Source organism: Staurois parvus, unplaced genomic scaffold (assembly GCF_062004578.1).
Source record: "Staurois parvus isolate SC_StPar_1 unplaced genomic scaffold, SC_StPar_1.0 ptg000181l, whole genome shotgun sequence".
Classification (NCBI taxonomy): domain Eukaryota; kingdom Metazoa; phylum Chordata; class Amphibia; order Anura; family Ranidae; genus Staurois; species Staurois parvus.
This window is the reverse complement of record NW_028317977.1, coordinates 3,232,184-3,368,982: the sequence shown is the minus strand read 5'-3', so window position 1 is coordinate 3,368,982 and position 136,799 is coordinate 3,232,184. Positions and strand designations below refer to the sequence as shown.

At 41.3% G+C, this 136,799-nt stretch overlaps 2 protein-coding genes across 2 annotated transcripts; one reads left to right on the top strand and one right to left on the bottom strand.

Moving 5' to 3' along the window:
* Positions 1-15,398: 15,398 nt before the first annotated feature.
* Positions 15,399-96,131, top strand: TMEM255A (transmembrane protein 255A). Its single transcript, XM_089677214.1, has 9 exons — positions 15,399-15,667; positions 65,859-66,001; positions 66,921-66,983; positions 75,045-75,134; positions 77,144-77,221; positions 77,318-77,406; positions 87,559-87,718; positions 91,080-91,223; positions 95,078-96,131. The coding sequence occupies exons 1-9, from the start codon at positions 15,613-15,615 to the stop codon at positions 95,237-95,239; spliced, it is 984 nt and encodes a 327-aa protein (XP_089533340.1). The 5' UTR covers positions 15,399-15,612; the 3' UTR covers positions 95,240-96,131.
* An 11,828-nt stretch (positions 96,132-107,959) lies between these two features.
* ZBTB33 (zinc finger and BTB domain containing 33) lies at positions 107,960-129,361 on the bottom strand. Its single transcript, XM_089677209.1, has 2 exons — positions 129,264-129,361; positions 107,960-116,511 (listed from the first exon to the last, which is right to left on the bottom strand). Exon 2 carries the CDS (start codon positions 116,507-116,509, stop codon positions 114,470-114,472), a length of 2,040 nt encoding a protein of 679 aa, XP_089533335.1. The 5' UTR covers positions 116,510-116,511; positions 129,264-129,361; the 3' UTR covers positions 107,960-114,469.
* Positions 129,362-136,799: the final 7,438 nt, after the last annotated feature.

Here is a 136,799-nt window from a genome sequence, read left to right as displayed (position 1 = left end):
TAAAACTACTTTTTATATTGAAATATGTGCCAAAAAATATTATAGAATATATACTGTATGCTGACTCACAGGGGCCATCCACCCACTGGCCACCCCAGGCCACCATGCTTTGACATATATGCTCTTTTGTTAACTATGGGTGAAAAATCTCATCCAACAGCGCTGCACGCACTTATGTATATTCTGAGAGCAAGACCCCCTGTTGCTGTCAGAATAAATAGATCGGTGCTGCAGCCTAACAGCATTCCTGCAAAGAAAACAGCAATGGTTAACAATAAAACAGTAACAGTAAAACTGTAACAGTAAAACAGTAACTCTACAACAATAAAATAACAACTATTTTTTTTTTAATTTTTTACTTTTTATAGTTTTTTTAACTTTTTAATTTTTTTAAAACTTTTTTAGACTTCCAGATGGTAGGGTCTCTCAAAATGCTATAGCCAGTTTCCTGTATACCTAACATCTTTCAAGACCCTGTGTAAATGTGTACCCTAAACTGTGCCGTGCTGTACCCTATAGCAATAGTCCACTAGTGTACGGTATCAACGGAAGCAGTCCTTGAGGCAGAGACCAGGTTGGCCAAGACAGGAGGGACAAAAAAAGCGGGTGTCATGTAATTCTTTTTGGGGTGTCCTTTGGGTTGGGGTACCAGAAATGGCATCAGGAAAATGCCTCTCATGCAGCTGGCTAACTGCATCTGGGTTGGGGGTTTGAGCCACAGCACCTTCTGGATACAAAAGGGCTGTGATGATCTCTTTCTGGAATTTTAGGGAGGATCCACTACATCCAGTTGCTTTGTAAAGCACAAAAGCGTTGTATAGAGCCAATTGAAATAAACAAACAGACACTTTTTTGTACAAGCGTCTGGCTTTATGGGAAACTAAGTACGGTTTCATCATCTGGTCGTTGAAGCCCACCCCTCCGATGTTAAGGTTATAGTCGTGGACACAGAGGTGCTTCTCAACAACACCAGCTGTAATGGAAATTTTGATGGTCGTGTCTGCGTGAATGGAAGACAGGACAAAAACATCCCATTTGTCTTTCCACTTCACTGTGAGCAATTCATAATTTCTTAAGCAGGCTTTTTCTCCCTTTCTAAAACGGGTATTTACAAGCCGTTGGGGGAAGCCCTGGCGATTAGGTCGCACATTGCCACATGCGCCTATTCCAAGATTGTACAGATGCCTAAATAGTGGCACACTTGAATAAAAATTGTCCACGTATAAGTGGCACCTCACATGGAAAAAGGATGACACCAAGTCCCAAACTATCTTGCCACTGCTCCCCATGTAGTCTGGGCAATGGGGGGCTTCATGTGACTATCTTTTCCCTCGTAAATACGAAACTTACATGTATATCCTGTTGCCCTCCCACAGGTCTTATATATCTTGACCCCATATCTGGCACATTTGCTGGGTAGAAATTGTTTGAATGCCAGGTGACCAACAAAACTAATGAGGGACTCATCAACACAGATGTTTTGCTGGGGAGTATAGACATCTGCAAATTTTTGGTTAAGGTGATTTATTAGGGGCTGAATATTGTGGAGCCGGTCAAATTCAGAGGACAACAGAGTATATTGTCGTTGAAATGCATAAATCGCATTATAGTCTCAAATCTATGTCTGGCCATGGCAGCAGAGAACACAGGCATATGATGAATCAGGTCTGTGGACCAATACAACCGCAATTCATTTTTTTTAGTAATGCCCATGTTGAGGGTTAGGCCCAAAAAAACGTTAAATTCGGAAACCATAAAAGGTTTCCATGCAAATGGTCTGGCAAGGTTTGAATTTGGGCTGGCGGCAATAAATTGTTGTGCATATAAATTGCTTTGATCCACAATCAATGTATACAGATCTTCAATGAAAAACAGCTCCAAAAATCAAATTTGCGGTTTCCACCTGAATTATGGGTTGGGCAGTGAATGGGTTAAGTACGGGTGCTGCAGAATGTTTGGGCTGCCAATCAGGAATAGCAAACACATCCGGAAGGACACTATGGGCTCTACGGCCTGTGTGCGAATTCTTGGTCGCTGCGTGACACTACTTGCGCAAGCCACCGCACTAGCTTGTACTGCACTTATGGGACTCGCCATGTCACCAAGTGATACTGCAGTGCTGGTATGTATAAGACCAGGATGTACTAGGCCACTGGTGCTCACCAGTTCACCAAAAGGTAGAGCGGCACTAGTACTGGCACTCTGCTGCATATGAGAATCATCATTTGATTGTAACATCTCAGCAACCTGGGAACGGGGTTGGGTATGCCTGGCCTTAGCAGGGACCTCTTCTCCATCATCTGAGCGATTTGCCAAGGTGCCACTGCTGTCTACAGGTTCATATTCTGAGCCTGCACTTGCTGGGGGAGAAGGGGGGGTTAAGTGTAGGGGCTAAATGCAGGTACTCTCAGGTGCCATGGCTGATCCTGCTAATGCTGTGTTTTTGGGGACACTATACTATTGTGAACCCTGGTATAGTGCTGATCTGATCAAAGATATTGATCTGATCAGACACTATACTAACAATGGAGGTTTATTGTGTATGTGAGCGTGTCCCTGGCAATCAAAGGGTTAAATGTGATGAGTGGTGGGCAATCTGACGCTATCTGCTAGAGACACTAACTGACATTAACGCTATCAGAAGTCACGGGTGACACTGAGACAGTGATCAGTAAAAAAAATCTGTACACTGTACTAATTACACTGGTGACAGTGTAGTGAAGGGGTTAACTGGGGGGACAATCAGGGAGTTAAATGTGACCTACCTGTGATTTTACTGTGTGTGTATATGCTGTTTTTACCTGTGTAAATGCAAACACAGGTACAGGATGATGTGTGATAGGGCAGGGATCAATCAGCAGATCCAGGCTGAACATCACTGGCCTGAATCTGTTGAATGATCTCTCGGGCACCGAATTATGGCATCACTGGGCCCGTGATCACAGCAGGAGCACAAATCACACACACACACACATATATATATACACACACGTGATTTTGCACAGAGTGTCCACCCTGTAGGAGTATTAACGCTATAGGGCAGACTTTAAGCGGGTAATGAATTGACTTTAATGATTTATCTCAATTTTTTTTATTGCAGTATTTATCTCACTAGTTTAACAAATGTGCAGTATTTACCTCAAATTTGATATTTTACTTTGATGAATTGACTCTTTTATTATCTCATGCAATATTTCTGAAAAACCAGTCACGTGACCTTCATATCGCAAAATCACTAGGTGAAAATAAAAGAAATAAAGCCTAAAATAGAAAACTAATGCAGCTATCACATCTAAGAATTGGCAAGCTGTGATATAATAAATGCTTGCATTTGATTTTAATTTTACTTTAATGCAGCTCTGTATTCATTAATGCATAAGTGCACCATGTATCAAGCATCAGGGCCCTGGCTAGAGGGACAGCCTTTATTTGATTAATTATGCTTTTCCAATGCTTTAAGAGAAAGATAAAGTAAGGTACCATTCTTGGGTCTAAGGCAGGATTTGAGTCCCGTTAGAGCGATCTAATTAACCCCAAAGGGGAGATCTCCTCCTCTAAAGTGGCTTCTCTTCCCCCTGTTTAGATTTATAGTCAAAATGTATACGGGGGTGCTTGTCAGCTCATACATATTGTATTGCTACTGGTCTCATATGAATAAAAATGGTTTAGATATGAAGTTCAGGAAGAAAATAAATTTTTAAAATGGTGATTCCCTAACCATAAATTTTAGTTTATTCCATAGTCTGCATGGATTATGTACAGCACTCTGGTTCAATATATATAATTGATTAGGTAATGTAATTTAAATATACCTCCCAAAGAGTATTCCATAGTTACATAGTTAGTCTGGTTGAACAAAAGACAAAAGTCCATCCAGTTCAACCATTAAAAAAAAAAAAGTTATAATCCTACACCCACAGTTGATCCAGAGGAAGGCAAAAAACCCCAGCAAAGCATGATCCAATTTGCTCCTGCAGGGGAAAAAAATTCCTTCCTGATCCCCCGAGAGGCAATCGGATATTCCCTGGATCAACTTTACCTATAAATATTAGTATCCACTTATATTCTGTGTATCTAGGAAAGGCTTTTTTTAAAGCAATCCACTGAGCCGGCCAGAACCAACTCTTGAGGGATTCTATTCCACATTCTCACAGCTCTTACTGTGAAGAAACCTTTCCATGTTTGGAGATTACATTTTGTTTCCTCCAGATGTAAAGAGTGCCCCCTTATCCTCTGTGATGACCTCAGGGTGAATAACTCTACATAGAGTTCACTATATGAACCACTGATGTATTTATACATGTTGATCATATCCCCCCTTAATCTCCTCTTCTCAAGAGAGAATACATTCAGTTCCTCTAATCTTTCCTCATAGCTGAACTCCTCCTCTTATTGTTTTGGTAGGGCTAGCTATGTTTTTGACTTGAATCCAGCTGTCCCGTTTTTCCATCCTAACTGTTCCTCCTTTAATGTTTAATGATCTGTATAAATAAATATGATATGGTCATAGCAACCAGCCAAATGTCTCTTTCCCTTTTCTGTGCTATTCTAAAAATATGATAGAAATTGCTTTTTATGGACTGTGATTCCCACAAACATTTCTGTGTTTAAGTCTTTTTTTTCATAAGGTATTTATAGTCTTTTTTTATTATTTGAAATGATGAAACTACCTCAGTACTAAAAGATGTCCCTCTTCACTTACAGCCCAACTCTGGAAAAATCCTTCTTGTGCAACAGGGCCAATGGAAGGGTTAATTGCTCATTTAGACTACAGGATAGTAAAATTTTCCTTTCCCCCAGAAAACAGTTCCCCTCTATGCTCCAGCAGTGGACTGTCCCTCAGCGTCTTGATGTCCAGTGCAGAGCTATGGTCCCCACATCGGAGGACATCCACTGGAGTACAAGAGGGAAGAGGCTGCAGGGACTGGTCTTGCAGTGCAAAGGAGCCTGCATGAACATTAAACCCTTGTAATGTGGGAGAAGCCCCATTGCAAGGGAGGAGTTTTAGGCCTCACTCACACAATACGTAGATAAAACTGAAGGAAAAAACACACAAATTTCACTTACAGAGACACAAGTTTACAACAGTTTTCATGCCCATTAACACTGCTGTCATATCATTTTTTTTTTGCATAGAAATGTATAACATAAATTCTCTGCAAGAGTACACAGAAAACTATTGTTTTCTATGTGCCCTGTTCACACCACAATGTTGATGTCACGTCAGTTTTTAGTCTGTACAGAAAACTGCATACACATTGCAGATTCCTGTGCAGAAAAAAATCTGCACATACTAGTGTTGTGAACAGGACACACAGAGAACAGCTGTTTTCTTTGTGCTCTTGCAGAATGCATGCAGAAACAGCTCATGTCTCTGCATATGTCGTGAACAACACCTTCATTTTTCCTATAGCTCAGCTTAGGAGTTACAGCATAAGAACTGAGAATCTTCATGTGTGACATTGCTATTTTCAAGGCCGCCTAGAACAGCATGAGCTGCCCTGTACGAGTACGAGTGCTGGGAACAACAGAAAGAACCTAATGATACTGTAACTGCACACATACAGTATATGTCTAGCACACTTTACAGATAAGCAAAACCAATCAATTAGAAACAAGCTAATCTTGCCATTCCACATGCACACAAGTGGTACTCCCAGATACTTACAATTTCAAGCATTCTGGCATCCCTTTAGATGGACTTCATAATCATTCCTGTTTATCTACTCACATTATACCAAGAATGCTCCTTTGAAATAACTATTTGCTAAAAACCTCTGAAAAAGAAATATGTATTACAGACAGGGGATATCATATGATGGTGTTTGGTCTTGCATGATCTGTTCCTTCCTTCCAAACATTGAGACTATTAAAGTATGGGGTTTAAGAAAAAAAAACATTCTACTCACCTGAATGGATGCAACATCGGCCTGATTCTGCATCTGTCCCACACTGGCTCTGCACAGAGAACTGAGTGATCAAAGATTGCTGAATGCTCAGTTCTCCACTCTGTTCTGAGCAGACAGCCTTGACTGTAAGTCTCCATCTCTTTGATGTGCCCCTCCTGCACTCACTGGAGCGCTGGGGTGTGGCTGGGGCTGGCTCAGGCTCTTGGCAGATTTCTGAGATGCTGAACCAGGTGCCGGTCCAGGCTTCTAGGTGGATCCTGCCATATGATTGGGATCTTTTCAGAGCTTGGACCGGATCTGTGACATCAGCCAATGGCAAACTTTAGCCTGCTGTAGGCTGAAAACAGATCACAGGGAAGCAAAATGATGTGGTCCATTGGAGAAGTATAGCTTTGGTTATACTTCTCCTTTAACAAAGACTGTTGCAGGCCAGAAAATGCACCAATTTCTATATGTCTGCCTAATTAGAACTTCCTGTGGCTAATAAACGCGGTGCAGGGCACTTCATGACTTAGTCGAATTGGGGTGTGGGTTCCCGATTCAGTGTGCACTAAAATTTTGGGGCAAATCTGAGGTTATCTTCTGCTGAAGGGGACCAATAAAAAATATCTGAGACAAACTCTTCCCCAACTTTGACTAAATTGCACTGCAGCCTTTAGTTTTTAATTTTTTAAGGTGTGATAAAGAAAATAAATGATCCATAGAAGCTGATTGGATGCTATGGGCAAGGGCACCAGTTGAGATAGAACTTGTTGCAACACATTGTATTAATCCCCTCCTATACGTTTGGGATAGTTTCAGTCTATAGCTACTATATACAGGTGAAACTCGAAAAATTAGAATATCGTGCAAAAGTTCATTTGTTTCAGTAACGCAACTTAAAAGGTGAAACTAATATATGAGATAGACTCATTACATGCAAAGCAAGATAGTTCAAGCTGTGATTTGTCATAATTGTGATGATTATGGCTCACAGCTCATGAAAACCCCAAATCCACAATCTCAGAAAATTAGAATATTACATGCAATCAATAAAATAAGGATTGTACATAGAACAATATCGGACCTCTGAAAAGTATAAGCATGCATATGTGCTCAGTACTTGGTTTGGGCCCCTTTTGCAGCAATTACTGCCTCAATGGGGCGTGGCATGGAAGCTATCAGCCTCTGGCACTGCTGAGGTGTTTTGGAGACCAGGATGCTTCAATAGCGGCCGTCAGCTCTTCTGCATTGTTCGGTCTCATGTCTCTCATCTTTCTCTTGGCAATGCCCCATAGATTCTCTATGGGGTTCAGGTCAGGCAAATTTGCTGGCCAATCAAGTACAGTAATCCCACGGTCATTGAACAAGGTTTTGGTGCTTTTTGGCAGTGTGGGCAGGTGCCAAGTCCTGCTGGAAAATGAAGTCAGCATCCCCATAAAGCTCGTCTGTGGAAGGAAGCATGAAGTGCTCCAAAATCTCCTGGTAGACGGCTGCGTTGACCCTGGACTTAATGAAGCACAGTGGACCAACACCAGCAGATGACATGGCTCCCCAAATCAACACAGACTGTGGAAACTTCACACTGGACTTCAAGCATCTTGCAGTGTGTGCCTCTCCATTCTTCCTCCATACTCTGGGTCCTTGGTTTCCAAATGAGATGCAAAAGTTGTTCTCATCAGAAAAGAGGACTTTGGACCACTGAGCAACAGACCAGGTCTGTTTTTCTTTAGCCCAGGTAAGACGCTTCTGACGTTGTTTGTTGTTCAGGAGCTGCTTGACAAGAGGAATACGACATTTGAAGCCCATGTCCAGGATCCGTCTGTGTGTGGTGGCTCTTGATGCACTGATTCCAGCCTCAGTCCACTCCTTGTGAAAGTCCACAACACTTTTGAATGGCCTTTTCCTGACAATCCTCTCCAGGCTGAGGTCATCCCTGCTGCTTGTGCACCTTTTTCTTCCACACTTTTCTCTTCCACGTAACTTTCTATTAATGTGCTTTGAAACAGCACTTTGGGAACATCCAACTTCTTTTGCAATTACCTTTTGAGGCTTTCCCTCCTTATGGAGGGTGTCAATGATGGTTTTCTGCACAACTGTCAGGTCAGCAGTCTTTCCCATGATTGTGATTCCTATTGAACCAGACTGAGAGACCATTTAAAGGCTCAGGAACCTTTTGCAGGTGTTATGGCTTAATTAGCTGATTAGAGTGGGACACTTTGAGCCTAGAATATTGCACCTATTCACAATATTCTAATTTTCTGAGATTGTGGATTTGGGGTTTTCATGAGCTGTAAGCCAAATCATAAAATCATAATTTTTGCGAGTTTCACCTGTATATTAGGGCCCTTTTACACTGATATGCTTTTGATGCCTTTCTTGACTTACAATGGAAGGGGCCTTTATGGCACACTTTTGAAAAACTGCACCAAAGATGCAGCGTGCAGGACTTTTCAAAACACAGTGCACCTGCAGCATGAACAGTTACCTAGGATTTAATGGGGAATATTTTTCATGTGCTTTTGTCACCCTAGAAAATCATGGAAAAAGAGCACCATAGTTAAAGGGGAGTATGGGTAGGTACAGTGGGAAGCGGCATAGAGTCCGGTTGTAGGCAAACTAGAATTTGTATTGCAGAAAGTGTAAACTACAAACAACCCCAGCTGGAGACAGCTGCTAAGGGTAACACAATTCAGTTCATGGCAGACAGTCAGTGGGTAATGATGCACCGACAGCATCTATCTTCAAAGGGTGGAATGTGGCCTGGCAAATCTGGTCCCAAGAAAGAGGCTGCAATACAGAATTATGAGTCCTTAGCCTGTCCCTACTCATCAGGAACCTTTCCCTAGTGCTATCACTTTCCCTGATAGGCAGGTGTTCTCTTCCTAACCTAACCACGTCGCAGAAATGTATGCCAAAAACCTGGGAGCAGGAACTGATAAAGACCATAAGGCTGCCTCCAAGAAACCATAAAGAAACTGAACTTCTCCTAACTTCCTCTCCTATCGCTCTGACTGGGCTCCACCTACAGTGGAGAAAGCAGACTGCATCTGCCTACAGGCTTAGATGATAGATTTATACATACTTGCTCTTTTTCAGTTTATGTATATTTTAAACCATTCACCACATCTGTACTCCTGAAGAAGTTGACTGTTGCTTCAATGAAACACGCAAAGTCTCTGCTCATCAAACTTCCCACCAGGAGATTTTCCATGGTTTGAGAATCATATGGCCTTATGTGACTATTACTATTATAATCTTATATCTACAATGTGATGTTAACCACAACAAGGCGGTGTGTAAGCTAGGAGGTGGTTTTATTTTTGCATAAATATAAGGATATTTTTCACTCAAACGTTTGTTTGGCTTTTTTAATATGTAATGTACTCAAAATAATTTCATAAATGATATCCAAGTTAATGTGTTGGCATATTTACCTTTGTCCCCCTAAAAAAACCCTGAATTTTATTTGATGTGTATTTAGACATAGCTCCCAACCAGGGGTGGACTGACCATTTGGAAACTCGGGCACTGCCCGAGGGCTCGGGTCAGTAGGGGGCCCCATGAGATGCCCCTGGTACCTTTTTCATAGGCTTTTTTGAGTTTGAGCAAGGACACAGGGGCCCCATGATCTCCTATTGCCTGGGGGCCCCATGAGTTGTCAGTCCGCCCCTGCTCCCAACTGTGCCTGATTTCGAGGAACTGTAACTGGTTTGGAACAAAGTACCTCTGTCCCTCTTTCTTCCTCATTTGTCCCTCATTTTGGTCTGATTTACAGTATATAGCTGTATATAAAATGCACTATTTATCTTTTCAAAAAGTGGTTCTCAGTGCTAAACCATTCAACCAGTTTCTAAATTTCTGCACTGGTAAATTTCAAAAGCCAGTATAAAGGAATAGATAGTAGAGGTAAAACAAAACAAAACACTTGTGGGTTTACCTAATTAATTTTTTGGTATAATTCTCCTTTAGGGGGGCATGTCAGGGTGTGTGTCCTATTCCTACATACTTTTGCTAATAGGTGTCTCTTGTTCCTATCACAAAAAGTTGGGAGGTATGATTTAGATGCCTTCTGGAATGTTGGTCCCTGCAGCCATGCATTAACTACTACATGTTCTAACATGTCTTCTTCCATGCTTACCTTTGGGACTTCTCCAGAGGCTCTCCCCAGTAGTGTCACAAGGATTGGTGTCACCTGGTGCTGTAAAATATGGTGTCATCCTTCCGGCTAGCCTGCCACAGTGATCTGTCCTGCCACTGACAACTTAATAAGTAGAACAAATCAATGCATACAGAGAAATGCTGGATTACTTCATATGCAATAGAATGAAATGACTAACATGCTGCCATGCAGATCCATTATATTGTATATACATATACATGTGTGTTCACAACAAACCAGCTATGAATATTAATAATGTTTATTCATTGGTTAGCTGAGTTTGTTGTGAACAAAGGTGTGTGTGTATACAATGTAATAGATTTGTAATAAACAGAATATAATAATAATAATAATAATATTAAGTGTGCATTTGATTATTTTAACCACTTGCTCTCCAGAGGATTTACCCCCATCCTGACCAGGCCACTTTTTGTGATACGCCACTGCATTACTTTAACTGAAAATTGCGCGGTCATGCAACACTGCACCCAAATTAAATTTACGTCCTTTTTTCCCCACAAATTGAGCTTTCTTTTGGTGGTATTTGATCACTTGTGTATTTTTTATTTTTTGCGCTATAAAAAAAAGACTGACAATTTTGAGAATAAAACAATATTTTTGACTTTTTACTATTAAACATGTCCAGTAAAAAAATGTTAAAAATCTAATTTCATCATAAATTTAGGCCAAAATGTATTCTGCGACATGTCTTTGCTAAAAAAAAATCCAAATACATGTAAATTAATTGGTTTACATGAAAGTTATAGGGTTTACAAATGGCAGTATATATACTGGGATAATTTTTTTTTTTTTAACTTTTACTAGTAATGGCGGTGATCAGCGACTTATAGCGGGACTGCGGTGGACATTCTGACACTGGGGCGGAACTGACTTGGTATCACTGCCATCCCCAGTGACACCAATACAGTGATCAGTGGTAATAAAAAGCATTGACACTGTACTAATTATTATTATTATTAATATACAGTATTTATATAGCGCCAACAGTTCACTCAAGCTGTACATTACAATGGGGGACAATACATGAGACAGTACAATAACAATACAGTGCGATACACGAAGGGTTCGAGGGCCCTGCTCCTTGGAGCTTACAATCTAGGAACTCTTGGCACTTGGCAGGAAGGGGTTAACATGTGGGGCGATCAAAGGGTTAATTATGTGCTGTGTGCTGTTTTGCATACTGGGCTGTGTGTGTGCTTCACTGTAAGCACACTGCTTTGTATGGCTGTGCTATGCAAAACATTTTGGTGTGGGGTCCATTGATGTCTACTACATGCGAAACACAACCTGCTGTGGAGAACAAAGTCCCAGGCCCTTTCCAAAAAACACACTGGCTCAAAACACACAGATGTGAACTACAGCCATAGGAAATCTTGTTAAATGGACTGTAGTGTGTTTCTGCAATTTGGAAAACACACTGAAATCTGTTTAATGTGAACCTAGGGCAAACCTAAGTTTAGAAGCTTTTGGTGTTTTTTTGCCAAAGCCCCTGAACTCAACTCAATAAAAGCCTATGTGTCCATACACACATAGGCTTTTATTAGAGCTTAACAGCAGCAGAGTTTGCGGCGGTTAGACGACCCTCTCCTGAATGCAGTAGAATTGCGTTCAAGAGAGGAACATTTTGGCCACAAAATGCCAAACGTGGCAAACACATGTGTGAATGCGTGTAAATGCACCTAAGCACTAGCCATGTTTAGAACTTGGGTATTTATTAATTTCACTGGCAAGTACTGATTAAATGTCCAAGTGCTAAACACAGGAAAACGCGGTACTGCATTTACACTCATTTTTGTTGGATTTAGCATTTTCCTGTTGCCAGTAGAGTTAATGTCTAAAGCAGTTCCAGCCTTAAGCCTTATGCTTTGGACCTGTGCTGGGGATCCTTGGAGTGCTGGTGACATACTTTCTGCTTTGAACGTTTTTGGTTTCCAGCTGGTAGTTGCTGCACCACCGAATCACATCTACAGCCATGTTTTGGAACCTGTGCGTTGGGAAAATTGTTGAATCCCTGGAAAATTAGGGTCCCTCTAGAGGTTGTTAGGGGTTCCTTTGGCTGATTGATCTGTGATTTGTTGGTACTTTGTGTTTATAAGGGTGGCAGTCTGACCACCAGTGTAAGGGTTGCATTCTTCCTACTGACCAGGGGTCACTGCTGGCAGGGCAGAGGACAGGGGTCATTGCTGACAGGGGAGAAGATAGAGGTCACTGCTGGCAGGGCAGAAGACAGGAATTACTGCTGGCAGGGGAGAAGATAGAGGTCACTGCTGGCAGAGCAGAAGATAGGGGTCACTTCTGGCAGGGCAGAAGACAGGGGTCACTTTTGGCAGGGCAGAAGACAGGGGTCGCTGCTGACAGGGCAGAAGACAGGGGTCACTGCTGACAGGGGTCACTGCTGGCAGGGCAGAGGACAGGGGTCACTGCTGGCAGGGGAGAAGATAGAGGTCACTGCTGGCAGGGCAGATGATAGAGGTTACTGCTGGCAGGGAAGATAGAGGTCACAGCTGGTAGGGCAGAAGACAGGGGTCACTGCTGGCAAGGCAGAAGTCAGGGGTCACTGCTGGAAGGCAGAGGACAGTAGTCACTGCTGGTAGGGCAGAAGATAGAGGTTACTGCTGGCAGGGCAGAGGACAGGAGTCACTGCTGGCAGGGGAGAAGATAGAGGTCACTGCTGGCAGAGCAGAAGATAGGGGTTACGGCTGGCAGGACAGAGGACAAGGGTCACTGCTGGCAGGGGAGAAGATAGAGGTCACTGCTGGCTTGGCAGGAGACAGAGGTTACTGCTGTCAGGGAAGAAGACAGGGGTCACTGCTGGCAGGGCAGAAGACAGGGGTCACTGCTGACAGGGAAGAAGACAGGGGTCACTGCTGGCAGGGAAAAGGACAGGGGTCACTGCTGGCAGGGCAGAGGACAGTAGTCACTGCTAGTAGAGGAGAAGATAGAGGTCACTGCTGACAGGGCAGAAGATAGAGGTCACTGCTGGCAGGGCAGAAGACAGGGGTCACTGCTGGCAGGGCAGAGGACAGGAGTCACTGCTGGCAGGGGAGAAGATAGAGGTCACTGCTGGCAGAGCAGAAGATAGGGGTCACTTCTGGCAGGGCAGAAGACAGGGGTCACGGCTGGCAGGGGAGATGACAGGGGTCACTGCTGGCAGGGCAGAAGACAGGGGTCACTGCTGGCAGGGCAGAGGACAGGGGTCACTACTGGCAGGGCAGAGGACAGGGGTCACTGCTGGCAGGGCAGAGCACAGGAGTCACTGCTGGCAGGGCAAAAGATAGAGGTCACTGCTGGCAGAGCAGAAGATAGGGGTCACTTCTGGCAGGGCAGAAGACAGGGGTCACGGCTGGCAGGGCAGAAGACAGGGGTCACGGCTGGCAGGGCAGAAGACAGGGGTCACTGCTGGCAGGGCAGAAGACAGGGGTCACTGCTGGCAGAGCAGAGGACAGGGGTCACTGCTGGCAGGGCAAAAGATAGAGGTCACTGCTGGCAGGGTAGAAGATAGAGGTCATTGCTGGCAGGGCAGAGGACAGGGGTCACAGCTGTCAGGGGAGAAGATAGAGGTCACTGCTGGCAGGTCAGAAGACAGGAATCACTGCTGACAGGGAAGAAGATAGAGGTCACTGCTGGAAGAGCAGAAGATAGGGGTCACTGCTGGCAGGGCAGAAGACAGGGGTCACTGCTGGCAGGGCAGAGGACAGGGGTCACAGCTGTCAGGGGAGAAGATAGAGGTCACTGCTGACAGGGCAGAAGATAAAGGTCACTGCTGACAGGGCAGAAGACAGGGGTCACTGCTGGCAGGGGGAAGATAGAGGTCACTGCTGGCAGGGCAAAATATAGAGGTCACTGCTGGAAAGGCAGAGGACAGGGGTTACTGCTGGCAAGGGAGAAGATGGAGGTCATGTCTAGCAGGGCAGAGGACAGGGGTCACTGCTGGCAAGGGAGAAGATAGAGGTCACTACTGGCAGGGGAGAAGACATGGGTCACTGCTGGCAGGGCAGAAGACAGGAGTCACTTCTGGTAGGGGAGAAGTCAGGGGTCAGCGCTGGTAGGGCAGAAGACAGGGGTCACTGCTGGCAGGTCAGAAGACAGGGGTTAGTGCTGGCAGGGGAAAAGACAGGGGTTAGTGCTTGCAGGTGAGAAGTCAGGGGTCACTGCTTGCAGGTCAAAAAGCAGGGGTTAGTGCTGGCAGGGTAGAAGACAGGGGTCACTGCTTGCAGGGGAGAAGACAGGGGTTAGTGCTGGCAGGGGAGAAGACAGGGGTCACTGCTTGCAGGGGAGAAGACAGGGGTTAGTGCTGGCAGGGGAGAAGACAGGGGTCACTGCTTGCAGGGGAGAAGACAGGGGTTAGTGCTGGCAGGGGAGAAGACAGGGGTCACTGCTGGCAGGGGAGAAGACAGGGCTTAGTGCTTGCAGGTGAGAAGTCAGGGGTCACTGCTTGCAGGTCAGAAGACAGGGGTTAGTGCTGGCAGGGCAGAAGACAGGGGTTAGTGCTTGCAGGGCAGAAGACAGGGGTTAGTGCTGGCAGCGCAGAAGACAGGGGTCACTGCTGGCAGGGGAGAAGATAGAAGTCACTGCTTGCAGGGCAGAAGACAGGGGTCACTGCTGGCAGGGGAGAAGATAGAAGTCACTGCTTGCAGTGCAGAAGACAGGGGTCACTGCTGGCAGTGCAGAAGACAGGGGTCACTGCTGGCATTGCAGAAGACAGGGGTCACTGCTGGCAGTGCAGAAGACAGGGGTCACTGCTGGCAGTGCAGAAGACAGGGGTCACTGCTGGCAGGGCAGAGGACAGGGGCACAGCTCCTTCTCCTACCTCTGCACTGCACACAACCTGGGCACAGGCAGCAGAGCTGGTCCTCCCCACACAACCCATACCTGAGATCAGTATAGTGGCAGTCAAGGACAGTATAGTGTCAAACTAGGGTGGGGGGAGGCATAGCCCACCCCAGCACCCCCTAGATCTGGCCATGCTACTGAGCACTAATGTGAAGGGCAGGACCGTCTACACTGTGGGGTAAGAGGTTGGGAAAGGCTGGTGTTTGTAGTATCTGTGTCCAGTGTCCAGTCAGACTGCTGGCTGCCTTCCCCAGTCCATCTGTAGTAGCAGGAATGTCTCAGGGATCAGTCCTCGTCCTGGGAAGGATGGTGAATGGAGAAGGCTGGATCCCCCATCCTAGGACAGTCTCTGCAATGCACAGAGCGCACAGTAGCAGCCTGCACCCTCTACCGGCCAACAGGCAGAACAACGCCGCGTGCACATTGAAGGGGGCGCTGGGGATGCCTCCTTGAACGGAACAGCGGCATTAGCTGTCAGTCAGTGAACTGTTTTCCCGCATGCGCAGTGTGCCTTGGCAGGACAGTTCTGCTGTCATAATGGCCAGCATTAGTATGGGACTATGCATGAAGAAGAGGCTGTAGCATTGAAGCAGCTTTCCTTTTTTAGCCCTTATGGATGCTATGAACACCAGGACCCCCCGCTGTATTTATACATCAAGACCCTTTGTGTTGTTTTGCTGCCAAGTAGCAGGACACTGACCCTGCAGCATGCTGACCCAGCAGCAGTCACAGCGCACTGAGATCCCAGCTGCAGATTCAACGGGTGAGTGCTCAATGACAGATGCCATGTCTAGCTGGTAGGTGCCCCCACCTGGCACTGCACGGGTTAAGTGTGGAGGACAGGAGGTAGGTAGGTGTCATTGGCAGAGGGGTGACATCAGCAGCACCCTTTCCTTGCTGCTCTACAGAATGGAGCTGTCATGACAGAAGTTGGTGTAGAATTTCCCATTTCGATGGGGAAACAAGGCAGGATGAAAGCTTGTTGGCAATGGGCGTCTACAGCTCCTGGATGTGGATCTGAGATACATTTCTTCTATTTGACACTTCACATCCATCCACTGTACAGATGACATCAAATGTGTATGGGTTCACTTCTGTATCTCCAGCATCTGCACAGTATGTCCTGGCAATAAAGTCGCAAAATACATTGGAGTGGATGTACTAAAATTGGAGCACACAGAATCTGGGGCAGCTTTGCATGGTAGCCAATCAGCTTCTAGGTTTTATTGTCAAAGTCTAATTGAGCAGACTGAAGTTGGAAGCTGATTGGTTACTATGCATGGCTACATCAGATTCTGTGTGTTCCAGTTTTAGTAAATCCCCTCCATTGTGTATAGAAGCATTGTTACTATATCTGTCTGTCAATACTTTGATGGGTAATGATTACTGATGATATTACCTACATTAAAAACAAATGTATTTATTGACATGATATGTGTTAGGCAGTGAGCTTTATGTTAAGCGGTGATCTTTTGACATACTGTAATTACATTCCACATAAAAGAAATATAATATGTTGTATTTTATAACAGATCAGTGTTAAAAAATGTGTAGTGTTTGCTGGGATGTGATATAAAATGCTCGTTGTCTATGTTTTTGTCGCAGCTCAGGCTGTTAGTAGGAAGGCACAGTGTCTGATCCAGTCCAAGCTGCCAACTGCGGTTCAGGTTCTTCTAAACATGTATAAACTGTCAGCCTGTAGGGGTAGGGCCCTCTTCTCTGGTGTCATCATATCTGGTTTTTCCTGGAGTTTGTAACTCACACTTCTTATTTCATATACAGTGCTAATATATTTTGGCCCTTTATAAATTCAATTCTACTATTGATAATATGAAGGGGTATATACAATTATATTTTCAGAGAAAAGTGTAAAAAAAAAAAAAGTGACAGCAATAACGCAATAATTTACCATTAAATGTCCATGTTAGTAAAACTCATATAAAACAAACTTTGTAACATTGTATTTCAGAAAATGCATATAATACACTAACTTAGGGTCTCATGCACACTGAAAAATTTTAACCACTTGACCTGCAAAAATGTTACCCCCCTTCATGACCAGGACATTTTTTCTATTCTGCACTGCACTACTTTAACTGGAAATTGCTCGGTCATGCAACACATAGTTACACAGTAACTATGTAACTATGTGTTGCATGAACGAGCAATTTCCACTGTACCCAAATTAAATTTATATCATTTTATTTCACAAAAATAGAGCCTTCTTTTGGTGTTATTTAATCACCACTCGGCTTTTCTTAGGTTCTGTTATAAGCGTTTGCAAACAAATAATCTTTCTTCATAAATTGAAGGCCAAAATGTGCTCTGCTACATTTCTTTAGTAAAAATAATCCAAATCAGTGTATGTTATTTAGTCTGTGTGAAAATAAAAGAGTATACAAACTATGGTGTATATATTTGAAAAATGATCAATCCTGATGTACTGACTGCCTAACTCATTTCTTGAGGCCCTAAAATGCCAGGACAGTACAAATACCCCCCAAATGACCTTTTTAGAAAGGACAGTGCAAGGTATTTTGTAAGCAGCTTGGTGATTTTTTTAAAGTTGTAATTTAATTTTTTGGAAAATTAAGAAATTAAATACATTTTTTTCCACAAATTATTTTTTACATATGTTCACTAGAGCAGTACAGCATCATCATATGACTGGCATGGCGGTGATCAGGGATACTGACTGGTGACAGCATATAATAATATTGTTTTATTCAATTTTCTTTACATTATGTTAAACTTTTTTTACTATTTTTTACACTGTTGTCAGAGTTAATTGCTACTATAGTGATACTGTACTACTCTGGAAGGGGGGGGGGGGGGGGGAATCAGGGATTTTTATTTACACTGTTATTGCGTAAAACACTAATGATCACTGATATAGGCAAAGGTTTTAACTGTCATGAATGGCTTTCATTCATGCCAGCTTGCTTACTATTGTGAATAACCAACAACAAAAATAATCTCCTGGACATAAGTGCAATAGCCCTGTAGGGTATAAATAGTATTCCACTTTGCATATTTGCATATGGATAATTCCTTAAAGCCTTGCTGCCCCCTAGGACTGGGGGTGTCCTGTAGCCACTAGAAAAACAACAAACAAGAGAGGGTGCATCAGCTCAGTGCATTATCCAACAAGTTTTTAAAAACTTGTTGGATAATGCACTAGGCTGGTGCACCCTCTCTTGTTTGTTGCTTACTATTGTGATGCTGTGATTGGTTACAGTAATCATATGGTACATGGTGCCAGGTATCATGTGATAGCTGTGGGCCAATCACAGCATCACAATAGTAAGCAAACTGTCATCGATTTGCTTACATTGCTGTGATTGGTCATAGCCAGTACATGATAATCCAGCCGCTCTCAGAAGATGGCAAGTGGTTAATTGAAGCTGTGTGTTATTGTGGGAAGCTTTATTTCTTCCTGTTTAAAGTGACCCTGTAAAGTTGCATGTAAAATAAAGCCAGCTTCTAAAAGAAGATACTATATTCTTACTTTCCCATTGGCATCTGTATTAAAAGAAACAATTTGCAGTGTGTGAAGAACCCAGGCTGTAGGCCCTTTTAAGCACACTGAAGCACGCGGAGTGGCTATGTGTTAGAAATATGTAACAGTGTCCTTTACATTGCTGGTCAGCAAGTGCACATAATTATTGGCATATAATTGTTGGCAATAGCATAGTTGCCAATATTTGAAAAGATAACCCCCTAGCACTAATAACCCCTGCAAGGGTCAGGGGGAGAAAGAACCCCCAGCAAGGGTCAGGGCAAGCGATATCCCCCAGCAATGGTGTGCAATAGTTTTGAACATGCTCTAACTAAGCTGTCTCTCTCCCATGCTGCCAACAAAACTTTAATTTATCTGTTGAGCAGGAGATCCCTCCACCAGCAGGAAAAGGCAGCACCGTTGCAGGCAGTGAGCTGGAATGCATAGCATCATTCCGAGCTCTATTCCTTTTTGCTAAGACGGTGACGGTGTGGTCCAGGCCTGCTGGTGACTGTGGATGGTGATACTATAATGGTTGCAATAGCATATCTAAGCACTTCCCTGGCACCACCACTGCTAGCTGAATTTGTTGGTGAACATGAAAGGAAGCCTGACATGTAGATAACCTAACCCCTGACAAGCTTCAGTGGCTACATTGAATATTTTTATATGGTAAATTTTTTCTTTCCATCCATTTATTTATTTATTTTTATACTTTGTATCAATGTGCAACATTTTCTGTTTTCTGTTGTTATTCTGCTTTCCAGTAGGACATGTCGAACAAGCTGAGGATACAGGATAATGAATCTCTTTGGGATATTGATCCTGCTTCAAAACTGATTCATGTGATCTCTCTTCCAGGAGAACCATTTCATATGAAATTATACCAAATTCATGTGTGTGAATTAAACATTTTAATGAGAAAATCATGTTGAGGTAAAATAAAAAAGTAAATTCCAGCTATACTTTTAACCACTTGACCCCTCAGCCAGTTCTGACACTTCTCACAAATATGCAAACATGAAAATTTGTTTACTAAAACTACTTAGAACTCCCAAACATAATATATTTTTGAAAGCAGAGACCCTGGAGAATACAGTGGTGGTTGTTGCAATTTTTTATGTTGCACAATATATGTGCAGCCATTTTTAAAATGCAAATTTTCTGAAAAAAACAATTAATTTTAGTTCACACAGACATACCACAATACCAAATTTTTGCTAAAATATTAAAGATGATGTTACACCGAATAAACAGATATCTAACATTTCATGCTTTAAAATTGCGTACGTCCGTGGAATGGTACCTAAAAATTTCCATAGGTGACACTTTAAAAGATTTTACAGGTTACCATTTTAGAGTTATACAGGAGGCCTAGCACTAAAATTATTACTCTCACTCTGACGTTCGATATCTCATATATGTGGAGTGATCAGCATTTACATATGAGTGTGGGACCTACATATGTGTCCAGATTTCTGTGTGACCATGAGTGAGATAGAGTACTTTAAAACGTTTAAAACATTTATTATTTAATATATTTAAAACTTGTTTTGAACTGTTTTCTTTTTTTTTTTTAAATCGACTGTATTGCTATCAATAGATGAACAACTTCCTTTCGATAGCCTGGGCCATGATAGATTCTCTTTACTGAGAGATCTGGGGTCTAATTAGACACCAGATCTCTCCTTTTCCCTTAAAAGCATTTGATCACACTGTACAGCCACTCTTTGACAAGAAAAGCCCATCCCTGACTGAACATTCTGGTACTGGGATAATGGGTTCAGCTGCAGCCATCATCCTGATACAACCACTTCAGCTTGAGGATACAGGTACATCCTTTGGGGTTAAAGTGCTTAAAGTGAGTGTAAAGTTTTTTTTTGTTTTTTTTAAATAATAAACATTTCATATTTACCTGCTTTGTGCAACTCTTCTCCAGGTGCCACCATATGAAGCCACTTCCTATGGTGGCACATGTGTGGGCTTAATCCTGAGCTGTGGACATCTATTGACATACACATAGGTCGGCTCAGCCCTGCCCTCCTCTCCCTCCTCACTGGATTTGATTGACAGTAGCAGGAGCCAATGGCTCCTGCTGCTGCCTCCATGTCCAATGAGGAGAGAGATAACAGCTCAGCTGCTCTCGTGCACATCACTGAACATATGTAGAAGGGTTTTTACCGTAATGCAGAGAAGTCATTAAAGTAAAAATCGTAAGCCTTTATAAACACTTTAACAAAAACTACACTAGCCCACCGTCCCTGATCCTCATGAACTAACTTACAGAATACTTCCTTCCTAGGTTCTTGGTTACATCAGTAGGCAATTCCTGACCCGTTATTTGTTTTCATGTCTTCACTGCTGGCCATGACTGTACAGTAAACCCTTCTTGACTTGTGTAGAGACGTATTCCATGTGTCTCCGTGCATCTCCAGTCTCTGGAAGTGGCTCTATACAAAGTGGCTCACTGCAAGTATGGCCAGAAGTGTAGAGGATTTTCAGCCCAGAGAGAATAAATGCAGAGCAGACAGCATTTGTCCTTCTGAGTTGAAAAGGAACAGCTGACGTTTCAGGCCTCACACCCACAGTGCGTTTTTGCAGCCACTTTTAGGGGCGTCAGTCATTTTTTTCTTACTGCTTGTAAATGGCCCTCCATGTAACCCAGGCATGTCCAAAGTCCGGCCCGCGGGCCATTTACGGCCCGAGGGTCGGTTTAATACGGCCCTCCATGTCAGTGTGTCAGTGTGTCTTATGGAGCGAATATGGAGCGGCCGGTCCGGTATTTCCACCGCGGCCGTGTCAGAATACCGGGCCGGCCGCTCAGCTCTGCAGCAGGACCTTACCTGTTCCTCTATCCAGCGGCGCGCTGTCTTCCCGGCTTCTGTAGTGTGGGCGCTGGGCATGACAGCCGGGTGCCAAGTGCGCATGCGCAAGAAGCGGTGCTTTTTGTGAATGGTAAGGCGGTACCTGGGACACATGACAGATCCCAGAAGCCGCCGGACCAATCACAAAGCGCAAGTGCTTCTCGCTCATGCGCACTGGGCACCCGGCTGTCATGCCGAGCGCCATTACAGAAGCCGGGAAGACAGCGCGCGGCTGGATCCAGGAATAGGTAAGATCAAAGAACAACTGCGGAAGTAAGAGCGGGTACCTGTCAAATTCAGGTACCCGCTCCCCACCTCCCCAAAGGTCAGCAGTCATCTGTACTGTCCGCAGTCTCTGGTCATCCCTGTGCTGTCCGCAGTCTCTGGTCATCCCTGTGCTGTCCGCAGTCTCTGGTCATCCCTGTGCTGTCCGCAGTCTCCGGTCATCCCTGTGCTGTCCGCAGTCTCTGGTCATCCCTGTGCTGTCCGCAGTCTCTGGTCATCCCTGTGCTGTCCGCAGTCTCTGGTCATCCCTGTGCTGTCCGCAGTCTCTGGTCATCCCTGTGCTGTCCGCAGTCTCTGGTCATCCCTGTGCTGTCCGCAGTCTCTGGTCATCTCCTGTACTGTGTCTGCAGTCCATTAGTTCAGAATTTTTTTTTTCCTGTTTTCTGCCTCTAAAACCTAGGTGCGTCTTATGGTCAGGTGCATCTTATACGGCGAAAAATACGGTAACTTGGCATAAAATAATTTATTTGCATTTAATTGTAATGGTTCAAAGAATGTTTGGAAAAATGTTCGGCCCTCCACCATGTTCACTTCATCCAATCTGGCGCTCTTTGAAAAAAGTTTGGACACCCCTGATGTAACCCTATGTGTCCATGCACATGTAGACTTTTAGGAGCGTTTAGTGGCAGAAGCGTTTCTAGGCAGGAAAAACCCATGGCCAGTGCATCCAGGAGCAGTTAGCTAAGCGCTAGGTGCATATGGTGCTTGAGTGTTAATTAATTTTAATGAAATTAATTTTAATTATTATTCTGGCCAATTAATTGAATTAACACCCAAGCACTTGATGCTTGTAATGGCGCTTAAATGCTAGTAAAAGCATTACATATTTTTACAAGTGTCAGGCGTTTTTTTTTTGCAAAAATGTTGTTGCCAGGAGGGAGGCTTCTAGGAGAGTTTTTTTAATATCTTGTGTATGAGTCCTTAGTGTACATTTGTTCAGGAGGGCAGACCATAAAATTGCAAGGCTAGCTTATGTTGCAGCCTGTCAAATGTAAAACGCTCAGTGAAAAAAAAAACCTGAAGCTGAGAAGCAGGTGTGTAGACTATGGATTTTGTTTTCTATAGCTTCTCATTTTTTCTATAGCTTTCAGTTTGCATTTTTTATTTGCAAGGGGGGGGGGCTGCATCGTAATTGGACTCTGCATTTTACCATTTTCCTTGACCCATCAGCTAAAGGTACAGCTGCCGTTTTTTTCACAAAAAGTTTCATTAGGAGAACATAAGCAGTACATACATAAAATGTAGCCAGAACTTAAACAGTGTAAGACAAGGATCAACCAGAAAGTATGACAGGTACAAGTTATGGTATTATTCATGAACATTAATGGATTAATGGGGCTTCACCCCTATGAAAGGGAAGGGGAGGGTGGTGGGGTGGTGTGTGGAACAAACCAGGAACGGGGGAGGAAGCATGGCTCAAGAGAAGAACACCCCGGTCAGTGGGTCGCTCAATTCCCTGGTAGAGATGTGACAGTATGGAGGGGGCTTCGGAGCTGGGAAGTAGGTATGGGAATTGGGTGGATTGGAGGGAGCCAAATCTACATTGATTCACCTGAATATGTAGTAAGGAAAACATGTGGATGTAGAGTAACATTGAGGGGATATAAGTGAGCTATTACATGATAGGGAATAAGAAAGTGGATTATAGAGAAAAAAAGGGGGGGGGGGCAGCTGCACTTTAACAACTTCCCTACTGCCATATTATTAAAAGAAAAGTGGAAAGGTGAACGTCTTTTTCTGGAGTGACGTTTATAAAGTGCACTTTAGAAATCGCTCTCAGGCGGCAAGTGCTTCCATTAATGGCTGTCAACTGAGATGTCATCTGACACTTGGTTCTCAGACACAGTGTACAGAGCAGATCTAAGCAGCTCTGTACCATGTAATCGCTGTTATGATCAATCACAGTCATCACAAAATATAAAGAATGTTATTTTTCACATCTAAGGGTCCACTTCTTCCTCCTACAAAGGAGAAAGGGGAAGGAGGAGGAAGAAACAAATGAAAGATCATTCATTGGTTCCAAAGCAAAATAAGCAGTGAATTCAAGGTAGGAGGGGGATTTTATTTATAACCCTCTCACCTCCCCCTCCTCTTCTGTATGTCTGATCTCCACCCTGCTTCTATATGACCTCCCACTGTACATGGCCAGTACATTATCCCCTTTATTTCCTCCTCCCTTTTTGTATGACTTGTGATGTTGCTGTATCTAGTGTACCATTACCAAGCTGCATATTTTAACACTTTTTAGACCAGCATGTTTCTTCATTCCCCAAAAATGTGGCCAAAAAAAAATCACATTGGGGTGTATGCTTTCCAAAAATGGGCTATTTTGTGGGAGTTCATACTGTTCTGGCTTTTTTATTTGCTATGATTTATAATTAAAGAGGAAAATTCCTTTTTTTAAATTTAATGATGTTTTTTCCTTCCTATGGTTAACAATAAAAAAAATCAGTAGTTGTTAAATATCATCTGCAGACAACTCTATCGGTCTCAAAATTGTTTTTTATAAAATTTATTTGGGTGCACTATTGCGTGACCGAGAATTGTCAGTCAAACTATCACAATGCCGAAAACTAAAAAAAGTTTGGTAATAGGGGTATATACAGGCTGGTACTCATGTGGTAAAACAAATCATACATCTTTGTGAGGTGACCCTACTTTGTCCTGTTTAGCTGGTAACACCATTCACTACATCATCTTCAACCACTTTGCATTTCTGTTTTTGGCACTAGTAGGGAAAAGACTAAAGTTTTTCAACAAATGACAACCAAAACATACAATTAACCTCTTGTCACCCACGTGATGCGTATGTACAGTGGCAAAGAGGGTGGGCATTAATGCCTAACTGCACATATGAATCCATGGGCAGCAAAGCTGTGAGCACACATTGCATGTTCCCAGCACAGTGATCAAGACAACTCTCGGTCCCTACTAATGGTCTGGAGTTGGCGAGACTGGTTCCTGATCATGTGACGAATGTAACAACTAATGACAGTGGTCATATGAGTAGCCAATCCTTCGGACCCCCGTGCAAACAGACCCTGTTATGGACCTTGAGTGGGAATTGTTCAGAACCAAAGAAAACCAACCACTGGCGTAATTTGACATTGGTTTTTCACTTCTGGCCTTTCTGTACATTGAATAACAAATCAAAATGCAAACAACCTTATGTTTGTTGCTGGTAGTTTTTTTTTTTTAGTTGAAGTTGAAGCATATATATTTAGGGGAAACTATAGATTGGTGGGCACAGAGATGTCTTGAATGCTTGTTATTGTGTTTCTGTCATGATTCTGATGCAGTGCTGCTGTGAGAACTGGTGTGTCTGGCTGATGTGATTAAAGGTTTTCCAAGCAGGAACAACACTCATTACGCTTTCAGGCTGCGTACCCTTCCTGCCTACTGCCATATATCATTTGTGGAAGAGCATGCAGTATGCCCTACATACTCTTCTAGAGTTCACCGCTAATACAGTCATGCTGTATTCATAAAAGCCAAATGCATTTTCTTCCTACAGGCCTTTTCAAATGCTTACATTTTAGCTTTCTTTTATTTAGCCGTAGGGATACTGCTAGTTGTGATCTTGAAATAATTCCTTTCCTTTGCTGTTTAAAGGAACAAACACCATCACTTGTATTATGTCTGCTGTTTCTGACCATCACTTGTATTGTGTCTGCAGCCTCTGGCCATCTTTTTTATCATGTCTGCAGTTTCTGACCATCACTTGTATTATGTCTACAACCTCTGACCATCTCTTTTATCATGCCTGCAGTCTCTGACCATCACTTGTATTATGTTTGCAGCCTTTGACCATCTCTTGTATCATGTCTGCAGTCTCTGACCATCTCTTGTATCATGTCTGCAGTCTCTGACCATCTCTTGTATCATGTCTGCAGTCTCTGACCATCTCTTTTATCATGTCTGCAGTTTCTGACTATCACTTGTGTTATGTCTGCAGCCTCTGGCCATCTTTTTTATCATGTCTGCAGTTTCTGACCATCACTTGTATTATGTCTGCAGCCTCTGACCATCTCTTTTATCATGCCTGCAGTCTCTGACCATCACTTGTATTATGTTTGCAGCCTTTGACCATCTCTTGTATCATGTCTGTAGTCTCTGATCATCTCTTGTATCATGTCTGCAGTCTCTGATCATCTCTTGTATCATGTCTGCAGTCTCTGACCATCTCTTTTATTATGTCTTCAGCCTCTGCCCATCTCTTGCATCATGTCTGCAGCCTCTGACCATCTCTTGTATTATGTCTTCAGTCTCTGGCCATCTCTTGTATTATGTCTGCAGCCTCTGACCATCTCTTGGATTATGTCTGCAGTCTCTGACCATCTCTTGTATCATGTCTGCAGTCTCTGCCCATCTATTGTATTATGCCCATATTCTTTGATTATATCCAATTGTATGTCTGCTGTCTCAGAATATTCACTGATTTTTAGGTGCAGCCCTTTGATGATGTCAGGGGACATACATGAGGCCCCCCATATCAAGAAACGTGACCACTGCTGGCTTGGGCTGTACATTTTGGGAAAGAAGTGCATTTGAAACAGCTGATATAGCAAAGTATGAAGGATTCACTATGTTTACATACTTAAAGAATAATTCCAGGCATTAGTATGTTATACATACTTACCTTGGTCCAGCTTGGACCATCATAGCTATGTATATACAGACCTGGCCAAGCAGCTGCACCTTTGCTTTCTAAACACAGGAGGTTGCCTGCTTGGCACAGGTGCCATTCAGAGCATGTGTTGTATCCTTTGAATGAATGCAAAGTGTTCTTCGATTGGATGAGGTAGAGAGCGTGATGTCACTAGACCTGCCTCTTTACTTCATCCAATCGGAGAACAATTTACATTCATGCAGAAAATGCAAACTGTTCTCTGAATGGTACCCGTGTTCAGTAAGCAGAGGTGCAGCTGATCGGCACAAGACCAGGAAACAAGTGGAGATCAGTGAAGTAGCAACAGCTTGACCAATACTACTATATATAACATACTGATGCTTGGAATTACTCTTTAAATACTCCCTGTACTGGCCAAAGGGGGTGTGTCCGAGGTCGCAGGTATATATCCACTTTCTTTGTACACCAGGTAATGGGCCCTTTTACAGACACAGCAGGGGTAATGAAAGCGAGGGTTGATAAGACAGAAGGAAGTAAGAAGCTGCGTACTTTATTGAGGAGGACTGCACCTGTAAGGTTTGACATACAAAAGGGAGAATGCTCCATGGTAGAGATGAGCTTGAAGGCTGGCTCACACCACAGAAACGCAGTCCAGATGTGTTCCGGATGCATTTGTGCATGCACGTTTTTTACACGTTTTGATGCAGTTTTTTCTCCTCTTGTATTCCTGGGCTTTGGTTGTTAGGAACTGGCACCCCCCAGTGTCCTAACAACTAGTGACTCATCCCTGCTGTCAGCAGCAGGGATGAGTGATCGGTTGTTAAGGAGCTGGCACCCAGTGGCTTCCTAACAATGGTGTAAAAAACAGAGCCGGCAAAAAAACAGTGTGGGGGTCTCCATCAACCCATACTAGGTCCTTTGGGTCTGGTATGGCTTTTAACGGTGAGTAAAAATGGTGTGCCCCCCAAAAACCATACCAGACCCTTATCTGAGCATGTAGCCCAGCAGGCCAGGAAAGGGGGGGGAGCATGCAACTGCCTCCACATCCTGAACCATACCAGGCCACATACATCCAACATGTGGGACACTTTGCCATTCTAGTGCATTTTGATGTGTTCTGCAATGTTCCAATGCAGTTCCATGCTGCTAAAATGCAACATGTTTAATTTTGTTGACTGGTGTGAACTAGGGCCATTGAAATACATGAAAAAACACTGTGTGTGCATTTTTGATGCAGATTAAAAACTCACTGGACTGTATGTCGTGTGAACCAGCCCTAAGTCAGGATGCTGGTGATGTCAGTGCCCTAATATGAGCACGTGTCCTTGTTTAGTCAATGTCATTAGCCAAATAACGGCATGTGTCCATATAAGGGACAGCTCCAATGGCTAACTATGGGCATGCCTCATCCACATCCCGACGCATTTTTCCATGCAGCTGATTGGAGTACAAAAAAAGCGTGACTTTGATGTTTGGATAGAGATATGTTCGGAGGGTGCACAGGTTCATCTTCATTCTATGCTTGGCTGATCCATGTGGTGCCACTGTGTCTGGACTTTGTTCCAGTAAAATTTTCTGGCCAGAGTAAGCCCGTTTCCCATTTGTTACAGGGCTAGACTAATTGTTGATGTGGACTTTGCTTCTCTTAAGTTTTTCTATGTTCAACAAAAGGACTCCACAAAGTCAGAGAAATAGAAAAGTAGTATTTCTCGTCTGATGGCCTGCATTAGCTCAGTGTAGAAATCAGTAAGTGTATTCTGCCCCTGAGTGTGGGTGGAGAGAAGGGTGAAACATCCAGTTACATGTGCTTTCTTTGTGCCCCAATGGCTGATTTATCTAGTTTTAAGTCTGCCCAGGGGTGATGAACCAACAAGATTTATCAAGGACTAACACCAACACCCAGCAAAGATCTCCCCAACTTGTGTGTTTGCATGTTCACAACATGAAGGAACCCTTCAGATGGAGTCTTCTCTTTATACACTGATGCCCCATCCATATCAGTCCAGTATACAGGTGAAACTTGAAAAATTAGAATATTGTGCAAAAGTTCATTTATTTCAGTAATGCAACTTAAAAGGTGAAATTAATATATGAGATAGACCAGGGGCGGACTGACAACTCATGGGGCCCCCGGGCAATAGGGGATCATGGGGCCCCTGTGTCCTTGCCCAAACTCAAAAAAGCCTATGAAAAAGGTACCAGGGGCATCTTATGGGGCCCCCTACTGACCCCGGGCCCTCGGGCAGTGCCCGAGTTTCCAAATGGTCAGTCCACCCCTGAGATAGACTCATTACATGCAAAGCAAGATAGTTCAAGCCGTGATTTGGCACAATTGTGATGATTTTGGCTTACAGCTCATGAAAATCCCAAATCCACAATCTCAGAAAATTAGAATATTGTGAAAAGGTGCAATATTCTCGGCTCAAAGTGTCCCACTTTAATCAGCTAATTAAGCAATAACACCTGCAAAGGGTTCCTGAGTCTTTAAATGGTCTCTCAGTCTGGTTCAGTAGGAATCACAATCTTGGGAAAGACTGCTGACCTGACAATTGTGCAGAAAACCATCATTGACACCATCCATAAGGAGGGAAAGCCTCAAAAGGTAATTGCAAAAGAAGTTGGATGTTCCCAAAGTGCTGTATCAAAGCACATTAATAGAAAGTTATGTGGAAGGGAAAAGTGTGGAAGAAAAAGGTGCACAAGCAGCAGGGATGACCGCAGCCTGGAGAGAATTGTCAGGAAAAGGCCATTCAAAAGTGTTTGGGACTTTCACAAGGAGTAGACTGAGGCTGGAGTCAGTGCATCAAGAGCCACCACACACAGACGGATCCTGGACATGGGCTTCAAATGTTGTATTCCTCTTGTCAAGCAGCTCCTGAACAACAAACAACATCAGAAGCGTCTTACTTGGGCTAAAGATAAACAGACCTGGTCCTCTTTTCTGATGAGATCAACTTTTGCTTCCCATTTGGAAACCAAGGACCCAGAGTATGGAGGAAGAATGGAGAGGCACACACTGCAAGATGCTTGAAGTCCAGTGTGAAGCTTCCACAGTCTGTGTTGATTTGGGGAGCGATGTCATCTGTTGGTGTTGGTCCACTGTGCTTCATTAAGTCCAGGGTCAGCGCAGCCCTCTACCAGGAGATTTTGGAGCACTTCATGCTTCCTTCCACAGATGAGCTTTATGGGGATGCTGACTTCATTTTCCAGCAGGACTTGGCACCTGCCCATAGTGCCAAAAGCACCAAAACCTGGTTCAATGACCGTGGGATTACTGTGCTTGATTGGCCAGCAAACTCGCCTGACCTGAACCCCATAGAGAATCTATGGGGCATTGCCAAGAGAAAGATGAGAGACATGAGACCGAACAATGCAGAAGAGCTGAAGGCCGCTATTGAAGCATCCTGGTCTTCCATAACACCTCAGCAGTGCCACAAGCTGATAGCTTCCATGCCACGCCGCATTGAGGCAGTAATTGCTGCAAAAGGGGCCCAAACCAAGTACTGAGTACATATACATGCTTATACTTTTCAGAGGTCCGATATTGTTCTATGTACAATCCTTGTTTTATTGATTGCATGTAATATTCTAATTTTCTGAGATTGCGGTTTCAGGGTTTTCATGAGCTGTAAGCCATAATCATCACAATTATGACAAATCACGGCTTGAACTATCTTGCTTTGCATGTAATGAGTCTATCTCATATATTAGTTTCACCTTTTAAGTTGCATTACTGAAATAAATTAACTTTTGCACGATATTCTAATTTTTCGAGTTTGACCTGTATAAACACGAGCATTTTGCTATGTATTAATGTGTGTCATGTTGATGAAGACCATGACTGGGCTGCCAGCACACCACAACAGACCAGAAAACACACCTGCCCCCAGTGGAGCGTTCCAGTGCTTTGCCATGAACTGCAGTGGGGTTCCTCGGAGATGCATTCCTTTAGTGTGTTGGGGTGCTATTTAGAATGAATGGCCCTGAAATGTGTGCATACAATGCATGGCTGTAAAGTCACCATAATATCTTTGTACTTCTTTAATATAAGGTTGTGAAGGTGGAGAGGTGTGCTGTAGACACTGCTGTGCTTGAAACCAAATGTGGGTAGTAAAAAGTGGTTGTGGCTCAACAGGTATGGTAAAACCTGTGTGATCTGGTCATAATGAGCATGTCAACATGGTAAAGCAAGCACATTTTTCATTTAAGTGGAACTCTTTCAAATAATATTGACTTTGTTAATCATTATGCTGCTAATATTAATAAATACAGTAGATAGGAAAGTATATCATATTTACTTTTTTTCAATTAATTTCTTCAGTTACTTCCTGATTTCCAGGTCTAGGCAAATGATATCATACAACCTAGCAATCTTCAGGAGGGGAAGAGGGGTTTTCTCAGCTAAGCACACCCTCCTGCCTGCATGCCTGAGCAAAGGACAGATGGATTCCAGGAAGTAATTGCTACATTAATCATCTGCCCTTGGAGCTGATTCACATATATGTGGTGCAGGAAATGCAGTGAATCCTGACCGTTTCCCACAACACATTGAAATCGCATTCCGCTCATGCAATCTGCCTCCGGTGTCAATGTTAAATTAATGACACCCCAAAACAGATTGCAAAACGCAGTGCGATTGAAGAATCGGAATGCATAGGTTCATGCACCTTTTTTGTGTGGGCACTGTGCGAACTGTGCTCATACAAAATGAATGGGCTCAAATCGCACTGCAAAAAATCATATGATTTGAACAGGAATGCGGTACAATTCCTGTCCAAATCAAATGCAATTTCCCACACTGCTAGAGTGTGAATCCAGCCTTACTCAAGATGGTCATGGACAGAAATGCTTGGGGGTTTTCTCAGCAAAGTAACACTTGGCAAAGTCACTTACAGATGAAATAAAGGTTTGTTTTTTGATGTGTGTATTTTTGTAGTGACACACTAAAAAACAAACAGCTAAAAGGGAAGGAAATAAAAAAAAGTTTACATACAAATGGTAGACTTTTTTGTAAACAACTACAGGGAGGAGGTGAGGAAGTTAGTATTTTGTTAATGGTAAACTAGGGTAACTTAATGTAAACAACTTTTAACAATTTTTTTCTACAATCACATGTCTATTATTACTATGTACCGTATGTATGAACCAAGACTTTAAACATAGTGTAGGTTTTATTTACAGAAGGGCTTCTGTCAATGCTGGGAAGACACGGAACAAGACCCAAAAATGTGTTGTAAAAACACTGTGCTGGTAAAAATAGTGAATTTAGATAAAGCAACTGAGGTCTTTTGATCTGGTGAGTATATATTGTTCACCAGGAGTGGAGAGGCACAGTGATGATTTCCACCAACAACACATTCAGTTTTGGCTGGAGCACATTCACTGTCTTGCATGATTCTGCTACAATTTGTTTGTTTCTTCTTTGAAAGTTTAGAACTGTTTAGAGAACTTTGTTTGTTACTGTTCCTACATGATAATTTCGTTTTAATGTAATTTTGAGATGGTTAAAGTGATTCTAAAGTTAAAACCTTTGTCCCTGCATTAAGGTAAAAAGCGTTTTACCACTTGTGTCCTCCAGTCCTCCTTTAACCACTTCAATACAGGGCACTTTCACCTCCTTCCTGCCCAGGCCAATTTTCAGCTTTCAGCACTTTAAATAATTGCACTGTCATGCAAAACTGTACCCATATGAAATTTGTATATTTTTTTGGGACAGATAGAGCTTTTTTTTGTGGTATTTAATCACCACTGGGTTTTTATTTTTTGCTAAACAAGTGAAAAAAGACTGAAAATTGTGAAAAAAAAGTTTTTCTTAGGTTTTGTTACAACATTTTGCAAATATCTAATTGTTTTTCACTGATATGCGCTGATGAGGCTGTACTGATGGGCACTGATAGGCGGTACTGATGGGGCTGCACTGATAGGCACTGATGAGGCTGCACTGATGTGCATGGATGAGGCTGCACTGATGGGCACTGATGAGGCAGCACTGATGGGCATTGATGGGACTGCACTCAGGGTACTGATGATCACTGCCCTGATCATCAGTGTATACCATGTACTGACAGCCTTGCCAGTTATTGGCTCTGCTTTCCTGACACAGATACAGTATGTGAGAAAAGAACTGCCGATAATCGGCAAGTCTGTTTACATGTGATCAGCTGTGATTGAACAAAGCTGATCACATGATAACGTGCTGCTGTGATTGAGGGTAAAGGGCTGCTGTGATTGGCCCTTTACCCCGATCTGGGATCAGCTGTGTCCAAAGGACATAGCAGTCACAGAGTGCTCCCGATGCGTGCACCAGGGGTGCACAAGGCGTGGGATTCTGGGAGGACATCCATGGATGCCATTCCAGAACTAGACAACTACACTGTAGCTGTCTTTTGGCTATAGCACAGTACTGAAGTGGTTGAACACTTACCTGAGTTCTCTATCGTTCCAGAGCTGTGCCTAGCTACATCTCTTCTCTATTCTCTCTTCACTCCCTGCTGTCACAGGATACTCTGAGAGCAGGGGGAGCCATTAGCTATTGCTGTTGTCAATCAGATCCAGTGAGGTAAATGGAAACGCACACCCTGGCTTGGGATCATAGCACAAAGCTTGCTTTGGGTGCACATGCAGGAAAGGATGAACAGACAGCGCTGGTAGGAGACTCCACAAGAGGAGGTATGGGACCGCTCTCTGCAATATCATTACATAGAGCAGGTAAATATACCCTGTTTTTTATTTTAACAAAAAAAACTGCCTTTACAACCACTTTAATTTAAAATTTTGCACCTGATTTTCTTAGCATATGTCTTAGGGCAGTGGTCTATACTTTATTTTGTTGGGTGATACACACACACACACACATATACAGTATATATACATTTTTCAGAATATTGCTTCTACATGAGTTTTGTGTTTTGTTTGTAGAGCAGCTCAGTGTTATCCTATGGGTCCATGCAGATTAGGATGATTAGAGGCATATTTTAAACTCAATCTTTAGAAGCAGGAAAAAAACTCTTCTGTGTTGCATTTTTGATTGGAGCTTTCTGGCAGAAAAAATGCTAAACTCTCCTAAACTCACCTAAACTGTGTACAAAAACTCTATAGCAGAGTTTTTTTTTTCTGCCAAGGGAACTGACATTTTTCTTAAGCCCAGTGTGCATGGAGCTTCACTGTGTTTAGGAACAAGCTCTGTTCAATGTAGTTGTATGCTGCACTTGGTGTAATGGAGACTGAGAGGTGCTGACTAGAGCATGGGGGCTGCTTTACTCAACTCATTGAGACTTTGCCAAAAGCATGAAAGTCAATCACCAGAGCAGTCTGCGCCAGAATATAGGACAAGTTTGTCCAGTCTGCCAACTGAGTTCCTTTTGATCCTCTATATCTAGAAGTCTTTAACATTCTAGAGTTTCTGCAGTTGGGCTTAAACATGCATCTGAGAGGGAACTTCCTGAAAATATATATATTAGCCTTTTCATCTCTGTTCAGGGACATGCTGGGTGTTTGTGTAATCATGTTTGAAGACACATCTTTTGAAAAGAGGCCTCTTTCCACTTTTGGATCTTCCCTTGGTCCTTGATGTACTGGAATATCCTCTATTTCATCCGGTAGACTCCTGCTTATTATACTCTCCTGCTGAAGATGGCCCTCCTCACGGCCCTAATGCCTGAATAGAAAGAGTAAAAGCTGCATGCTCTAGGATATAGATAACCTTATCTGTGTCTTCTTCATGACACAGCAACTCTGCAAATTCATCCACGCTTGAGACCAAATGTTTGCTCCATATTCCATCTGGTTTCAAGGCTACCACATGTGCTAGATGTGGGTATGGTTCTCAGGATGTATATTGACAGGACAAAGACATGGGGACGAGCAGAAAACCTGTTCATGTTTCTGTTCCACGCATGAAAAGATCATTCAGCTTCTGCCAAGGGCGTTAGGATCCTTAATTTTGAAGACCATCAAAAAAGCTGATGTCACCACATTTGATCAACATATGGCACCTTTCCATTTTTATTATCAAGTAGACTCAACATCTCTGACTATGGTCCACTTTGGGAGAACTGTTATCCAGTCTAAAGTCTTATAAAATGTCTAATAAATATTTCTGTATCACTCTCCCTTGTTTTCATTGCTACATTCAACAAGTATGCTGCTATGTTTGTGTTAGGAAAACTGGAAAATGTTATACTTACCTATCGATAATTTTCCTTTTCAGGCACAAAAACATGGCAGCATAGGAGTCCCATCCTTGTTTGTATCTCATATTGTGACTAGAATGCAGCCTGCTGGGTGGGACTTGAATTTTAGTGTGATCGGATCTATGGTGTAATTGGAGACAGAGCTTGCCCATGAATATACTGCCATGTTTATGTGTCAGAAAAAGGAAATTACTGATAGGTAAGCATACCATTTCCCAGTTGTATTGTGGGAACTAGGGTTTGATGGTGACATGGAAAAAAACACTAATCCTTGAAATAACATACATATGTGGTGTTACAGAACAGTACGATTTTTTTTGGACAGAAATTGCGTTACTGCATTCAGGCATCACATATTTTGAATGTGTAATTGATTTATTAACTTTTACATATATCATGGCCTACATACAACAGCAGCACCCAATTTGATTTATTTCAACTTGAATAAAAGTTTTTTTAGTTGGCTCTGGTGGTGATACCTGCTTTTTTTTATCAAGCATTAGTAGGCCTGAGTTGACAGGTGTAAGTATCAACCACAATAGGAAGGTTTTCCTAAATAAAAAAAAATGAAGACCTCAACTGTTTACAATAAAACTGTGTGGAACAAGAGTTTCATATAGTATATATAGTATAGTTTTTGAGCATATTTTTGCAGTGTCCTAAAGGTTTAATACAATATCAAAACAAAGTACACAAACACACTTCAAAACCACAACCTCACATTCCCTGCAGCATGAAACCAAAGTGTGAGGCCCCAACTATTCCCAAAATATTCAAAATACAGACAGCTTGGTTTGGCTGAAATTTTAGAGGGAGAGAAATAGACATTAAAGTGTACTATCTGGGTGATAACAAGCACAAATATTGTACAGAGATTAGACAGTATGTAAGCAGTTTGGTTAGACCACAGTTTAAGAGGGAGAGAAAAGACAAGTTTTATCTTGACATAGAAATGGTATTATCTAGGAGGCAATAATCAAAAATATTTTTTGAGTGGCAGGATAGAACAGTGCATTGGAATAGGCTGCAAAATTTTAGACACAATGCAGGACACACCCTGCAGCAAACAATGCAATTTTTGCAGCTGAAGTTCAGCTACAAAAACCTGCGGCTACATTTACATTTAGCTTTGAATGTATGCAACATCACACCATGTTTTGCCTGTTTGTGTGCTCTTTTTGTATCACATACATAGAGAGGTCTATTGATTTCAATGGGCTCTCCTACATGTGGCTAAAGTGGCAAAGCAGTGTCAAGCTTTGTGCTGTATTTTAACCACGTGCTTTGCAGCATTTTTTCCCTGTGACAAACACGTCTTTTTTGCTGTGTTTAGGGTGCCATTAACATTGAATGGTGACGCAAGTGCAAGAGACATTTTTGTGCATTTCATAAACGTGAAAAATGGTGTGATTTTATGTACCTTCACACAGTGCTAAATTCAGCTTTACAGCATGAATGCAGCCTTATAGTGTCTGAGCACCAAAATATGCTTCAAACTTTGAGGTACAATACAACATTTACCCTGCAGAAAACAAAATTTTACAGCTGCACAGATACTGTGCACCACCTTTACAGTGCTTGAGTACTGAAATAGGCAACAAACGTGCACATCACAGATGTTACCCTGCAGCAAATTTAAAGATTTTATGGTTGAGGTCTAGTTATGGAAACACTGTGTGGCACCTTTAGGCTCCATTCACAATTGGGCGTTTCAAGTCATGGGTGGAATCACGATTCTGCCCAGAATTTGAAAACGTGCTGTGAAAACCCACATTCGCATGTTCAGATGCCATTCATTTCAATGGAACCTGAAAACGCAGGGTATTTTTGCTTGCCGATTTGAACATGATAAAATCCTGATGCTAAATGATATACTAGATCCTGATACTAAATCCTGCTACTAAACGATATAATAGATATACAGCAGACTGTTGATACAGCAGTTATAAAAAAAATGGTTTATTAAGTTGCAGAGAAATTCCCAACAATATACTGTATCAGTGTGCAAAAGTGTCTAGAATCTTTCCTGTTATTGCAAACAGTGTGACAAGCGCAGAGTAAATACAGGACAATGGCACTCTCAGCCTAACAGTGCGCAAAGATTTTTCAACTTGCGGGAGGACAATCTTGGTGCCAGCAGACTGAAAGTAATTGACAGTAGTTTGAGGTAACTATGCGGTTAATTTACTACATACCCAACAGCTGCCACCATAAGGTTTTTTAGAAACATATACTATTCCCAATACCTGTGATAACAATTATGAAATTTAAGAAATGTCTGTAATAGTCACTGTCATGACAGACAGAAATATTTCAGAGACTTACAATATAGTAACACTCTTTAAAGTGACAGGGATTCTTTAGCTTGTGGCATAATTTATATATTTTTAAAATTTTTTAAATATCATTTAATAAGAGAAACGCTAAAATGGTGTAAACAGAATATTTACAGAAAAAGCATTACAAAAGAAAAGAGACAATAACACAACCGAATACAAAAAGGGATCAAGAATGAAAGTACTTAAAGGGATTCTAAAGGCTTATTTTTTTTAAAGAAAAAAAACAACAACATACCTATATATTGCACAGAGCAGCCAAATCCTTCTCTTCTCAGGTCCCCTGCCAGTGCTCATGGACCCCCCCTCCTGTCGGGTGCCCCCACAGCAAGCAGCTTGCAAAGGGGGCACCTGCTACTCCTTGCGTCCATTCACACATGGAGCTGCGGCTAAGACCCGCCCCCTCTCTCGTCATTGGCTCACTGGCTGTGATTGACAACAGTGGGAGCTAATGGTTCCCGCTTCTGTCTCAGTCATTGAGAAGAGGGAGTTCGGGTAGCCAAGACTCCAGTGCACATCGCTGGAATGAGAGGGGGGCGTAGGTGAGTATTAGGGGGGCTAGAGGGGATGCATTAAGGTAAAAAACCTTGAGCCTTTACAATCACTTTAACAAAGTCCTGGGTTCTGGCAAAGTTCAGTCAACATACATAAAATGGATCAGAGTGCTGGTCCTCATAAAAGTCTCTTTACTGATGTTCCTCATTTGATATTAAAGGAGAACTCCATACTTCTAATGTAATCTCATTCTGAGAACCTTCTAGAGCAGGGGTGCTCAACTCAAGGGGTCTTGGAAGAGCGAGGTCCACTTTAGAGATTTGTTAGCTGGTCACAGGCCACAATGAACTATGGGGTTTTACTGACCCACAAATGTAAATGAACCCTTACTGTCCTGAGCCCCCCCCATAAGGCTGCTTTCACACTGATGCACCACAGTTTACCCGCAGGATATAATAGAATTGCTCAGTGCAGTTACCCTGCAGGAAAGTCACAGGTGCACTGCACCTGCAGATCAGTGTGAAAGAAGCCTAGTAACCCTATTATAGGTGCTAATATACCCATATCAAAAGTTCAGTGTATGTGTTGTTTATTACCCCGATATTTTCCTCTTCCAACTTCTGCTGGCAATGTTCTCCACAATGCTAGAAAGGTTGCAGGTGAAGTTCACTTGGTATTGCTCTGCCTGGGACAGGAGCCGGTACTACATAGGAAGCATCGTCTTATGTGGCTCCTGCTCCCAATGTGGCCTGCACTGGCTCCATTAACTCAGATGCTTTAGGATGGCAGGCTGGCAACCCATTGTTCACAATCTGGTTTGAGGTTGTGGACCATATCAGAGGGCTACAGGTTGAACACCCCTGTTCTAGAGGGAGTCATTAAGCCCTCCCCACACTCAGCCAAAGGGGTTAAGGGGTGGGAGGTATGCATACTTAAACTGTTACTAAACCCAGGACCCTGCATTCACTATATCTGGTCTCCCATAGTACACAGAACATGGAAATGCAATTATTTTAGGAAATATAAGCTGCTAAATCCCTTTACTCATCAACAGTTACAGCAATCTTGTGACATCTTTCAGTGTCCAGCATGTTAAAGCTTGTAGGAGGAGTTTATTTCTCCTCTAGGAGGATGCAGAACCCTTCACCTCTCTCTGGACAGTGCTGATTGGCCCTGTGCTGATCACATGCACTCTCCCAAGAAAAAAAAAACCTCTCTAGCAACACACACCAAACTGAGCATGTGCAGAGTAATTCCACACGATAAGTCTTATCAGGAGATAAGAGGGGGACACTGGAAGAAGGGGAGGATCAGAAAAATCAGGATCAAACAGCATTAACCACATAGGTTCCACAGTGAGTATAACAAGTATGCTTTACTGCATATAAAGTCTGATTCTACTGTTGTTGTGGGTTTAGTAACACTTTAATGATCTTCCAGCAACCCCTCCAATGATGTCAATTTCCTAATTATATTCTAATTAGTCATTACTCACACAATCACACCCCTTGGCAGGTCTCAGGTTATCAGGGTCCTCCTTATGATAGTCTTTAGCAGTTCACAACAGTCAAATAGTGCTCTTTGAGGCTGTGCAGACTGTGGGCTGACACGAGTTTATTCCACTTCAGCTGTGTAAGAAACATCTTGTTTAATAGTGCTCTGGCTTAACGTTGATAACATCATTTTTATAACCTCATAAGATGTTTCATTAATGGTTGTGGAGACTCCTGGGCTTATATGATTTCAGAGGGGGATACTGGCTGGCTGTGTGGATGCAAGCCTTCTCGATGTCTTTTTTTCTAAAAACTGCGTTCTTCCGAATTTTAAAACTCCTGGTCTGGCTGTGTTTACTACACAGATTTGAGGCTCTCAGATCCTATTATTATCACAAACAGTACCGTAAACTATTACAACTATAGTTACAAGTATGGTGGATTGTTTTGTTTTTAATATATTTTCAGCTGAATCTGAGGTTTGCAGAACATATACAGTTGTGTTCAAAATAATAGCAGTGTGTTAAAAAAAGTGAATAAAGCTCAAAATCCTTCTAATAGCTTTTATTTCCATACACACAAATGCATTGGGAACACTACACCTTCTATTCCAAATCAAAACATGAAGAAAAATATATCAAATTTGTGTTGTTCCTCTAAAAAAATGGAAGAAAAGTGAATATTAGATAGTTAAAAAAAAATAGCAGTGTTTGTATTCTTCTTTACAAACTCAAACATTCACTATATAAACTGAAAAATGTTTGAAGATTTTGCTTTCCTTTGAATCACTTAATATTATTTAGTTGTATTAATATTTAGTTGTATAAGCACTGTTTCTGAGAACTGCTGTACATCTGTGTTGCATGGAGTCAACCAACTTCTGGCACCTGTGAACACGTATTCCAGCCCAGGATGATTGGACTACATTCCACAGTTCTTCTCTATTTCTTGGTTTTGCCTCAGAAACTGCATTTTTTATGTCACCCCACAAGTTTTCTATTGGATTAAGATCCGGGGATTGGGCTGGCCACTCCATAACGTCAATCTTGTTGGTCTGGAACCAAGATGTTGCCCGTTTACTGGTGTGTTTGGGGTCGTTGTCTTGTTGGAACACCCATTTCAAGAGCATTTCCTCTTCAGCATAAGGCAGCATGACCTCTTCAAGTATTCTGATGTATTCAAACTGATCCATGATCCCTGGTATGTGATAAATAGGCCCAACACCGTAGTATGAGAAACATCCCCATATCATGATGCTTGCGCAACCATGCTTCACTGTCTTCACAGTGTACTGTGGCTTGAATTCAGTGTTTGGGGGTCGTCTGACAAACTGTCTCCGGCCACTAGACCCAAACAGAACAATCTTACTTTCATCAGTCCACAAAATGTTGCGCCATTTCTCTTTAGGCCAGTCAATGTGCTCTTTGGCAAATTGTAACCTCTTCAGCACATGTCTTTTTTTCAACAGTGGGACTTTGCGGGGGCTTCTTGCAGATAGCTTGGCTTCACATAGGCGTCTTCTAATTGTAACAGTACTCACAGGTAACTTTAGACCTTCTTTGATCTTCCTGGAGCTGATTGTTGGCTGAGTTCTTGCCATTTTAGTTATTCTTCTATCCATTCGAATGGTAGTTTTTCGCTTTCTTCCACGTCTTTCAGTTTTTGGTTGCTATTTTAAAGCATTTGCGATCGTTTTAGCTGAACAGCCTGTCATTTTCTGCACTTCTTTATATGTTTTCTCCTCTCAAATCAACTTTTTAATCAAGGTACGTTGTTCTTATGAACAACCCATCTGGTCTGGAACGACACATTTTCCTCAGAATTTCAGAGAGAAATGCACTGTAACCAGCATGTACAACATTTGCTGCCTTACTTCCTTAAATAAGGGCAATAATTGACACCTGTTTTTCAAAGAATGAATAACCTCACTAATAGAACTCCACACTGCTATTATTTTGAACATGCCCCTTTCAATTAGTGATTCAATTACACAGAATCAGCAGCATGCATGTCATGACTGTTGGGTCTGTTGGATTTCTATTACTCTACTACACCTGCTAGTAAATTATTAGCCATGTAGAAATATCATTTCTACCAAAAACAGTGAATGATCAGGTTAGTGATGTCTGACTGCTATTATTTTGAACACAACTGTACATTATCTTTGTGGATTTATTTGTTCTTTTTTTCTGTAGACATCATCCTAACATCAAAATAAAATTTACTAATTTAAAACTCTCTAAGATATATCAAACTAGTCATTCTCAATGCTTGCTTCTTTTATCAGCTTCACTACGGGACACATTGATGTACAACCCCAAAGTTTTGCATATGTTGTTAATATATATAAAAGAATGAGGAAACAGAAACCAGTAATTCAATTACAGTATGCATTCGTTTATTTTTCTGTTGATATACAGGCTTCATTAGTGGTCATAAAATTGGTTGCAGAGGTTGAGAACACAAATCAGTGTGTACAAGATGGGCATGCAATTGTTCATTAGCTGACCTGTGCACTCATGCGATATAAGCAGATTAAGCCACTACTGATGCAATTATTACAGCAGCAAAAAACATAAATCTCATGTGACCTCATGCTGTGTCGAGGGATATTAGTGTTTAACGGGTGCCATAATTACACTGATCTGTCACAGGTCATTCATGTTCTAATTTTTTTTTGGGGGTACTGGGAGATGGTCGTGGTGAATGTAGAAGCAGATTGGTACACTACAACACATTTTATTAATACTAAAACACAGGATTTATATAGCACTGACAGTTTGAGCAGTGCTTTACAATTTAAAGGGTGACAGTATAGTTGCAAGACAATAAAATGCAAGAGGGTTAAGAGGGCCTTGCTCATCTGCTTGCAATCTAATAAAGGACATCAAACAACAGTTTTTACTTGAAGCCTCATGCATGCAGCATGTCAAAAAATATTGCTTTTACAGGTGTACAACAACAAAAAAAATCATCAAATGAGCAGTTTTATACGTTTCTGACTGTATTTACATTTTTTTAAAGTTTATTTTAGATTTTCTTAAATTCCTTGTAAACATGCTTTGAATTAAATAATGATGGAAAGCTTCCAAAATTGTCCTAAAAATTGCCACTCATCTGCTATTTGCTTGTTGCAAGTCTGTTTTCAAGCAAAATAATGTCAGGCCCCCCTGTACAAAGTTGACAAGATCACAGATATGCAAATGTGGGCTGTTATTCCAATGTTGTTGTGGCAACCTGTGATCTTTTCCTCGGTCCTGAGCTTTAAACACCTGCTGCAACCTAATACACTTTCCCGGATGCTTCAGGAAGTTCCGGGCATCTGAAAATATCTCAATGACATACAGTATTTGTGCCATGTATCATCAGATGGTTGGTACCATTACTTCATGAAACCATTTTATTTTTTTTATCAGAATATTTATTGACTGTATATTTACTGCATGAAAAAATAGGCAAGATGCACAAATACAAAGATGTATGAAAAGTGATAAAAACAAACAAAGAAAATGTCCACATCATACACTTTCATTTTATAATATTAGCGCTGTAATAAGAATACAAATAAGAGTTATTTTGGACAATCCAATATAAGAAGATTGTTATTTGAACAATCTTCTTTAAAGTTGTGAATGCTTCCTGACTGCTGGTTATCTCTTTCCACGATTTCCTGGATTCTCTGCATGCTTTGCAACTTCTCCTCTGCTGTTTCCTTTTAATGTCTAAGAACTACATATCCCATGGGACCTTGCTGCCTGTAAGCCAGGGGTCTCCAAACTTTTGAAGCAAACGGCCATTTTACTGCCTTTCAAACTTTAGGGGGGCTGGATTGTTGCCAGTGGGAGTAGAAAGTGCCCTGGCATCAGTGGGAGTAAACAATACCCTAGGCTTGGCCCCATCATTGGGATCAGTGAGAGGAACAGTGCCCCATCATTTGGGTCAGTGGGAGGAGCAGTGCCCGGTCAGCGGAAGGAACAGTGCCCCATCATTGGTGTCAGTGGGATAATTAGTTCCCCATTTCTGGTATCAGTGGGAAGAACAGTGCCTTTTCGCTGGTGTCAGTGGGAGGAACAGTACCCCATCGCTGATGTCAGTGGGAGGAACAGTGCCCCGTTGCTGGTATCATTGGGAGGAACAGTGCCCCATTGTTGGGATCAGTGGGAGGAACAGTGCCCCGACATTGGGGTCACTGGAAGGAACACTGCCTGGTCAGTGGGAGGAACAGTGCCCCATCATTGGGATCAGTGAGAGGAACAGTGCCCCATCATTTGGATCAGTGGGAGGAGCAGTGCCCAGTCAGTGGGAGGAACAGTGCCCCATCAGTGGTGTCAGTGGGAGGAATAGTGCCCAATCGTTGGTGTCAGTGGGAGGAATAGCGCTCAGTCATTGGTGTCAGTGGGAGGACTAGTGCCCCATTGTTGGTGTCAGTGGGAGGAATAGTGCCCCATTGTTGGTGTCAGTGGGAGAAACAGTGCCCCATCATTGGGATCAGTGAGAGGAACAGTGCCCCATCATTTGGGTCAGTGGGAGGAGCGGTGCCCGGTCAGTGGGAGGAACAGTGCCCCATCAGTGGTGTCAGTCGGAGGAATAGTGCCCAATCGTTGGTGTTAGTGGGAGGAATAGTGCTCAGTCATTGGTGTCAGTGGGATGAATAGTACCCCATTGTTGGTGTCAGTGGGAAGAATAGTGCCCCATCATTGGTGTCAGTGGGAAGAGAAGTGCCCTATCATTGGTGCCAGTGGGAGGAATAGCGTCCCATTGTCGGTGTCAGTGGGAAGAATAGCGCCCCATCATTGGTGTCAATGGAAGGAATAGTGCTTCATATCAGTGGAAGGAAAAGTGCCCCAAGGACTGGATAAAAGCAAGCAAAGGGCCACATCCGGCCCATGGGCTGCAGTTTGGAGATCCCTGCTGTAAGCCATGATTCCTGTACTTGTGTGAAAATCATGAAAGTGTCCCTGATGATGACACTGTGATGACATGCACTGGGCAGAGCGTAACAATCTGGGAGAAAGAGAGAGACGTTTCTGGCTGCTGGCTCATAACTTGTCTGAGTGGTGCCTTTTCCATACATGCAGCGGAGCTCTTGCAACCAGAAATCAGGCTGCTGCTCTGTAATTTGCAGTAAACACTATGATTTTACTTTGAGCTGATTGGCTTGTAGTTATTGTTGGTGCTGGCCTAGTTTATTACCCTTGTTGGTGATCTTTGTGGAGCTGAATCCATTAATTTGTGAAAACATCCATCCATAACCATCAAATCTGCCTTGGCTGCTGTCTTCATGCTAGCTTGTAGTGAGGGTGGTGAGTGGAGGATTTATATCACCATAATGCATTTCTAGATAGAGTGTGGACTTATCACAGTTTGACATAGACTTTTTGTTTCATTTATTTCTTGATCACAATTTTTCTTCATTTTCAATTACAATATTCACACAAACATTTATGTCATTATATTTTTATTGTATATTTATTTTTTATTGATTATTTATATACTAATTGAGAGTGCAGCACTTTTTTGCATTTTATTATTTACATTTTCTTGTGCTAGCAGCTTTGTTGTCACAGTTTTGTGGCACTCATTTTTGATTTACATGTGATTCCTGTACAGATTCCACCTCCTGATACTCCTCATCTCAGCGCCTCTGTAGTTTAGAAGTCAGGCTCTGTGAAATGTGTGACACAGCAGTGCCTACTCACCGGGCATAGTGAATATGTGTCACAGAATTCAAGGAAGTAAATGTATGGGGATCTTCATGCACAAATGTGGAAATTAATACAGTGGTACCTCGGTTTACGAATGCTTCGGTTAATGTAATTTTCGATTTATGAATGAAAATCCATGAACATAATGCCTCGGTTTACAATTTTTTTACAATTTTTTTTCGCAATATGAAGTGTATGTTGGTGCAGATTTTTAATGCAATTGCCAGGTTTTTTTTTCTTTACTGTAGCACATGGGAATTAGCTGTCACTTTCCTCAGAGTTAAAGGAAACGTTTCTTTTAAGAAACTAAAAAGAAACATTGTTTATTTTAACTTGGGGAAATAAACTAAAAGAAAACTTTCTCTCTTTAAGCTGGGGGGAAAATGACAGCTGAATTTCTGTGCTATAGTGAAGTAAAAAAAAATGGGTAATTGCATTTAAAAATCAGCACCATAATAAATAAAAAAATGGCATGGGGTCCCCCCTCCCATCCATACCAAGCCCTTCGGGTCTGGTATGGATTTTGAGGGGAACTCCCGTGCCAAAATTAAAAAAAAAATGGCATGGGGGTCCCCCCCAAAATCCATACCAGACCCTTATTCAAGTATGCAGCCCAGCAGGTCAGCAAAGGGGGGGGATGAGTGTGTGACCCCACCCCATGGGACATCAGGGATGTCGCATGGGGCAGGGTCACTTGGGTGATGTCCCAGGGTGGCCACACCCCTTATATATTTAAGAACTGTCAAGCCAGCTCAGAGGCAGACGGCTGGCAGCCATGGTCCAGCTGTAAAAACGTCCAATGTGATATTTGGTTTGCAGGAAGTGCGATCTTGGATATTTATAGTTTTGATACTAAGCATTTGCACAAGTATGCTTCCATACCTGAAACCCATATCTTCAGGCTCTGTTCTTTAAGCTGTCAGTGGGATTTCCTGCTGACAGCTGAAATGGAAAAACAAATGCCAACAAAAACAAAAACAAGCTGGCAATTACGGATTGTTAAGGAGCAAAGTTGCTTTTTCTGAACAACTGATGCCTCTTTCAGGATTTCCCCTGCTGACAGCTGAAGTGTAAACAAAATGTCCTGGCAATTGGAGCTGTCAAAAAAAAAGCAGCTTGACAATGTTTATCAATAGCATTGTTGAGCCAAAGCTAGAAAGATAAACAGAAACAATGTTTCATTTTGTATGTTTTTGTTTATTCATCTACAGATCAAATGGATGAACTTCATCTGCAGATTAAGTCAGTTAAGGGCAACCTGTCAAGTAAAAAAAAGTTTGTTTTTTTTTAAATTAAATATTCCTCTGTTTAACCCCTATTAACCCTTAATTTACTATAATCAATTCTAATTAACTCCTTATTCTCCTTTTCCATTTATTATTTTTCTGCTCTTTTTTTTGTTCATTTCTATTTTACAAAGTATTAATAATTAAAACATTTTTTTGTTTTTGTTTGCTTTGTTGGTTAATATTTTTTTTACATCTTCAACATATATTTACATGTTTCAAATTAGAAAAAAAAAATATTTAATTTGTAAATAACTTTTAAATGCTTTGCACCAGAATCATAATTTTAGTGTCGTTCTAAACAGGACCAATTACAGAATAAAATCCACTCTTTTTATGTGCAGTATTACTATTTATTTTCAAACTAACACTAAAAGAAAAGTGTGTTTTTTTTTGTTTTGTTACATTTAATTGTCTAAGGATTATAAAAAAAAAAAAACATTGTTGCAAGACAATATTCACGAAAAGAAAGCCTTGTGGGTCCTAAAAAACCAATATATGTATTATGTTGTTATCTTAAGTACTGACAAAGTTATCACTGAATAAACAGGTCCATAGCAGAAATTTAAACATTTTTCTGGTCCATACGGTGTGAGAGCCAAAGTGGTTAAAGAGCTGGACCACCTCATCCTCAACAACTGATCACTCATTCAGCTGTCAGCGGGGTTCCCCTGCTGACAGCTGAAGTGTAAACAAAACAGTTGCCAGCAGTTATCGGTAATTGGTATTGGCAAATACAAAAAAAAGTTGATTTGATTTTGAAATGGATTTGAGGTTGTTAATACGACTCATGTATATGGAGTGTGGAGCCAATTGTCCTTCAGAAGCCTATTTTTTAAGGGAGTACATACAACTCAGTTTCAGGTAAATTGAGTGAGTGTGTTTACTAAATAACATTAGTAGATCACTGGCGCAGATAATCTAAGGGCCAGTTCACACCACATGTATTTCAGTTGCTCTTTTTATGCATCCAAATGCACAGAACGTAGGTTATATGGTTGTCAATCTCATAGTTCACATCAGTACTTGCAGTTCCAGTGCATTCCGGTTGCAGAAAGAAAAGTAGAACAGGCTGCATTTTTCCTGCATGGAACTGTACTGGAACTCGGTAAAACGCATCAAAAACACACTGGAATGCACATGTCCCTATTTAAATTGAGTGGTGCCTTCGCCCAGGACAGAGCTTCTGTGAACAGAAGGGATTCCACTCCCTTCCTGGCTTTAGCCTATGCTGATGGGCCAGAAGTTAAAACTAGCTATGGAATCCCGGAAGAGACAGGGTTAACGAAAATTACAAGAACTGTATAGAAACTCTATTGCAATAAACAGGTTCACCTACGAATATACTGGTCTGGAAGGTGACAGCTACACACATATAGTAGCACAGAGCTAGGTATCTGGCACTGTGTGTGAGAGATAATAACAAAAGGACAGAGATGTGTCTGCCACAAGGATTCAGATACACACTCAAGAGGCTATTGGCAGATGCAGTTAAACTGTTAAACATAGGAGTACTTGCCTAATAATCCCTTCTGGTCTGGATTTAGTAGCAGTTTTTCCATGGCTAGCACCTGTGTACTCAAACTTTCTCTCTCTCTAATTCATCCTTCTGGGGTTTTTAACCCAACAGCCCTGGGCAGAAAGTTCATACACAGTATATTTCCAGCAGATTCCTACAGTAATTCTCCTTATTAACAGATCTAAGGCACAGAAGTAATCTGTGCCTTAAAAAATATTACCTCTTCTCAAGACCTTTTTAATGTCATAGCTGTATTAAATCTTCATTTTTTTAGTTTAACACATTGGACACAATAAAATAAACACTTCCCAGAAAACTGTTAAAATTCTTATCCCAGCACTTGCAGTTTCCAGTTTCCAGTGCTGCTGGCTCCTGTTTTCTCAATGCTATGCTTCTGACCATTGGAAAGCGTTAACAGTGAAAAGTAGTCTCCAGTCTATTAGGTTGGAGAAGCTAAGGGGAGGAGGAAGGAGGAGCAGGGGAGTGCCTTGTTATCCTAGGCTATGGGACTGTGTGTTTCTGTTGATGCACACAATGTAGGGGGACACAACTCCAGTCCCTGTGTACAAGGGTGACTCCATTAAATGCCGCAAGAGAAAGGAACCACCTTGAAACAGGAAACCTTGAGCAGTGGTCATGGCACCACTTTATCAGTTTTTGCCCAGCCAATAGCAAAATGACAGCTGAGTGGGACCTTCATCAATCCAGGTGGGCGTTATATGACGTCTGCCTAAACTGCACCTTGCAGGTGCTCGCAGGGTCATGCTGTGGCGAGATGTGTCACCGGCTGTGTCCAACGGACACAACCAATTTAAGATCTGTGTACCAGCCATTGCAAGCACCATGTGACCACTGTGGCCAATCACAGCAGGCCCCATGACAATTGTAAACAATGGATGGCTTCCTTTCATGCCATCGGTTGTATACAGTTGTGTTGCTAGCTGTGATTGGTCAAAGTGATCACATGGTACAGACTGGGTCAATCACAGACCATCTGTGTCATGTGATTAGCTTTGGTCAATCACAACTAATTACAAAAAACCCCCAGAATTAATCGATTTTGTTCAGTAAATGCTTGCTTAGAGCAATGAAATTCTTTGCTATAAGCAATCATAATGTGTAAAAACAAATACTGGTCACTTCCCTCGAGTAGTACAATGTTACTATGGTAACATTATACTACTCTGTGGTAATAAAAATAAATATATATATATATATATGTATATATAAAAAATTATTTTTATTTTTGTACTGTCATAAGTCAGTGTCTCTGACATTTTTTTTTGTTTTCATAATTTTCCAAAAGATTATGACAAAAAATTACAACTTCAAAAGACTCGACATGTCTCTTACTAAATACCTCAGACTGTCTACTTTCCAAAAAGGGATAATTTGGTGGATATCTGTACTGTCCTGACATTTTTGGGCCTCAAGAAATGAGATTGGCTGTCATTACATCAGGATTGATTGATTTTCAGATATATACCATAGTTTGTGGACTCTATGCCTTTCCTACAGACTAGATAATAAACACTGATTTGGGTTATTTTCACCAAAGATATGTACCAGGATATATCTTGGCTTAAATTTATTAAGATTCATTATTTATTTGCAAAATTTAAACAAAGAAAAACTTTTATTTTTTCAAAGTTTTAGGTCTTTTTCATTTATTTAGCAAAAAATAAAAACCCAGTGGTAATTAAATACCACCAAAAAAAATCTCTATTTGTGTGAACAAAATCATAAAAATCTAGTTTGGGTACTTGACCACGGAAATGTCATTCAAAATGCTTGAGTGCTGAAAGCTGAAAATTGGCTTGGGCAGGAAGGGGGTAAAAGTGCCTGGTATTGAAGTGGTTAAACTGGAACATAGGCAAGGATTTAAGATAGAAGGCTGTATGCTACGTTAGTGGTTAGATCAACTGCTGAAAAAAGGAGGGCTTAAGACAGGGGTGCCCAATCTCTGGCCCATGGGCCCTCTGATGTGGCTGTGACCTCAAACAGGGAAGCGCTTGCCTGGGGTTGGCAACCCCCCATCTCAGTGCAGTAAGCAGCACCAGCAGTGGAGGGAGCAGGAATTACATACATGCTTCCTTTGTAGCACCAACGCCTGTTGAAGTAATACCATGTGCACTCCACCTCTAATCCTTTCCGGCAGCCTGGGGAGAGTTGCTATCAGCATCTGCAAGGGGAATAGAAGGTCAGTGTATTAAACAACACATACTGGGCATCATAGCTTTTGCAATGGGCATATTAGCACGTATAAAAGCGTTAACAATTATCAGGCTGCTTTCACACTGATCCACAGGTACAGCGTAGTGCACCTGCAGCTTTCCTGTGAGCTGCACTGATTCATAGACTTCTATTATATCCTGTGGGTATGGTGTGTTTTCTAAAGGTGCACCAAAACTCCTGAATGCAGGATGTAAAAGAAGTCTATGGATCAATGGCAGCTAACCCACAAGAAAAGATGGCAAAGTGCAACTAACCCACCACCCGTGGTGCGGGTAAACCGCTGGTGTGAAATCAGCCTTATGGGGGGCTCAGGACAGTAAGGGCTTGCATACATTTGTGGTTTGGAGGTCAGTAAAACACCATAGTTGATTGTGGCCCATGACCAGTTACCAAATCACTTAAGTGGCTCTCACTTTTCAAAAGGTTGAGCACCCCTGGTTTAAGAGGACTTTAATCATTTTTGTTCAGAAAAGATTGCACACATAGCTTAGAGGACATTATTTGACTCTACGTGTCATTGTCTGTGGTATTGATCTTATTTATTTTGAAAGACAATCACACTGCATTTCTCTCTAGAATATCAAGGTGGAAAATCTAATGTTAGACTTACTGCAGAAGAATCTTGTAAGAACAAGCAGTCATTGGAAAGGATGTAGGTGTATCTTTGCTTTCTATTTTAGCCACTTTCATAATAATTCATAAATATTGCTTCCTGTATGATATAGAAATACAAAAACTTCTTGCCGAGTTACAGGAAAATGTCATACATGTGATTGCATTTGTGAAATCATCTTCAAGTTAAACATTTTTCTTTCCTTCCTCTATGGTAAGATCTGTTTCCTATCAGCGGCACTGCCAACTTTACACCCACAGAGAGCATGTTCTACTTCTGCCTCTGATCTCCTCTTTATTGTTGCAATCCCTCCTTCAACAGCCAGAACATACCACACACAGCCAGAGCACACTCCGTCTAAATACACCCAACAGACACGTGAAGACACAAAGGCACCTGCATGAAGACAACATACATGCAGGGCACATGTAATCAGAACATGCAGACAGAAGACACACAGTCTGAGAAACCCATGGAGCTCACAGGTCATGCACAGACTGCCTACAGCATATACAGTCAGAGCATAAAAAACACAGCGGGTGCCCAAATTCAAGCACACAAACAATTTGCAATACAGCCTATTAATGTTCTAGTAGATAGTTTAAAAGAGCAGCATGGTGGAATTACTATTTAAATGTAGCCCTGACATACTTCATGGTTGGCATGCACTGATATGCACATGTGCGGCATTCCATGTCTGCAAGATGGTAACGGGGGACTAGAGAAATATGGTGGCTTAAATGGTGCACAAATGGAGTATACTTGGCAACATACAGGAAAAATAGCTTTGCAAAGATTATTCAGATAATTGTATATTATGCTACATAAAATACATTTCTGATTGACAGATAAAAAAATCACAATTATCATATAGGAGGATGGTGCGTTGACAGCTGGCTCTGCCTCCAACGAGTGGAATCACAGATATTACAGTGGAGATCCGCAAATTAGGGAAAGAATAGGTTTAACCTAGGGAAAGGTTCCTGAGGAGAAGGGAGAGTTTAGGGGCAGTCCTGTGAACCCCTTCTGGAGACTATTTGGCATCAGGGAAAGACCTTTGTGATCTAGCCTGTTACCTGAAGCAGTGCATGTTGTGCCATGTTCTGCCAGCATAGCAACATCTCCACCAGCCCACCAGCCTTAAGGGTACCTGCCTGAAGAAGCAATCTTCCACCATCTGGTCATATGAAGGGATTGCATTATTGTATGTTATCAAAGTGGATGTGCCTTACTTTCCATAGTACAACTTTGGAAAAGCAAACACATTGTTGTAACCACTGACTATTCATTACATTGACAAGAAAATTAAAAGATGTTATCTCACCGGTTCCCTCTAAGCCTTTACCTGGGTGACCAGTGTAAATGTTGTATTTTGAGGATCAAAATGGACTTCCACCTTGAGTGTTCAGTACAGACTGTTTGCTGACTGTGGCATTTACCAACTCTTCATCATCCACAGAGGTAACCAGTAACCCTGCAAAAGGGGCTTTGTTGAATTGGTATCTTTGTATGATCCGGGCCTTGACCTCAGATGAGGAGCCCTTGCTGAATTCCACTGCAGCAGAAATCCCAGGCCATGTAAGGCCTGATCTTCTTGGTGAGGATGAACAGAGCCCTGATTCCCTGATTCTCACGTTGAGGATGGACATTCACTGGATGCTTAGTCTTGCCTGCCTTAATGTACCACTAGAGGACTGATGCCTGTCCAATAGTAATCGGTTTGCGTCAAACATTTGAAACCTAATGAAAGTTTGTCTGTAAACTTCAAACCAGGACAATTCACTAAGCAGTATCTTACTGCATCTGGGTATGCAGTAAGATACCGCACAGCATTTACCACCAAAAATACTAAAATACCACATGAGTTATTTTATTATGTCATGCAGTATTTTAGCAGTGAAAACATGCTGTTATGTTTCAGCTGTCAGCAGGGTTCCCCCACACTGACAGCTGAATGTAAAAAGAATTGCCGGAAATGTAACATTCTGCAAAAAAAAATTACCCATACGAGTATGCAGCCTGGCAGATCAGGAAAGGGGGGGGGGGGGGGGTGAGCAAGCTCCCCCATGTGAATGAGTATGGGGTACATAGTACCGCTACTCATTCACAAAAAAAAGTGTAGTGTAAAAAATGACAATAGACAGTCTTTGGGAAGTCCTTTATTGAAAACAAAAATAAAAAAAAGTCCCCTGAAGTAGATCCAACATCAATCACGATACCCACTGCCCCACCAACCCAAAAAAAGAAAAAAAAACGTCTCCGCTCTCACCGCTGGCTCCCGGCCAGCTGACAGCCATGCTGGCCTGACAGTTTTTAAATGTCTAAAGAACAGGGCCACTCGGTGACTGTGGTCAGGTGCAGTGCTTTGGCCAGTCACAATGCACTGTCAGAGTGCAGTGCATTGTGGGGCACGGTGGGTGAACAGCCTGCTGAACGCCCTTACTATTCGTGTGTTCGCCAAACACACGAACAGCTGATGTTCGAGTCGAACATCAAGACCAGCACTACTGTCCAAAACTTTGAACCGACAAGCGGAATCACCTCTGGTGCTAGGGGAACTGTGCAGAGAACTGACTTGTCCTCTGCACTGGACTCAAGGCAGCCATATTGAGAGTGTCTGTGTTTGATTTGACACAGACCTCACCCAAGAATTGGGTAGCCATCTTGGACATAGAAAACCTATATATAGCCCCTTCCATGTGATTTTGGCACGCCCGTAGTGTAGCGAGTTTGTAGATATCAACAGACACCTGTTGGTTAGGAAATGAATGGGCTTAGTCTAGGGAAAGGTTCCTGAGGAGAAGGGATATATTAGGGACAGTGAGTGAACCACTCTGGAGACTATTTGGGGTTCGAGAAGAACCTTCGTGATTCAGCCTGTTATCTTATGCTGGACATTTTGTGCACTATTGGAAGCATAGCACCCCCCAAACCAGGCCACTAGTTATCAGCCTCAAGGGTACTTCTCTGGAGAAGCAACCTTCCAGCATATGCCATATGTAAGTCTTGTGCTATTATACGTGATCATGGTAGATGTGTATAAATGCCTTACTGTTCATAATACATCTTTGGGAAAGCAAACGCATTGTTGTAACTACTATATGTTACATAGTCAAAAAAAATCAAAAGAAGCCTGTTCACTTCAAGCCACAGCTGTACAGCTAGCTCATTCCACAATCAGATGTTTAATGTCTTGTTATATTACAGTGAAATCACTAATAGGGTATCCTCTAACAACACCTTGCTTATATGGTACATAAAAAAATCCTTTAACAATTTAGCGATTGCTGGCATAGCTCAGACAATGCATCAACCACATACAGATTGCTACAGAAAAGATAATGTTATACACATTTAAGTCTGTTAGACGTAATGCACAAGCCTTCAAAAGCACCTCAAAGTTAGCCTGTGTGGCCATGCATACATAAACATTTAGAAGCATATTAGAAGAGGAGCATTTAGAGGCTGAAAAAAAAATCACCAAAAGCCAGCTCAGGAGAGGAGCATTTGGCTAGAAAAAATGCTGATCGCCATAAGCGCACCTAAACATATGTAAACATGCCTAAATGCTAGGTCTATTCAGTGCTTGTGCGTTCACTCATTCCTATGTCCAAAAAAAAATTAACATTCTGGCCAGTGGAATGAATGAATGCCCAGATGCTTGATACACCTAAACATGTATAAACGGGACCAAACGTGTTGGCAAAATGTGGCTTTAGGCATGTTTTTAAGCTGCTTTTTCCAACTCTGGAGCACAGCTGTCCAGAGGAGGGCCAAAAATGTCTCGTGTGCATGAGGCCTTATAATGCTACTTGCTGGAGTAGGACACTAGGCACAAGTAACAATACACTACTAAGAGTGACCTCTGCTGGTGGCCAGATCTCCTGACTGGCAGAGAAGGCTCCGTTTTCTGCCAAGTGCTTTTACCTCTGGTGGATCTGTCTGTATTAGGCTTAAAGTGACAGTAAACGATATCCTTATTTTACAAAAATATTCCATACACATCCACTACTTAATAGCCATGCAATCTATTTTTTATGAAATTGTTTCTTATTGTGTTCTTCTGCCTCCTTTTAACATCCTCTGTGAGCCAGTGACCAGTTCACGTTAATTGTCGTCATGTGCATTTCTCTATGCCCACTGCAAATCTCATAGTCCCTTGTCCACAGAACCATGGAGAATGAAAGTATCCACCTTCTAACAGGAGGTGAGATCAAAGCAGCAAAAAAAAGGAATTTGGAGATTTGGAGGAGGCTGAGATACTTGAATGGATTTTTTTTTAAACCAGAGTTTAGTGTCACTTTAACCAGGCTTTGGTTGTCTCGGTGGAGAAATTCCCCTTCTTCAAAACCTGATGGATAGGAATTCATGCTCCAGTGTGAGTTCCATGTATACAGTCACTGTTTTGCTGTTTATCCTATCTTGGGCCCTGCACTGGTTTAACAGACCTTGAGGAAATGGACCAAACCTCTTAACAAGTTCTCTCTGTTGGTCTTATGATCTGCTAGTGCTAGATCTTTAGCACCTCTGTTTTGTGGTGCTAGACTGCACCGCTAGCTGCTGGTCTTGAAACTCATATGGGTTTATTTAACAAAACTGGAGAGTGCAAAATCTGGTGCAGCTGTGTATGGTAGCCAATCAGCTTCTAACTTCAGCTTGTTCAATTAGGCTTTGACTATAAAACCTGGAAGCTGATAGGTTTCTATGCACAGCTGCACCAGATTTTGCACTCTCCAGTTTTAGTAAATCAACGCCTTTGAGTCTGCTGTTATGATAATGCAAGTTTCTGTGGAAATGGACATGTCATTCTTAGCTGGGAAATTTTGGTTAAAATGTTAAACCCTAAGATTTTGAGAGCAAATATAACAACGTACCTAGGCACCTACCTTGTTTGAGGAAACAGTGTTTCTTATAGCCCCAGATTGTCCGACTTTGGTTCTTCTGTTTGCAGATGTGCTTTGGTGTCTGCCAGTTTACCCAGATATTCTGTCACAAGGTCACAACTTGCTCCGTAGGCTTCAATACTTGCTGGCCTACTGACCTGGCTGTTGAAGTGTAGCTGCTGAGAGGCAAGTGACCATGCTATGCCTTCAGGCTCAATGCTCACACAAAAGGGGGGTATGTGGAAAAAGAATTGACAAGAAAAAAGCGGTGACATTATGGACAGAAAGCGATACCCAAAGATTTATCAAAAAAGTATCCTTTATTGCAAATTTAGCACATATTAGACATTTAGGTAAATACCACAGTTAGCCATCACCACAAGATGAAACATTTTTTTGATAAATCTTTGGGTATTGCTGTCTGTCCATATTGTAACCGCTTTTTTCTTGTGAATTCTTTTTTCACATACCCCCCTTTTTTTGCTGTCTGTTTTTGGTTACTTGGCAGATAAAATACGTCCAGCAATATAGATAAATATATATGGCTTCATGCTCCCTTGTTGATATTCTCAATGCTCACAAACCCTCTTCTTGCATGTCCTATATTGGCACCTGGAAAGCCTGTTTCAGGTGGTGTGAACCTTTGAACCTTTCCGTAGCAGCATCCTGCTGTTTTTCAGCAGCCATGGATTAGTTCTTGGTGCTCAGCACCTTTCAGGGGTTGGTTTTCAGCTTCCATTCCTTGGTGCACACATTCATTGAGGGAGACTCATTTTATTTCACTCCTTTGATACCACAAATTTAGTTTCATTATGCAGTAGACTCCCTTTAAGAACATCAGGGAGATCCTATTGTCAGCTATGTCTTTGATAATGATCTTTCTGGTGGCTATTACCTTAGCTAGTAAAGTCTCAAATGTTGAAATTTTATTCTGTAAACTCCTTCATAGAGGCAATGTAATTCTGGGTCTTCAGGCTTCTCCTTTTGCTTAAAGGGTATCTTCCTTTCATCTTTATGATGACATTGTGTATCCATTGTTAGCCTAATTCTGGGCCATTTCAAGGTTGCACTGAACTCTGTGGATGTGGTTGGGTAATGTCACTTATGTCTTCTGGAAGACATTCTTTTTTTGTTTCTAAGAATTGTCACTGCAAAGTTCTTGCGGTTTCTTCTACCATTATGTTAAACAAGATTTGACATACTACGCTACAGGTCTATACCATTAGACATAGGAAACCTCCTTTTCATGCTTCTGCTCAACCTACATGGGTGCATCCAGGGCCTTTTGCCATCAGGCTTTGGTATTCCAAGGTTGTAAGGCAGTAACTTGGTCCCCACAGTATTCTTTGTACAACATTGCCAGGAAAGGATGTGCCTAGCACTAAGTTTTTATTGAATTCTATATCTGGTTTATCATATTTGGGCACAGTTTATTTTTGAATTCCATGGGGTTTGCCCAATTCATATTTATGCAAATGCATATAGAAACACTGAAGTATTTTGTTAAATCAGCACCTTCAAATGCTTGGTTTAAAATATATTTTGTTTTGCTGAACTCAGGCAGTGTGCACTTTAAACTGATGATTAATTAAAATTAATCATCACTATTATAAACTGAATGCATAGCAAGAATTTTTGATGACATTGTGATTAACTAAAAGCAGAAATTTCTATTGGTGCCAGATTATATGCTGCATAAAAGCTCTAATACATTACATTCATTATTTGATACAGTAGCTGTATTTAATTTTTATGGGAAAATTTAATACATGTTTAAGTGTTCATTATATAATTTCTAAACCATTAAAAGTGTTCAAAATGTAAAATACTATTGTTGCCCATAGCAATCAGTGAAGTTACTTAGTTTTTGCACAAATATGATGTACAGTACAAAAGAGATCAATTACATCTACCCCAACACATACGTATAACTCACTTCTTTGTCTTCAATTAGATCTGCACTCCAGCACCCAGTCCCCACACTCCAAGTAAACGAATCAGGCCTCTCTATTGCACACAGCGTTTCATCCCTCTTTAAGCAGTACTCTATACCTCTCATTTACATGCATTGTCTCATGCCCTTACATGCAGTGCTTCATAAGTCGGTATTATTGTGTTTTACTACTGGTTATGATGTATAGGCTTTCAGTAATGATATTTGGAGAGCACAAAGTGCTTGGATCATACATCTTCACAGAGGGAGATAATGTTAGGTTATTTTAGTGGGTATAGTTACATAGTTCGTCTGGCTGAAAAAAGACAAAAGTCCATCCAGTTCAACCATTAAAAAAAGAAAGTTATACTCCTATACCCACAGTTGATCCAGAGAAAGGCAAGTCCTAGTAGTAGTGTTTCCTTGAAGTAGTGTGATGTATGGTCAAGAAAATCTTCCAATGCAAGTCCCTGAAAATGCCATGTGGCCTTTGGTTGCAAACTCTTACGTAGGCTAAAGATGTGTATTGTGTAGCAATGTTGTGGTGTTCTTGGTGTATCCTCCAATGAACATCATTCATGTTTTGTATTTTCCTTGTAGTGGACACATGAACAGAGACATTTGCAGACTGAAAGGATATGGGTTCTTTACAGCTCCTTCTGCTTTTTATGATGTATACCCATATTTAGTTACATAAGCTTCAATACTCTCTTATGGACCTAGGAAGCCCAGACATTAAAGTGGTATTTGTGACAGTCGCGGCGTCAGACTCCAGCCCTTCTCACCAAACTCGTGACCGAAGGACTAGCCAATCTAAAACCGCGCTGTCACGCGCGTAACAATGCCACGCCCAGCTGCACCCTGCACAAAGATTTTCCACAGTCTGTGTACCTGCAGCCTGGGATCCATTGTTACTGGGTCAGGTTAGTTACGCAATTAACCCTTCACACTGCCACCACCTCCTTTTTGTACAGAGAAAGAGGAAACTTGGCAATATCAGCAATAATCCTATGATGTTTGAATAATCGTTTGTATACACAATGTCACCGCAGACAGATGTATGCAGATGTTTAAAACACACAGTAGCGCTCTTCAGAGACAGGGGTTCTTAGTTTGCATTAAAGAGCTTTAGAAACAGTTCAACACTACTAAAAGGTCAAGAGGGTGCAATAAAAATATTTACAGAAAAAGATGTAGCCAATATATGTTTATATATATATGTTTATATATATATATATAAACAGAGAGCAATAACACAGCAAAGAGATAACAGAGAGAAGTTTAGAGAGATAGAGTACTTGCCAAAAGTCCTGGGTTAAGCAGATCAAGTTTTCTAAGCAAAAGGGCCTTATCTCCCAAAGTTGGTTCCGATGTTAAAAGGGAGGATTCTTCAACTTACAACGACCTACTCAACTTAAATTAACTCTCTGCTCCAAGCATCACAGCCTTTCTAGGAACCCAGCAGGGTGTCTCCTTGAAGCAGAGAACCAATCGCCTCATTTGGGGAGGGTGTTGCAGGCAGAGACCCAAGCTAGAACCAAAATCCCTCCCAGTTTATATCATGATCCATAACTTACCCTCGGTGTATGTAGCCTTGCCACTAGTAGATTAATATGCAGAAGCATCTGCTGAACGTCTAGATATTAAATATGACATATCTGCTTGGGACGGTTAAGGAGATATTATTTTCTGCTCTCCTGTAGATTTCAGCTAGGGGGTGTAATATATCAGCTGACTTGTATTAAAGTGACCGATTTGAATATATGCCTGGTTTCCTTGTAAGTCTTCCATATCTCCAGATATAAAATTATATGGAAAAGAGGATTTTTAAATGTGTCTGTTTTTCAGCTAGCTGGAATGTCTTTGAAGCTCAGTGAAGGACTGGTTTATGGTTTTATGATATCTCAGCTTGAGTAGCTAACAGACAACCGGGCACCAGCTCGTGTGGGATTTATAACCCTGAAGCTCTCCCACTGTGCCTGTGATCTCTGGCATCATACAGACCACATTCCTGAGGGAGGGGGGAAATTGGAGGGAAGCTGATTTGGGAGTAGAAATGATACAAGATGGAGGATCCTTAGCAAGATGGATGACCGCATCCATCTTTGTATGCACAATTGTACAGTATTAAACACAAAACCAAAAATGTAATTTATAACAGCTTAGATGTGGTGGTTGCATCAGTTCCCTTTTCTTCGCTTTCTCACCTTTCTTTTCACCTGGTGATTTGGCCAGTAATACTCCTTCTGTGCCTCCACTCTGGGAGCATTAGACATGTATGATTTGTTTCATTACAAATCGAGATTCAGACAGAATTTATGTTATTTGAGATTCGGACGGTATCCGAATTTCTAAATAACAATAGTAACAATTTTCAACAAATTCAAAATAAATTATAACAAAATGAATTATCCAAATTAAAATATGAATTTGCAAATTAATTTGAATTCAAAAAGAATAAAATAGAATAAAACAGACTAGAATAGAATAGAATAGAACAAAATAGAAAATAAAAGAATAGAATAGAAAAGAACAGAATAGAATAGAAGAGAAAATAAAGGGATAGAATAGAAAAGAACATAATAAAACAGACTGGAATAGAATAGAACAGAAAATAAAGAACAGAATAGAAAAAATAGAATAGAATGAATATATCTGTCTTCTGAAATTTGAATTTTAAAATTCAAATTTTGAATCGTTTTGAAAATAATGAATAAATGAAACGAATATACGAAACTAATTAAAAAAACAAATCATTCTAACATAACGAATATTGCAAAATGAAATGATTAGCTTAATGAACGAATTCAAAACTAAACTATTTTTTCCATTGTGCATATCTCTAGGGGGCACCTGTAGGCAGCAGCATTGTCAGTCTGGGGGAAGGGGGGAGATATAAATACACAAATAAACTAACAAATCGAGGCCAAACTCCAGCTAACACATAGTTACATAGTTGGTAAGGTTGAATAAAGATACCATTCCATCCAGTAAAACCCTTGTGGGTGTGTGTGTGTTCATGGAAAACTCTTATCCTTGTATACAGTGTTCTCTAAGAAGTCCATCTAAGAGTTTTTTGAAAGTATCAATAGTTCCCGCTGACACCAGCGATTGTGGAAGTGAGTTCCACATCCTGACCTGACAGTGAAATACCCCATACGCAGTTTAACCTCCTTAGCGGTGATCCCGAGTGTAGCTCGGGGTAAAATTTCTATACCAAGAGCGGTAACCCCGAGCTACACTCGGGCTTACCATGCGGCATTCTCTGGGGGTCCCTGCAGCACTTACCTTGTCCTTCGCTCCCGCGATCTGTCCCCTCCAGCGTCCCCGGCCATCTCCTCCGGCCGATGCCGGCATCCGGCTTCTGTGTTCCGGTCCCTGTGACGTCGGAACATATGGGCGCCGGAACCGGCGGGAAATTTGAATTTTTTAAAAAATGTCATTTTTGCTGTCATTGCTATTTCAATGCATTTCACATACATTTTGTCCCTAGTGCTTTGTCCTGCGCCCTGCCTGCATTTTGACTGTTCTTTCTGCCTGGAAACTTAGAAAAGTCCATGGCGTCCAAAAAGCGTCCCTTTACGTCAAAAGCGGTTTTAGAACAGCGATAGTAAATCAGAACCACTTGCAGAATTGAGTGATAATGATTTGTGGGGAAATTCGTCATCAGGCACTGAAAACAATTTTGCGACTTTGCTCAGCGATGTGCGAATTTGCCTCTGTATTTCAAATTTCAGTGTTTTTGGTTTGATTATATTATTGAATTAAATTTATTATTATTATTTTTTATGATTATTTATTAAATTATAATTTATGATTTCGTGTTTCAAATTTTATCATATCCGGGATGTTTACTAGACTCTTGTTCGGACAGATTTCAGTGAGTTATTCCTAAAAATTACAGCCTACAATAAAAAACTACATATTTCCATGCAAAAAAATGGTACCGCTTTCAGCACAAAAAAACGGAAAGAATCATACCGCCAGGGAGGTTAAGGTTAAATTGCTTTTCCTCCAGTTTGTATATCGCTATCATATCGCCTCTCAAGCGTCTCTTCTTCAGGGAGAATAGGTTTACTGTTTGTAGTCATTTCTCATAACTGAGGTCCTCCAGACCTCTTATTAACTCTGTTGCCCTTCTCTGGACTCTCTCCAGTTCCAGCACATCCTTCCTAAGGACTGGTACCCAGAACTGGATGGCATACTCCAGATGTGGCCAAACCCGAGCTTTTTAAAGTAGTAGGATTATAGGTTTATCTCTTGAGTAAATTCCCTTTTTAATGTTAATATTCTGCTGGATTTGCTTGCTGCAGCTTGGCATTGCATGCCATTATTGAGTCTGTCATCTACTAGGACCCCCAAATCTTTTTCTGTCCTGGACTCCCCCAGAGATTCTCCCACTAGCGAATTTGTAGCCCTCAAGTGCATTATTTTACATTTTTATTGAGGTCCTACTTAGTTTTGTATCATCTGCAAACACTGAGATTGAGCTAGTTATGCCAGTCTCTAAATCATTTATGAATAAATTAACCAATTGCCTACCGGGCACTTATACCCCTCTTCGTGCCCAGGCCAGTTTTCAGCTTTCAGCGCTGTCGCACTTTGAATGAGTATTGCACAATCATGCAACACTGTTCCCATATTAATTTTTTTATTGTTTTGTTCACACAAATAGAGCTTTCTTTTGGTGGTATTTAATCATTTTTATTTTTGCACTATAAACAAAAAAAGAGCAAAGAATTTGAAAAAAAAAGTTTTTCTTTGTTTCTATTATAATATTTTGCAAACAGGTAATTTTTCTCCTTCACTGGTGTGTGTTGATGAGGCTGCACTGATAGGCAGCACTGATGGGCACTGATAGGCAGCACTGATGAGGTGGCATGGATAGGCAGCACTGATGAGGTGGCACAGATAGGCAGCACTGATGAGGTGGCACGGATAGGCAGCATTGATGAGGCAGCACTGGTGGGTATTGATGAGGAGGCACTGATGAGGCAGCACTGGTGGGTATTGATGAGGGGGCACTGATGATGCTGCACTGATATGCAGCACTAACTGATGGCACTGACTGGTGGCATTGCTGGGCACTGATGAGCAGAATGCTGGGCAGCACTGATGGGTAGCACTGATGGGTGGCATTGCTGGGTACTGATGGGTGGCACTGATGGGCACTGGTGGGAAGCACTGTTGGGCACTGGTGGGTGGTACTGCTGTCCTGATGATAAGTGCCGATCTTCTCTGTGTCAGCTGCCAGTTATCAGCAGTACTTTCCTCATGCTGTGACAGCTTGAGGAAAGTGCTGCCGATAACCGGCAACTGTATTCACTCCTTGATCTGCTGTGTCATTGGACACAGCTGATCACGTGGTAAAAGGCCACTGTGATTGGCCTTTTACCTCATCACGTGATCAGCTGTGTCCGTAGGACACAGCGATCATGGAGATCGCCGGGTGCGCACCCTTGGGAGCATGTGTTCTGGGAGGACGTCATATGATGCCCTCCCAGAACTGGGTAACCATGCTGTAGTCATCATTCAGCTATAGCACGGTTACCAAGTCATTAAATAAAACTGGTCCCAGTACAGAGCCTTGGGGTACACCACTTACTATTGCCAACAATGACCCCTCTGCCTTATATTTGTTATACCATTTTTTTCTCTTTAATATTTATTTTAACGTTACAGTTTAGCCACCCAGGTTCACCCCTCACTCTTTTATATTTATTGCCCATTGGAATACACTGGATCATACCTTTATTTATATTCAACTCTTTATTTATTTCAATTTAACAGGAAGACAATGAACTAGGATATCCATAGATTCACAGTGATACTTACATATACATAGTAGGAATTAGATATGTAGGCTTATTACCTTAGAGTACAATATGAACTATAGGGGGGAGGTGGGGAGAGGTGAGGGAGAGGGGGGGGGGCGGAACAGGGAAATGTGGGGGTCATACCTTTATTTAATATGTTCCTAAAATTCTCCCATTTTTTCTCAGTGTTCAATGTTTCTAGGATTTGATCCCATTTAATATCTTGTAGTACTGTGCACAGTTTAGAAAAGTTGGCACTTCTAAAATTTAGTGTTCTTGCACTACCCATGTGCCTCCTTATCCTATGATTTACACAATGTAATTATCCTGTGATCACTGGTTCACAAGCTTTCCCCTATTTCCACATCTGCACCCAGATCCGTGTTATCTGTAATCAATAGATCTAGTAATGCATTCTAGTCAGGGCACCCACCAATTGGCATGATTTTTAAGCAGTTACAGCAAACAGTTTTTTTTTTTTCGTTTGGGATAAAGGCTAAACATGAATAAATAAAAGTTGATTGTTGTAAGCACCCCTGCTAGTGTTAAATGATTTGTCTCATTTCTATAACTAATACATTCTGCTGGAGAGCTTGTTCTTTCAAAAAATAACAAACTTACTGGCTGGATCACCAGATGAAAATAAAAGAAAGAACAATGAATGCAGCCATCACATGTAATGGTAAGCTGCAATATAATAAATGTTTGCTTTTGGGTTTAATACCACTTTAAGGAATGATTCAGTAGCCTTTCCAGCTTCACACATCTTTCAGAATGTGTGCTTTCAAAGTAAATAGAAACTTAATTTGTTCATCTGACATGCACAGATCTTGCTTTACTTCAGGACCATTTTGAAGATGAATGTATTGGCAACTATAAGCATTCTGGTAACAGTGGATGTGTTTAGAATGTATGTCATAATAGAGCCATTCAAGAGGTTGGTTTGGTCCAAAAATTATCAATATAATTAAAGAGAAACAAATGTAGCTGTACAGAATTACAAATCTTTTGGAAGGAAAACAGCTCTTATTTACAGCATGTATTTTAACTGTGTATTAGTTTCAATGGCTGCAGTTCACCTTCACCCCTGGCTCACGTATATGCGGCCATGCGGGCCGCGTTTCGCACAGGTGCGAGAGCCCATTCATTTGAATGGACTTACGTGCCCGTGACATGCAGGGAAGATGTCCCTGCACTTCTCTGGAAAATGAAGCCCGCACGGGAACCTCAGTTCCCTTTACGGTTGAGTTTTCCAGTGCGGGCGGCGTGCCATTAGAACTAATGGCACCTGCCTGGGGGTCCGCATTTCTCTGTGAAGGTGGTGCGGCTGCATGGATTTTCGTGCGGATCTGCAGCGGCACCACCGGCACAGATGTAAACTGGTTAAAGTTCATGTGTCATTTTAAAGTTCACCCCAAACCCTCTTTTACTTACATTTCTGACAATGCAATGGAGCAGCAGCATGAGCTGTAAACACACTTTGTCAATTTGCTCTCAGTGCCTCAGTTCCGTATAGTTGGACAGCAGACATTACAGCTAATAGTACAGTTGAAAAGCATGCTATATTTAACCAATTTTGTGAAATGCATGCCATGCAGCAAATGGCAACATTTTAACTATCAGAGGATCTGTAATTTTGTACAACAATTTTTGCAATCTAGACCCCTGCTACTATACAGCACAACCATGATCTGCACTGAAACTGATGCACAGGTTCATCAAGAATGCTGATCAAATCAAACCTAGAGCCTGCTGGATGGATGATGCAATGGCAGCACAGTGATGACATCACATTTCTTGTATTAGGGAATCAATTCTTCTTTTTGTTGATTATTACGTGTCAGGTAATTCTGTGTGTGCATTGACCAATGGAATAGAGAAAACATCAATAGGCTGCACTAGTATTATTTACAAATGGTGTGTATGTAATAACCTTCTTGTAGTTTAGTAGTACAGCTGAGTGTCAAATCATAAAGATACCATAATGAAATGGCTACAACACTCAGTGAGATAATAACAGCAATTAGGCAAGTTAGTATAAACAGCCCTGTGGAGGGTAAGTGTTAATTAAATTGATCTGGTACAGGATTCTCTGGAGAGTCTTCTAAGTAGTAATAAGGTAGTAATAATAGCTGTATATTGTAGTGAAATATGCAAGCTTCAATTAAGGAACAAAGCACAAGTGTGTTCGAGAGCTGCTATTTGCTTATTAGTGAGTGCCACAAAGTTCTGGTGAGGTCTGGGTTTTGGAAAGGAATTCCCCCCTTTTTTATGCTGGGTCCCCCTCAGAATCCACACTAGCACCTTATCTGGCTAGCCAGGAAAAGGAGGGGCAGCGACCATATAGTCATGACTATACTAGGTCTGTGACATCACCCAGGATGTCCAATGGTTTGTTTCGAATGTGAATATAGGCAGTTGGAGGCTGCTGTTTAATGACAGTAGTAATACTGCACTAAATGAATGACTTGAAGCTGCAGCACCAGTGGTTCAGTAGGGCAGGTGACCTGGCCAGATCTGGCCATTTAAATTGCCATTTCAGTGAAATGTGAACAGCTTGAGTTAGAGTTGAGCTCATGGTCAACCCGAACGTGAAGCTCATCCCCACTCTGTAGTCTAGGAGCTCATGGTTGTTAAGGGATAAGAACTATCTCTCAATGTGATATCGGATTCTCCTGGTGAAACCTCATCTCTTCAACAAAGACAGTGTTGCTGCCTTTTCTGCAGTGGAGAATGCAGAGGAGGAGGCCAGGTACTGGGGACTCGGTACTCAAGCTTGGGCCATTCAGAGGAACTCATTATGCTTGCTTTAGATAGTGAGTGCTGTTACATGTGTTGTAGATAAAGGGAAAATGGAGTCCCCATATCAACATTCGAATCATGAAAGGAATAAAAAAAAAATGGAGTCCCTTGATCTACATCCCCACTCTGTCACTCAGGATCCAGTTAGATAACCTCAATGGGCATTAACATTGCTATAATTAAATAGTTGGGCCATTGGGAAATGGGCATAGCACAACAGTCAACTTTGTAATGAAAATAGGCAGTCCAACTACAGGCTATCTGGTTTTGGTACTCAAGATATAGTTTTACAAGCTACAGAAATGCACAGATGCATGAAGTATGTATACTATGTACTAGAAAGTTAATTTGTTTGATTTTCTTTTCAGGTTCCTTTAACCGAAGAAGGCGAAATTCCATATTTGTCACTGTGACCCTTTTCATTGTTTCCACGTTAATTTTAACAGTGGGTCTGGCAGCAACCACTAGAACAGAAAATGTTACGGTAGGAGGCTACTATCCGGGTGTAATTGTAAGTTCCCAATCAAGATTATAAATATTTATATACTGTATAAATTCTGAGATAAAAGCTATTTCCTTTAGTGAAGGTGGTCTCTAAAGGGCCACTGATTATACCTTACTGGATGTTTAAATATAGTCTGTAATCTTTAAATGATATTTGTTTCTAACTATATTTATGATTTATATCTCTGCATGTAAACAAGTTTCTAGAATACATTTATCATTGGGTGCTAAAATAGAACTCTAGCAGGGAAGCTTAATTTTCTACTGTGCACATTCTGAAATTGAATCTTCTCCGACCTCCAGCATAAGCAAAACAGTTAAGACTCCGCTGGGAGTTGTTCTTCCTGGTTCTGAAGTGAGTTATCCATACAGTGGTTTTCTATGGAGTATTCATTAGGGTTTGTTAAAGCCAGCCCCATGTGACAAGTTCTGAACTGAATTTCTGGAGTCGCTGAGATTATGTATACTTAGATGAGTATTGTATGTTAAGTCTCATTCCAGCTTTCTACATCTTCATATAGTAAGTGTTCTAAATGACCTGGCCAAATAGCTGTTTAGAGGAATGTGCCTAGGTTGAATCATGTAACTGGAGAGAGCTCTTATAAGCATATTTTGTGGACACAAACTAAGGGAAAAGAATGGACCTCGAATTTGGGAAAGACCACTTGAGGTGTGCACATTGGGTACTTTGAATGAGACGTTGTAGTAAAATGTAAGGTCCAGATTTCCCTAGTAAAATATTCTGCATATAGGCATTTTTAAACTGTACCTGTAAGGAAAAAAGGTTAGTTACCTTACCTCCATTTACTGCAATAGCATCTTTTCTTGAGATTTGGACTGCTTTGCATTCCTGAAGATCTCACCGGAAAGAATGTTTTCATATGATTTTATAAACATAATACAAGTTTCTGCTTTTCTTCCTTCAGCTTGGATTTGGATCCATACTTGGAATCATTGGATCCAATTTAATAGAGAATAAAAGACAGATGGTAAGTGAAAAAGGAAAAAAAATTACAATCCTGTAGGGAAACAAGAAATGCAGTGAATATTGTTGGAAAGTGTAAGCAAAGAACCATTAATAACCTAACTACATAACTCTTCAATTAGCATGTGTCTTTATTTCTGTCTGCAGAAAACTAGATAGTGTGTAATACTGATGTTGCTATGTAATTTAGAGCAATGTTTTTTAAGCAATTTTCCAAGAACTATTAGCAGCACATGGCAGATAGTTCTTTTCATAGAATCAAAATAATTATTGTGTATCTTTAATATATTTGAGTTTCTGACTGGTTTTATTAAAGCAATAAAGATACAGTTTGCGTAATCTGTCTACATCTGGCTGGTCTTTCATATGACCTCCACATTATTACTGTGTCTTACACTGCTCCGATCCTCCCAACTACTCCTGCACTTCCGCTTCCAGCTCCCTCATCCAGCTATGTGGGTTGTAGGAGGGACTGGACTGGTCACCAATGGGCTGGGTAGTGATAGCCTTATAAACTATAACATAAGTTATAACTGATTGTGTAACCAAAGTGTAGGCTGGAGTTGGACATCAATTTGTTAGTGTTTCTAAATCTGCTAGTACAGCTAACACTCCCTTTTGGGGTTTGATACAGCTTTAAAGAGAAATGCAGAGTAAAGAGAAGTGGGAGAGTGAAGAACCAGTAAAGCTGGGTAAACCAGGAATATATGGAGGTAAAATGTGTTGTGGAAAATGTGTGATGCTGAATGTTTCAATCTTAGTGAAAAACATGTAATAATGTTGTGACGGGAGTGACTTTTGGGGGTGGGGGGACCCCTGTCTCAGATTCTCCTGTTCCTCTTATGTCTAAGGCACCCTGTGCCTGTTAGGGGTACAGGGTGAAATGTTCTAATATTGGTGTGTGGATTGTTCATTGTTCTCTGCCATGCGGCTGCATTCCATTGTTCTAGCAAACTATTATGGGATGTAATGTTTGTGTATTGGTGTGGGGGTTGTTCATTGTTCACTGCCATGGTGGTCCCATTGTTCCATTATGTGTTTGTGTATTGACTTGGTGGGGGGTGTTTCCAGCAGCCCTCCTGATGGCACTGTCTGTTGGGATGTGTCTCTAAATTTGCTTTGCCCTGCCCTGTGTCCTTATGCAGGGAGGTGGGTTGTTCTCTTGAATGTTTATATCTTGTGTCTGTGTAAAAATAAAGGAGTCCACTTCCTGTTTTAAGACGAGTCTGGTGCTGTCTATTTCCTGTGTGGTCAGCGGTGGTGTCCGTGGTTGGTGTTCGGACAGGGAAGCGGGAGTCTAACGGAAATATCCTAGTGCAGTCGGGTCCGGTTCCATTACAAATGTGTTATAGAGCTGTGTTGAGGCTGGTATTACAGAAGGACAGTGAGGTTTTAACAGCCTATGGATGGTGCAGAAAATCTGTCTTGTAGGTGGATCTAGCAGAATCAGTTTTCCTCTATATTCACATATAATCTTTCCAAGCCTGACAATAAACATTCAGGACATAATGACACTAACTATGCCCTATGTTTTTTAGAGCCTGCCTTTATTGACTACAGGTGGTCATTGTACCAGGGAGCAATAGGAGACAGTTCATGTTTTTAGAGGAGAAAAAGAAAGTTGAAAGTGCGAAATTAAGGAAATGTATCTTGTCAAAAAATGGGACAGAGGAGGAGAAGCAAAATAGGGAGCAAATAACAGCATTTGAACATTTGTGCTGATTAATTGAAAGAAGACACACACAAGCTTTTTATTGTTCAACCCAACAGGCTTAATGATAAACAAAAATGAGTGGTCGCTGTACTAAGCAAACTTAGTCCCCCACCAGAACACACAGATCAGCACTCACAGCCATTGGCTGGCAGCGCTGTTTCGATGCTGGTTTTCCAGAATGCCAATTCCATAGAAGCCTTTTTTTGTCGTAAAAATCTTGCCTAAAAACATTTTTTGTTTTTAGGTTGAATTCCCCTTTAGTTATAGAGTTTAACTAATTACCTATAATAGCTAGATCTGAAGCTTTTAGTTAAAAAAATACTGCAGTGCTCAATTTACAGAAAACTTTACATATTCTTTTTTTTTTTTTAAACTTACTGCTACATCATAATGTGACTAAACAGTATTTCCTGCAGCAGAACTATTTTGGACAAATATTCATCTGATGTGGAAAAGAGTCCAGTATTCCTTTAAAACAATACTGGCAAACACCAATAACTGAAACACAGCTTATGAAATATTAAACCACATTCTATTTTTGTTTAATGTGATCTGAAGTGGCCACTGTCTTGATCAGAGGAAACTGTAGATAAAGCACATAACGTTGTTTGTCAGCCTAGCTGACACTATGCATAAGATACACATACTTCACAAATTGTACACAATATTATTATATTATTATTATACAGGATTTATATAGCACCAACAGTTTGCTCAGCGCTTTACAATAGAACGGGAGACAATACAGCAACAATACAGTTCAATACAAGAGGGAAAGGAGGGCCCTGCTCCTTGGAGCTTACAATCTAGGAGGGAGGGGCTAGTGGTACAAAAGCTAGTAACTGTGGGGGATGGACTGGTACGAAGAGTAGAAGATTCCATTATTAGCTGAGGGCAGGATAGGCTTCCCTGAAGAGAGAGGTTTTCAGAGATTGCCTAAAAGTGAGCAGAGTAGGTGATAGTCTGATAAATTGGGGTAGAGAGTTCCAGAGGATGGGGGAAGCTCTGGAAAAGTCCTGGAGATGAGCATGGGAGGAGACAAGGGAGCTAGAGAGCAGGAGGTCTTGCGAGGAGAGGAGAGTATGGTTTGGGTGATATTTAGAGACAAGATTGCTGATGTAATTTGGGGCAGTTATAAATGGCTTTATACGTTATTGTTAATGTTTTGAAATTTTATCTTTTGGGCAATGGGAAGCCAGTGGAGGGATTGTCAGAGAGGGGTGGCAGATACAGAAAGGTTAGTAAGGTGGATGAGTCTGGCAGCAGCATTCATGATAGACAATATAAACACAAACCAAAGGCGCAATACTTAACACTTTCATGACCAAGGGTAAAATAAACATTAATGTTCAGACCTAATTTGGCAACTTTGACATTTGTTAGTTAAACTGTTCATATGATCACAACTATATTTAGTGGCAATCAGCGCAGTCACCCTTACATAAATAATGTGCAAATAAATCAAAGGTTGCTGCTTCAATACCGTTAGGTGATTCCACTCCATCCCTCACATATACCTTACACTCATTATGATGTAGCACAACACTAAAAAATCAACACAATTGAGATACACAATGTAAATACCAATAATCACTCAATAGAATATATTTTGGAGTGATTATTTGTATTTTGTGTATCACAATTGTGTTGGTTTATAGAGTTGCGCTGCATCATATTGAGTTTAAGGTATATGGTCGCAACTATTTTATGTATCCTGGTGGGTATATACCTTGTTTTTTTCAGGAGAATTTGGGCTTTCATTATTTATTAAATAGTAATGGATATCTCCTGATTTTTTTTATTATCAAAGGAAAATTGTTCAAAATAGTTAAAAAAAAATCATTTTTTAAATGTAACCGTGTATTTCCTGCTATTACTATAACTTACCCCCAAAGAACAACCCAAAATAAATTTCCCTTCTCCTGACAATTGCAGCAATACCACATACACTACAGTATATTGCCAAGAGTATTGGGACACCCCTCCAAATCATTGGATTCAGGTGTTGCAATCACCTCCATGGCCACAAGTGTATAAAATCAAGCACCTAGGCATGCAGACTGCTTCTACAAACATTTGTGAAAGAATGGGTCGCTCTCAGGAGCTCATCGAATTCAAGCGTGGTACTGTGATAGGTTGCCATCTGTGCAATTAATCCATTCATGAAAGTTCCTTGCCATGGTCAACTGTTAATGGTATTATAACAAAGTGGAAGTAACTGGGAACAACAGCAACTCAGCCACAAAGTGGTAAGCCACGTAAAAAGACAGAGTAAGGTCAGTGCATGCTGAAACACACAGTTTGCAGAAGTCGCCACTGGCTGCAAAAGAACTCCAAACTTCATGCAGCCATCAGATTAGCACAACAACAATGCGTAGAGAGCTTTATGGAATGGGTTTCCATGGCCAAACAGCTGCATCCAAGCCTTACATCACCAACTGCAATGCAAAGCATCAGATGCAGTGGTGTAAAGTATGCTGCCACTGGACTGTAGAGCAGTGGAGACGTGTTCTCTGGAATGATGAGTCATTCTTCTCTATCTGGCAACCTGATGGACGTGTCTGGGTTTGGCGGTTGCCAGAAGAACGATACTTGCCTGACTGCATTGTGCCAAGTGTAAAGTTTGGTGGATGGGGGATTATGGTGTGGGGTTGCTTTTCAGGGGTTGGGCTTGGCTCCTTATTTCCAGTGAAGGGAACCCTTAAGGTGTCAGCATACTAAGACACTTTGGACAATTTCATTCTCCCAACTTTGTGGGAACAGTTTGGGGATGGCCCCTTCCTGTTCCAACATGACTGCACACCAGTGCACAAAGCAAGGTCCATAATGACATGGATGAGTGAGTTTGGGGTGGAGGAACTTGACTGGCCCGCACAGAGTCCTGACCTCAACCCGCTAGAACACCTTTGGGATGAATTAGAGTGGAGACTGCGAGCCAGACCTTCTCGTCTGACATTATTGTCTGACCTCACAGATGCGCTTCTGGAAGAATGGTCAAACATTCCCATAGACACACTCCTAAACCTTGTGGACAGCCTTCCCAGAAGAGTTGAAGCTGTTATAGCTGTAAAGGGTGGGCCAACTCAATATTGAACCCTACAGACTAAGACTGGGATGCTATTAAAATTCATGTGCGTGAAAAGGCTTATGGCAATATAGTGTATGTGTATGTTATTTGTACCCGTAGTAAGGCCCAGAAACAATAGTACATATTGTGCATTTCTATTCTACCTAAAACACACTGACACTGATACTAATTTAAATAATGCCTCTAAAAAAAAAAACCCCTACCTAAAATATGCTGGCCCTGACCTTTGACCACAACCATTGACACTAACCTTGACTTTTGACCCTTACCTTGACCCTAATACTAATACTGACAATGACCTAGATGAAAGCTATTTTGTTCTTGTTTTTTTTTTTATTTATTTGGTTTGTTTACATATTTCTCTCCCACCAGGAGAGAAAGGAACAATGTATCTTTTTCTCTATTCAGAAGAGAAGGAAAACACATGGGCAGCCTGCATAGTGACTGATCACTGCGATTGCCAATCAGATGCTAACACAGCGATCAGGTGACCAAGAACCGGGAGCCCCTGGTCCTAATCATTAGTATGAGACCTGAGGCTCCCAGTGAGAATCTCTGTGCTAGGAGAACAAACACAGGAACACATATATGTGGCGCCCAGCTTTAAAGCCCACCTCCTGGACGCCTCATATATGTGTTACTGAGTCATTATGGGGTTAAAATGGCACCTAAAAATTTAAAAAAATCACAGCCTGTAAAAGAAGACTTTTAATATTTACCTATTTCACTGTGCACATCATCAGTCTGCATTTCTTCTCTTTCTTCAGCTACTGCTTGAAGCACCCAGCTCATGTATGTTGGATTCCTGATCACTGGTTGCACAAATGGTTTCATCCTTCAGATATTACATATAGGACAAGAATAATAAGATAGTGACCAGCAGGTGACACCACATCGCACTGTGGGGTCGTGGAATTTGACATACCTAGATGCAGAAGATTGTCCAGCAGGGTGGTGTAGATGGTAGACAACATGTACTGTACATATAAAATTTTTTTTATTGTATTACATTTATTTTAGCTGGTGAGAAGATCACTTTAAACTCAAAATGAAGTTAATTTTTTTTTTAGATAGAGTTGGGAAAGAGAACATTTATTGTTTTTTTGTTGTCTGTTTGAAGTTTCTTTTCATTACTTGTGAAATCTACAGGACAGGAAGAAACTGGAAAGACACTAGTGGGGAAAATGTGAAAAGTGGTTCTAATGCTTCTTCACTCAGTCAAATACTAAAAAAATTTTTGGCTGAAGTCCTAGTAAAGTAATCACTGCTCAAGTAGATCTAATGTCCCTGATGCCAAGAATGGCCTGCCAAAATTACAAATCTTTTGGCAGGTAATACAGTAAACACATGTATTTCTAGTGTGCAATTAACTGTTTACCTAGAGTATCACTTAAATATTGAGTTCATATAAATTATCAAGTATTGTATATGGTTTTAGAGCACCACAATTGAATGTTTTTATCCAGATTTTTTAAAATATTTATTTAGTAATCAAAATTATAAATTATTTCTGATCATATTATGCTGCATCATATATATATTAGATTTCTATATACTGGCTTAGTTATTATAAAATATTTTATCACGGTCACTCGATAGTTTGTTTTTGGGGTTGTATTTGACATGTGCAAAGAGAAATCACACAAATACTTATAAAAGTATAACATTTATTAAAGATACAGATGACAATAATATTAGAAAATATAACAATAATACTTAACTAAAGATGCCACAGAGTCCCGTCCCCTTTTACAGCATGGCACACAGGCGATCACAGACGCATTCATGACTGCAATCTCTGGCAGACACTGAATGTTGCAAGTTATAACTGTAGTGTACATACTTGTGTGTAAGGAAAATTATCCTACCATATTTTTGTAATAAAGAATCTCTAAACCCAGAAATACAATGCCCTTGTTATTTTCTATAAGTTGAACTAGAGGCATAACACAATGTTAGCTTCCTTCTATAAAGTCCATCTCTCTGTATAATTGGAGAAAAAGAGAGGAAGACATATTTAAAGTGGTTGTAAACACTTACTGTACATATACCCAATGAAGTGACTGACCTCAAGTGATACAAAGAGATTAAACAAATCCTCCTACATAAGTTGTACCTATCTATCTGCAGTCTTCTCTACATCTGTTCAAAGTGCTGAATTTATAAAGGTTGTCCACGCTTCCAGAAAACAGCGGGGGAAAAGAGAGCTGAAATTACACACTGCAGAGCTCAGTAAGGGGAGCTCAGGGAATTGATTGGATAGAAGAGACACACACCCTCCACACAGCTCACAGAAACAGAATTGACGGTGTCAATCTGCTGGAGCTCCCTCCCCTGTCACCTTTTTTTCTTGGTGTCAGGGAAACTTGTCAGAAGTGAGTGAATTACACTTAGTGCTCTTAATTGAGACAAGTACACACTATAGAGGGATTTTCTTTGTTCATATTTCATGTCTGAGGTTTACAACCACTTTAGCCCTGGTTCACATATGTGTGTTCCTGCAGTCTGCAGGAGACCCCAATCATTTGAATGGACACGCAGGGAAATCCCTGCACCTCTTCTGAAAACGCAGCCAACACGAGAACCTCAGTTCGGTCGGTGGTTGCGATTTCCAATGTGGGTGGCGTGCCATTAGAATTAATGGCACCTGCCCGCGGGTCCGCATTCCTCTATGTGGGTGGTGCGGCAGCACGGATTTACGCAGCAGCACCACCTGCACATATGTGAACCCAGCCTTAAAGTCTATCCTAGGGGCGGACTGACAGCTCATGAGGCCCCCGGGCAATAGGGGATCATGGGGCCCCTGTGTCCTTGCCCAAACTCAAAAAAGCCTATGAAAAAGGTACCAGGGGCATCTCATGGGGCCCCCTACTGACCCCGGGCCCTCGGGCAGTGCCTGAGTTTCCAAATGGTCAGTCCGCCCCTGGTCTATCCTCATCTAGGTACAGTGGAGGAGTGAGCATTGTCACCCTAGCAAGTGTGTTGCTCACAGGATTACCAGGTGAAATAAAGGCAAAAAAATGCCTGAAAAATTAAAAAAACAATGTAGGCAGCTTATCTAAGGACTGGCAAGCTGCAATATTATTTTTTTTGTTTTTGGGTTAGATGTGCTTTAAATCTGTGATTGACATATTTGTGTTTCTGCAGTTGATTATCTATGTGCATGTTTCTATGATTCAACCATGATCTTTATATTTATTTCTAATATAAATAACTATATCTCAGTAATAATGTAATTTTTTATAAATTACATCTATTTACAGCTTGTTGCATCTATAGTTTTTATCAGTTTTGGAGTGATTGCGGCTTTTTGCTGTGCCATTGTGGATGGTGTTTTTGCTGCCAGACATCTAGTAAGTATTCTAAACCAGTACTTTTAGAGGGAATTAGAGGGCATAATACAGAAGCAAGATAAATATGGAAGCTGAATTTCTCTGACAGCTAGGCAAATATGCAACCCAGACAGTGAACCTTCCCTGGAAGTGTTTTGCACTCAGATCAGTCAGGAGAATGCTTCCCGTGGAGCTATTGTATTCTGCTGGCGGGGAGCCTTCCAGGCCAGCAGAACACAATGATTACTGCTCATGGATATAGCCGTAAAAAATATGACAGGCTGGTTGTACCCAAGTTGATCGATGGATCAACTTGGGTACAACCAACCTGCTCACAGATGGGTTGAATCTTATCCAGTGTCTGCTAAACTGGCTGAGATTTGAACCCATCTATGGCCGGCTTTATACTTCCTAGTGAAATGTACCTTAAAGGGGAACCCTATCTGTTAATATGTAATGCAATTGTACCAAAGAAAAAAAAAATGAAAACCTTCTGACCTTTATGTACCTTGTATGGATGATGGTGTTTTTGATGTAGAATCTGTAAGAAATTGTTCCTTTTTGCATCTTTATTACAGATTTCTAACCTGAATCTTTCTGGTCAAAGGGCAATAAAATAGCCATAGTTATGAAAGGTTAAAAAAAACTGCAGACACTAATGAGGTGTGAAATGTGCCATCAGTGTGCTAAGGCCTGCATTTCTTTTCTTCCACAATGTCTCACACATGGAAAAACATTGTGCATTAGACATGCACAATGTTTTTTCCATGTGTGAGAAGAGAAATGCTAGGAGTTAAAAAAGCTAATTAGGCTAGTAAACCTGTCTTTAAACAAACACATCTGATCTCATTAGAATATACAAGTTTCTTGGAATTCATGTCAACCATCTTGGTGCAATCATTTAAAGAATAAGGCCGGCTATACATCGGTCGATTTCTGAATGACTTTTCGTTTGAAAATCGGACCTAAGAATAATCGACTGATTTTCGCTCTGTTAGTGGGGCAATGGCACCAGTTGATATTCGTGGTTCCTTCGCATTTCGTTTATCAGGCATGTTGGAAAATTCATGAAAATTGACCGATTTTTGAAATCATTGGTGGTACTATCGGATTACAGAACGAACAACATTTTTTGGAATTCGACCCATGTATGGCCTGCTTAAGTTTATATTTTGAAAAAAATATTTTTTTTTTGCATGTAAAAAAATGAGCATTTACTATTTTTTTCTAAGGAGCCTGCAGTGCATTGCATCCACAATCAGCAGATCATAAGTGCAATAATAACAAAATCTAAAACTTTCCACTAAACCAAATGATATTCACATACATCACATGTGCCATTTGTTATACTACCCATGGCGCGTGCTATGTGATATCACAGCTTAAAGTAGAAATTATGCCTAACACTAACTAACCTAAAAAGTCATCTTCCCCCTCCTCTACCTATGTTGACTAACCTGTGTGTACTTACCTATTTTCAGTCTGGTGTCACCCCATATAGGTTGCATGCTGATGATCCTCGCAGGATGGTTCGGATCTGCGGATTGAGCATAATGGATCGGAGTCCGATCCATTATGCTCCCCAATCCACAGATCTGATCCATCCTGTGGGGATCGTTGGAGGGGGTGTCACCAAGTTTTACTGCACCGGGTGACACCAACCTTAGGGATGCCCCTGTTCATAGCTCCTCTGAAAAATGGGCAGGCGGACGGGATGAGAACATCCATGTGAAAGAGCAACAGCAAGTAAGTGTCAGTCTTCAACAGCAACCCAGGCAGAAATAAAAACATTTAAGATTCTGATAAATTCCAGCCAAAACATTTTTACAGCTTTAGCTGGACAGATAGCAGTTTTAAGTTTAATACATGCTGTGATTTGCTGATTCCTGTGGTTTGATAACTTACCTATAGCTTAAAATTATGTAATATTTAGTGACACAATAATGGTAAAATAAACAAAAACCTGAGATATGTTATGAAATACTCAGAATAAAAATGAAAATTTTCATTTGAATTCTTTTTTCTAAAAGGATCTTAGACCAATTTATGCAGGGAAATGTCGATACTTTACCTCTTCAGATGAAGATCGATCCACCGATACTACTGAGGTAAGTTAGATGACATGATCTATACTTCTGCTGACTGAAACCTGTGGAATGTTGAATCATCACGGTTTAGTTTTTGATTTCCTCTTTCTCCCTCAGGTGATGTGCCAGATGCCAACTCGAGGATCTTGTTCTTTGAAAGTAAAAAGCAACACCTGTTATTGCTGCGAGCTATATAATTGTGGGAGGTAAACGCTTATGCCATGTGTATTTCTGCTTTTGTGTGTATGTATGCTGTTATATTAAAAGGATAAGTTCACCTTTTGGACAAAAATGTATTATTTTGTCCTGAGTAGCCTGAAAAGTATTGCACCAGTGATCTGTAGATCAGGTCTCCTGCAGACCTGTCAGAATATCTGCTTGCCGTAGGGGATGTATGAGCAAGCAGATATACTAACAGGAAGCTTCAGTTAACTAGTTCATTGAAAACTACAAGCCCACAGCTGCCAAGGCTGTCAGGACTTGCAGTTCATTTATTCACGGACGTCTGTGAATAAATGACGTGGACGTGTGGGCGGACCCCGCGCTGTTTTCAAATCTGACAGCTATTACGGGGAGACTTCTCCCCATACTATCTGTCAGAGGGAGGGGGGTGGTGGACGTGGCGGAGGGAACCCTAAAAATGGGTGGACATGTAACATGTTCCCAAAGGTGAACTTATTCTTTAAAATAGAACTGAGGTCAAAAACTAAAAATCAGTCTGTGATAGGACCTGGTAGATTGTAAAATATGTGTGTCTTTGTTTGTCATGTAAATGCAGGATATAGAGAAAATTACTTGCTCCCCCTCCAGCTTGTCAGCTTCCTTTATTGGTGAAACAACATAAACTCCTCACTTTCCAAATGGAGAAGGGAAGCGATATAATACACAGGGTGCCAACATCCCTAAAGAATACGGGGGGGGGTTCTCTTTTGGACGAGACTTTAACAACACAATTCTCTTATATAATAACTTTACACAGTTCAATAAAGATTTTTTTATGAAAAAAAACTTTCCAAATGGTTCCATTTTCCCCTTTTACGTTATGCTGTTATTCAAGGGATTACAGTGCAGTGACGTCATTGGAGGGGGGCTTTGCTTCTTTTCCTTAGAAAGCCCTGATGTGTCAGTCATCCGTGAAGACAAGCCAAGGCTTCGCCCACTCCCCACATTCGGTCTGCCTATGGTGCGCCTGTGTCCTGCCTATGCCACTGCCAACTGCCCATAAATCATGGGAACTGTACTTCCCTGTGGGAGATGCAGATGCTAGCATAGTGGAAGGCAATGATGTGCCAGTTCTGCAAAATGCCTCCCACCATCACTATCAGGATCCAGCAGTGGAGGCACAGATTGGGGGGGTTAGAGTAAGAAAATGTAGGTGTATGTTGAGGTAATTATGATTTTATTTATGATATTTAGTAAAATGCGGCACTTTCATGAGCTTTATTCTGAGTACAATATATAGGCTGCCTTTAGTTGCACTTTATTATTAGTCATTAAGAGTTCAGGGAAATTCTGGACATTTTTATAAGGAAATCTGTTGTCAAAAAAGCACAGGTAGCTGAACACTGCCATGGGGGACATTGAAGGCTCCATGCACACTAGTGTTTGTTAAGCTCCTAGAAGCTGTTATTAGTATTTTTTCTGCTCCTAGAAGCTGTTATTAGTATTTTTTCTGCTCCTAGAAGCTAAATAGTGTTATCCTATGTGTCCATGCCCACTACTTTAGACTTAGTGTTGTTTGAACTTCAGCATCTAGGAACAGGAGTTTTTTGGAGCGGTTTTCCGGCAGAAAAAAAAATTCTAACGCTCCTAAACCACTACTAAAACACTACTAAAACGCTCCTAACAGCTTTTTTCTAGCTTTTTTTTTCCCTACATGTACTGTAAAACTCTAATAAAATGGTGATGCTCCTAATCGCTTCTAAATGCTACTAAAACGCTACTACAAAATTGCTACCAGTGTTTTTTTATCCAGCATCTTTTTTTACCGCGTTTTTGAGCTTAAAGAAAATGCTTGTGTGCATGGAGCCTGAGAAAACAAAAATAAATGTAAATACTATACAGCAGGGAGAATGTTCTTTTGAGGCAGAGAAAAAAACAGATCACAACAGATCTAAAAAGGTGTAGCTCAGTTCTATTATTAAAAAAAAAACGAAAAACAAACAAACAAAGCTAAAGCCCTCAATTGTACAGATTAGCCAGTGACATAAAGTTTTAACAGTACAGTTTTTTTGTGCCTGTTGCCTTCATACTACTACACTGTACTGCCTTAAATGTTTACTAAACCTAGGCTGAATGTTTTAATACACCACACAGGATTTACCCTGCAGAAAACATTAGAAAGTTCACAGCTGATTTTGAGCTGCAGAAATATTGTGTTACCTTTGCAGAGCCTGGGTAACAAAATAGACCACAATCCGTAAGACACAAAACAGGATTTACCCTGTAGCAATCATTAGTCCTCATGCATGCTGGACGTTTTGATAATGCTGGTAACGTTAGCTGTCTAAAATCATGTTAAAAACTTGAGTTTTTCAGCTTTTTTTAGCATTTTTGCATTAGCGATTAGCGGAGTTTTCCCGTGTTTTTCTACGTTTGCGTTTTTTAGCGTTTTTTTTTACCAAAAAAAAATATTTTATTGTGCTCAAAAAAATGTCCACATATGCCAGTTTGCTTTGTTTTACAGCATTGTACCGTGTTTTGCCGCGTTAGAGAGTTTTTACGGCTAAAAACTCCTCTAGAAACCCACTAGTCCCCGCCAAAAAACGTTCATTACAGTCTATGTGTGCATGGACACATAGGATAACATACTGGGGGGGGGGGGGGTTACTGGCTGTAAAAAATAACATCAAAAGCCAAAAACAGCAGCTGTAAAAATGTCCAGTGTGCATGAGGACTTAGAAACTTTGTAACTGAGCTTGAGTAGTGAAAACATTGTGGGGCACCTATCCAGGGCTGGATGTCCAGAACAGACTTCAAATTTCGAGGTGCAATGTAGCATTTAACCTGCAACAAACATTAGAAATTTTGCAGTTGAGAATGAGCTGCTGAAATATTGTGTGGCATTTTTACAGTGCCAGAGCACCTGAATAGGCTACAAGCTTTGAGGCAAAAAGTATAAGTTCACCTTTGATTACATGTTACATGTTCCACCCATTTTTAGGGTGGAACATGTAACATGTTCCCAATGCTGCAGCTGCTGCCTGATCCCCCCTCCTCCCTCCCTGTAACAGAAATACGGAGAGAAGTTCCTGCCCACATTGCACAGTGTTTTGTGAATTAATGAAGTACAAGTCCCTCCAGCCTTGACGGCCGTCGGCTTGTAGTTCTCAATGAACTACCACGGTGCATGGTAGTTTATTGATTCATTCTGTCAGTATATCTGCTTGCCCACACATTCCGTAAGGTCAAGCAGATATACTGACGGGTCTGCAGAAGACTTGCATGACACCAGTGATCTGCTTATCGCTTGTGCAATGCTTTATAGGCTCCTGCGACCAAAAATAATATTAGAGTGCCTATAAATGTAGCGCTCCCTAATACCACAATAGTAAATAAATATATAATTCCATCTGTGATAACATACATCATAAATTCAAAATTAAATATAACAAATGAAGTGACAGTGATTAAAAATCAAACACTAAAATTGTGATTATTAGCAGAGTATTCTTAATAATAGTCCCATCAATCAATAAACAGTCCATTAATAGTGATAAAGTGATTCATAAATCATCAATTAGTGACTTTCCGTGAATCCTCCAACCAGTAAAAATGTGCGCTCACGTCCTGCTATGCCTATAAAATAGGCTATATATGCTTGTGGTTCACAAAACCTGGAACCTGCCAGAATAGTTGCAGTATAGAATGGATGTGAGGTCCTTTCCTATGGATGACAAGGCTAACCCCTTGTTTGCTGGATATCCCTGCAGGGATTAATCCCTCCTTCAGCTGTTAGAGATCACTTGCTTTACTCCTCCCGCTGACAAAAGGCCACATCCATATTTTCAAAAGCGTCCTCTATTAAGACGTGCTGTGCTCTGCGCTCAGAGTGCCCCCACTCTGGATGTATGAGCACAGGGGGCACTGCAGAAAGCAGCATTGTCAGTCTGGGGTGAGGGTAGTATTAAATGTTCTAGCAGAATTAAATACATTAACAATTTGAAGCCAAACACGATTTCACATTTTATAATCAGTTACAGCTGTTTTTGTACTTTTGGGATAAAGGTTTTACATGAATAAATAAAGCCCCTAACAAACAGAACGAAGCTGGTGGGTTTTTATGTGGAATAGCTTAACTTATAGCTTTTATGTGGAATAGCCTAACTAGTTCAGCTTTTTGGACCTACTACATACAGTACATCCAAGGAGTGCAGTAGCAGCCATCAGCCTGTGCCTGTTTTGTACAGCCGGCTCCTGGCTTAAAAATGAAAGTGATTCAGTGGCTGTACGTAATGTACAAGAGCAGGTATAAAAACAATAATCCTCCAAAATAAACTAAATAAAAAAATAATAATTTGTGTAAAATGTAATAATAATAATAATAATAATGCAAAAGTAGGGTCCTTAAAAAACTCCCCTTCTTCACATTGCAGGAGTAGAGGAGTTTGTGGCCATCGCTGACATTCACTATATGTCCTCATGCACACTGGGAATTTAACCCCAGTGCATGAGACTCCGGCATTTAGCTGTTTCTGGAGGGAACTTCCAGCCCCGCTGGCAGCCTTAAAAACTCTATGAGAGTCTGACAGCTTCTGCACCTAGATGGGGCTGTGCAGTGCACTTAGTGGTATGAACCTTCAGGGCAGTATGTGCCTAGGAAGGCATTCCGGGTAAGTACTGCTGAATACCACCCAAGCCTGTCCAGCCGCAGCAGAAGAAAAATAATAGTTAAAGTGTTACTAAACCCAGGAGTCTGCATTCACTCTATCTGGTCTCCCACAGTACACAGAACATGGAAATGCAATTATTTTAGTAAATATAAACTGCTAAATACCATTTCCCATCAGCAGTTAGAGCAGTCTTGTGACTTCTGTCAGTGTTCAGCAGAGCACTGGTTAAAGCTTGTAGCAGGAGTTTTCATTCTGCTCTAGGATGATGCAGAACCCCTGACCTTTATCTGGACAGTGCTGATTGACCTTGTGCTGATCACATGCACCCTCCCAAGAAAAAAAAAACCTCTCTAGGAATACAAACCAAACTGAGCATGTGCAGTGTGTCTCCACACGATATGTCTTATCAAGAGATAAGAGTGGGATACTGGAAGAAGGGGAGGATCAGAGAAGTCAGGTCTAACCAGCATTTTTACACAGTGTGGAGGATTAACCCCTTAGGATCCATAGTGAGTATAAGAAGAATGCTTTACTGCATATACAGACTGATTTTACTGTTGTGGGTTTAGTAACACTTTAAGGGGGAAGAATGAGTTTATTAGGGCTGATTAGGGTAAGCTAACAGTTAAATAGAGGTTGAAAAGAAACTAATTGTATTTACAAAAAAGGCTGGCTTAACTGATATCATATGCATATCAAAGATAATCATTCTGATCTGCAAATGGATGGAAGAGCGTAAATACAAAACAACAATAATCCAGAATTTTGCATCTTTTTTTTTTTTACAGCAGCTGCTGTAATAACTGCTGTATAACATGGCAATTCCTAGACTTGCTGGCAAATGCAGTGGGGAAGTGGCAGTAGAGAAAAGAACTTGCCATGCTACATGGCATACAACTACATGGTATACAACCCAGTCATGTAAGACGTAAACCCTAGGGAACTCAGGAAAATCGCAATAAAAATCATTCTTGGTATTCAATCGTTTATGAGAGATGTTATCAATATGATGAGTTTCAATCATAAAAAACTCACATGCAGTTTTTATGTTCGCCAGGACAATTAATAATTAGTCTCGGTTATGGCTGCCTTTGGTTTCTTTCACACGGAGTGGTATTTGCTCTGTGTGCAGGGGATCCATGAGCAGATACCCTGCTGAATCAGAGTGAAACACAACAGATGTCAGTTTTTTTACATCCGTGCACGTTCAGTTTGTGCCCCGCAGACAAGGGTGGACCCAAGACAGCTGTATGGGTGGCTGGATGTAAACAGTCTCCGCTGTCTGTTTACATCAGGCTACCTCCGATCCATCACATTTAGGACACAGTCCTTATCCATTTTTCTTTTCCAGACCTAGATGGACTCGAAGGTAGGAGGGTGTAATTGGACATCATTCTGTTTACACCTGTCTGTTCATAGGGCTTCATGAAGCTACTGATCAGGTCCACCTGAGAGACCTGATCAGAAAACCCATGTGAAAGGGCCCTTGGGAGTGAAGTCGACCCTGTTCAGGATCTCTAAAAATTAAATATACTGCCCATAAGCTGGAAATCGTTGCTTTCACCAGAGAGACCAGTGTTTTGCTATGTGATATATCCTCATGAAAAGTTGTTGAATCAAAAAATATTTTAATACAGTTTTATATGTATGTATACACAATGGAATTTATATTGCAGACACAGTACCTTTACCTAGCATATAGCAAATATATTAATATTAAGTGCACAGGGCATAAGATAGGATTCTGTAGAAATGTAAATGCATAGCATGTTTACATGTTTAATTTAATGCTTATGTATAAGGATTAGATTCTTTTTTCATCTTGGATAGAGTAAAGGAGGGTTATAACTCCTATCGAGTCTTTTCCATCTGTGTCTCATTGGGGAGATTTCTATTCACTTCCTGTCCCATAGCCACAACAGGAAGTAAGGGGAATGCCCTCTAAAGTGAAGTGTCCCTGGCTGTCACCAGGGTCACCAGAACTAGTGTCCCTATTGGAAGATTTCCTCCTTATTACTGTTCTGGGAATCATCCAAAACTTGGGATTTTTTCTTACTTTCAATGATAATGGTAAACAGGAAAAAGGTGATACCGGCAACAAAAATCTGACAGGTGATAAAATTCTTCTCCACTCTGTCAAAAACTTAAGAAAATGTTTTATTTTTAGTTATGGTTTGAGTATTAAACATATAGGGGTTGATTTACTAAAACTGGAGAGTGCAAAATCTGGTGCAGCTGTGTATGGTAGCCAATCAGCTTCTAACTTCAGCATGTAAGCATTTTAGAACTAGTTAGGTGCTGCTCCGGAGGGGAGGGCTGGAGTTACTTCCCAGGTTTTTCATGTGGCAGGATCTTTCAGTCTGACCCACTGCTCCTATGGATATAAACAGGGACAGTGGTCCACAGCCAGGAGACCCTAGAGAAAGAAAGAAGCTCCCCTGAAGGAGTTCGAGAGCATGGCCGCCTAAGCACCTGAAAGGTGTGAAAGCCACCCAACCTGGGGTTTTTTCCGCCCCAAAGATACCAGCTACTGGGGATTGCCACTAATGGACCTTTATTCGCATGTACATGGGGACAGCACATAGCCTGATTAGGAGTAGGGATCAGGGACTTAGGGATAATGACTTTTATTGAAGTTCGGTTGGATTGTCCTGTCTGCTTTGTACTCTTTTGAGCTGTGCATGATTTTCTATAGTAAAATGTTGAAACCTTTTGCCTGGTCTGAAGTCCTTGAAAGGAGTGCAGTGCAAGTAACTGGCAACTACAGAGGTCAGACAAAAATATGGAGACACTACATGAGTTTCAATGGGGGTCTGAGATTGAGCTCTCTAGTCACTTTTACAGCAGTTGTTTTCTTATTTTGGGTCACAATTCTGCACAATGTCCTTTTTTTTGCTTTCAGCCAGTTGACCGCTTATCAGATGACGCTTTCTCAGAAACTGTACATGCCATCATAACCTTTGATACTGTACCTCGCAACACGGCAACTTCAGTCATAGAGGCACCAGCTAAGTGTGCACCAACAATTTGCCCTCTTTGAAACTCAGTCAGTTCTGACTCCGTATTATTAGCAGCGCATTCAGTAAATGACAAAAGTGAGGCTTTCCACCTGTTAGCTATGTGTCTCATCACACAGAAGCAAAAGAAGGTTACATCACTTACGCTTTCAGCGCAAAACTTGTCGTTACTTTCACACCTGCAAATCATGTAGTGTTTCCATATTTTTGTCCAACCCCTGTATGGCCTAAGGTTTGGGTCACTAGCACATGGTGTATGAAGAGTCATCGGGATACATTACTACATGTGGTTGCCATAAGCTATGAAGATACAGTCAGCAAGCAGATAACATGTACCTGTTAGTTGAAATTGCTTCTAGTTGTGAGGGATAATGCACCACATTCCAATTCCCCTAGCAACCAGAGCAGAACTGCATTGCAGAGGTCCCCATGATGTACAGAAGTAAGGCAGTTGAAGAGTCAAAGTCAAGTGCACAATGGAGCCAGTGGCACAGTTAAAGTCAAGTCAACGCTGAACAGTTGGCTGTGGTCAGTGTTCGGCACGGCCCACCTAATTGCAAGTTACAATGGGAAGATTTACATGGTGACCCAAGAATTAACTGGAGAACAGTTGTCATTCAAGTGTACATGGTGTGTGTTCATCTCTAAGAGTAGAGGGCTGCCTTAAGGTTGAGTATTTCTTGATGGCAAGCTCAGCCTTGTCCCTGGGCATTGGTGAAAATCGCACTAGAGTAAAGGTACCCCCCCCATATATGTGAAGTCCTCTGTGACCCAGCTTTGGTGCCCAACGAGTTAATTGAGGGACTTGGAGGATGGTCCGTTATCAGCTACCCTTTACCCCACGGGCCGACAAGCTAGTTCAATTGCTCTCTATGCACTGTTGTTGTTGTAGTCTGAAGGCCACATGAAGTTTGGAGGTCTTTAGCTATTGACTCTGTAGACAGTTGGCGACTTCTGCGCACTGTGCGCTTCAGCATGTGAAGACCCTGCTTTGTCACTCTATGTGGCCTACCACTTTGTGGCTAAGTTGCTGTTGTTCCCAGTGCTTCCACTTTGTTCTAACAGTTAATGGTGGAATATTTAGTAGCAAGGAAATTTCACAGATGGACTTATTGCACAAGTGGCAACCTATCATGGTACCACACTTGAATTCACTGAGCTCCTGAGAGCGACCCATTCTTTCACAAATGTTTGTAGAAGCAGTCTGCATTCCTAGGTGCTTGATTTTATAGACCTGTGGCCATGGAGATGATTGGAACACCTGAATCCAATTATTTGGAGGGGTATCCCAATACTTTTGGCAATATAGTGTATATCAGACTCCTACCCAGGCATGCAGCCTAGATGGCCTGAAATTAAGGGAGAAGTGAGCATACACTACTCCTTCCTTCACTCCTGAACCATACAAGCCACACGCCCTGAAGGAAAAACAAAACAAGCAAAAAGACGGTTTAGCCCCGCCTCAAAATTTATGGTATGGATTTTAAGAAAGACTCCATGCAAAAAAGAAAAAAAAGTGTGTGATGTTCCTCTGGAAATCCTCAAAGCACAATGTTAACAGGGATGTAACACCCTCCCATTTATTGGATGTTAGATACATTTAGTTTTTTGGGTCCTGCTGTAATCAAAGGAGCTGGGATTGTTTAGTATGGTCTGTTCAAGGCTTCTCACAGACTGGGCATTTGTTTGCTTCCCCCTGCCTTTAGAAGAAGCTTCTAGAGTTTAGGGAGGGAGAATTCAAATGCCTAGCCTGAATATTGAGTACGGTCTGGCCAATCCCTGGGGAGGTGTGCCCAGAAGCTGGGTTACTGGTAAATAATCTGGTGGATGGACTTTTTCCCCCTGTGGGGATGGATCCACATACTGAGAGGAAGGGAGGACTGCTTGTACATTCTACAGGTGCGCCACCTTTTGTGCAGCTTTAAGGCATCCCCAAAAACATGTTATTCAAACTATTTGTATATTTTTAATGTTGCCTTTTAAGCAGCACCTACTCCCTGCTGAATGCAATTATTTTTTTTTTTTTGCATTTGCACATGTCCCCCATGGCAGTGTCCAACAGCTACCTGTGTAATTTTGTTTTATCAAAAAGGGCAAAAAAAATGACAGGGTTCAGCTCCCATTGACCTCACTGGGGTTTGAGCGCTATGTTTGGGGTTTGTGGATTTGCCGCTGGGTTCCATCATCATCCAGCATATCAAACATTGCTTGGTTTGCCCATCACTTGTATTGACCAGGCATGCTGCCACTGCAGTGCATGTCAAGGACATGACTATGTTGTCTGCCAGGAATGACTAGATCACAAATCTTGTTGAATAGAGCTAAAATCTTTTGATGGGTAAATGATTTCACATATACAATATGTGTTGCACCTATATATAGAGCATGCTTACCAGTATCCATTGTGTTAAATCAAAATGTTTTGCAGAATTGTAAAAAAGATAATCTGTAGATATAACTGTTATTAGTAGATATATTTATGTTATTTTCTCTTTTTTATTCTCTTCAGGGCTGGAGTAACAGGAATGTATTACGAGTACGTGGATGTAAAAAGCTGCCAAGATGTTATACATCTTTACCACTTACTGTGGTCTGTTACTATACTGAACATAGTGGGTTTATTCCTGGGTATTATAACAGCTGCAGTACTTGGAGGATTTAAAGACATGGTATGTAGATACCTTTTTTTCTTTGCACTACTAATTTCAAAATTACCATCTGTCTGCAAATTAATTCAGTCTGTTACTAAAGTACTGTTTGATGAAACTGATGTTTTTACATACCTTTATCCAAATCCTGCCCCTTCTTGGCAGCCCTTTAACCATGTTTTAACACCAGGAGGTGGGGCGGACTTCCTGATGATTGGTTGGGTGTCAGTGATCACATGACCTGAAGCTTGTCCTGCTGGCTTCTTATCGCAAAGAGAGACCAAGAGCATGCTCTCAGCACAGAAACATTGGCCACCATGGAAGCATATGTGCAGGGGCGGATTGACAACTCATGGGGCCCCCGGGCAATAGGGGACCATGGGGTCCCTGTGTCCTTGCCCACACTCAAAGCACACCCAAAAAAGCCTATAAAAAGGTAACAAGCATTTCATGGGGCCCCCTACTGACCCTGGGCCCTCGGGCAGTGCCCGAGTGCTCGAATGGTCAGTCCGCCCCTGCATATGTGTATTTAAGACATTAAAGCCCAACCTGCTTGCCTCTGCACATATGTATTACATGGATGGCAAAATGTTAAAGTGACTTGGTTTCTAAAATAATACTGAGCAACAAAGTGCCCACTGCTGCCAAACTGTGCTGTATTGAAAATAAACCATACTGAAGAGTCTTTAGCATTCAGAAACTTACTGGCATATCAGATGCCTGGCTCCTCCACTGCACCCAGTGATTTGATCTGCGAGCCCCTTCATCACTACTATGGTCTGTAATGATGTATGAACTGTTGGAGGAACCTCAGATAACAGTAAGGGGTCATGAATACAATATTGCTGTATTCTGCGATACAGATTGGAGGCACGGGAGAGATATAGGAAGTATGAATTCTTTTAGTTTTAAATAGTTATTGTACCAGCAGGGTGACTTGTTGAGTGTCCAAATGGTTATGTACATCCAAAGAGTAAAGGGTTAAGCACATGGTGATGGCTGCAATAGCAGTTGAAAAGTGAAAGTGTATAGGCTATATAGCCAGCAATCACTTTCACAGTGTGGTTAGTGCACCTATCGGGTGCTTGGGATCACATCTGGGGGTTTCAACATGGTGGGTGAGAGGAGACCGAAGAAAATATGTTCTTCAATGTCCTCTGCCCATAGTGAAACCGGAAGTGACAATAATTTTGTCACTTACAGTTTCAGAGCTATAATCTTCTGGCTGATTCAGCTACAGAAGCATCTAACAGAGCAGACTTCTGCTTGGTTAGAATCTTTGGATGGCAGGGGAAACATCAGGGTCTATCAGACTCCCAGTGTCTCCATAAAAAGCACTTGTCACCTGCCCAATGCTATCACATGGGGTTTGTTAACCTCTTGTGATAGCAATAAAGTTAAATAAAATAAATACAAAAAGGAAAAAAAACACAATTCTAAAAAAAAGTATTAAAAAACATAAAGAATTTAAATGTATTCCTGCTGTCCAGCACGCACCGGCAAACACAAACATGAACGCAGGGTGTGCATGTGTATGTGAACCAAAAATAACACTTCACATGTGAGGTATTGCTGTGAACATTGGAGTGAGAGCAATAATTCTAACACCAGAGCTCGCAATTAACTCTAAACTTTAAAGGCTTTTGGGTATCGTTGCTTGTCACGTTATTATGAACGTGCAAAATTTTAAGACTTGACATGTTTGATATCTATTTACTCAATGCAACCCCATCTTTTATGTTTTGGGTATTATGTTTATGTGTACCAAAATAACGTTTTAATATTTTTTCCTGAAAATATGCGTTTTATAAACAGTTGCACAAATTTGCTGCACCTTAACCACTTCCCGTGTATAGAAACGGCCGGATGGTGGCAGTGCAGGGTCGGGTGGCCGTTTATAAACGGCCTCCCCATACCCTGCTTGTGCGCGCTCCCTGGGAGTGCGCAGCACCGCGATCTGGTGCCCGCTGTGTCCTCCGGACACAGTGGAACACTGATCGTCAGACGGGACCTCTGTGCAAGGTCCCGATCATGTGATCACTGATTGGCCAATCAGTGATCACATGCAGAGTAGTAAGCAAGATGTCACTTCTGACATCATTGCTTACTACGTGTGAAATCTGTGAATGATCACAGAGGTCACATGGTACAAGGCTATTCACAACAGCCTTGTACCGTGTGACCAATCACAGCTCACACAGTAGTTCTCAATGGCTGCAAGAATGCAGCTAGAGTGAAAGAGAAATTATTGCTTTTACAGCGTTTATAGGTGTAAAAGCAATCAGTGTAAAAAAAAAAAAAATCTTCATCACCCATCACCCCCCACAAGTAGTACAGTGTCACCATGGTGCCACTGTACTGCTAGGGTGACAGTATGTAAAAAAAAACAAACATAAATAATAATATAAAAAATGTGAAAAAAAAATGTTTAAAAATTATTGTTTTTGGTTATAAACTAATTTGGGATATCTTTTTTTTTACTAAAAAGATAACGGAATAAATTTTGGCCAAGATTTATGATGAAATACTATTTTTTTGCAAAATTTTATAAGAAAAACATTTTTTTTCAAAATTTTTGGGCTTTTTCATTTACATAGCAAAAAAAAATAAAAATTCCAGTGGTGAATAAATACCACGAAAATAAAGCTTCATCTGTCTCAAAAAAATGCTAAAAAATTTGTATGGGTACAGTGTTGCATGATCGCGCAATTGTCATTCAAAGTGTAATAGCGCTGAAAGCTGAAAATTGGCCTGGACAGGAAGGGGGTAAAAGTGTCTGTACTGGAAGTGATTAAAAAATTACAACTACTATCTTTTTTTCTCTGCTTTAAAAAAAATACTGTTCTGGGACTTTTAATTAATTTTATGGCCAAAAATGCAGATTTTTACATGTGTGCAAAAAATGAAAAATGTCTCTAGTGCCAAAGTGGTTAAATGGGGCAACCACTAAAAGCACTTGGGTAGAAGGTCAGGCTAATGCCCAAACATGTATCTTCTGCCTGTACTAAGCATTCTGTTGGCCGTCCAATTTGTCCTTGCTGAGCAGATGTTTATTTTAGGTGATTTATAATTGTGTACATGTACAGTATGTTTCATGGCACTCTGCTCAAGAAAAATAAATGGGCATTCTCCTTTATTGAAAGAGTACTGACTAATAAATTGGAACTATATGTTGGGATAATTGGTTTAAATTATACATTATAAATTGTAACTTTGTTGTAAGTAGAGAACAGATTGAGATAATGTATATGGTTATAGTTACTTGGATGGCTGATTCTGCTGCTACAAGGTTTTCTAACACAAATAGAAAATAAAGAAGATATTATACTGTGTTTTTAAGGGCTTGGTAGAAGAATTAACATAAACTTTTTTCTCCTTATAGAATCCTGCTATTCCTGCCATTAGTTGTATTGTTGAGACCCCACGCCCTACGGTGCAATACAACACAAGACCACCAGTGCCGTCTTATAATACTTATTATCACAGCACTCCACACCTGCCACCTTATACTGCCTATGACTTACAGGTATGTTGAGACAACTATCTGCAACACAAAGTTTCCAACATTGTACAGAGAGGAAGGGATTTTTAAGGTGCTCAACAGACTTCAAACATTTGATATTGTGCTAAAATCATACAAAACGTTATTCCATATTATCATGTAAAAAAACTACATCACATGTAGTAGTTGTAAGAAATTTTAAACCAACAGGATACTCCATGATACAACCAACTCCTGTTGGTTTTAAATGGAACTTCAATGGAACTAAGGGGATAAGCCCAACCCCTGAAAAACAACCCCACACCATAATCCCCCCTCCACCAAACTTTACATTTGGTACAATGCAGTCAGGCAAGTACTGTTCTCCTGGCAACTGCCAAACCCAGACACGTCCATTGGATTGCCAGACAGAGAAGCGTGATTTTTCACTTCAGAGAACACGTCTCCACTGCTCAGAGTACAGTGGCGGTGTGCTTTACACCACTGCATTTGATGCTTTGCTTTACACTTGGTGATGTAAGGCTTGGATGCAGCTGCTCGGCCATGGAAACCCATTCCATGAAGCTCTCTATGCACTGTTGTTGTGCTAATCTGAAGGCAACATGAAGTTTGGAGATCTTTAGCTATTGAATCTGCAGACAATTGGCGACTTCTGCGCACTTCAGCATGTGCTGACCCTACTCTGTAATTTTACGCGGCCTACCACTTTGTGGTTGAGTTGCTGTTGTTCCCAGTTGCTTCCACTTTGTGTAATTTCCTTGCTATTAAATATTCCACGGTCAACTTTTGGTGGTATTACAACAGATAGACTTATTGCACATCATGGTACCATGCTTGAATTCACTGTGAGTGTCCCAATCTTTCACAAATGTTTGTAGAAGCAGTCTGCATGCCTAGGTGCTTGATTTTATACACCTGTGGCCATGGAGGTGATTGGAACACTTGAATCCAATGATTTGAAGGGCTGGCCCAATACTTTTGGCAATCTAGTGTATGTTCAAAATAGTATGAAGAAATCCCCACCATCTATTTGCGAAGACTGGGATTTGGGCTATTTTTTTAAACAAAAACCAGACATTTTTTATTATAGGTGTGATGAATGTGGTGCCTGACTCCTGCCCTTCTCACCAACTTGCAACAAAGGGCAGGTCAATTTCACACCGCGCTGTCACTTATGTAACAATACCACTCTCAGCGCCACCCTGCACAAAGATTTTCCAGCTCATGGGACCATGGGTTTATGGCTCATGGGATCTAGGTGCCTCAGACAGAGATTGATTGTTTCTGGGTTAATTTAACTAAGCAATTAACTCTTTAAGCTACCACCAGAAGCTCCAGGGATACCAAACACAGAGTATTTCAGATGGGTTTGTCACCCAGAAGATAGGAGACTACTTTCTCCCCTTTGCTATATGCTAGCTTAGTCAGGTATGACCTTGATTTGTTCAGTATGATATTCCCCATTTAAATATATACCTAATAATATTGTGTCTTGTTCCTGTTGGATTTTTTGAATTGTGTGTGGATTTTGTTAAGTTGTGATTTGGGCAGAGGTCTCAGAGAGGCCGCCCTACGCCTAACTGCTTTCTTGGTAGATGTTTTATGGCACGCTATGCATTCCTAGAGCTTTATTTGCCCTACACGTCATGTGTGACAAAAGGACAGGTTTTTCTCATTGTTTTACAATAGGTCAGAGGGAAGTGTTAATCCGTAGAGTTTTTTTTATGATCCATAGAAACAGGCATCCTGCAGGCCTCAATTAGCAGTTTACAGCTCTGACAAAGGCCTGGGTGCTGGTGTCTGTTATCCCTAATTTCAGATAACAGGTTCTTTTGAAGTGTATTAAACGTTAAAGCTATCAATTCCATAGCTTGCAGGAGGAGGGAGGGGGTAAGATCACTGGGCTCATGAAAAACAAAATGGCTTGGACCTTAGCAAGATGGCTGTCGCCTACAGCTTCTATGTGCTTAATGCACAACAATTACAATAGGCATGCACGATTTGTTTTGCAAATAAATATTTAATACAAAGCAAGGTAAACTGGTTGCTTCTGAAACCTCAGAGGAAACCATCTGAAAGGGAATGAGCTCATTTTAATGCATTCTCTTGTGTGTAAATTTCAGTATGAGCTGTGTAAACAAGGGGCCTTTTTAGCAAGAGGTTGGAAAACTGGAAAACATGCTACAAGAAGCCTAAAGCATCACTTGCTGGCTAAATAGGAAATGACAAAATATTGAGATTATTTCATATTTAACTATAAAAAGTAACTTTGTTTTTTCATCTTGACCAAAATAAAGAAACTAAAGATGTACATACCCACATTGTATTCTCTTTCTATCACTTTTAAGCACAATATTCAAATTGGTATTAAACCCAAAAACTAAAATTTTATATATTGCAGCCTACCAATTTTTAGATGTGATGACTGCATTATTTCTTTTAGACTTTATTTTTCTTGTATTTCACCAGGTGATCCAGTCATTAACACACTTGTTGTCGGTGTCTGCATTCTGAATGAATGAATGAAGTAGCAGAGCAGACACCTTTGGACAACAGCATTGTCAGTCTATGAGGAGGGTCGTGTTAAGCTGGGTATACACTTACTGAAATTTGGCTGGTTCAGCAGGAACAAGACAAAATTTGATCCTTGTGTAGCCGTCTCTGTGCAACAGAAGTTTGTCATTAGACTAACTTCTGTTGAATGGTCCTGCTGGAAAACCAGCATTCGATCAGCCACTGCAGCCAATGGCTGCAGCACTGATCAGTGTACTCTGACATGGGGGAATCTAATAATATAATAACGCAGTGGGGGAGATCCCTGGATCTATATTGCTTGTGTGGATGCAGGGATCTGTGAGCTTTTTGTTTTCAACCTGCCAGTTGAAGGAAATAAAAAAAAAAATCAGTGTGTGCACCTAGCTTTAGACTAGCATATTCAGAAGGACTACACTAACAGACTGAAGTTAAACTCCACATAACACGTTATAGACAGTAGCAGCAGTTTCCTTCCTTTTGGGATAAAGGTTTTACATAAATGAATAAAATCTCATCATTGTGAGCACCCCTGTCAGTGTTAAATGGTTTGTCTCAACCCTCTTATTGCTACTTTGTCTGAACAGCTTGGTCTGCTAAAGTAAGTTGAAAAATAACATACTAACTGGTGTTTCACCAGGTGAAAATGAAGGGAAAAAAGATAACTAGGGCTTCCACCACATCTAAAAATTGGCGAGTTGCACCTTATAAAATTTTTGTTTTTGGGTTTAATACCACTTTAGAATTAACAATTCAGTCAGTTTAGATCAGTCTGTTTTAAGGACTGGTTCACATCAGAATGTGGAAAAGGCATGTTCCTGTATGCACTGTATTCAAAATGCACTGCCTTTCCAATTTGCTGCAGGTGCAAATACATTGTTAACAGCACCGCAAATGCAGATTGGAAATGCAGTGCATTTGCAGGCACCAGATCGATCGCATGGTTCTGCAGTAACGTGATTTGGTGCAGTGCATTTTTTCAAAAGTCGTGCATACACTACTTTTTGTGTGGTCCTGTGCAATTTGCAGCCCCTTTAAATGAACTGGTTGCCAAACTGCACTGTTGGGGAACTCACAGAAATCACACAGGAATGCGGACCACATTCCTGTGTGATTCTGGTGTGAATCGGCCCTAAATTTGGGAGTTGTTAAATTAATAAAAAAGAAAAAGTTAAATCCCATGGTCCAAGTAGCTTAAAATCTCACATGTAATTGTGCCTTTAGTATACACTCATCAATTTCCGGATTTTCTATAGTAGTTCTAACTAGGATTTTTTTGGTCTGTTTTTATATATTTGAACTCACAAGTAGTACTTCAAATCTGATCACTCTTGTTTGTTCTACAGCATTCCAACATATTTCCAGCTTCTACACCTTCTGGCTTGTCAGATGATCCTACTTCAACATCGCAATCCGGTCCCAGCTTCATGTGGCCATCCAGTGCTCCACCACGCTATTCCCCACCTTATTTTCCACCAGATGAAAAGCCTCCACCTTACACCCCTTGATCCTCACATGTATGGGGACCTTGTCTCCTTGTCACAGAAATTTTAGGCCAAATGCCTGCCAAATAATATGAACTTTTATATCTCCATGGTATGCATTTAGGATACCTGTGTGGACTGAATGACAGGTGTTGTGTATAATACATGTATATATGTGTGCAAAACACCTAAGATACAACAATGACTTTTTTCACTTCTGCCAAATTCAAAATGCACAGGAACAGCTTTATATGGATGTACTGAAATGGAAAAGATCATTGGATGGTGCATTCATCTCATTGTTGCACTAGTGCTTCTTTTGTAGTGTGTGTACTTTATGTTATTCTGTGTAGTATTTCATGTTTCTTTGTTCTCCACTGGGTGGAAACCTACTGCATGGGAAACCATGCTGGCTCCAGTTGTCTTTGGCTCATGCTTCTCCCTTTCAATCAAAGCACCAGCAATGCAAAAGACAAAGTGGAGAAATTGGCAACATCCAAGCTTTAGTGTTTAATATTAATCGAGGAATCCTCTGAATGTCACTTTTTTTTCAAACAAATCGTTATTATATACTTACATGAAAGACACTGTTTACATTAAAATCCAGGGAAACGATCACTATTATAAGGACTGAATAACCAGGAGTGTCTCATTTTACCATGCAACATTGGTGCCTCTCAACTGTACCATGAGTTAAAAAGGAGATCACTATGTTACTTAAAAATAAAGTCTTAGGTGCAGAAGCACTTTGATCGCAACTTTAAGTCTTGCTGAACTTGTCTTTTCACTGTTAACAGTAATGTTGCCACAAACCTAGGGTCCATGAGTCAACTGTGTGTATTAGGAAAGTGTTCTGGTCCTAACAAAATCCAGATTTCAGCCATTTTGGAGGTTAAATAAAAGATAAAGAAACCAATTGATTGCATTGCTCAAATTTCTCCAAGAAATTCTGTAGTTTTTAGTACTTTTCCTTTACTATCTATAGAACAATTTAGTTTTGTTGCACTTGCTTTGCTTCTAGTGATTATTCCTTCTCTGACTAGTCACATTTAGTAAATTTTGTGCACACAAAATATCATTGCATGCTCTGCAGTAAATGACAACTAATGCCATTGTACAGTACCTATTCTCCCAATGAATAATGCATATGCTAAAAGAATATATCTACATTTCATTTAGCATTCCTGAAAAAAATATCAAATAATACTCAGACAAGCAGATATTACTTTATAGATCTTATTCTACACATAGAAAGGCACTTAAAAGGGGTTGCAAGAAAAAAAAATCCAAGCCATAGAAGTTATTCAGTAGAGGTCAGGGAAGTGCTAGTACCACATCTCAGTTACAAACTGACTTTGGATACAGGTTGGATGCAGGATACCATGCATGAACACTTTTTTTTTCTGATTGCTGTAAATACCCCTTTACTCAAATTAATGGTATTTCAATATTGTGCCTTTGCTATACCTTTAAAGTGTATTTCCACTTTTGCAGCCAAATTGGGATAACACCTACTTTATATTTGTTACTTGTTCCCATTAACATAGCATAACTTAAAAAGGTAAACATTGTTAGCTACCATTTTAACCACTTGCCCTCCAGAGGATTTACTCCACTTCTTGACCAGGCCATTTTTTGCGATATGGCACTGCATTACTTTAACTGACAATTGCGTGGTCATGCAACACTGCAGCCAAATGAAATGTATGTCTTTTTTCCCACAAATGGAGCTTTCTTTCGGTGCTGTTTGATCGCCTCTGCAGTTTTTATTTTTTTGGGCTATAACAAAAAAGAACGACAATTTTGAGAAAAAAAACAATATTTTTGACTTATAAACATATCCAGTAAAAAAAAATTAAAAAAATCACATTTCGTCATAAATTTAGGCCAAAATGTATTCTTTGTCTTTGCTAAAAAAAAATCCCAATACATGTAAATTAATTGGCTTACAAGAAAGTTATAGTCTACAAATGATGGTATATATACTGTAATTTTTCTTGTATACTAGTAATGGCAGTGATCAGCGACTTATAGCGGAACTGCAGCAGGCATTCTGACACTGGGGGGTGTGGACTGACTGTCACTGACATCCCCAGTGACACTAATACAGGGATCAGTGCTAAAAAAAAGCACTGACACTGTACTAATGACCCAGGGCAGAAAAGAGTTAACATCTGGGGCGATCAAAGGGTTAACTGTGTGCTGTGTGTGTTTTGCACTGTCAGCACATTGCTTTGTAAGGCTCTACTAGGCAAAGCCATACAAAGCAGTGTGCTGGAGCTGACAGAGCAGAGATCTGTGTTATTTATATATTGTTTACATACAGACCTGTCCCCCATCAGTGATACTTGGCGATCGCCGGGTGCTGGTGGGGAATCACCGGGCGGGACTCAGAGATCAGCAGCTGAAGCCACCAATGGCAGCATGGGTAGGGCACGTACCCCCTACCCAGAAATGCAAGATCATGTATATATATACGTGATTTTATGCAGCCCTGCAGCAGTATTTCTGCTGTAGGGCAGCGGGCAAGCGGTTAAGTGCTTGCTTAAAACATATTTTCTCTTTTGCAGTCAAATTTAAGAAAATGCCATTATATATTTCTGTGTTCTCATTCACACTTTATTTACTAACCAATCAGTTTCCAGGTTTTATTGAAAAAACTTAAATGAACAAGCTGAGGTTCGAAGCGGATTGGTTTCTATGCAGAAGCGAGCCTGATTTTGCACTCTCCAGTTTTAGTAAATAAACCCCAGTATGCTGATTTTAATATTTCTTACCTTTTAGATATATCTCAGAAAGGGTGTCATAGTTGACTCCAAGGATTTTTTTTTAAATAAAGTTAGAGAGAGAGTCTGTCCCAAGTTTGTCCTTGTACTATGCCTGGCTTTTACACCTTTGACTCTTTTTTTAGGACAGTGTTCAAATCTAGTTACAATTGATAATGAAACTCTGCCTGCACAGTATAGCTAGGGTTAATTGTATCAAACACAGATGCCCAGCCCCCTTGTAAACAAAGAAAACTACCTAGGAGTTTTTCTTTGCTAGAGGGTCCAGAATAGAGCATTTAAAAAGGGTAAGCCACAATTTTTACATGAGTTATGCAAATATGGACGTGTAAAGTAATGTATAGTCGGTGTTATCCTAATTTGAATGCAAAAGTGGAAATATACCTTGAGAATCCTTACATGCTCTCCCTGCTTTGTAATGTTTAGGAGGGGCTGTGGAATAAGATTTAATTAACCCTGCCTGTACTGTGTCTGCAGTTCTTAATTGTCAGCTGTAAAATAGCTTGAAGGGTTAAAAATTAAACAATTGCCCTCCTACATTGTATGTTAATGAGGTATAGCTCACTCTGTGTGGGGACAAAGACACTGTGAGCCCATCCAGAAAGTCTTAGAATCAGTCATGATAGCTTCTCCTTAAACACACATAAAAGGTAAGAATTATTTTAAAAACAATGGTATGTGTGGTATGTGAATAGGAACACTTAGGCCTCATGCACACTGGAGGGCTTTGAAACGGTTGTTAGGGGCATCTGGCCCCTAAACACCCCTGCAGGTTAGCCTACACTCACCGGCCACTTTATTAGGTACACCTGTTCAATTGCTTGGTAACACAAATTGCTAATCAGCCAATCACATGGCAGCAACTCAATGCATTTAGGCATCTAGATGTGATGAAGACAACTTACTGAAGTTCAAACCGAACATCAGAATGGGGAAGAAAGGGGATTTAAGTGACTCTGAACATGGCATGGTTGATGGTGCCAGACGGGCTGGTCTGAGAATTTCAAAAATTGCTGATCTACTGGGATTTTCATGTACAACCATCTCTAGGGTTTACAGAGAATGGTCCAAAAAAGAGAAAATATCCAGTTAGTGGCAGTTGTGTGGATGGAAATGCCTTGTGAGGGCAGAGGAGAATGGGCACTGATTGCTGTGACATTCAGATGGTAGGGTCAGAATTTAGTGTAAACAACATGAAAGCATGGATCCAGCCTGCCTTGTAGCAACGGTTCAGGCTGGTGGTGGTGTAATGGTGTGGGGGATATTTTCTTGGCACTAGCAAGGTGTACTTAATAAACTGGCTGGTGGGTATGTGTCCATGCCCACATAGGCAATTAGAGGCAGAAAAAAACCCCACTTCCAGTGTGTCCAGGAGCAGTGGCATTTTGGCATAAAAAAATGCTAGGCACTTTTAGTGCTTGATCGTTAATTAATTTCAATGGCCAGAACAAATTATTATTCTGGCCATTGAAATTAATTAATGCTCAAGCATTCAATTATTATTCTGGCCAATAAATGAATTAATGCCAAAAAGTGTTTGACGCTCCTAAACAAGTTGCAGATGTTTACAAGCGTCAAGTGTTTTTCTGCCAAAACACCACTGCCAAGAGGAAAGGCACCTATGAGAGATAGTAAAAATGCTCAGTGTGCAAGCAGCCTTATAGTGGATTTTCTCAATTTGATAGCAAAAGTAGAAATACCCATTAACCCTTTTGCTGCGAGGTCTGTACGTCATACGGACCTGACAGCGGGGAGGTTTTACACATACTCCTGAAAGCTGCAGCCACCAGGATTGTGTGTAGAAGAAGAGAGGTGTAAAATGGCGCCGGGAAAGAATCGAATGCAGTGTGAACCATGCTGCATGAGATTCAGTGGAGCACAGGGGAGATAGCCAGGGATTTTTAGACCCCGGATGTCTTAATAAAGAAAACCTGTCACCAAAAATCATCATATAGGGGATCATTTATCCCCTATGCGATGAAAAAAGTTTTAAAGTTACACCCCAGCACATAAAATTGTTCCCCTAAAATTTTTGAGGACTCCCCATCCCATGTTCACGCATATAAGAACGTAAACACACACGTCAGGGGTGCCTACACATGAAGACATTGATTGCGTTACATGTCACAGATCTTCCTCAGAGCCCCCCCTCCCCAAATAAATAAACAATTGTGGATGTAATGTTAGCACTTCCACCTGGCAGTACTAGGGTCATTGGTTCAAATCCCAGTCATGGCACCACCTGCCTGGAGTTTGCATGTTCTCCCTGTGCCTGCGTGGGTTTCCTCCGGGTACTCCGGTTTTCTCCCATACTCCAAAGACATGCTGGTAGGTTAATTGGATCCTGTCAAAATTGGCCCTAGTATGTGTATGTATGAATGTGAGTTAGGGACCTTAGATTGTACACCCCTTAAGGGTTAGGGACTGATGTGAATGTACAATATATATGTGAAGCGCTGTGTAAATTGACGGCGCTATATAAGTACCTGGAATAAATAAATAAATAAATGTAATGGTTACATAGAACAAAGGAGCATATTTAGATTTTCTTAAGCAGCCATAAATAGGATGGCATATGAGGGGGCAAACTTACATCCAATGTCTGACCCCCTCAATTGCTTATAATGTATACCAGGAATGTACTGATGTCTAGCACAATGCATACCGCCTCAACCAAAAAAACTATTTCTTTGAAGTGTAGATTGTACCCTCCAATGCTTCCCCTTCACTGTCTGAAGCTCTGTATTGTGTTCCATAATATTGCACAGGGATTTGAAATCACTGTTGGCCCCATGCCAACCCTTTCAGAAATGAGGGCACTCCTTGTACAGTTGGCTGCAGGAGTAAGTCTATAAATTCAGATAGTTTACATGTAAGACAGCACAGTGGCTAAGTGGTTAGCACTTCCGCCTGGCAGTACTAGGGTCGTTGGTTTGAATCCCAACCACGGCACCACCTGCCTGGAGTTTGCATGTTCTCCCTGTGCCTGCGTGGGTTTCCTCCGGGTACTCCGGTTTCCTTCCACACTTCAAAGACATGTCGGAAGGTTAATTGGCTCCTGTCTAATTTGCCCCTAGTATGTATGAATGTGAGTTAGGGACCTTAGATTGTATGCCCCTTGAGGGTTAGGGACTGATGGGAATGTACAATATATATATGTAAAGCGCTGCGTAAATTGACAGCGCTATATAAGTACCTGAAATAAATAAATGTAAGGTATTCAACCCTTGAGACTATCAGCCTTCCTGAGGGGGGTGTTGATGAGACTCTTACAAATCTCAGGCAGGATGTAAATCACTGAAGTATTGGGTATGTTATATTTACAGTATTTTTTGCTCCATAAGACACACCTAGATTCTAGAAGGGGAAAACAAGAAAAAAAAATATTCTGAACCAATGGACTGCAGCCATAGTACAGGAAATGACCAGAGGCTGCGGACACAGTACAGGAGATGACCAGAGACTGCAGACATAGTACAGGAGATAACCAGAGACTGCGGACACAGTACAGGAGATGACCAGAGACTGCGGACACAGTACAGGAGATGACCAGAAACTGCAGACATAGTACGTGAGATGACCAGAGACTGCGGACATACTCCAGGAGACTACTAGAGGCCGCGGACATACTCCAGGAGACTACTAGAGGCCGCGGACATACTCCAGGAGACTACTAGAGGCCGCGGACATACTCCAGGAGACTACTAGAGGCCGCGGACATACTCCAGGAGACTACTAGAGGCCGCGGACATACTCCAGATGACCAGAGACCACGGACATAGTACAGGAGATGACCAGAGACCGCGGACATAGTACAGGAGATGACCAGAGACCGCGGACATAGTACAGGAGATGACCAGAGACCGCGGACATAGTACAGGAGATGACCAGAGACCGGGGACATAGTACAGGAGATGACCAGAGACCGGGGACATAGAACAGGAGATGACCAGAGACCGGGGACATAGTACAGGAGATTACCAGAGACCGCGGACATAGTACAGGAGATGACCAGAGACCGGGGACATAGTACAGGAGATGACCAGAGACTGCGGACATAGTACAGGAGATGACCAGAGACTGCGGACATAGTACAGGAGATGACCAGAGACCGCGGACATAGTACAGGAGATGACCAGAGACCGCGGACATAGTACAGGAGATGACCAGAGACCGGGGACATAGTACAGGAGATGACCAGAGACTGCGGACATAGTACAGGAGATGACCAGAGACTGCGGACATAGTACAGGAGATGACCAGAGACTGCGGACACAGTACAGGAGATGACCAGAGACTGCGGACACAGTACAGGAGATGACCAGAGACTGCGGACACAGTACAGGGGATGAACAGAGACTGCGGACACACTACAGGGGATGAACAGAGACTGCGGACACACTACAGGAGATGAACAGAGACTGCGGACACACTACAGGAGATGACCAGAGACTGCGGACACACTACAGGAGATGAACAGAGACTGCGGACACACTACAGGAGATGACCAGAGACTGCGGACACACTACAGGAGATGACCAGAGACTGCGCACACAGTACAGGAGATGACCAGAGACTGCGGACATAGTACAGGAGATGACCAGAGACTGCAGACCTTTGGGGAGTGGGTACCTGAATTTCTCCGGTACCCGCTCCCACTTCCCCAGAGCGATCCTCCCCGTAGTCTTGTGGGACACATGACAGGTCCCAGAAGACTACAGGTGACCATTCACAAAAAGCAGCGCTTCTCGAGCTTGCGCAGTGGGCACCTGGCTGTGAAGCCGCAAGCTGTCACAGCTGGGTGCCCACACTGAACATGCCAGCGCCAGGGAGAGAAGACGGACGGTGAAAGCAGGACACCGCTGGACCGAGGAACAGGTAGGACCGAGGAGCAGGTTCTTCTGCACAGTAGAGCTGAGCGGCTGGCCCGGTATTCTAACACGGCAGAGGGAATACCGGGATGGCCGCTCCATATGCGCTCCACAAGACGCACAGACATTTCCCCCCATTTTTTTTGGGGAAAAAAGTGGGTCTTATCGAGTGAAAAATACAGTAAGCATTCTTTTACTTTCTCATTAATCCCATCATGTAAGCACTTTTTTTTTCCAATTTAATAATTACCCAAGTAATCCAGCTTATCCAGAAGGTACAGACTAACTTGAGGGGTGGCTATCAATGCATTACACTGTAATATAGGTGAAATGATGTTTAGATAACATTTCCAAATAGGAGCTGAAGGGTGCTTTAAAGTCTTAGAGAAAGCTGTTTCAAGCTTGCTGAATATTTCATAAAAGCTTTGTGTTCACACTGCTCTTATACAAGCTGAAGCCTGTGTGAAATTTTGCAAGCTCCACTCATAACCTTTTTTTAAAGACTTTTGCAGTCTGTTGATGTTACTTGTTACAGTGATAGGATTTATCTTGCAAATTTCTTTTTGATCTTTACCATTTGCCATATTGTGGTCCCAGGAGGGAGAAAAAGAGCACCAAGTACATGAACTTGAAGATTATTTGATACATTGCATATAACAGTAGAATTCCAGGCTAAACCGAACTCGTCTTTAACACCTATGCTGACTAACCTGTGTAAAAAAGATGTATATACTTACCTATTTTCAGCCTGCTCCAGTCATGTGAGCAGACACTCCTTTTCCAGCCAGCAGCATCAGGGGAGAAAAGGTAGCATAGTATCCTATAAATACATTAACTATAGTGGGTATGACTTGAAAAGGGAGCCGACACGCCCCTGAAACACATTGTCATAGTAACTACGCCAACGTGATTCCCTTTTCTCCCATTCGGGACACCTATCTTCCATGATGGTGCGGCGCCGGCTGGACTGGCACATATGCAGTAGGTCCTGTATGCCACACCAAGCAGCGGCCATTACATTGTGGTGAGTACACTGGATGGCCTGTCAGTGCTCCTTGGATACAGCCACCCATAGGTGATCTATTTGGGGATGACCCAGAAGAGGCAAACAGGAACATTGTCTTTGATGTGCCAGATCCTCTTTAACTTACTGTGAGTGCATAAGCTTTTTTAAGAATTGTATTTCACTAAACAGTATCACCCTAAGGCGGGTATCTCTTTTTTTTTTTTTTTCTATGCAGGGGAGAGGAGGGACTGCTATCAGATGGGCCATGGGAGCCCCAGGCATTACCAGCCATTGTTGAATGCTCAGAATTCTCTCAACTGCACATTGGCAGCTTTTGTTTTCTTGGTGTCCCTGGAAATATTAAAAAGGGGGGGGGGGAAAACAAAAAAAAAGCAAAAACAAAATGTTGGACTCCTAAGACATTTGTTTGACATGAATATACTGCTTACTGGCAGTTAATCTCCTATGCCATTAAATTATAGTTTGATATTCTTAGTTTGGTGTTCTTTTTCAACATGCATAATCAAGGAAATGTGTAAGGAGACTGCTATATTAACAAAAGCAAGATTTGCGATCTGAAATAAAATAACCCTCTGATGGGTTAGCAGCAGCTTTATTAAAGTGGTAATAAACAAATTTTTTTAAATTTAATTTGTACCTACAGGTAAGCTTATAATAAAGCCTAACTGTAGGTACAAGGAATATCTCCTAAAAGTGCACTGTTTATGAGATATTCTGTAGCACTGCGGCCAGAGATGTCACTGGCGCATGCGCACTGCGCTCCAAAAGGATGGCATACTGAGTTTGCAATCCCTTCAGAGTGTTGTGCTGTGATCGTGGCTCCCGTGTGCATGCACGAGAGTGACTTCATTGCAGCTCGGCCATACAAACGGCCACAGCCCACAAACCCACCACTGGAGTGCTTCGTTTTGGGGTAAGTCTTTCATAATGTACTAGTATGCGATGCATACTAGCACATGACTGTCTTGCAGGGTGATTTTTTTTTTTTTTTTAAATCAGCCTTTACTCCTGCTTTTAATCCTTGGGATAGTTTTTCAGGCATTTCTGATATACAAAATCTGTAGGGGTTCAAATAATTATTTTTGCCACTGTATGTTTGCCCACTTACAAAGAAATGAAGGGTCTATAATTTTTATCATAGGTGTATTTTAAATGATAGAGACAGAATATCAACCAAAAATCCCAAAAGAAAACTCGATACAAATGCTATACATTGAGTTGCAGTTCAGTGAGTAAAATAAGCATTTGATCCCCTACCAAACAAAAATAATTCTGACTCCCACAGACTGGCAAATGTGCTCATGTGGTACAAAGATTTGTCCTTTTAATTTAATATGGTGCTCTGAATGACAACTCGTTATGTGTATATAAACACCTGTCCACTGAATCTCTCTTCCATTCAAACCTCACCATCATGGGCAAGATCAAAAAGCTGTCAGGGACAAGACTGTAGACCTGCACAAAGCTGGAATGGGCTACAAGACCATCAGCAAGAAGCTTGGTGAGAAGGAGACAACTGTTGGAGCAATTACTCGCAAATGGAAGAAATACAAAATAACCATCAATTTACCACAGTCTGGAGCTCTATGCAAGATTTCATCTCATTGAGCTCTTTGACATTAACTCAACTTGCCGTGTTTGGAGGAAGAAAAATATGCTGACTATGACCCTAAGAATACCATCCCTTCAGTCAAGCACAGAGGTGGAAACATTATGCTTTGAGGCTGTTTCTCTGCTAAAGGTACAGGCCGACTTTGCGGCATTGAGGGGCAAATGGACAGGGCCATGTATTGTAAAATCTTGGATGAGAAAATTTTTCCCTCAGCCAGAACACTGAAGATGGGTCAGGGATGGGTCTTCCAGCATGACGATGACCCAACACATACCACCAAGGCAACAATGGAGTGGCTCAAGAAGAAGCACATTAAGGTCGTAGAGTGGCCTAAGGATTGAGAGAAGATCTATAAAGAAGAGTGGACCAAAATCTCTCCTGTTAACCAACTACAAGAAATCCCTTACATCTGTGCTTGCCAACAAGGGTTTCTAAGTCATGTTTTGCTTGGGGATCAAATACTAATTTTACTTACTGAACTGCAACTCCATTTATAACATTTGTATCGTGTTTTATCTGGATATTTGGTTGATAATTTGTCTCATTCATTTAAAATACACCATTGTTAAAAATTATAGACCATTTCTTGTAAGTGGACAAACTTACAAAATCTGCAGTTGATCAAATAATTATTTCCCCCACTGTAAGGCTGTACATTTGATTAGTAGTCTTGGCTTCAGGTCCTAGGCTACATTTCCAGAGAAGACAGTCTGATTTATTGAAGAGTCGAGAATCTTGACTCAAAAATTGCGTGAAGATTAACTGTTTATTTCATCTGCACATGACTGGATATTCATAGTTAATACAACTACAATTTATTGAGTAAAGATTCTCAGTTCCTTTAGGCTTCATTTACAACATGAATGTACCAACTGTTTGAAGTCTAAGTAAATCAACCCCAGTGGAGTTTGTTTTTTCCCGTGTTTGAATGTGCATTTGCATCAGGTGCTTTGGTTTGACGTTAGTATGGGTGTGTGCATTACTTTTTAAGTGGAACTGAACTCTAAACATTATAAAAACGCCAGTGGCGTTAGCTGTAAAATGCTGCATTAAAACCATGAGTTTGGTAGTGTTTTTGCGTTAGCTTTTTTTTCAGTGTTTGCGTTTTTTTTTAGCAAAATTATACTCCCACAAAATCTTCAGGCTCTAAAAACACTCAAACGACGGTTAGCCGTGTTTTTTTTCTTAGCGTTGTTCAGCTTTTATGAGCGTTAGAACATGTTTACAGCTTAAAAAACTCCTCTTGAAACCCACTAGTTCTGGGTTTTTTTTTTTCCAGCCAAAAAACGCTGATTAAAGCATGGGTGCGTGAACACATAGGATAACTTGCTGTAGAAAAAAAAACGCCAGAAGCTAAATACAGCAGCTGTAAAAATGTCCAGTGCACAAGGCTTTAGAAATAAAAACTGCTGACAGATAGGGTTTTTTAAGACAGAAGAGACCCTATTGGCCTGTCAACGTTATTGTACATTGAGCAGCACATGTACAGCTCAATGAACAATGTACAGTACCCCCTATGTACCTTGATTATGTGACTCTATGAATATGGAAGGAACACCAGGAGAAGATGGAAGCACCTAACAGCGGAGTGCGCTGATAGCATTGTTTGACAGACAAGTCTGCCATAATATACTAACATGTGCATTCTAGCAATTGCCTGCAACAATTTATTTTAAAAACTTTGTTTAATTTAAGCTCCTATGGACTGACAGACTAAAAGATACCATGTACACCTGTTTAATTTAGCAAGATACTTAACCCAAAAATATGTCAAAGCAAAAACAGAGTGGTTAAAAAGCATGAATGTTGTGCAATATCCTAATTAATGCTCCAATCTCTTTTCAAAAAATCCACATAAATATGTGGCATTATTTAAGACTAATGTGACAGACAGACACACACACACCAGTTTTAGTGTCTAGCTAGTAAAATAGGCAAGCTACCACTAATGATGTCACTGTAAATGTTAGTTGCTTGGTTATCTTATTGATCCAATTGCCACCATACGGTGTGTCATCAATCTAATAGCCACAATACAGTGAGTTACAAACCCATAACATATTTGCATAAGAAGTTCTAACTTCACTTGATGCATACTTGTTCCAGTACAGTGGCTCAAAGTAGTTAAGTCAGGAACAGCCATACAGCTAGTACTTTCAGTAGGTCAACAATGGTAACCCTTACATCTCAGTACAGATTTCCTTAGGATTAGAAATCTTATTCTGATACTTACTGTTTTTCTGTAGAAGCAGTACCTAACCGCATTACTGAATGTTTGTTCTACTATACCCATCTGTGACACTGCTGGAAAAGGAAATCATCTGGGGGAGATCATATCATGCGTGCAAAACTGCCTTGGAAGTCCATGACCAACTGTACACTTTTTATGTATTTATAAAATAAAAATGTGCTCTACAATTCTGCAAAGTAAATGAAACACTACATGTCTCAGATTGAAAAAAAAAATGTTTATTTTGCCATAGAAAGCTCTAAAGTCTATAGGCTCAAGTAAAGGTTAGTGAAAAGCACACAACATTAAAAGAAAGAAAAAAAAAAAAGTTAAGGAAAAGCTGTACAAAGATAATATATACACAACAGTATTGGTACAAATGAAACATTTCAGAAAAAAAAAAAAAAAAAGACAAAGATGTACAACCAATATTTTTAGACACATACAGCTGTTATTTGCATTCCAGGGTAACCAGTAACTACATAATGAGCAACCAGGCACCATGACACCATTTTATTTCTCTACACATAACAAGCATATTGGAATGCTATGCTGAAAAGCCTTGTGCCAAGCAGGATTAAATTTTGTTTCAATGTGTTCGGTCTCTGGCAAAGTTAAAAAATAGAAAGTAGGGGTCAGTTGTACAATGGCTACTTGTGGGTGATTTACTTGCAATTGAGCAGAATTATTATGTGGACAGTGAACAGCAGTATTTGTAATGTTTTTAACATTTAAATAATGAAAGAAATACTGCAAGAAAGGTTTTATGATCTAATATCATGCTCTTCGGTTTCATCAGCAGCTCATGAGTTAAAACTAAAAGCATTTAAGGTGACAGTGTAAGTAATCCTTTCAGAAACTCTTTCCCTCTTTGGGTAGTATGTGCTGCATATGTGTGGATCCTTCTTATGCTAAACATCCCAACACCACTATGGATCAACAACCTGCTTACTGGCCTTATTCAAAAACACATCCTTTTCTTACCTATGTGGGAAATTAAAACGGAGCACAGACTGAAAAATATATTACTTTTATGCAATCCCTACTTATTTCCTGCTGGTCCTGCACTCCCACATCCTAGAATACTCAGTTGGTCCCAGGACAGCAAATGGGCCAATAGAGATTGCTCTACAGGCAGGGTTATGTGTATTTCTGGATCTGCCGATTGTTTTGACAGGCAGTGTGATCTACCCAGATATACTTAAAGCATAACCTAAGGCAAAACATTTTTTTCAGTTTTAGACAGAACGGTCCCTGTAAGGGAGATTCATCCTATTTGTTCTGGTGACATCACCGAAAGGGAAAGAAAATCACACAATTGAGTGGTTACCCAAACATGAATAGATAAGAAATCACCCAATGGGTACACTAGTTTGGCTGACCCTAGTGACTACCAGAGATTTCCCCCACTATGGAGGGATTTCTTCTCACTTACTGTTGTGGCTATGGTTCAGGACCTGGCAGGGGCCTTCAGTTCTAGTTTAAGGGCCCGTTTTTATTTGTAGTAACCAATAGCAAGCATTCAGAATTCCCCATGCCTAAGTCAGACCAGTACTATATAGATTCTGAATAGTTTTACAGGTTAATGTATTTTAAAAGCAATTCAATGCAAAATAGAATGCAGTAGTGACTATCCTTTAAAACAATAGTACAGCTGTGCTAATCTCAGAATATTTGCTCAATTTACTTTCACTTTAGAACACTGTAATCCCTTTGCTGCCAGCCCACTCATAGCTCCCTGGCAGAGTACTCCTTGAATATGTGGCTTTGAAGGTGGCAGTTTGGGCACTCTTAGAACTAAGCTGATTCACACATGTGCGGTGCGGAGTGAAGTTCAGGTTTCACAACTAATTAATACAGTAGTTGTTCAGCAGTTCATGTCAGGTTTACATCAGGTTAAGGACAGGATTAGCGGAGGATCTTATCCTGTTCACACATATGCGGTTTAGAAACTGTTCCCATAGAAATCAACAGCCTGTAATCTGCACCTGAAGGCAATGCTCAGAAATCGTACTGGACTCTTTTACAAACTGCACTGAATCCACACCGCCAGTGCACTGGACATATGTGAACAGGCATCATAGGAAGCAATGTTTTTTTCACGTCATGCGGATTGGATGCGGTTTGAACTGTATCCAATCCGCATATATGTGAACCAGCATACATCAAGCATTTCTGTATACAAAAATGCAAGAAGCCTACAGTGGGAGAGTCTGGGAATTTCTTTACTGCATTACAAACTTGCAAAAAAAAGGGTTTTTAGATAACCAAAGAGCCAGCAAAAGGCAGCAGGGTAGACTAGTGCACTACAGATATGAAAAATATGAGCAGGTAGATTGTTTCCTGTATACATTTCAGCTGTTAAATTTCAGTTGGTGTTGGCACTTTATAATACACACTTCATAATGATTAAAGTTCACTTTTTCCAGAAAACAGCCTATGCAGTCAAGGGGCCGCAGTAGATATTAAAAGATGGCTTTATACAATGTTCATTACTATTATGGTTATGCTTTTAAGGCCATTTGGATCACTTCAGAAACCTGGCTAAAAAGCTCCCACTTAACATCCCTCATGTCCTGGCTTGTAACAACTGGATACCCACTCTCAACATCCCAGCAACAAATGGTTTTCAAATCCTAGCAATATGACAGGATGTGAAGGTTTGCTTACTGGGAGTAAGTAATATTTTACAAAGCTGCACAGTTTTTTTTAGAACTACTGGGGCACCTTGACTACATAGGTTATTTTCTGGAAAAGATGAACTTGGCGTTTAAGTCCGTTAGTGTTTATGCTTCTCCACAGGCTCAACAGGGTCAAAGTAAAAAGTGATTTTTAATTTTAATAGTTAATTTCAAAATAATCATGCACTCTAGACCAAGAAACCATTCAAAATGTACATTCTTACTGCAACATAGTCTTTGTAGATATACTTGGCTTAGAAACATCAAAGCTATAGGTTTCTGATTTTTGAAAGCAAACCTGTGAAGACACATCCAAGAAGAATTAGCAGCCAGGTTTTTGGTCACACAAATCAGGCTGTTAAACAAATGTCTTGGGAAAGACTAATGTGGCTTCTGTAAGTCAGAGACTTTTCAAACAATGTCAGCATCTTTCCAATAACTACAAACTAGTAACCACTACTACCGAAACACACAAGGTCTGCTCATGTACGAATACAGCGTTTCAGATCTTTAAAATGCCAACAGCACGATAACTAATGGGACACAGTCTAATATCTTTTAGAATATGTATACAATACTTTTATTGAAATCTAAGGAATCCTAAAAACAGGGAAATTTACTACGACTGGAGCAGCTGTGCATGGCAACCAATCAGCTTTGGTATGTATTAACATAAAAAAAAAACCTTCTATTGCTTTCAGCCTCTCCCAAATTGCTCTGTTTTTGCCCCTGTAATTCAACTTCCTGCTAGATCTCCATGATCCCACAATATGGAGGAACATAGCCACCATCTCTTGCTTGCTCCTGAGATGAACTAGGAACTATAAACTGGAGGATGTGTAGTGTGCATTGAGCAGTGCACAAGAGCTCAACATGCCCTGCTCATTCCAAACAAACAGAAGGTGAGGTTCAGGAGTTCACAGTTTATGTTACGAAGAAGCAGAAAAACACAAAAAGAAACAACTTCAAGAAAAATCGATTACATTAAAGTGGAACTGCGCTGCATCTGAGCACCGTAGACCAAAAATGCTATTTCAGTTATTTTGAATATTCAAAGCAAACTCCCCTATCCATCCATGTCTCCATGCTTTATTTTGCTGAGAAATTGAGAAAAACACCCCCTGGCATTTCTGGCTGTGGCATCTTGAATAAGGTGAAATGATTCATGTAGAACTTACTTCCTGGAAACCATTTGCCCTTAGCTCAGACATAGGCTGAGCTCAGAACCCTCCCCTCCTGAAGACTGCTGGGGTGTATAATACCAGAATGTAACTAAAGAAATGTAAAAAAAAAAAATTTAAAAATGAAATGATATACTTTCCTATCTATTTACTAATGCTAGAAGTATAAGGATTAAAAATAGTCCATGTTGATTGAGAGAGTGAAGTTCCACTTTAAGTAGTGAATGTGTATGGATTATTTGTGGAAGATAAGAATATCATTTAATGTCACTTTACCCGAACAAGCTGAAGTTAGAAGCTGATTGGTTACTATGCACCGCGGCTCCAGTTTCAGTAAATTTCCCCACAATGCTTAATTGGAGTTTATTATAAACCCTCTCAAACGCTACAGTGTTGAAATGCTGAAAGCAAAAGTTTACTTCCCTATCTTTAAACTTGCCGAACCTTACCATGATTTTCAGGAAAAAATATTTAGTAAATATTTTACTAAAAGGAATTTAAAGAGCCCACATCCTTTATTTTAGCTTATACTCTTTTATATTGACAATTGTCCCTAATCTTTGTACAATGGCTCTACTACACACAGAGAAATTATAAACATACATTTTAATATTTTCTCCCTTCAAGTTATTTAAAAAGCCAATTTGATTAACCTACTTACAAAGCTATCAACGTTACCAGTATTTGGTGAATATTTTTTTCATGATCATTTACATCAACCTCTTTAAAAAGGAATGCTGGACTATTTAGAAAAAGCATCAAGACTGGGGAATCAAAAGTCTAACCAGTGCAGTTGGAAGAAGAAAAAAAAAAAAGAAAAAGGAACAAAACAACAAAACAAAACATTTCTACCTAGAACAAAACTGTAATGGGAAACCAGCACAAAGAACCTGTATCCCATGTCTACATAAACAAAAATATATATAAAAATAATTTAGGTTTTTGTATTCCAGTGAAAAAAAATGTGTAACACTTATAAAGAATCACCAAGCGTAGACAGGAATTGGTCCAGTATGAAAAAGCATCTTATAATAATGTTGATGATAAAAGTAGTTACATGAAATGTGGCCCTGCTGTTTTCCAGAATTCAAGCTACTCTCACAGATTTAAGCCTGATGAACACTTGATGGTTCAAATGACTCAAACAACCAGAAACCACCTTTTAGAAAAGTTATTTCAACCTTAGTTTATGCAAAGATGAGAAAAGTAGATTGGAAGGAGTCACTGGTTTAAGTTTACATACAAAAAAGTATTTTTACTACAGTGGTTTTGATATACTTTCTGTTCTATCACCTCTTCAAATACATAGCACTGTCTCTAAATAACTGCAAGAGCATTAAGCAAAGGCGGATCATAAACATAGGAGCCTGCTAAAGTACAGCGGGGCACATTTATATAACCATCACATGATGAAAACTTGGTATTTTTGTGCTTTTATAAAATACAAATATTTGCCTTTTTAACAAGTCATACCATTGAAATATTCACCTTGGACAAATATACACGAAAGGACATATTTATAAAAGCAACGAATGTGACGTTCACAAAACATTTACTGTAGGTGAACCAAGCACTGTCACAAAACATATGCTGGAGAAGTCACCTGCAGTGAATGACTGATTAACTGCTTAATAAATATGCCCCCAAGCACAGACAATGCCCAATGAGTTATATAAATGCCCCTGATGTGCTGCTGAATAATAATAATAATAATAAAAAAAAATAAAAACCCTCATGTTATAAATGAATATAACAAAGAAAATAATGTGATGCCTACCCAGTACTTGTATAGATATGTGGACAGGTTGTAGTGATCAGACGTTTCTTGAAAGAAATAAAGTTCAACAATGTCCAAAACTGATCTAGAACAAAAGTCCACTTACAGCTCGTCTAACATTTTTTTAGGGCCACAATTAAAATTTTAATGTTTTACTCTAAACAAGGTCACTAAAACCCAGCACTAAATTTTTGTTTTTAAACTGCTAAAATTCTGAAGCGGTGCAAAATGTCCCACCTCAGCAAAAGTTGATATATTTTACTTACAACTGTCAGGTTTCATAATACAATTTGTTTTTGTTTAGAAATCCTATCAGACAACACCTGGCTGTCTGAAGTACTGTTTCTGAGAGAAAGTTTCTTGTGTGGAAGGAATGAATCTCCTCCCAAGAGTAGAATCTATCATTAAGCACATTCAACTCTGATAAGCTCTGATGCAATTGTGTATGTCATTAGGAATAAATATTTCAAGATGTACCTTAAGCTTACTGGCACTTTAATAGCGGAGTCTGAGAGAAATATCTATATCTGTAGAGTGAATTATGAAGGGAAACAAAAGTTAGAATTAACTACTATGAAAGATCCATAATTATTAAGAGAATGTAAAACCTCTGAATTTGAACCCTCAGTGGTCTGCCACAACCATTATGTTTCCAAGCTAAACAGAAAAAAATGTATTGTACACATTGCTAAAAATCACACCAAATTGCCAACTGGATGAACTTTAAAGTGCAAATATACGTACAGTATTCATAACCAATTGTCTAAGTCTATACGTACTGGAAATGCCTCAATGGCCAAAATGCAACATGATGTCAATGTAATAAATACATGGATAGTTTTTGTTGCCTTTACATATATAGGAATAATAACTGGCAAAACTACTTCAAGGCTTCTTGCCAATTCCTGCCTCACTGGATGTTCAAGTAAGATGCCCTCACATACAGGTTGTAATGCAATGAAAACTGAAAACAATGCATCTTTACAGGATATATCAACTATATAGTTGAAATAGAAACTGAGCATTACTTGTGATGTACCTAAAAGTCATGTCCGATCCTATTCATTTGAATTTTAGCTTCTGTAAGGTCTAATAAGATTCCGGTATAACAAATTCAAATTCAGTGCTGCCTTCAGAAGTAGTTGGTTTAAACATGCTCTGGTTAGACTGCTGAAGGAATATATCATCCCAGTTCACAGGCTTTGGCCCATTGCTAGAGTGATTCTCTTCAGAATCCTGTTGTGACTTATCTGGGTCAATGTTATACACAATCCCACCATCACTAATGACAGGTACATTATTTTTATTATCACTTACGTATGCATACTGCCTTATCTGTAATGTCTTACATGGATTCAAACGGTAAAGCTTTGCATCTCCAGCAGGGTCCAAACTATGAACGGATCTTATGTGCGAGGCCATGACCTGGTAGTTTATAAAAGACCCACCGCAAGTCAAGCACTGATATCTTCTCTCTCCTGTGTGGTGTATTTCATGCTTTGTACGGTATTCAGCAAGTGGAAAGACTCTCTCACAATAACGACAAGGGTATTTTTTTTCCCATGAGTGAACATTAAAGTGTCTTCGCAAACTAGTAAGACAAACATATGATCTCTTGCACACAATACAAATATAATAGACTCTCCCATCCACTATTAGCTCATAATGATCGTCATGTTTTAGTTTCATTTTTTTACGATCTGGTAAACCATCTTCATCCAGATTAGCTAAACCTTCTTCAGGATCATCTTTGATGGGAATCACTATGTCATATGTATCTTCACCAATATTTGCATAAACTTTGCAGCCTGTTGAAAGGCCCTCAATCTCAGAAGCTGTGTCTAATGTTATGATCTTCTTCCCATCCATTATTCTCCGAGGTTCAGAAGAATCCTTACTGCTCCCAGAAACAACATCTGCAATTTTAATTTTGAATTCTCCAGGCTTTGATGAAGATCCAGGGCTTACGGTTACCACCTGTTTCTTTTGCACCCCATCAAAGGATATGTTTTTGTGTGTAATTGTTGGCTGGCCTACAGATATGACAGAAGAAGGAGGAGGAGATGAAATACAATCTGCATCCAAGATCAGCTCTGATTTGGGATGAACAACACCAACTGGTTGCAGTTTTGGTAAGCTTTGATTAGTTGTAACTGGCTTCTCGGCTGGTGCAGGTGTAGCTGAAGAAGCAGAAGAAGAAGAAGAGGAAGAAGAAGAAGAAGAGGGGGCATCTGAAGGAGATTGGACTGGTGCAACAGCTGTGCCAGAGTTTTGCTGAGGTGCAGTATTGCTAGTTGCAGGTGGACTTGGAGTTGGTGGATTTAAACTTGTATCAGCAGGAGCAACAGGTGTTGTAACCTTTGGAACTGGAGCTGCTGGTTTTGGGGAAGGTTGGACTACAGGTTTAATATCTTGGATAACTTGTTGCTGGCCAGGTTCTGGACTAAGTTTCTTTGCATCGGGCGGCTGTTCACTAGTAACAGGAATTGGTGGAGTCACAGGTTCCTTTTTCTCTATAGAACTTTTTTTGGGAGGTGCAAAAGTCTCAGAGCAAAAAATCACATCATCATCAGAATCTTCATCATTTGACTCATCAGAATTTGTTGATACAGTAAATGTTTCTGTAAGCATTGGCAATACAGACACCCCAAGAGCTTTGGTCAAGGTTGCACTAGTTGTGTTTTTCATTGACTCTTGTGTTTTTTCATCAGTTTTTGACTGATCTGCACTACTGTCTTTAACTCCACCAGATATACTTTTCACTTGTGACAAAGGGATTCCAAGTTCTGCTATAAAGGGAACACCTAGCAATTTTCCAGACTTTATCAACTCTTCCAGCATGTCACTTTTGACACGTACAATTTTGGCGCTGTAAATATAGTTAAGTATTTCTGCAAATATTTCAGCTCTGATAAAATTCAGCTCCACAACTTGCCCAGCGACGGTGAAGAGTTGGTGGAAATAAGTACTACATGCAGAAAGAATGTTCTTGTGAGCTCTAAATTTGCGATCTTCTACAATAACGGTAACATCGCAGTACAAGCCCTGCAGCCGCTGGTCGTTCAAAGCCTGGAGCAGACAGCCAGAGTATTGGGTATCTGTGGCAGTTATTAATTTTTTCAGCTCCATTTCTAAAAGTAAATAAAAGGCACATGTTAGTACAGGATGATATATTCTTTAAGATCTAAATAGACCTTAAAGCTGAATTCCAGGTAAAAACAAAAGTTACCCCTGCAGTGGAGCACATTTTAGTCTACGGGTAACTTAAAAATGTTTCCTTATCTTATCCCCAATGCTGCAAGCTTCCCCACAGCTGTACAACTGGTCTGCTGGTCTAGTCACCGAGTCTGTTTTTCTTTGCCACATCGTTGGTTGCAGGCATTCCAATGTCATTAGGTAAAACACAGGTCCAGCAGTCCTGCACTGTAAGTGGAAGCCAAGGTCCTGCCCACAATCCAAAGTGTCAGAGAGAAGAGGAAAATGCTGGCTGCAGTAGGGATAAGGTAAGTAAAACTGCCGTTTCCACTAGACAAAAACAAGAATTTAAAATGAAAGAAAACCGCATCTTTAACTATTCGTAAAATTACTCCATCGACTTATCCTGCCTAACTTATATAAAAAATATCAGTGTGCTTACCTATTTTCAATCTGCACTGATCATATGTAAAGGCGTGCTCAACAAAGGCTGTGAATTCCAGGAGCTCCCATGGCTCAGCAATTGCTGGCACTCTCTCCTCACTCCTGCATCAGTCGCTCACAGATACAGGGAAGTCAGAGCTGCATGTGACCAAACCATATAAAAAAGATAAGTACATGCATCTTTTTCTATAGAGTCTAGGCAAAATAAGTAGGAGGAGGGAACAATATTAAGATTAAACTTCTCTTTCACTCTAACACTTATAGTGCTGGGGGAGCCCCACAGCAAGGGTAACTCATTTTTACCTAGAGTTCAACTTTAAAGAAAACAATTCAATCCTACAGAATAATTGGATAGAACACAGTCCCACTAAAACTCTGAGCACAGAAATATTAAAGTGGTATTGAACTCAAATTTGGAATAAAACGCCGTCAGGCAAGGTTTTCACAACAGAAGAGATCCTCCTAGTGGTCTCCTCTGTCATAAATAGCTCCCCCTGCCTGTCAGTGGTAATATGATCTGAAGCACGCATGCACAGCTCAGACAACACCTGCTGTGTGCCATGGTGATGTGACTCCTGTATGCGTGCACAATTTTCTGGTAAGAGTTTACACCGCTTTTATTAAAGCTTTTAGAATATAAAATAATAAAAAAATCTTTTATTATTCCTTAATACCTACAAAGAATATGAATCCACTTTTTGTGCACAAAATGCCTTTACAATCACAGATATTACCATGTAAAAGTTGCACCAACATCACTATGCTGCATGCCTGAGCAGGGAGCAGAGCTGTGGAACAAACCTGTCAGGCCCACCCATTACAGGCTGTCTGTAGAAAACTAGAGTAGACAGATAGAAGACCAGCAGCCTGCACAAAGCAGACGGAGTAGCAGTGACCAGTCTATTACGGGAAGCTCCTGGACAGTGGCAAAATATTATGCTTAATTACTACACCGATATTGAAAAAATAAACAAAAGCACACCCAGATTTAAGTAAGAATATATATGCCTTTTAAATTTAATCAATATTTGCTTATCCCAGAGTCCAGCTCTTCACAAGTGTTGCATTTTCTCTCAATTTTTTTTGTTGAAAGCCAAAGTAACTGGGACTTATTTTGGAAATACATAACCCTTTTTTATCATACAAGGATTCACAATGCAAGTATAAACAGTGAGAAACAAGCTGGAAATCAATAAAGTGTGTCAAGGTGCAGCACCCAAAGAGCTGGTGCTTGCACCCGATTCCGGTACCTGTAAAGGGACAAGCCTTCTGAGAGACTACTTCCCCATCAGATCTGCTTTACTTTTGATTGACAGCACATGCCAGTGGGTGGATCCATAGACGCTATTCAATCCAATATGGACTTTCAAATCCGACCACTACCATGGGTCGTCAATCAAAAGTAAAGCGGACCTGATGGGGAATTCATCTCTGAGTTCCCAATCAGGCTTCATCCACTCAATGACAAGTAATTTCCCAAACCATATTTAGGTAATGACATTACCGTTATCCTCAACCTATTTGTTTACATTTACCTTTCGATTGGTGGATCTCCTGGCTGACAGCTGAATGGAGCTGGGGCTGTCGCATACAACAGCATCCCAGCACAGACATGCCCTTTGTAGGCCAGCTCAGAGCTGGTTTTAATTGCTGTCGGTTTCCTAGTCTGCAATTCTTTAAGAATCTGTCCTTGTCACTGCAACATGTTCTTAAAATGGCAGCAGTAAGAACTATCCGAATTTACCACAAATCAAATGAAAACTTTTCCAGCTCTAAAAAGGCAATAGTAAGCTCACTGCCCCATTCATGAACATACTTTGGGAGAGAAGGGGTTAAGGAAACTACTGCCAGAAAATGGTTATTAGAACTTCACTGACTTCAAATGATGGTGTCTGCTCTTCAACCCTTCCTAGTTCTCTGCAAAAAGACAATTACATCACAAACTCAGTTTGTGCTGTAAGGTCAAGTTCAATCTTTTTTTTTTTTAGAAAACACACCGCATCTCTGATGAGCTCTGCGACACTGCAGCATACTGGTCCCCACAATAACTCGGGACAGAACCATCACAAGTTGCAAAGATTTTAAGAAGGCTTCTTTTGAGTGCAGTTTTGGACTACATTCTTTAACCACTTGCTCTCCAGAGGATTTACCCCCCTTCCTGACCAAGCCATTTTTTGTTGTTTGGCACTGAGCTATTTCAACTGGTAATTGCGCGGTTGTGCAATGCTGTACCCAAACAAAATGTATGTCCTTTTGTCACACAAATAGAGCTTTCTTTTTGGTGGTATTTGATCACCTGTGCTGTTTTTATTTTGCTATAAACAAAAAAAGACCAAACATTTTGAAAACCCCCCAATATTTTTCACTTTTAGCTATAAAAAATAACCAATAAACTCAAAGTTAGTCATAAATGTAGACGCAAATGTATTCTGCTACATGTCTTTGGTAAAAAAAAATCTTAATACATGTCTATTAATTGGTTTGTGTGAAAGTTATAGCATCTACAAACTATGGTATATATATTGGAATGGAATTTACGTAGCTTTTATTTTCTTCTGACTGCCTATCACATTTCTTGAGGTGCTAAAATGCCAGGGCAGCACCCCCCCCCCAAATAACCCCTTTTTGGAAAGTAGACACCCCACAGATTTTGCAGAGAGGCATGTTGAGTCCATGGAACATTTTATTTTTTGCCACAAATTTTTTGAATCTGACAATTTTTATTTTTTCACAGAGTTGTCACTTTAATGATATATTGCTCATGCATGCCATAGGTATATGTAGAATAACACCCCAAAACACATTTTCCTACTCCTTCCGAGTATAGGATACCACATTTGAGAGACTTTTTGGCAGCCTAGCTACTTACAAGCCCCCAAATACAATGACCACCTCCAGGCTTTCAAAAGGGCATATTTCCTCATATCACTTCCCCACTACCTATCACAGTTTCAGAGGCTCTACAATGACAGGATAGTGCAAGCAACCCCCTCAAATGACCCCTTTTTGGAAAGTAGACACCCCAAGGAATTAGATAAGAGGCATGGTGAGTATTTTACAGATATAATTTGTCACAGGGTTTTGAAAAAGAAAAAAAAAATTTTTTGTTTTCTTTCTTCTTTTTCCAAAAAAGTGGCAACACATGAGATCTGCAAAACACTCACCATGCCTCTTAGCAAATACCTCGGATTGTCTACTTTCCAAAAAGGGGTCATTTGAGGGGGTTGCTTTCACTATCCTGTCATTGTAGAGCCTCCGAAACTGTGATGGGTAGATAGGCTTTTACTATCCTGGCATTTCAGGGCCAACATTAGAAGCTTATGCCACACATCACCCACTCTTGAAGACCACGCCTTTTCTGACACTTTTTGTTCACATGAAAAAACCTTTTTTTGCTAGAAAATTACTTTGAACCCCCAAAACATTATATATATATATTTTTAAATCAGAGGCCCTAGAGAATAAAATGGTGGGTGTTGAAATTTTTAACGTCAAACAGTATTTGCACAGCGATTTTTCAAACGCAAATCTTTTGGGGAAAAATACACTTTTTAGAATTTGAATGCACAAAAACACAATATATTGCCCAATTGTTTGATAAAAGATGATGTTACGCTAAGTAAATAGATACCAAACTTGACATGCTTTAAAACTACGCATGCCCGTGCAATGGCAACAAAGTACATACATTTTTATTATCGATAGGCGATGCTTTAAAAGTCTTTACAGGTCATCAACCAGGTCCCCTCATGCATTCTCCCTCTACAAATCTGCCTTCCTCACCTACACCTCCTCCCTCCACGCCGCCAAGCAGGCCTACTTCGTTAACCTGATCAACACCCTCTCCACCTGCCCTCGCCGACTCTTCTCCACCTTCAACTCCCTGCTCTCTCCCCCCCCCCTCCTCCACTCAGTACCTCACTTACCGCCCACGAGATTGCCACTCATCTTCACAACAAGATTGACGCAATCCGCAAGGACATAGTCAACTTGCAATCTACCTCCCCATCTAGCCTCCCCCCTTCCATCACCCCCTCATCTCTCCCCTCCTCTGCCCTCACAACCGCACTGCCCCCCACCACACCCAAGGCCCCCCATCACCGCACTCCTTCAGCCCTACTACCACTGAGGAAGTCACCAGAGTCTTCTCAGAAGCCCGCCTCACTACGTGCCCCCTGGACCCCATCCCCTCTCAACTCCTCCGGTCACCCCCCCTCTTCCCTCATCCGCTCCCTTACCCACATCTTCAATCTCTCCCTCTCTACTGGCGTCTTCCCCTCCCTCCTAAAACATGCGCACATCACCCCCATACTCAAAAAGCCCTCCCTGGACCCCACTGACTTCAACAACCTCAGACCAATTTCCCTGCTGCCACTCACTTCCAAGCTCCTTGAGCGCTTGGTCTACGATCGCCTAAGCGCCCACCTAACTGACAGCAACCTCCTTGACCCACTACAGTCCGGCTTCCGTCCCCTACACTCCACCGAAACTGCCCTCCCCAAAATCACCAACGATCTACTAACCGCCAAAGCCAAAGGCGACTACTCTGTCCTTCTCCTAGACCTCTCCGCGGCCTTTGACACAGTCGACCACCCCCTCCTCCTTAACAAACTACTCTCCCTTGGCATCAGAGACACCGCTCTCTCTTGGTTCTCGTCCTATCTATCCCAACGCTCCTTCAGCGTTTCCTACAACGGTGCCACCTCCTCTTCCCTCCCCCTCTCTGTTGGGGTCCCCCAGGGCTCTGTCCTTGGACCCCTTCTCTTCTCCATCTACACCTCCTCCCTTGGCAAACTCATACACTCCCACGGCTTCAATTACCACCTCTACGCTGATGATACTCAAATCTACCTATCCACCCCTCACCTCACCTCCACATTCTCCGCCCGCATCACTCACCTCCTAAACGACATCTCTGACTGGATGTCGCTTCATTTCCTCAAGCTCAACCTCTCCAAAACCGAGCTTCTCGTCTTTCCCCCTTCCCGTGCCCCCCCATCCTTTCCATCACTACCAACAACACCACCATCAATCCCGCCCAGCAAGCCAAGGTCCTTGGTGTCATTCTGGACTCAAACCTTTCCTTTCAACCTCATGTCAAATCACTTACAAACACATGCAGGCTCCACCTCCGGAACATCGCCAAGATACGCTCCTTCCTTACCCCAGACACCACTAAACTACTCGTACACTCCCTGATTATCTCACGCCTTGACTACTGCAACTCCCTCCTCACCGGCCTACCCCAGTGCAGGCTCTCCCTGCTTCAGACCATCCTGAACTCAGCTGCCAGACTCATCCACCTCACCAGCCGCTCCACCTCTGCCATCCCCCTCTGCCTCTCCCTCCACTGGCTCCCCATTGCCCAACGCATTAAATTCAAACTGCTCACTCTGACCTATAAGGCCATTCACAACACTGCCCCTAACTACCTCACCGACCTGATTCCCAGGTACCACCCTACCCGTACCCTTCGCTCTTCACAGGACCTCCTATCTTGCTCCCTGGTCTCCTCCTCCCACGCACGACTGCAAGACTTCTCCAGGTCCTCCCCCATCCTCTGGAACTCACTACCCCAATCCATCAGACTGTCACCTTCCCTCCTCACCTTCAGGTGCTCCCTGAAAACCCACCTCTTCAGGGAAGCCTACCCCACCCTCACCTAACAGCCGCTGCCCTTCCCTCCTCCTACCACTCCATCCCCCTCAGCCATTTCCTCCTGTACCTCTACCCCCTCCCTCCTAGATTGTAAGCTCGAAAGAGTAGGGCCCTCTTACCCCTTGTGTGCTGTTTGATGTTACTGTACTGTTTCATGTATTGTCCCCCCCTCTATTGTACAGTGCGGAGCAAACCCTTTGGCGCTATATAAACTCGATAAATAAATAAATAAATATATATTTACAGTGCTAGAATTACTGCACTCGATCTGACGTTTGCGGCGATACCTCACATGCATAATGCAGCTGCTGTTTACATACCGGCACGGGGTCAAAGCTTGCGCATGCAGGGGGGCAAGGGTGCTTTTTTTTTTCTAGTTAATTTTTTAAAATTATTTTTACACTGTCCCTTTCATTTTTTTTAATACTATCACAGGGAATACAAATATCCCCTATAACTTCAATGGCATTGTCAAAGATTCTTTTTTGAGAAATCTGGGGTCTAACAGACTCTAGATATCTCCTCTGCCCTTACATTATCTAATCTCACCAAGATCGATGTGATGAGACGCTCGCAGCTTCCGATTTCTTAGACTATAGAGATGATTGGAGCCATTCCAGTCTCTGACCAGCTCTATGGTCAGCCACTGGAACTGCCGGCTGCCTTCTCGGATTCCTAGGATGATGGTACCAGGATGATGTCTGTAGCTGCAGGCACCATCCCGCTATAACCACTCAAAGTCCAGTGACGTACCAGTACCTTGCTGGTCCATGTTGTGCATATATGTAACAGCAGACAACACGGGCATACGATGAATTGGGTCTGTGGATCAATATGACCGCAATTCATTCTTTTTTGTAATGCCTATATTGAGGGTTAGAGCCAAAAGAGTTTTAAATTCAGAAATCGTGATAGGTTTCCATGAAAATTGTCTGGCAAGACCTGAATTTGGGTAGGCGGCCATGTATTGCTGTGCGTATAAACTGCCTTGGCCCACAATCGATACAAATCTTCCGTGAAAAACAGCAGAGGGGCTAAACGTTAGTGCTGGTAGCAAACGGGCCGATCCTGCTAACTCTGCATTTTTGGGGACACTATACAAAAGAGGCACTACCATTGTTCTGTACGTGCTCAATATCTTGATCCGTACAAACACTAATAGTAATGGCGGTGATCAGTGACCTATAGCGTGAGTGCAATAGTGTGCGGGCAATCTAACGCTAGCTGACCCTGGCTGGAAGGGGAGCTTACTGACCCTGATGCCTTCTGATGTCATTAGTGGCAAAAATGCAGTAATCAATGAAAAATTCTATATACTGAAACTGTACTATTGGCACTGGTTGGGTGACGGAATGATAAAAGGGTTAATAGCGGTGATCAAGGGTTAAATGTGCTAATCTAAACGTGTGTAAAATGTAGTGCTTTTACTCTGTGCCGTGTTCTCTCTTCTCTCCCTGGACTAACAGCTTCAAACAGTATGAAAAAAGTTATAGTTTGAGAAAATGGTACACACATCATATAAACTTGAGAGCAGCTAGAACAGCATACACTAAAAATATAACAATTTAAATTAATATGATTTCTTCTCTAAATGCTTAAGGCAAGTTTAATCACTGATCTAACATCTAACGTTTGTGACTTGTGTATTAAGTCAGACCTTAACCACCACAAAAGAGGTTAAAGCCTGGTACTTAAGGCTAATCCTATACTTCCTCTTGTGCATTTCTGTTGACTGGTAAGGCCATCCATGATAGTGATAGACCAATAGTATGTGCCTAATGGTTGCGGATTCTTAAACAGTTACTTAAGCCGACATACATGGGTCAAATTCCGAAAGAATTTTCTTTAGAAAATCTCGTCTAAGAATTTTTGTTCGAATTTTGCACCATTAGTGGGTCACATAAATGGCTGATTTTCGTGAGACCATTGAATTTGAGTGATCGGGCATGTTGGAAATTTCTTGAATAATGAACAAAGTTTGTATCAATGATGGGAGAATAGTGCAGGAAACATAAATGAAAAAGAAATGAGCATGAGCTGTGACCTGGGAAAAAAGAGAATTCTTGGCCATGAAAATTCTTTTCTGTATCAAAATGAGGTGAAGTTGAAGGCTTGCTTGGCTGAATTTCGAAATAAACGGTGGCACCATCGGATTACAAAACGCACAATATTTAAGATTTTCTAAAGAAAATTTTTTGGAATTCGACCCATGTATGGCCTGCATTACTTGTGCAGCAGGACAGCTGAAGTTTAAATCTACTGAACTATATCACAATGTTGAACCCCTGAATTGTTCCTGGTTTTTTTTTTTATATCTTTCATGGATGCCTTTTTTTTTTTTAAAACCAATTCAAGCACTTAAGAAGTAACTGTACATCCTCAGGTTGAAGTGGTTGTACTGCAATCATGGCTGCAGCTATGATCCTGCTGCCAAAATTTTAGCCGGCAATGGGCTTTAATGTAGAAGTGATTCAAATGTCTCCCTTCCCCAGATGCCTTTACCGGGCTTTCCTGTGCGACTAGCGAGCCTGGGACTGCTGCCATTTTTCCTGGAGCACTGAGAGGGGAGGAAGGTACAACCGTACCCTTCCCCATGTGAGAAACCGAAAGTAAAAAAGATTTGGTCACTTATGGATTTGTCTTGATTGTTACATGCCATCAACAACTTGTAAAGCATCTGATCAAATTATTTTGAGGGCAGAGGCCTGATCTGGTGTCTAATTGATCCCAGATCTATCCATATAGAGTACCTGTCACTGCCCATTCTATCCAAAAGTTTAAATAATAAAAAAAAAAAAATAATTACAGTGCCCCATCACCCCCCCCCGTACACATGCAAACATAGGTCCCACACACATGTAAACAGCGATCACACCACACGTGAGGCCACAAACATCAGAGCAAGATCAATAATTCTAGCACCAGACCTCCTGTGTTACTGTGTCAACCTGTGAAAACCCTTAAATCTATGGAGATTATTTAGGCACTGTAGTTTGTCACCATTCCACAGGTGTGTGCAATTTGTAAAGATTGACATTAGGTATCTATTAACTTGGCACAACATTATCTTTTAAATTTTACATAGTTTGTGGGTTCTAAGTAATTAACTAGTAAGCAATAATAACTAGCAAAAAATGCAGATTTTAACATGTATGTGAGAAATGTCAGAATTGATCCATTTTGAAGTGGTTAAATCAGGACTTTAGGCACATCGGGGATCGCTCGTGATCAATTACCTAACAGGATTTTCAGGTGCAAATGTTTGAAAAATACATTTTTAAATACCTAAATCCATCCATGTAGTATAGAGAATAGAAATGGCATGGCTACATAACACAAGTATAACTAGAAACTAAAGAGCCTAAGGCGAGTTTACATCAGGTCTGAGAAAATCCCAATCACTGCCCTAACCTGCTATGGACCTCTAAGAGCTCGTTCACACTAGGAATTATGGCTCAACCACAGCGTGTTACCACCAGCCTAAACCACTACCCCCTTTACCTGCAGAGGAAGAGGCTGGGATGTACACATGCCATGGGCACGTTGCTTTGCAGCAATAATTTTAAATCTTGTCACTTTTGGCAGACGTAGCTCCCGCTGTGTGCAACCCATTCAAGTGAATGGTGCTGCTTTGTTAGCGCCCTGTTGCCACATGCAGTGCACAAGATTGTGGCACACTAGTCCAGAGGTCAAGGGGATAAAGCTTGCAGTGAGGTGTTGACACAATATTTTAAAGGTCCACTGTAGGCATCTGAACCCCTAAATTGTACCTGCTTTTCTCATCTTGCATAGAAGCCGTTCTTTAAATCTGGACACCGTGCAGATATAAATGTTCACTTGGCTAGGGTGGAAAGGAATAAACAGAAATACCTACCCTCTTCCTTGCACTGGCAGACCTCCTTTCCATGTGCCCAGTCGCCCGAAGGTGCTACACTTCACTGCCTAGGAGGTCACAGCTCTCTGACATCACGTCAGGACCAGAAGTTCTGCATTTTACAGAAGAACGGACCATTGGACAGTGGGAGCAATAGTTCTAATGATTGGAATATAGACCAAAGTTCTAAATTTGGAGTTGAACACTTAAAGGCGAAGTTCGCCTTTTCCAAAAAGCCCCAGTAAATTAAAAAATAAAATGTAAAAAATGGTGCAGCATTGTAAAATGTTTGAAGTTTATTCTCATACCTGTAGATCATTTGTCTCACCCCTGGAAGCCTGGTAGAAAAACTCTCATCAATACCCATGTCCTGCTTGTTGCCAAGATGTGAAAACTGTTGGGCACTAACTCCCAGCATTACAGGAATGAAGAGAACAGTTTCCACATTCTAACAATAAGGCAGGACTTGGGGATTGCTAACTGGGTGTAGCATTTGACAAAGCTACACGGTTTGTATTTTTAACACCTACTGGGGCCCCTTGACTACACAGCCTATTTTCTGGAAAAGGGGAACTGAGCTGTCAAGCGGTAAGGAATATTTACAGCTAGATTGCGTTAAAATAGTTTAATTTTTTAAAATTCCTTTTTAACTCCTGTAAATTTTGAAAAGCTAAAACACTGACTGCTGAAACTGCTGTTACAATTTTCAGTACGGGATGAGCCATTGACAGGGACTCTACTACTCAGATCAGGACCGCTGTTATTGAGCTGGCAGTGGATCTCGGCATTCATACCACAAAATACAATGCCCACATTCTTTATAGTGACAAAACCATTAAAGGGTTAGTTCACCTTTACTAAAGAACTGCCTATGCAGATAAGGGCTGTCTGTAGATAAAAACAAGCTGTGCAGCTCTGACCAAAGTTAAAAAATGCCCTTGCTAAGGGTGTAAGCCATTTACATAACTCATGAAGCCTGGCTAAAAAATTGTTGCTAAGAGTTACTTCTCACCTTCATACAAGTGAGATCTTTCTGTGATTCAAATGCACGCTCTCTTCCATGGCACATTAGATCTGAGCTCAGCATCTGAGAGCTCACCCCTGTGATGGCGGAGGTGAGTAGTAACAACATTCTAATTCATCAGGCTTCAGGAGGTATGTAAATGGCCTACGCCTATAGTAAGGGCATTATCCCACTTTGGTCAGAGCTGCACAGCTTGATTTTATCTACAGACAGCCCTTATCTACATAAGAAGTTTTTTGGCAAAGAAAAACTTTAAAGCGGAACTTCACTGCATCTGAGCAGCACAAACCAAAAAGGCAGTTTATTTCATTTTTATCCATCCATATCTCCATGCTTTATTTTGCTGAGAAATCACTTTGAAAACCAACCCCCTAGCTTTTCTGGCAGTGGCCATCTTGAGTAAGGGCAGATGATTCAAGTAGCATTTACTTCCAGGAATCCATCTACCTTTGCTCAGGTAAGGGGGTGTACTTAGCTAAGAAAACCCCTCCTCCCCTCTTGATGACTCCTGGGATATATGACATCATCTGCCTAAGCATGGAAACCAGGAAGAAATGTAAAAAAGTTTAAAATATGTAAATAGGATATCCTAGCTATTTACCAATGTAGCAGCACAAGGATTAAAAATAGTCAATGTTGACGGAGAGGGTGGTCTTTGACCAAGATCAACAACGGTTATAAAAGGGAAAAAAAACAACTTTTATACACGAAAAGACCCTACAGCTCCTACCCAGCAATATTATTAGCCTAGGCGTCTTGAAGTGGCTGTGACACCATGTAAGAAAGTTACAGTGAGGGTGCAATGGTGTCATAGCAAGTTTAGGAATCCAGTCCTTATGGATTCAGAGCCTTGATTTGGGAAGGAGATGTTTGATTGGATCAGGAAGACATCTGTCCAACACATCATTAGATAGCGGAGTACTGACACATCACATGACCACATCCAGCTGTATACAACTATCCCCATCAGAGTAGCATTCCCCATTGTGTGATGTTCTCCTTTCACATGCCTGGTCTCATCTCCTCCTACAACTGCCTGGGGAGCCAACATTGCGGAGGTGCCATGTTCACTGCAGTCACACACCTCTCCTACTACTGTGTGGTGGGGAGCCTTCCAGCCAATCTATTCATTGTGATGATGGAGGTGATGTGTGCCATGCAGTAACCCAGCAGTGTTGGAATATATCAGGATCCAGCTGGAGGCCAACTTGTTGTATTGTCTTTTGTTATTAGAAGCACATGTCCCCATTGGGAAGTATCTGCTGAGCTCATCAGTGATCAGAGCTGCCCCCTGCGTTGCCTCCCAGCACGCAGACTCGGATCCAATCACAGAACTGATTGGTTGCCATGGGTTACAGCAGCTCCTCTGCAGACGGCCCAGTGAGGAGCTCAGTACCCGGCTCACCCAGCCATGCCACGACACACACGAGCCCTGCCCGGAGCAATGCATGGGGAAAGGCCGCTCCTCTTCCAGGCCTACACAGCCCGCCCAGACCTCCTCCTCCACCACAGCACGGCCTGACAATAGAGAGCACACCGGGCTCCCCACCAGCAACGCCGCAACTAGGCCTCACAGGCCACCATGTCACACACTCCACCTCCCGCCACTCCGCTCCACACAGCCACCCCGCACTCACACACGGAGGTGACCCCACGCCCCCCACTAATCCCCATTGACCAATATTTACCTGGTGTCCCCGGGCCCACCCGGTGCCTCGGCTTCAGCAGACAACGAGTGAACACAAACTCCTCCTCCTCCCACGGCCGCCGACCGCCGCCGCAGTAAGACGAGTTGGCCAGCAGATGGCACTCAAGGGCGGCACGGTCCGACACGAAGGCTGAATGAGACGCTCGGAAAGCTTCGGCGATTTCCGTCCAGGGAGGGGAGGAGCTGAGGAGGCGGGAGGTCTCACGATGAGAAGAGCCATGCGCAAGTGTACCTGTGATGAGAGGACATGGAGAGTCTCCTAGAGACCTCCATGGGAAGGGAAGTGTTTGTAGAAAGCACACGTAGGTTTGTATTTCACGACAACATGAAGCTAAACATACAGAGAACGTAAATGGTGCTGCGTGTGGGGATGTTCGTTAACAAGCCTCATGCAGTGTGAAGGGGCGGCCGACATTCATGTGTGTTGTCCTATGAGCCGGCCTATACCTCGCCTCCATTGCAGTCAGTCAGGAGGTTTCCTTTGTCCGCTGAGATACGGCACGGGGCTGGAGACTGCGGGGAAAACAGAGGCGAGCGCCATCTAGTGTTCGATTATCAGAATGACTTCACTAGGTGATGGAAGAAAGTCATTTCCCTTCTCAGGATGAGATGGGGTTTTAGAATTACAAAAGTGAAAAAGGCAACCAATCAGCACTGTTCCACACCGAATACGATCTCCAAAGTGGTTCACTTTGGTCCCATTGAAAGTGTGACTAAAAGTAGTGCAGAAATAGTGCCTTATATATGAGAGTTACATCGCACTGAAGTGGTGAAAAAGTAATGCAGGAACTATTTTTCCAAATGTGCTACGTGAAATTGCACCTATTAAGACAGTACCATAGAAATACATTAGATGCGACTTCAATTGCAATTTGTGGATTGCATGCCGCACCTGAATTTGCAGCAGTGTGAACCAGGGATCTTTCTGAACATTTCCAGAAATTGTTTCAGATTCTGTTTTCATGATATTTGTTCTCAGTAAAAACTTGGTCAGATGCATCATAAAATTCCACATTGCAGCTTACCAATCTTTAACCATGTTCCCTCCAGAGCATTTACCCTCCTTCCTGACCAGGCCATTTTTTTAAGACACGGCACTGCGTTACTTTAACTGACAATTGTGCAGGCATGCAACATGGTACATAAATTTATGTCCTTTTTTTCCCCACAAATAGCTTTCTTTTGGTGGCATTTGATCAGTTGTGTTTTTTTATTTTTTGCACTATGAACAAATAAAGACCAATTTTGAAAAAAAAACAATGTTTTTGACTTTTTGCTATAAAACATGTCCAGTAAAAAAATTTTAAAAATAAAATTTCTTCACAAATTTAAGCCAAAATGTAATCTGTTACGTCTTTGCTAAAAAAAATCCCAATATGTATAAATTAATTGGTTTATGTGAAAGTTATAGCATCTACAAATGGCAGTATATATACTGGAATATTTATTTATTTTTACTAGTAATGGCGTCGATCAGTGACTTATAGCAGGACTGCGGCGGGCATTGTGACACTGGGTGGGAACCGACAGTGATCAGTGCTAATAAAAAGCACTGACACTGTACTAATGGCACTGGGCAGGAAGGGTTAACATCTGGGGCAATCAAAGGGTTAACTGTGTTCTGTATTTTACTGTGTAGGCAAGCTGCTTTGTATTGCTCTGCTGTGCAAAGCAATACAAAGCAGCCTGTTTGTGCTGACAGGAAAGAGATCTGTGTTGTTTACATACAGACCTGTCTCCTGTCAGCTCCACCAATGATCACCAAGTTCCAGCTGAGAATCAGCAGATGGACCCGGTGATTGACATGCCAAGGAGTCAATAGCGGTGCAGGTAGGGAGCTTGTGCACGTGCCCCCTACCTTGTAATGCAAAATCACATATATATATATATATATATATATATAGACACACACGATTTTGCGCATCCCTGCCATCCTGTAGCAGTACTTCTGCTATAGGGCAGTCGGGAAGTGGTTTAAGTGATTATAAACCTTTATTTTTTCAATAATAAAAATGTTATACTTACCGCTTCCTATGGGGGCACTCATGTAGGCTCGCTTCCAAGCCACGCTGCCTGTGTTCATAGACACAGACAACATGGCTTGGCCCCCCCACTCCCTTGTCATAGGAATTGACTGGCAGCAGAAGGAGCCACTGGCTTTCGCTGCTGTGTATGAGCCAATGAGGAGAGAGAGAGCAGAGAGAGCTGTTGCTCTCATGTACATTACTGGATCGAGATTGGGCTCTGGTACACAGAAGGTTTTTTACCTTAATGCAGAGAACGAATTAGGGTAAAAAACATTAAGGCTTTAGAACCACTTTAAATGTGGTGCCTGCAATAGTTTTCTTTTTTTTCACCTTTTTTTCCTTTATTTTCATGTGTTGATTCAGCCAGTACAACACTTCCTGTTGTAGGGTAATTCCTTTAATTATGGAGAAGAAATGGATTCATCCCTAGACAGCAGATTTGTCTTGAGGGTAGTGTTAGATGGACTACTAGGTTTAGATAGGCTTTTCTTAAATGACTAATGCTTTTTAAGCAGTTTTTTTTACCTTTTGGGATAAAGGTTTTAACTAAATGAATAAAAGCTGATCATTGTAATCACCTATGTCAGTGGTAAATGCTTTACCCCAGCCCTCTGACTTCCACTTTTGTTGCACAGCTTGGTATGGTAAAGGAGGTTGTAAAATAACATCAGTATTAACAAGTACAAAAAACTAAGTTATTAGAGGACTCAAAACAAAGACTGCTTTGTTAATGCTAGTGACAGACTGAACTATACATGTCATTTTTGATTTTGCCTTTTGTACCTCTAAAAAGCAGTGACTTGTGTAGCTGCAAATTAAATTACACCTAAATGTTCATAAACAAAAACATATACACTGCTCAAAAAAATGAGCATAGCATCAAGTCAATTAAACTCCTGGGATATTGATCTAGTCAGTTAAGTAGCAGAGGGGGTTGCTAATCAGTTTCAGCTGGTTTGTAGTTAACGCAGGGTCAGCACATCCTGAATTGCACAGTTCGCAGAAGTCTCCAACTGTCTGCAGAGTCAATAACCAAAGACCTCCAAACTTCATGTGGCCCTCAGTTTAGCACAACAACAGTGCGTAGAGAGCTTCATGGAATAGGTTTCCATGGCTGAGCAGCTGCATCCAAGTCTTACATCACCAAGTGCAATGCGATGCAGTGGTGTAAAACATGCTGCCACTGGACTCTAGAGCAGCGGAGACATGTTCTCTGGAGTGACGAATCACGTTTCTCTGTCCGGCAATCTGATGGACCTGTCTGGGTTTGGTGGTTGCCAGGAGAACGGTACTTGCCTGACTACATTTTGCCTAGTGTAAAGTTTGGTGGAGGGGGAATTATGGTGTGGATTTGTTTTTCAGTGTTTGTGCTTGGCCTCTTAGTTCCAGTGAAGGGAACTCTTAAGGTGTCAGCATACCAAGGCATTTTGGACAATTTCATGCTCCCAACTTTGTGGGAACAGTTGGGGGATGGCTCTTTCTGTTCCAACATGACTGCGCACCAGTGCACAAGGCAAGGTCCATAAAGACATGGATGAGCGAGTTTGGGGTGGAGGAACTTGATTGGCCTGCACAGAGTCCTGACCTCAACCTGGTAGAATGCCTTTGGGATAAATTAGAGCGGAGACTGCGAGCCAGGCCTTCACGTCTGACATCATGCCTGACCTCACAAATGCGCTTCTGGAATAATGGTCAAACCTTCCCATAGACACACTCTTAAACCTTGTGGACAGCCTTCCCAGAAGAGTTGAAGCTAAATATATGTAATGTAAAATAATGTAATATATATATATATACACACACACACACAGGTCCATTTATATTTGGACACAGGCACAATTTTAGTCTTTTTTTTCAGTTATTTACCAAAACATGTTCAAGCTATAGTTATATAATGGATATGGGCTGAAAGTGCACACTCTCAGGTTTAAATTGAGGACATGCACATCCAAATTGGAGGCAGGATTTAGGAATTACAGCTCTTAAGAGTAGCTTTCCCCCCTTTTCAAGGGACTAAAAGTAATTGGATAATTGAATCAAAAGTTGTTTTTGGTCAGGTGTGGGCGACTCCTTTGTTATTTCTTCTTCAATTAAGCAGGTAAAAGGTCTGGAGTTGATTCTAAGTGTGGTATTTGCATTTGGAATCTATTGCTGACGACTAGTGTGATTGAAAGGATTCTACACCATGCTCCAATATAATGAGAAGAGACACACTCACCACCAACACAATTGAGGCATTTAGGTTATGTTCACAATTGTGCATGTCGGGAATGCATGCAAACTCGCTTTCCTGACACCACAAAAAAGTGCTGCCCTTTAGCAGATACACAGCAGTGCCATTAATTGTTGACACCCTCACGCATCTGCTGACATGTGTTTTCACTTGCACCAAAGTTCACAGTGCTGTGGTACTGTGTGGCTCGCTGCAATTTTGAAAAAGGGTCAGGGACTTCCCTTTTCTCGCATTTCTAGTGCATAGAGAAGTCCATTGAAATTAATGGGCTGCCCTACGTGTGGTGAACATCTTTATCCACCTCATCAATACACCTTTGCATCTTAAATTTCACTTCTAACCTCTGCATTCCAAACCTCCCCCATCCTCTTCACTCCAACCTACTCCCCATCATAACTCTACATGCCTCCTTTGCTAATCTTTATCTTACCTCTGTACATTCCCTCCTTGCTCATCTGTGCACCCCAAACTGTAATTCCTTTTCTGTCTATGTCTGCACACCCCCCACCCCCCCAGTTTGCTTACATTTGCAGAACAGGCTGGTGGTAGGTTCAGTGACCACAATTGCAGACAGGACTTTCAATCATGTCCCTGTTTACCTCCCCAGTGGGCAGAATTCAGCAGAGGTGATGGTGGCTGGAACCTCAGGGGGGCATATTCATATGAATGCCACATTTCTGCCACTATTTACATATGATTGCCACCTCTATTTACATATGAATGCCAGTTCTTTACATGTAAATGCTGACATGGTCTGCACAGGTGAGTCATCAACAGCTCATGGTACTGAATAAACAATGTGATCATAGTCCATGCAAGTATCTTCCAACAGCTACAAAGGACAAAAAAACAGGTAAGTGCTTCTTCACCTGTATCCTCCACTAAGATTACACAGCCTCTTATCAAAAGTGTTGATCTCCTGATAGAGATCAACATGCTCTTTATATGAATAAACCCCCTGGAAGACTGCCTCCTTCTGCCAGTAATGACCACCAGACTTCCGATCAGCTTACACCAAGGGTTAATAGCACACCACACTGGGTTAGATTATCCGCCAAAAAAGTCAAAGGCAGCCGACATAATATAATACCAGCAGGGTGAATTGCTTTATTCAACAGAAGAGGTACTTAGACAGTGAGTAGAGACACCAAGATGATGTCACTGGCTAAGTCCCACCCAATGTGTTTTGCTACCAATGAGCATGGTTGGTCCCCCTTTTTCTTTTTTCGTAATAAATTGGTAAGTTAAACCACATGGGTCCTTATTGGTAACCACTTTAGATTAGTAGGATGCCTAGGTCTTAGTTTGTTTTGTGCTTGACCTTTTGGTTACTAGGACCTAAAAGACTTAAAATAGTGAGTTGGTTAACTCCTAATAATAAAATGCTTTTTTAAGTATGTTTTTTTGCAATCTTTCACAGTCTACTAAATGTGTTTTTATTTTTCTTTGTTTGGAGAGATTTCCTATCATGTCCTGTCCTGACAAGAAGTGACAGAAGAGGCACACAAATGGCAAATATCTGACAGAAGCTCTAACTGCTTCCTGCTCTGTCATAAATCAAATATAAAGTTTTGGCTGCAGATTGGCTTTTAGTTGATATTGTGCCAAAGTGCATCTTTGAATGCATTGTAGTACTTGCATACCTCCCAACTTTCTGATATGGGAAAGGGACATCCTTTAGCACAAGGTGTGTAGGTAAAGGACACATCCCCTGCCACGCCCTAAGTTATGTGGCCCATGAAGAATTGATAAGCAAAAACTTAATTGGCTAAACCCCAAAGTGCTTTTTTTGATTACTGTTTCCTTTATACTGTATTTTTAAAACAATAATTTGAGAAAAAGAGGGACAACTGATAAAACATGAGGGACTCATGTCCTTCAATGAGGAATCCTCAATGAGGTAAAGAAGAACCCCATGAGTAACAGCAAAAAGCTTCAAGACAACACTGGAACTAGCAAACATGAGTCACATGTACGTTTTGAACAGGCAGAATGCCCATGGTAGAACACCATGGAAGAAGTCGCTGTTCTCCAAAAAATACATTGCTGTGTCCCGGAAGTTTGCCAAAGAGCAACTTAACCACAACGCTACTGGGAAAAAATTTTGTGGACTGAAATGTTTGGGAAGAATGCTCATTACTATACTGTATGGTGCAAAAAGAGCACAGCTTACCAACATCAAAACATCCCAACTATGGTGAACTATGGTACAGGTTACATGACCTGGGCTTGCTTCAGTGTCTCAGGGCCTGGACCATTTGCTATTATTGAAGGGAAATTCCCAAGTTTACCAAAATATCCTACAGGATAATGTCAGCGTGGCTGTCCACCAACTGAAGCTTAGAAGTTGGGTGATGCAGCAGGACAATGACCCTAAGCATCTAAGTAAATCCACCACAGACTGGCTTCAGAAAACAAAGGGTGCCTTTTGGAGTGGGCCAGCCAGAGCTCATACCTTATCCCCATAGAGATGCTGTGGAATGACCTCAAGAGAGCCTTTCACACTAAACACCCTACAAATGTGTTTGAGCTGAAGCAATTTTTTCCAAAAAGCAATGGTCAAAAATTCCTCCTGAACACTGCAGGTCTGATCCAAAGATACTGAAAGTCGTTGCTTGAAGTCATTGCTGTCAGAGGTTCAACCAGCTATTACCACCAAAGTTTCACTTACTTTTTCCTCCAGTACAGTGAATGTTTAATGTGTGTGTTCAATAAAGACATGAAAAATTAGAATTGTTTCTGTGCTATCAGCTTAAAGTTTAACTAAAGGCAAAATGTTTTTTTTTTTAGTTTTGGATAGAGTGGAGATGGATTAGAAAGATTGTCAGTTTTTTTTGCTGCCTGTGCCCCTGTAAGGGAGATTCACCCTCTTTATTTGTCCTGTTTACCATTATTGAAAGTAAAAGAAAATGTAAAATTTTGGGTCATGCCCAGAAAAGTAATAGAGGGGAAATCTTCCAATGGGCACACTAGTTCTGGTGACCTGGGGGTCCCCAGGGAATTCCCTTATATTGTAGGGATTTCCTTCCACTTCCTATTTGGCCATAGGACAGGAGGTGAAGATAAATCTCTGCAATGGGACACAGATGGCGAAAAAAAACCCTAAAATCTGATGGGTTATAATCCTCTTTTACTCTATCCAAAACAAAAAAATAAGTTTTGCCTATAGTTCTACTTTAAGCACATTGTGTTTGTCTATTGTTGTGACCTAGTTGAGGATCAAATCACATTTTATGGCAAATTACTGCAGAAAACT

What these genes read in the sequence shown, in the direction of transcription:
- TMEM255A (XM_089677214.1), top strand. Translation starts at nt 15,613, where the DNA reads ATGCTGACCCAGCAGCAGTCACAGCGCACTGAGATCCCAGCTGCAGAT. An exon ending in GCTACTATCCGGGTGTAATT is followed by an intron (nt 66,002 to 66,920) that starts GTAAGTTCCCAA and finishes TTCTTCCTTCAG; the next exon opens with CTTGGATTTGGATCCATACT. An exon ending in GAGCTATATAATTGTGGGAG is followed by an intron (nt 77,407 to 87,558) that starts GTAAACGCTTAT and finishes TATTCTCTTCAG; the next exon opens with GGCTGGAGTAACAGGAATGT.
- ZBTB33 (XM_089677209.1), bottom strand. Translation starts at nt 116,509, where the DNA reads ATGGAGCTGAAAAAATTAATAACTGCCACAGATACCCAATACTCTGGC.